Here is a 118890-nt window from a genome sequence, read left to right on the forward strand (position 1 = left end):
CTGGGGTTAGTCAGTGGCCTAGAGGGAAGAGGACCTGTTGGAGCCCACGTATGCACTGTGGAGTCTGGCAGAGCCCAAAGGGAGAGGCAGCTGGGCAGACAGAGGCCCTTGTTCCTCCTGCACACACACCCCCCACAGATGTTGCCAAGGAACTGAGGCCAGGGGGCTGATGGGGGCGGATGAAGGCCAGGGTTTGAGTGATGATTCAAACCTACCCCCCAGTACTCAGAAACGTCCTAGGCCAGTTGCCCAGAGCTCCCACCAGGCTGGGGGCCAAACCCCAGCCCAGGCTCACAGCTCATCTTCTGAATAGTATTGGGGAGTCTACTTAGCCCCCCATTCCCTCCAGATCCCTTGGCTATTAATCCAGGCTTGCAGACTCTCCCCTCTCTTCCTCCTCTGTCCCCTTTCTATCCTCAAAGCCCCCTTCTCCCCCAACTCCCCACATCTTCCCTAAGTGCTCCCCAAGGCCCCCTACCCCACCCTTGGATATAGGAACCAGCCTGGAAAAATTCCTGGTTGGGCTTTGGCCCAGCTGTTCCCAGGCTCCCCCAAGGGAGCAAAGAGGGGGCTCTGATACCTGTGGGAAGAAAGGGACCAACCAGTTTCATTACCCACCCAGATCTGGGTCTGGCCTGGGGCTGAGGTAGCCTCTGTGAGGGCCTGGGCTGAGAAGGGAAATGCAGCAATTTCCCCCAGTTTGCCCAAAACATCCAATATTACTTTGCCAGCCTACTCCCTCTGCACAAAGTGCTGTGATTTGATGGGGGTGATAGGTCATCTCTTGGGTACCCTAATTCTGCTGGAGTGGTGTCCTGAGGGCCCTAGAGGAGAGGAATTGGCTTCCACTCACTCCATCTTGCCTTTTCTATCATTCATGCTCTGGTCCTGTCTCCACCTCCTGGCCGGCTCTCCAGCAGCAAGGACAAGGTCTTTTTACAGTTTGTAAATGTTTATTTGCTGGCTCAGGGCCCCTTCCAAGCACAGGCCTCCTCACCTTGGTCCATGCTCCAAGCTGCTGAGTGAAATATGTAAGGGAAGCCACTAAACATCCTCCCTGTCTGCCCCTTGCCCCCGAGGATCACAAATGTGAACACTTTGGCAGAGCACCCTCCCGCATCCCTACCCTGGGCAGGGCAGAGGCTCCAGATACTGAGGGCTCACTATGGCCTCCTCCCCTGCATCCCTCTCATCTCAACCTTCTTCAGTCCATAGAGAAGCAGTGAGCATTAAAAGGAGGTCTCAGCAAAAGACCCTGAAGTTATGCCAAGTGCAGTGGCGCATGCCTATAATCCCAGAGGCACAGGAAGCTGAGGCAGGAGGATCCTGAGTTCAAAACCAGCCTTAACAAGACCCTCACTCTAAATAAAATAATTAAAAGGGCTGAGGATGTGGCTCAGAGGTTAAGTGCTCCTGAGTTCAATCCCCGCTACCAAAAAAAAAAAAAAAGACCCTGAAGTTGGAAGGAGGCTGGAGGAGTTCTAAGGAAAGTTAGCCATTAACCATCACTTTGCACCCAGCCCCCCACAACCTGAGCCTGCCATGCCCTGTGGGATATACTGCAAGGAGTGTTAAAACCTCCTATTCCTATTCCAGGATCACCCTGTGGGCCCAGGGCAATGACTATGCACAATTCCCTTTAGATAGAGCTAGGGTTGCAATCTGGCCTGAGGGGGTTTGAGCAACCTGTACTAGGGAGGGGAGGGGCCTCCCACCTCCACTCTGCTTTTTGGAGACAACCTGATGGTGAGTCAGAGGAGGACCCAACTCTGGATCCCATGTCCCAATGTGGTGTCACTAGCTTTCACAGGGATACATATAACATGGACCCAGCCAATGTCCATATTGTCATCGAATTAAAAGTTCAAGTCACTTGGGTCTTTAAAAAGGGAGGAGAGAGGCAAAGTAATCTTAAGACTCATGAGACTGTCTCCTCAAGCAGTGACTCTTCTAGAACTGAACAAGCTTCATTCCACTCATTCTCCCTCCCCAGGTCACAGCAGAACAAGGGGCATCAGGGTAGACTATCTTCCCAGAGAATCTCCCACAGGCCCAGAAATGGAACAAGGGGCTCAAGGTCACCCTGCAAATTGGGGGAGAGTGGATTCCAGAGCAGCTCAGACAGAGATCATGGGGGCTCCCAGTGGAGGGGCAAAGGCAGCCCCACCTGAAGACCCCATGGGTGGCCAGGCCTGTGACTCCGGAGGCAGTTCAGAAGGCACCTAGAAGGAAGGGGAAGGTGTTTGTGGAGATGGGGAAGGGGAAGGAGGGACAGAGTGGGGGTGGAAAGTCAGCCGGGAGCCAGCAGTAGCTCAAGACAAAGGAAGGAGTGATCAGCTCAAAGCCCTATAGTTGTACTTTGTCCTGAAGTCCTGTCACCTCTCCTGTCACCTCCAATGTTCAGGGAAGCTCTCACTACATGGATGTGGGCAGTTAATCTGGAAACCTATGGAGGAACAGACAGAGGACCTCCTGGGGGTGAAGAGGAGGGGGTCATTGAGTCTTGCTATTGTGTACCCATTTTTCCAAGTGGTTTACGATGATGGAAGTTCTTCCCTTCCACTCCATCCTCTGACCCCCAGACGCCTCGCCAGTCCACTGATCTGCAGGAAGGTCGGCAATCCAAACCTGCTGAATTGAAGAGAGGACTAGGTTTTTTTCTCCCCCACCCCTTCCCTGTCTTTGGTTGTAGGTCACCCCCACCCAGCTTCCTCCTCCCCCATCTCTGTCACTAGGTGTTCCTCAAACACTGGTTCTTTGCAACAAAGCAACAGAAGACAAAGGAAAAGCAGAGGAGGAGGGTCTCCCTGCCAATGTCATGGCCCCATGTGGACCTGAAGGATTGACTGGGGTTCATGAGAGGGAATGACTGTCAGTTGGTAAAGAGATTGCAGCAGAGGAAGCAAAGCGGGTAACCTCCCCCGAAGGATCCAGTCAGAAAAGCGGGGAGCCAGCCGGAGAGGGCAGGGAAGCAACAAGCCTCCATCTCTCCTTCACGAGCCTCCATTTAACCCCCTAGCAGTAGGGTGTCTCCAATGGATTGCTTCTCCCCAACAGCCCCAGGCATAACCACTTCCTGACACCACAATCTTTGCTGCCCCTCTACGTCTGACCCTCATCTTGTCCATTGCTGCCCCTGTTCACATCCACCACCCCACCCAGTGTTGGAGACAGTCTCTCTGCTGGGAAGGTGGCCCATGGTTTCTGCTAAGGTCTCCAAGCTGTGCCCTCCCTCCTGACTTGACTGACCGCTCGCTGCCTAGGAGCTGAGCTTCATTTCAATGTGTGAATATTACTGGAGGTCTCCCAGGCACCAGCCTCTGTGCCGACACTATAAGAGATACGGGGATACCTAAGTAAGGCAGTGGAAAGCATAGGGGCTCTGAAGCCAAACACAACCAAGTCGCCCTCCTGGCTTTGTCACTCTGTGTGACCTTTATGCAGGTTACTCAACCTCTCTGAGCCACAGAGTGAAAACACCTTATCTGTAAAATAGGAGTGAAAACACCTGTCTTGGAAATTCCTGCACACAGAAAAATGTATACACAGCGCCCCTAAAAGGCAAGATGGGGAAAGGGCTCTGGAGGAGGCACAAAGTGTGTTCCAAAGGTATGGAAGGAAAGCAACCAAACTGGCCGGAGTGGACATCAGGAAGGGCTTCCTGCGGGTGGTGGCATACAATATTGATTCCATGAGTGATTATTAAATTTATCCTGCAAGCCCTGTTTGGGGCTGGGTCCTGGGGCTTCCACAGTGCAGAAGAAGCTCCTTGTCTGGAAGGAACCAGAAGAACTGAGAATAGGAATTCTCTGGTGGGGGCTCCTCTCAGTAAGAATTCTCTGATGGGCTCTCATAACTGCTGAGTAAGCAATGGCTTCCTGGAGAAGGTGACACTTGAGTTGGATTGTATTTTTTTAATTTTTTTTATTTTAGTTGTACATTGACATAATTATTTTATTTATTTATTTATTTATGTGGTGCTGAGACTCGAACCCAGTGCCTCACAAGTGCTAGGCAAGTGCTCTACCACTGAGCCACAATCCCAGCTCTTGAGGGGGATTTTGATGGAAGAGCAGGGGTTTAGCTAACTGAGTGGAATGGGGACAGAGAAGAGGCAGAGGATTCTGGAAAATTCTGATGGCTCACAGGGAGCCCTCCCAGGGTTCTGCTGAGTAAAAGAGACTGCGTTTAGGCAAGGCAGGGAATTAGGACTTCTTCCCAGCCAGAGCCCACAGGGACAATGCTACTTCCTCAGGGGGTGAGCTACACTTTGCCTTCCCCGCCCTCTGGGACAGCATGTCTCTGCCAGAGACTTTAAACAAACAAGCAGACACTAGAGGTAGGTACAGCTCATACATTGAGCACCACTATTATTTGACTCAGGGGCAAGGGAAGGGCAGAGGACACCAGCCTGTGACAAGCACCGGGCCATTCAGCTGGAGCAAGCCATAAAGCAGAAAGATATTTTCTCCAGTTTTACTCCCTCCCTGTCCCCACCAAGTACCCAGAGCCTCCAGCCTCCATATCACTGACATGTGAAGAACTGGAAACAGCACGGACCAAAAAAGTCCAGAGGCTGCTGCATGCTGTGTGACCAGGGCTAAGTCGGTCTCCCTTTCTGGACCCCAGCTTTTCCCAGGTAAAGCATAAGTTTCTTAAGTTTGGAAGCTCTCAGAGAGCATCCAGCTCTAACTCTCCATCTGAGATTGCTGATTCTAAATGTTCCATCCTCTAGGTGACTGTGTCCTTAAAAGGCTCTTGAAGATGGCAATGCTATGCTCAAAAAAATCTAGTACTAATGGTGGCATCTGGGACCCAGCACCAAGTAATGAAGGGAAGATACCCCTCAACCCCCAGCAGATATGTTACCTGAGAGGCCAGAATTTCTGTCCTTTTTGAAAACTGCTTGGTGAATCCCACTGTGGAAAGCCTTAACCCCCATTCACACCCCTGACCCACCCCTCTACCCTCACAGCAAGGAATAGAAAAGACCAGATAGGCAAGGGTCAAATCTTGGCTCACTTCTTCCAAGCTGTGAGACTTGGGGCAAGACACTGTGTCTGTCTGAGCCTCAGTCTTCTCATCTGTAAAATGGGAGTTGTGGCATTTACCTGCCAGAATTTTGGAAAGATAGATGGAGACAGTGAATACAAGCTAAATTCCTAGCCTAAAATGGAGGGGTGGGGGTGGTCACCAAATGCTACTGCCCTTTCTCCTGTCCCTACCCACCTTGAGTGAGCAAATTCTTAAGAGAATGCAAACCCACAAACATCTGGCCAACAGAAAGGACTAGGGGAATGGGCTTACTGCTCCTCAAACCCTAGGAAAAGAAATAAAGAAAGAGAAAGGGAGACAAAGAAAGAAAGGAAGGAAGGAAAGAAAGAAAGAAAGAAAGAAGTCACACGATGCAGGCCAGAGATGACTTGGGTGGGGGTATATGTTGGCTTGGTTCCTGCTTTTGCCTTTCTTTAGAGCAACTATGTCACCAGTTTGTCACCAAGTTGGCTACAATGCAGGTTCCTTCAGGAAAATCAGAGAAAAAAGAGGCAGGGACCATAGATGTCCCCTGTCAGCAAGAAGGGTTCCTTCCCCCAGTGGCCCTCTGGGCTTGGGCCGGAAGCCTGGCCCCTGCCCTGGACCCCCCAGGATGGTTCACAAAGGTAAAGTCAGTTAATGGTTTTCCCCCTGAGTGGGTCACCCCCGCCGTCCTGCCTGCCTTCCCAGACCCAGAATTGCAAGGGATGGGGGGGCGGGTTCCTCCCCTCAGCTTCCAGAAACTTCCTGGCCTAATAACCTTGAGATAAATAGTGAAGCAGTTAATCAAAGGATCTCTGCATCAGGAGACCATCAGACATGTTCCTAGGAGCCTCAGGATCTTTGGAGAGAGCGGGGCAGACACAGCACCTCCAGTTTTCTCTGCTCCATTTATTGGCATCTCACTTGGAATTTCGTTTGAAGAAAAGGCTGCACCGCTCAAGAAGAAATTTGAAAACCCATTCCCTGGCCAAATGAGCGGAAAGAGGCCCAGAGTTGGCTGAAGCCGTACCTAGAAGTGAGACCTAAACTCACATATCTCAACTCACAGCCTGGGGCTCCTTCTACCTCTCCAAGGGCCACGTGAGGGACCCAGCATTGAGCCAGGCAACTTTAGAATACACAGGGCTTCTGTCACCAAAAGCCAACTGACTGGCTGTGGAGCCACTCCGTATCAGGGAGGGGTGCAGAAATGAGGTGTCACCCCACTGGAGCACATCAGAAGCTGAGCTTCCCTCCTAGCGAGGCTCACAGCTCCCTCGTTCCAGGTGGGGCTCCCCAGAGGACTCAGCTGGTGTGAGCCATGCCTGAGTGGGGTCCTCGGAGGAGCCCATCCTGCCTACCTCTCCCTGCGTGCCAGTCGACTTGCTCAGACCCATCTCCTTCCAGAACACGGCCTTAAGCCTCAGGAGAGGCAGGGCAGGGCACTCTCAGGGTTGCCCGCCTGCTGCTGGCTTCCCCAAGACCCTGTGGGGCCCCATCCCCCACTCAGCCAAGGACGATGGCCAAAACATTTCACAGCTATTCTGGGTCGGGCACAGTACACATAGAGCTGTGGGCATATGTTTGGCCAAGCATAATGGCCTTCGTTTCTGGATTATACAAAGGCCCAGGGAACTCAGGAAGGGACTGGGTGGCTAGAGCTGTTGGCCAATCAGGTGGTTGTGCACAGGCGGTGTCCAGGCTGAATGACCGCCCCAACCCAGTCCACTCTTCACTCTAGGATGGAATGTGTGGTTCCCAGGATGAGGCCTGCCTGGGCCCCTGGTCTGCTTGCCTCCATGTTCCCTGCATTCTTGGAAAGACCAGGCAGGACTCTCCCCAACCCTCCATAGTCCTCAAGTCCAGGCCTGGGGCGATAGACCCTCAGGTTGAAGCCATAATTGAAAACATGGCAGACAGGACCTGCCCAAGCCCTGGGCTGGAATTCCAACCCAAATCTCAAACCATGGACAGGTAGGAAGAATCAGGACATTTTCCCTTCCTCCCTCGCCTCCTTCTCTCTCCCTCCTTTCTTCCTGAACCTACTGTCCCAGGGGACCTCCTGGCCAGTTCTATTGACTAAATGTTTTTCTGTGCCTGTCACAAGCCTCAGCTTCTCCGGAGTCCCCTGGGAAGTGATTGCTCCCCACTTCCCATTCACTACCGAGGCACAAGCCCGGGCAGTGAGGCACAAACTAAGGGAGAAGGTGTTCCCTCCGTCTCCCCAGTTCCCACTGGCCCTCCAGAAGCTAAGGGAGAACTAACAGAAGGAAAACTTCTGAGAACAAGGGGCACAGTCCTGCCCGCCCAGGTGCCTGGGGAGCCAGCAGAGCAGCTCTGGGGACAGCAAGAACACCGTAAGGAGCACCAGGTCTCTAGTAGCTTTAGAGACCTGGTGCTCCTACGGCATGGCCTGTAGCTTTAAAGGGGACAGAGGTAGGTACAGGGAGCCCACCCTTCACCCACCTCTAACCTCTCCCTGCACAACCCTCTCCTCCCCCATCCACTCATCGCTACCCCTCCCCAGTGTCCGCTTAATCTCCAGGCTGAAGGCCGGGGACACTAATAAACTACACGTATACACACATGCACAAACAAACCCACTGCCACCCGCCACCACCCACGACAGGGCCCCACAGAGAAGAGGAGTGTTCCCAGAAATCCAGCTGTTCCAGGCAAGCTGACCTGGGTCACAGTGCCCTCCCTACCGAGGCTGCGAGAGGCTGGGCATCCCCTTAGCACCCCCTCCCAATACCACCTCAGAGATTACCTTGCAAGACCCTCTGACAAAGGGTGTCTGTGACATTCTGTCCTTAGGTGCTGCTGTTTCCTGCCAGCTCCTCAGCCTGTGTGGACCTGGACCGGGAGACAGGACCCCTGGGTTCAAAGCCAGGCTTCAAAGGCTGCCTGGCAGAATGGGACCTGGAGCCAGGTACTACCCTCCGGGCCCCAGCACCCTCCTTTCTGGACCCAAGGGCTGGACGGATCCCTAAGGCCTTGTTAGAACTCCAGTGCCCTAAAGGACAGGGATGGGGAGAATGCAGGAAGGATTAAACCGTGGACACTCTGGCCTCTGTCCTGGCTGACTCAGGAGATAGAGGGAGGAATAGGAAAAACAGCCCAGGACCACTTTTTAAATATACCATAAGATTACTCAGGTACCGGTGGGTGGGGAGGCAGAGAAAAGCAAACTCTTTAGTCCATTGTCTGACCCACAGCTTGAGTTTGCTCATTGCCACCAACTAGAACAGTAGGGACTACAGCAAGAAGGACTTAAGTTAGATAAGCAGAGATTTACTAAACTCATTTTCTCTGGGGGATGTGTGGGATGAGAGCAGCAGGATGTTTATCTAGAGACTTCTAGGTCCATTCCTGGCCCAGGAAGAAATGCCAGGGAGTTGGAGGAAGGAAGGGGAGACAAAGGAGGACAAGGGAGATAGGGCACCCCTTTGGGAGAGGTGGTAGGTGGGGTGCTCCTGTCTCAAAGCTGGTACTGAAGTGGGGAAAGGAATGTATCAGGGGTGTGGCGGAGTTGAGAACAGGACAGCAGGGGAATGGAATGAGAAGGTTGTCAAGTGGCACAGCAAGTGTTTGTGGGAAATGTAGAGAAAGACCCTTTCCCGGTAGGAGGAGGTGAGAGGGAGACTTGGCCCAGGGACTTCTGTCCTGGGCACCCTCAACCACACTCCAGGGACCACAGGACCTCCAAAGGCAGGCCCTGGGCCCTCTGCTGTGACATCAGCTTGGGCAGAGGATCCCAGAGACACCGTTTAAGTAGAGATGACACCCAGCTAGCCTGGGCGCAGGCACTGGGGCAGGCAGGGCTGAGGTTGTCTACAAAGGGGAGCAGGGGGCTTCCTTCCCCACAACAGCTGGGATACCCAGGCCACTCCTGCTTTCCCTGAGTGTAACCCTCACCTGCTCTTGGGACAGCTCATGGGGCTCCAGGGAGATGGTGTGTTTGCCCTACTCCTGGCCTAGCCCTGGGCAGGTGGAACAGTTCTGTGACTCATTCTGTAGTCCCTCCTCCTTGTCTGTTCCAGACCCAGGAATCTCTAGGTCTCCTAAGTCAACTGAGGGTGTGAAGCTACCCGGAAAGGAAATCCATCTTTCCCCCTAAACACCTGCCTTTTTGCTTTTACCAGTTAAGAAGAAGGGTGAGCAAGAGAAGGGGGGTCAGGCCCACAGCCCATAATTCAGTCAAATAACGGAATATTGGAAGTGAGTCCAGCTTCCTTGATGGAGGCTGGGTGAGCGGATGTGCTGATATGCAAATGAGCTTATGCATATGTACTAAGAAGAAGCTGGGTCTGCTCTCCCCTCACTCCCCCCACACTCCTGAAGTCCGGGTCCCAGGACCCAATCTTCCAGCCCAGAAAGGTTTGTTGAGCGATTCTGTGGTTTCTGTCCACTCTTTTCCATCTGTGTCCCAACCAGGAAATGAAGATTTCTCCTCCTGTCCTCCCAGGTTCCTCACACCAACCTCCCCTGGACACTCTGCTCACACCTTCTCACCTCCCAAAGCTCTCGGGGATTCCTGGATCTCAGAACAGGGCCACCACAGTCCTAGTCCACTCTCCCTCCTCCAGGGCTGGCAGGGGCACCTTCAGCCTCCTTGAAGCTGCCCAGGAAGAAGGTGAGAAGCAGAGTCCTGCTGTGCTGGCCGGGCTCAGCCCCGGAGCTCCTTCACCAGGCCTTCTCACCATGACCCAGGCAGGGGCCTTGAGCCCCTTGTGCCTGAGTCAACGTGACAACTTTGCTGGGTGCCTTCCAACAGCAGGCTGAGCTGTTCTCTAACGGTGGACATCTTCCAGACATTTTCTGGAAGCCCAGGCCCCTCACCTCAGTCAGGCCCCCTCCTGGGTACCTTACCCAGTGCCATCCCAAGCCTCTAGAGGGCGTGGGAGAGCAGTGCTCGACTTCTCAGCCCCTGAGGCCTACCCAGGTGGCTCTGTGCACAGGCTCTGGCCCCTGGGGAAGGCACCCCATGTTGAAGACCATCCAGCCAGACTTACCCTCGAGGGGAAGAAAAGTGTGGAGAATGAGCCAGGGCTGTGATTGGGGCTCCTTGGAGGATGCAGGGACAAGAGAGGTAGGCTGGGCTGTGGGGGACCCCGGAGAGGAATGGATTTGGATGGGGAAAAGATTATCTGCAACCAAATCCTGTCCCACTGTTCATTTGGAAACAGAAAGGACAGCAGTATGTTGGGCCCTAGGAATTTCTACCTGACTATAGTAGAGAGAGGGACTTTGGGGTCCACTCAGCAATGTTGCAAAGCACACCACAGGCTCACAGTTAGGCTGGGCAGTGAGGAGGAATTGCTTCCATAATCAATAGCACAATAGGAAAACTATTATTGATAACACCGAGTCCTATGTTTCAAAATACCTGCAAGAGAGGACTTTGTTCCCAGCACGAAGAAATGATCAATGATGAGGTGATGGATATACCATTTTCCCTGTTCTAATCGTCATCATACACGTGAATTAGATTACTGCACCGTACCCCATAAATAAATACAATTATTATTTTCACTTAAAAAATTTTTTTTATTGAATCGACTTACCTACTGAACCACATCCCCAGTCCTTTTTTGGGGACAGGGTTTACTGAGTTGCTCAGGGCCTCACTAAGTTGCTAATGCTGGCTTTGAACTCGAGATCCTCCTGCCTCAGCTTCCTGAGCCACTGGAATTACAGGCATGTGCCACCACGCTCAGCTTAAAATTTTAAAATATTTAAACAACAACAACAACAACAAATAACCAGGTAAGGCAAGGGAGGCAGAGAGGAAAGAACAAAATGCAAAAAGGTGCTCACTGGCTTAAGGGTTGGTGGCCCACACCTGTAACCCCAGCAACTCGGGAGGCTGAGGCAGGAGGATCATGAGTTCAAAGCCAGCCTCAGCAACTTAGCAAGGCCCTAAGCAGCTTAGGGAGACCCTGACTTTTTTTTTTTTTAACATGGGAGTTATTTTTTAATAAGGCATTATTAAAGCAAGACCCTGCCTTTAAATTAAAAATATAACAAAGGGCTATAGATGTGGCTCATACATGCTAGGCAAGCGCTCTACCACTAAGCTACAGCCCCAGCTAACTGGATCTGCCCATTTCCAGCTATAGGTTATTTAACCTCACTGAGTCTCAGTTTCCATGAAAAACTGTGATACTAATACCTACACCTCAGGGTTGTTGTGAGAATTTGATGAGATGTTTATGGAAAGGGTACATCATAAGCACCAGGTCTGACACAGTAGGAGCCAAATAAATGGTGCTTGCTCTTCCCATTGTTATGAATAATATTATTATTGCATGCGGCTCCAGCTGATGTTGCAGCCTTATTCTCCACTGCCTCCCTATACCTCCACCCCACTTCAGCCAGGCAGGTCCTCAGATAGCCCAAATGCCCACATCTCATTTTCTTATCCTGGTGTCTGCACCACTAGCCACAAAGACTTTTCTTTTAAAACAAGAAGCCAGGGACTAGGGTTATGGCTCAGTGGTAGAGCACTTGCCTAGCATGCCTGAGGCACTGAGTTTGATCCCTTATGATGTACCCTTTCCATAAAATAACCAAATAAAGTAAAGGTATTGTGTCCATCTACAATTAAAAAAAAAAAAGAAGCCATCTGTTCAGGAGTCTCCCCAAAGCTCCTACTGCAAGAGCTATCCATGCCTCAACTTTGTGAAGAATGTGTATAAGTGTGTGTGTGTGTGTGTGATCTCACCAAGCACACTCACACAGAAGGGACTGTATTTTTCCATATCCCCCCATCTTACCACCAGCCTAAGGACTGATACAGGCCTGCGGGTGTAGACATCCATATGTAGACTTTGGATTTTGTGGAGTATTGTTTGTGTGTGTGTGTGTGTGTTTTATTTTTTGATGATACTGAGGACTGAACCCAGTGGTACTCTACCACTGTTCTACATCCCCAACCCTTTTTTACTTTGAGATAGGGTCTCCCTAAATGACTTAGGCCAGCCTCAAACGTGCAATCCTGATCAGCCTCCGGAGTTGCAGGATTATGGGTGCGTGACACTTGTGCCAGCTGGGCTTTTGAGTTTGGGTTTTTTGTTTTCACAGTGCTGGGATAAAACCAGGGCCTCACTCATGCTTGGCAAGCGCTCTACCCCAGAGCTACACCCCCAGTCCTGTAGACTCTTATGAATGGTCATGATATCGACTGCCTTTGACTGCATTGCTCCTGTGTGGCCTGCATTATCTCATGATTCTGCACAAAAGCTGTGATGTAGGTTCCAGCCGTAAACCTAAAACTAGAAGAGTCTAAGCAACCTGCCCGAGGTCATTCAGCAAACAGGCAACAGAGGTGGGACTTAAACACAAGATTATCTGGCTCCAAAGCTGGCACTCTTAACCATTGTGGTTTGAATAAAAGAAGAAACCAGAATTTTCTTTCTGTGCTTAAAGAAAGAAAAAACAATGAAGCAAGCAAAAAATCAGAACTTCGCTTGAGTGCTTTCAAGCTTCCAAACCAGCCTGTCAGGGCTCGAATCCCATCATACTCTGCTCTTAAGAAGTCCAGAGCCTCCACCACCCCGGAGGTCTTGTCTTACGCACAAAGGTTTATAACATTTTTTATACAAATGTCTGGAAAAGCGCTTATCCCAGAATGAGAAAAACCAGTTACCTTGATCATTCAGTCCCCAGAGCGTTCCCATCAATCCTAGTTTTATTTCAACTATCTATAGGAGAAACTTTTATTTTCTGTCCCGTTGCTGAACAACAATTTAGCAACTCTTTAGTATTACAGTCGTCCCTCCACTTACCCACAGAGGATCCATTTCAGAACCCTAGTGGGTGCCTAAAACCACAGGGAGCATCGAATCCTGTATTTACAAGTTGTTCCCTCTGATAAAGCTTAATTTATAAATTAGACAAAATAAAAAGTTAACAATAACTAATAAAAATAGAACAATGATAACAATATGCTGTCATAAAAGTCATGCAAATGCAGCCTGTCTGTCTCAAAATGCCTCAGTGTGGTCACAAGGGTAACCTCTTGTGAATGACACAGTGCCTACACCATGAGATGAAGTTTTGACGAATGACACAGCTGTTGGGAAGGTGTCAGGCTACCACTGACCTTCTGACAGTACACAGGAAGGCAGCTCATCGGGCCGTGATGAACTTAGTAAAATGAAATTGCAGTTAAGGGGGAATTGCTGTACCGGAAACCCACTCACTACTGATTTTTCTACTTACCCCATCAATCCCACTGTCGTTCCAGGAGCCAAATCCCCTTCAGGCCTCCGTCCTTTGCTGCCTGGCTTTTGTTGTGCAGGGACTAAACTGACTTGGAGTCTCTACGCTAAGTTCCTCTCTCTGTGTGACTCAGTGTCCTTGTGTGGAAAATGTGGATCATAAGAGCACAGCTCCCTAGGGCCCCAGTGCGGACCCGTGAGGCCATGTACGTCAGGTGCAGTGGGGGGAGGCTGTGTGGGCATGCTAAGTGCTAAGGCTGTGGGTGCTGTCATGTCCAGCCTGGCAGAGGTGCCCAGGCACCTGAGTCCACTCTGGCCACAGGGAAGCTGCTTCTCCCAGCGCCCTTTCTCTCCTGTCTCCTCGGATGCCTGTCCCTGGAGAATCAACCTTTCCTCTCTTGTACCTGTGGTCAGATCCAGCCACACTGAGAGGTGGCATCAGCAAACTCAATGGCTTAGAAGGCAGGGAGAGCTCGCTCAGTTCTGAGAAGGAGGTGACACTCTCTACAAAGGACAGAGGTGTCCCGAAGCGCATACTGTTTTCCTCCAGATCAACTACAAAATTCTACTTAGTAAAAAAGTGATCCTATCCACCTAAGCTAATGAAACAAACCAAGGTGGCTAAAAACATTTTTAAACTTTACTTCTTTTTGTGACTTGACCTCAGCTTCGTTTTACACCAAACAAGGAAATCAATCTCATAATTTGGTGCCACACCTTGTTTAAGACAAAAAAAAAAAAAAGTGCTATTATTACCTACTCGGTTTGCTCACTCTCCTGGGTCACACGGCTTGGCACTAGACAACTTTTGGTTATTTCCACATGCAGTTTGGTCCCCAAGGATGAAGCCATAGAAGTACTGAAGACAACTTTTTTTTTCATGTGCTGAAGAATTTGAAAGCAAATTATTTATTGATTCATAAATGTGGTAAATATGAACTGATACTTACCAACAGGTTCTATGCTGGGAGATGGAAATATCACCGTAAGCAAGTCCAGAGGATAACGGGTCTGAGGTTTGTTTTTTGTTTGTTTGTTGTTTTGTTTTTTGTTTTTGGTACGACTACATCTAATTGGTTATAGTAAAAGCGTCTAATAATAGAGTAAAGTACTTCCAGGAAAAGATGGCAGTCTGAACACCTGCATTTACTTTTGTTTCTTCCTGAAACTCCACTAAAGCAAAATTGGAGTCTTTCTAAATTTTTCTTTCATTTTGGTTTTGTTTTTTGAAGGCATAACCACAAGGACAGGAAGAACAGAAGGGAAGGTTAGTAGAACAGAAGTTTGGAAGCTAGAAAGCAGGTAAAGGGTGGTCAGAACATGGAGCCATGTTGAGGAAAGTCACAACCCCCCAGTCAGCAGCCCAGAATCCCCCAGGTTTTCAGGAATCAGTCACCTCTGGAAGTGGGGGTGAAAGGGATACAGAAAATAAAGATTACCAAGGAAAAGTCTTTCATCTAAAAAAAAAAAAAAAACAGTCAGACAGGCATAGTGGTATGTGCCTGTAATCCAAGTGGCTTGGGAGACTGAGGCAGGAGGATTATGAGTTCAAAGCCAGCCTCAGCAACTTAGCAAGATCCTAAACAACTTAATGAGACCCTGTCACAAAATAAAAAATAAAATGGGTTGGGGATATGGCTCAGTGGTTAAGAGCCCCTTGGGTTCAATCCCCAGTACCACGGGAAAAAAAAAAGCAATCAAACACCAGATTTGGTGTCACATCCCTGAAATTCCAGCTACTTGGGAGGCTGAGACAGGAAGATCCCAATTTCAAGGCCAGCACAAACAACTAAGTGAGCCCCTGTCCCCATCTCAAAACAAAAAATAAAAAAATGTCTGAGATGTAGCTCAGTAATAGAGCTTTCCTTGGTTAATCCGTAGTACTGCAAGGAGGGAGAGTAGGCAGAGCCTGGAAAACCCCTTCTGTACCCAGGAAAAGACTGGGGCTGGGCTGAGGTTGTGGCTCAGCAGGAGAGTGCTTGCCTCGCACCACATAAAAAAATAAATAAGTGAAATAAAGGTATTTTGTCCAACTACAACTAAGAAATAAATATTTTTAAAAAAGAATAAAAGGCTGGAGCTATGTACCTGGTGAGGGGAATACAGGTCCTGCACCTTGGGGCATTGAAGGCAGGGGGCCTTTGTTGGAAATGTTCAGATCATGGATGCTGAGACCCAGCCCTCTTCCCCTCTTGGAAGCCCAGAACACTTGCTTTGGTCCTCCAGGCAGGACACTGGAGGGTCTAACCAGCCAGAAATGAAAAAGACCCAAAGACACTAACATTGGAGGCTTTGAAATAAACCATCCCAGCCAGTTTGCCCCAGTGTGAGGCTCATAGAGTACAGGACACACATGTGCATGCACACACGCACGCATGCACACACACACCCACACAGCTAGCTTTGCAGCTCTCCACACCTAAAAATAAGCAAACAACTGAGGATTATGAGACACCTGAGGAAAGCTTCTAACATGAAAGATAGAGGCCAAAATAAACTTTTAAAAGTGACTTTGAGGAAGCTGAATCTACATAGCAAGAAAGCTTAGAAATAACAACACATACCATATCTTGAGAATGATAAAGAAAAATATTGCCAAAATGAGATTAAAACGGAATGGTATTTTTTTAAAACTAGAGAACAACAGAGATATCTTAGAAAATCCAATGTGAAAGCAAAAATTTAAAGTTCAGTAGTTTAGGGCTGGGGTTGTGGCTCAGTGGTGAAGCACTTGCCTAGCACGTGTGAGGCCATGGGTTCGATTCTCAGCACCATATGAGCATAAATAAAATAAAGGTATTGTGTCCATCTACAACCAAAAAGTTTTCAAAAAAATAAAATAATGTTCAGAAGTTTAGAAAGTAAAGCTTGGGAATGTCCATAAAGTAGAAGGGGGAAAACAAAGGATAGAAAACTATGAATGACTACACGATAAACTTAGAGGCCAGTCCAGGCAGTCCAACATCCAAACAGGACAAACGGAAGAGAAAGATCACCAGTGACTTAATTTTAAGAATTCCCAGAATGGAGGAATTCCTGAGAGTCCATAAAAACAATGGATAATATTTGTAAGTATTATTTTTAAATTTCAACTTGTAATTGGATTTTGCTCATATATAGAAATATAATTAGTTCTTTAATATCAATCTTATGCCTTGCAATCTTACTAAATTCATTCATTAGCTCTGCTTTATATATTCTATCAGACTTTCTACATCATCATGCCAACTGCAAATGATGACAATTTTACTTCTTCCTATCACATCTGAATGCTTTAAATTTGTTTTTCTTGCTTTATTACACTGGTTAAAATCTTTGATACGATGTGGAAGAGAAATAACGTGAGTGGACATCCTTGTCTTAACTCCTGATCTTGGGGGAAAACACTCCGTCTTTCCTCATTGTGAGTTTGTTTGTTTGTTTGCTTTGATTTGGGTTTTTTTTTTTGGTTTGGTTTGGTTTTTGGTACAGGCTGTTTATTAGTTTGTGGAAGTCCAATTTCTAGTTTGCTGAAGGTTTTTTGTTTGTTTATTTGTTTGTTTGTTTGTTTTGAGGTGGGGTACCAGGGATTGAACTCAGGGGCACTCAACCACTGAGCCACATTCCCAGACCTATTTTGTATTTTATGTAGAGACAGGATCTCAATGAGTTGCTTAGTGCCTTGCTTTTGCTAAGGCTGGCTTTGAACTTGCAATCCTCTTGTCTCAGCCTCCCAAGCCACTGGGATTATAGGCATGCCCTGGCTGAAGTTTTTAAAATCAAAAATACTTATTGTATTTTGTTGGATACTTTTTCTATATCTATTGAGATGATCCTATGGGTCTTGTCTTTTCTTTTTTGACAGGATCTTGCTTTGTTGCCCAGGCTGGTCATAAACTCCTGCTTGGGCTCAAGGGATCCTCCTGTCTCATCCTCCTAAGTAGCTGGGACTACACTCATGGCTAGTTTTTTTCATTTTTAATTTGTTAATGTGATAACCTACATTGGTTGTTTTTGAATTGTTAAACTAACCTTGCATTCCTAAGATAAACTCTACTTGGTCATGATGTATTTACGTAAAATATATATACATATATAGATATAGATATAGACATAGAGAGAGAGTAGATTCAATTTACAAGAATTTTTACATCTGTGCTCATGAGGAATATTGGTCTTCAGTTTTTTGTTCTTGTGATATCTTTGTCTAATTTTGGTACCAGGGGTAATGCTAGCCTTATCTAATGAGTTGGGAAGTATTCCTTCTTCTATCATTTCCTAAAAAAGTTTGTACAGAATTGCTATTACAGGAGTTGGGGATTGGAGATGTGGCTCAGTGATAGAGTGCTTACCTAGAAAGCATGAGGCCCTGGGCTCAATCCCAGGTACTATGTAAGAAGAGAGAGAGAGAGAGAGAAGTTAAATGTTTAGCAGCATTCATCAGTAAAATCATCTGGGCCTGAATTTGTTCTTGTGAGAAGGCTTTTAACAAATTTGATATTTTAGAAACAGATCCATTCAGGTTATCTATTTCATCTTGAGTAAATTTCCATAGTTTGTGTTTTTCAAATAATTAGTTTAACTCACCTAAATTATAAAATTTGTTGGAATAAAATTGTTCATAATATTCCCTTATAGTCACAATTTATGCTGAAGATGACACTTTCATTTTCAATATGGTAATTGTTCTCTCTCTCTCTCTCTCCCTATCTCCCTCCACCTTTTCTTTCTCTCTTTTCCTGATCAATCTGGCTGGAGGCTCATCGATTATATTTATTTTCTTGAGCAGAGAGCTTTTTGGCTCATTGATTTTCTTTAATGTGTTTCTGCTTTCTATTTGATTCATTTTTTTTCTCATCTTTATTATTGCCTATCTTCTGCTTCTTTTGCATTCAACTTGCTGTACTCAATAGGTTTTTAAAATTAAAACTATTAAACAAAAATGGTCCAGAAGTATACTTTCATCTATTTTGTGCTCCAAAGTAAACTTTCCATTTCAAAATTTCTCAATAGATCTAAAAATACATCGAGTCATTGTCCTACCTACCCCATGCTAGGCACTACTCTAGGAACCTGAGATTGAACAGTGAATAAAACAAAGTTCATGCCCTCATTGAGTTTATATTCCAGGTAGAGGCCATGGACAATAAACAAGTAGACAGATAAATATTTAAGATGGTGGTTATGATGCTATGCACACAAATAAATCAAGGGGCAGGGATAGAGACTGAGCAGGTTGGGGAGGGATTGTTTCTATTTTAGATAGGGTCAACAGAGGGAGAATGTCATGGAAATATCTTGAGGAAGAACATTCCAGGCTGAGACAGCAGCAAAGGCAAAGTCTCTAATGCTGAAATGTGCTGGTCTTTTTGAGGAAAACTAAGAATGTAAAAATGGCTAGGGAAAGAGGTATCTGGGGACCAGGGTATGTTAAGCCTTGTAAAACACTGAAAACTTCATATTTTAATTCTAAGCATGGCAGGTAGCATTCTAAGATGATCTCACAACATTTCCCATCCCAGGGCATCCCTCATATAATTCCAGGACTATGAATTTGGTAGGTTTTTTTCCTGTTATTAGGTTATGTTCTATGGCACAGTTGAATAAAAATGAGAAATTGAACCAATGGCCCTGACCTAATCACATAAGCCCTTTAGAAGTAAGAGTTGATGAAGAAGAAGTCAGAAATGTAAAGCATAACAAGGATGTGATGTGCCCAGACTGGCTTCGATAGAGGGGACCACGTAGCAAGAAAATAGGATTTTATCCCTAGGATCACAAAGAACTGAATTCTGCTAATGATAAGAATGGGGTCCAAAAGCCTCTTGGTCCAGATGACAACTTGATTTCAGCCTGTGATACTCTGAGCAGAAAACCTAGTCATACCATGCCAGACTTCTGACCTGCAGAACTACGGTCCTATTAATAGGCATTCTTTGGAGGTGAAAAGTTTATGGTCATTTGCTACACCACCATTAAAAACAAATAGACTCCATATATTGGGAAACCATAGTACTTATGACCTTTAAATAAATCACTTTTACTTTAATGTCACCCCAATTAGATAGTAGCTCCCTGAGAGCTACTATCAAACCCACCACTCCACACATTTCCTACACTCACTGTGCCAAGTGCAGAGAAGACACTCAGGAAGCATTCCACAAACAGGTGAAAAGTTGTAATCAGGGGCTGGGGTCGTGGCTCAGTGATAGAGTGCTTGTCTAGCATGCATGAGGCACTGGCTTCAATCCTCAGTCCCACATAAAAATAGATATTGTGTCCACCTAAAACTAAAAAATAAATATTAAAAAAAAATTTTAAAGTTGTAATCAAAGGCAAGCTACTTGAAAAATTGTCTAGTCTCTTGTACTGACCACTTTTTTGAAGGACTGCTGGTATTTGTATAAGTTCTTTAAGAAAAAAATGACATTAGAGATATGCCCAAGCTTCCTTAAGTCTTGCCCTCCTTGGGGGAGAGGTGGCTTCTTCTCAAATACAACGTGTTAAAACAGAACTCACCCTCCACCCAACCATGGCTTCATCGGAATTCCCGTTCTGCTGTTACCATCTCCCAGGTCCCTGAGTTCTGATCTTGGGCTGATACTCGATTCCTCCCTCTTCCACACTCTGCAGAGTCAGGAAATCCTGGAGATTGATTTTCCAAAATGCCTCTCCATAAGTCCCAGCTTCCATGTTCCCACAACTATCAGTCTGATGGCAAAGGCCTTCCCAGGGAGATTTGAGGCAGGGAGGAAAGGGATGCAGAAGGGTCTTCTCCCCTGGACTTCAGTAGGGAGCAGAAGACAAATGGAGTAAGGAAAGGCCAGTGATCTGGAAGCTTCCCTTTCCTACCATCCACACCTGGGGGTGGGCTAGGCATGTGGAAGTGGGGTCCATTAATGACCACGGGTATACCAACTTTCCCTGCCCTTCTAGAATGGGCAACCTCCCTGCCCAGCCTGAACCTGGGGGGGTATAGAGGAAGGGTCTCAGGTAGGGAAGACAAGGGGTAGCTTTTCTCTTGTTCTCATCTCCTCTCTGCCTCAAATCCACTTTGGGTACCACCACCTACCTCATCTCCTAAGATATCACTTGGTGCATGAGAGTCCTTTCTCTAAAACTTTCATAGGCTCCTCTCTCTCACTGAGGTGAGCTGGGTGCTCCTTATTAGGCTGTGAGCACTTAAGACTTATATCTTTGTGTTCCATGTTCATATGATGCTGTTGATGATAACGATCATCACTATGACAATGAGGAGGCTTTTATTTTTCATCCTGGGATGTCAACCCCTCAGGGCCTGAAGACTTAATCTGAAGCAGGAGAAAGTTGTGAAGTGCATCCGCCCTCTCTATAAACTCACTTCCCCCACCTCCTCCCCACCCCTGGGAATCCTGGCTGGCCAGCCTCCCACCCCTCCCACTCTCATTATCAATATCAGCTGTCAGATCTTTTGTGCAGGCTGCAGGGGTTCCCTTCCCAGGGATATTTGCAGTTTAAAAAGGAGACAGGCTTAAAGGAAGCAAATATTCATGGCAGGGTTTCAAGTACCCATTGGTTGGTAGAGTGTGATGTTTGGACAGGGATATAGAGTTTTGCTCCTGCCTCTCAAACACACCCCCACCCATGTGGCAGGACTCATGTTAATAAAAGAAGAGCATTGAACATGTGGGCTCTCCCCTGCCATACCTGGGGACAGAACAAGGGACCACACAGTGGGAAGGATCCAGAGGATTCTGCTGGAAGGAACCCCAAATGAGATAATGGAGAAGAAAACCAAAAGATGTTGAATGTCCTGGAGATCTTAACAGAATAAGAGAAAAACTACCTCTTGTCGTCCCCACCTGAGACCCTTCTTCCACACCCCTAAGATTCAGGCTGGGCAGGGAGGTTGCCCATTCTAGAAGGGCAGGGAAAGTTGGTATACCCGTGGTCATTAATGGACCCTGCTTCCACATGCCCAGCCCAGCCCCAGGTGTGGATGGTAGGAAAGGGAACCTTCCAGATCACCGGCCTTTCCTTACTCCATTTGCCCTGTGCTCCCTACTGAAGCCCAGAGGAGGGGGCCCTTTTGCATCCCTTTCCTCCCCATAATAACAGCCCACAGCTTCCTGGGCTCTGGGAGGGGAAGACTGGGATGGGGGGCGGGTATGGAAAAGGAGGAAGGCAGGAAGTTGTGTGCAGCTTGGGGGGCTGGCCCTCTGGCATCCTGGGGGAGTCTTCCTCCTTAATTGCTTGACTTCTACAGCTGTTATCGCTAACGAGAAATTAAAAAGTACCCTGACCCCTGCCCCGGCTCCTGCCCCCACGACTCACAAGTGCTCACTCAGCACGTTGCTCTCCAAGGAGCACCCCATGGAGAACCCTCAGGCTGACTGCTTCCAGCCCCCAAGGGAGGAGAGGGAGTGGGCCCCAGCCTCTGGCTTCTTCACTCCTCCCGCTACCTTCAGGCTCTGGGCTTCTTTCTGGTCAGCCCTGATTTTGTCTCCTGCCTCATAATCCCACAGCTCTTCTGGGACCCATCAGGCCCAGATCTTCGGTTTGGGAAGTAGGACGCCTGGAACTGCAGACTGAACACCTACACTCAGCTGCTATGGGTCCCGGGAGCTATTTACACAAAGTAGAAAGAAACAGAGAGGAGATGGGTCAGAACCACAGTCAGAAGGATTTCAGCTAGCACACAGAAGAACTTCCTGGCTGCCTCACCATCCTCCCTGTCTGAGGATAAGGAAGACCTGAACAGTATCATCCTTGTAGTGTGGGTGATGTGCCCACTGCCTGCTCTCAGCTCTCGCTTCCCACTTTCCCAGCACTCAAGGGCAGACATCAACTTTGTCTCACAACAGACCTCCAGCACCTACAGATTTCAGACTATCAACATACCTGCCTCCATTGCCCTCCTTCCCCAAGGGCCACTGAATTTTCACAGGCAAAATACAGTGTTCTAAAATGTTTCTTACCCATTTTTCACACACACACACATACACACACACACACAAACACACCAACACACAAAGTTCTATACAGTGCAGTGTTTCATGTCAAATCACAAACCCAGATAAAGGAGATTCCCCCAATGAACCCTCGTTCTTTCACTTTAAATTATAATGATATTTCTGGTATTTACTATTGTTCTTTCAAACTTATGTAGAAAGTATGGAGATTAATAATATGCAATTTCCCTTCAAGTTATTCCTAACTTTATCAACTCTTGTTGCCTTCACATATTTTTCTCAACTACAATTCCTGACATTCAACCACTGTCTTCTAGAATTCTCTTAAGTTTATTAGTGTTCAAGTAGGGTTTTCAGGGCTGGGGTTGTGGCTCAGTAGTAGAGTGCTCGCTAGCGCGTGTGAAGCACTGGGTTCAATCCTCAGCACCACATAAAAATAAATAAATAAAACAAAGGGGTTTTTTGTTTGTTTTTAAATAGGTTTTTCAGTTCAAAACCAACTGGGACCAAAAGAAAGAAAGAAAGAAAAAGAAAGAGAGAGAAAAAAAAAAAACACCAACTGGGAGTCTCTACGTGAAGACAACCAACCATTGTCACAAACACTTGGTCCCCAGATCACATTAATATTCTGTTCTGGCAAGTCTTATATAAGTCCATTTTTACATAAGTCAGAGTCATTTCAAATCAGGGGATAAATGAAGCAGGTATCCGCTTGGCAGCAATGTCAACAGAGGGGAGGCTTGGAGACCTGCCTAGAGAGGGTGTCACCGGCTCTCCCTGCCTGCGAACAAGGGTTACTCCAGAGCGAAGGAGCCTGACACGCGCTCACCCAGCGGCTGGAAAGCCTGACTCAGGCTGAGTTTACATAAGTCATACTTACGTAAGCGTATACCTAGGAAGACTCAGGAAGGTACACTGAGAAATGTAAATAGCCAGGATTATGGGTGTGAGTTTAATTTGGGGTACCTGATATTGCAAGACCGCTTTTAAAAATAATATAACCATACTCAAAATTAAGCTTAGGCAGAATGCCTGTGTGTGCCCAGCCCTGTGGAGGGGTTGGCTGTCAGATAATTAAGACATGTTATGAGACAGTCCCTGCCTTAATGAAGCTCAAAGTCAAGGTGCAGAGAGGAGCTCCAGGTTCTGCTCCAACAGGCTGCCATCTACCTCCCACCAGCCTGGCGGGACCCTGGGTTCAGACCGCTCCTTCCTCAGTCGGTTCCATTGCCCCCTAGGCAGAGGGGCCCTCACTTGGTCTCCAGTCCCCCACAAAGGAGTGACCTTCTTCTAGTTCAGACGTTTCTTTGCATGTCACTGCCATTCTGAGTTATGACCATGTCAAAAGGCATGGTCTCCTGGGTCCCCTCTCCTCGATCCCTTCCTTGCCTCCCCAATATCTTTGAGGGGACTTCGGTGTTTCTGAGTACTGTCTGTCCCCAGTGCTCCTCCTCAAACAACCCGGGGACACTGGAGTGTGGGTGGGGGAAGGGTGGTGGCAGGGTGGACACTGCCATCTGTATGTTCTCAGCAATCAGTCCTCCCCCATTGCCTTTTGGAGCTGGGAGGGGGGGACTGCTGAGTCAGGATATTCTTCACATTCCCTCCCTTCTCCCCTGCCTCTGAGTGACCAGCCAGAGCCGAGTGGCCGTTCCATCCGCCTTGACCCCTACGCCCAAGACCAGCCCTCCTTCCTTATACCCCAGGGAGAGGCTGCAGGATGCAGGAAGGAAGTCGTCTGCCCACTGTACACTGGGTCCCTGCTGGGAGCTGGGATGCCTCACACTGCTGTCCTCCTCTCCAGGCCTCACTCTTGGCTGCGTCTCTCCAGCTCACCTCGCTGAGAGGCTCTGGGAGGGCCGAGGAAGGTGATGAGAGAGGAGGAGTAGGCCGCACCACGTGGGGCATGGTGGGCCCTCCAGTGCACCATCTAGGGATGGCCAGTGCACAGAGATGAGCCCAGAGGGAGCCCCAAGAAAGGCTTCAAACCCCATCTGAAGGGAGAGCCTGCCCTGTACTCAGGGAGCTCCTAGTCAGATGGGGGAGGACCCCAAAGAAAGGCGAGCACAGGGGAAGGAGACTGCTCCCGCACACCAACATGCACTCATGTGTCACGTACACAAAGAGTAATTCAAGGGCAAAGCTGTGAGTGGCCTGGAAGGGGAAAGAAGTAAGGGAATAGTCGGTCTAAATAGGAAAGGAAGTCGTCCTGGAGGAGGAAGACTTGGGGGACAGAGACGCTTTCTGGAGGCTCAGGAGTAAGCAAGGGGGGAAAGACACATAGAAAGGTCCAGGTCAGAAGCAAGGCCTGCCTCACTCAGCTGGGCAGGTCTGAGGCCTGAACAGGGAGCAGGGGGCCTGGCTCTGTCCCTAGTTGTGACATTGCTTTCCAGGGTGGCAAAAGCCAAGGCTTGTACCTCTCAGGCCACAGACCCCTCTTAAGCCAGTGTGGGGTTGACCTCAGGACTCCTTGGGTGCCTCCCAGTAAGATGTATGGCCCGTCCAGGGGCACAGGGCCCATTATTAAAAGTGCCCCATACTTGCTATAACACTGTCAAACAAGGGACCCACGTTTTCATTTGCACTGGGCCCACAGATTCTGGTAGCCTGTCCTGCCCCCAGCCTGGAAGCTCTGTTTTCCCTGTGTCTTCTCTTCTACAGAAGCCTTAGTGGGAAGGGAAGCAGGAGGTCAGCCCAAGGGCCCTGACTCCCCACCCTCCAAGATGCGGTAAGGGAGGAGACTGTCTTCCTGGAGGCTACGGGCAGCAGCTGACTCCCAGCACATGCAGGTCCCCAGCCTGACCCTTGGCAGCCTGAAGCGGCCCACTCAGCCCACGAATGGCCTCATCCCTTGGAGCCCAGCAGGAGCATTTCACAACCACATGCGCTGCTCCACGGAGCCTGTTCTTGGAAAGCTGAGAACGGGACAGCTCAGTTCTGGATGTTAGAGAGGCTTCGGCCCCTGGGGTCTGCACTTGAACAATAAACAACTGTGGGCCTGCTCGGTGGGAGAGGGAGTGAGGTCAAGGTTACCTAGTGCTCTGAGGCTGGAGTGAGAGGCAAAGCCCCCCCCCATGGGTTTCCCACACAGCATTCACCCTGCAGGGGGTTATCCCAATCTAATGAGGGGCACACAGTCAGTTTCCACAGGAGGGATTGGAGGCAAGAGGAGTGGAGTGGGGCAAGGAAAGATACCATAGCCCCATAGGCTGAGGGGGCTGAAGCCACCCCCAGAGACCTCCACTGTGGTTAACTCCCCACTAGCAGGTCATATGAATTAGGGAGCGGAGACACTCAGAATTAAAGTCAGGGGTGGCAGGTGAGCTGCCCTTTCGAACCTGGAAGCTGGCCATGTAAGATGGGACACTGAGGCAAGACAGAAGCCCAGAACACAGGAAGGTCCAACTGGAGGGTACAGTGTCCTAATGCTTGGCACAGATGCCAAGCAGAGCTGGGATTTCTCGGGGCAGGCCTTCAGGAGAAGGGGCCCGAGACCTCTTTGGAAAGAAGGGAAAGACAAAGGCTTTGCCCTGAACAGGATGGGGAGGGGGATCGTGATGAGGAGCCTCTGCAAAGGCCTAGCTGTGCCTAGAAAATAAAGGTCCCATCCCTAGTGTGAGCCTGGGGGTGGTGACAGAGGGAGAGGAGCTTCTGTTTCTTCAGACTGATCCATGGAAAGAATCCCCTAATGGAGGATCAGAGCCAATCCGCCTTTGATGTGCCAATTCAAATATCTGAGCTAGATGCTCCTAACAGGCTGGGGCCAGGCCGGGCCAGGTGGGGGATGCTGGAGGAGGGGACTTAACACAGTGGCTGTCATGGTGCAGGTGCTCACTAAATGTCCTAATGAATGAACTGATTGATTGATTGGTTAACCAGGGGAATGAGTCAGGGGCCTGGCTTTCCTGGGAGATTGGCAAAAGCAGCCTTTGAACTCAGCCCCCTTCTGATGTCTCCGAAGGTCCCGGGGATGCTGCAGATTTCAGCCGTCCATTTAGCTCCTTCAAGCTGCTTCTGTGACCTTCTTGATTCCTCTATCTCAAGCCACTTGCCTTCTCCAAGACCTTAGCCTTAGAACATTATTCGATTAGAGAACATCTCTGTACATACAAAATCCATATTCGGTACAACAATGACAGCAATAATAGTTAACATGTAATGGTGGTGTACGGTGTACCAGTCACTGTGCCCACAGCTTTACACTTCAGTCCAGCTCTTCCAAGTAAATCAACTCTTCTCTGTAAACACTATTAGATGTGGGGAATAAAAAAATGTGTATCCAAGAGAAATGTTGATAGAAATGTTTTTCACTTTATTTTGGTTCTCTGACACACATTTTTCACATTTTAACATTTTTGAAATCAGGATGTGCCTTGCAATCAATAACAAGAAGGCACTGTGTCATAGTTTAATTAGCAGTGTTCTTTCTTCTTGTTAGCACGTAATTCAACTGTCTGTCTCGCTTTTGATAAAATATGGTGGATCTCGTATATGGTATGTATAACTGATCACTTTCCCCTTTCAACCAACAACGGATGATACGTGGGGCATGTTTCTCTGATTCCAAGTGTGTTTGGAGGGACACGGAGGCTATGTCTTGGCGGGTCAGCCTGGGAGTTGCCTGGGAACAGGGTTGTCTTTTCTCCCCAGAGTTCCCGACAACCCCCAAGCCAGCACTGGCAGTCCGGGAGGCCGGGTAGATGGGGGCATGAGAGTGAGCTTCCCAACAAAACCCTTTTTATGCAGTTCAGGGGAAAGGCCTAGAGAAGCTGTTCTCAGCAGCCCCAGGGAGGAATGGAGGTAAAAGGGAAGGGACCGATTGCTCCACTTTTCTCCAGGAACCCCGGGCCAGTGAAAACCATGCAAGCAGACGGCACTAGGCCATCAGGATTAGTGGCCGGCTACGGATGCAGATGCGTAGCCAACCCTGACCTCAGCCTAGTCCAGCACTTGCTAGGCTTACCTGCCAAAATGTGTCACCCTTGGCCTTTCCCTCCGCCCTCATGCTGGCCCCAGGAAGGGAAGCAGGAGCAAGTGAGAAAATGACCAGCCCCACTGGATGGCCATGAAAGTTGAGGCCTCTAGAGCCCGGGCCTGGCCCCTCGGCCCTCTCTGCTCCATTCCAGCAGCCGTGCTTGAGCTGGGTGCCTGGGCCTGCCTTCTAGGCCCTCCTCGGCAGGGGATCTCCGAGGTGGCAGGGGGCGAGAGGAAGGGAGAAGTGTCTCTTGCCAGGGACTCTCCTACTTGATCAGAACTTTGCCACCACCTCCGCCCCTTTCCCCTCTTTTCCAGGACTCCTCCAGTCAGAGGCCTGTCTTCTCCCTTCTGTACTTCCCAGATTTGTCCTGGGGTCCTAGTGGCCCATGGATGCCCACTGACCCATCAGATAACTAAGCCCAGCCTGGTTGGGGGCAGGGGAAGGACAGGAATTATAGCTTGTCCCCTCCCCACCAGACCTGGGAGTGGAAGCCTCTACCTCGTCAGTGGGGGCGAGGGGATTAGGCCCTTTAATGAGGACCAAGACCAGGGACTTAAAGGGTTAGGGAAGGAAGCTTTTATCCTGGCCTGGTGGGGGAGGGGAGGCAGGGTCTTCCCTAGCCCACTTCTTCAGCACCTCCTCCCCACTCCCCAGCCTTCTAAGGACCACAGATGGATCCTGCTGGGGTGCAGGCAGGAGGCCAAGATAGTGGCTGCCCCTCCCACCCGTGGCCCACAAAGGCCCCACAGCCAGAGTCTGCCAGAAGTACATACACTCAGAATCTCCACTCAGCTGTGGGCCTTGAAGAGGAAGCCTGTCCCTCTTGCCTGTCCCATAGCACGTACTCCTGCAAATGGACTTCAGAGTGCCTTCCCTTTTGTCCTTGCCACAGGGAGCTAGGAGTAGGCCAGGACTCCAGTGCCACTAGCTCATAAAAACTGCACAGGTATTAACTCATATGAGAAAACTGAGGTCCAGAGAGGGCAAGTAATTTGATGGAAATCACCCCCAGGGAGTCTGGCTCTAGAACTCTCCCGATGGCATCTTGGGTATGAGGCTGAATCCTGAGGTTGGAGCTGAGTGAGTGTCTCTGGAGGTGCTACAGGCTGACCCAGGAGTGGGGGACACCCATCCTTCCAGGCCTATCCCAGGCCCCACCTGGAGTTGCCAAGGCAGGCAGGGAGACCTGGCATTCCTGTGTTCCATCTGCTCACTGCTTAAAAAGTGCCTTTTCAGCCCTGCCCTCATAGCACTGGAGGCCACATGGCAAGTAGAGCTGCCCTTGGGGTCACTGCAGACCCAGACTCCTCCACTCCATTCCCACCCACTCTGTTGTGATGAGGGAGCTTCAAGGGGACTCCTCCAGCCCAGAGTCGCCCTGTGAACACTGACCGAGGCACAGCTCTGAATTATGAGGGCCATATCTTTTCACCATCTTATCTCCAGCCCCCTAACAATGTGCCTGGCTACTGTAGACACTCAGTAACTGCTGAATGAATGGCCAAGAAACACAAAGATCAGTGAGCCATGGGGCTGGGTTGGTAGAGTGCTTGCTTCGCATGCACAAGGCCCTGGGTTCAATCCCTATCGTCACCAAAAAAAAAAAAAAAAATAAGATCAATGAGTCAGGGACCTGGACCCCACAGTGGGCAATCACATAGGAGAGTCAGGTATGTGGACACTGATTGTAACACAAGGCAGACAACAGGTCAGTGGAGAGAGAGATCATCCAACTGCTGGTTTGGGAAAAGCTTCATGGAGGAAGCACTTAATAATAATAACAGTGATGATTGTGGTTTTGTACTTATGGATGACTACATGTATGGCACTCTCTTTCCTCAGTACTCTTTAAAATATATATATATTATATGTATATATATATAATATATGTATATATATATATTGAAGATGGACACAATATTTTTATTCTTATTTATTTTTTTTAATGTGGTGCTGAAGATCGAACCCAGGGCCTCATCCGTGCAAGGCAAGCGCTCTCCCACTGAGCTACAACCCCAGCCCGTTCCTCAGTACTCTTTATGTATTAACATTTATTTCTCATGTTACCATCAGACGTAGATAATATGAACATGCCCACCCCCTTTTTTGTGTATGGTGCTGGGGATCAAACTCAGGGCCTTGCAATGTTAGGCAAGCGCTCTATCACTGAGCTGTACACCAATCCTAACATATCCATTTTACAGATGAGGAAACTGAAGCTCAGATGAAGTCACTTGTTCAAAGTCACACAGCTATAATAAATGAACAGAGTCATCATTTGAATCCAACTGTGACAGAGAAGCAGGAATGGGAGGGTCTTATAGGGAACAGCAAAAGGTACATTTGGCCAGATGGGAAGGTTGAAAACTGGCACCCCCTGGACCACATTTGGTCCTGAGACGTGTTCTCTCTGGCCCACTGGCACTGACCTGCACAGCCCTGCACAGCCCTGCACAGCCCTGCACAGCGTCCTTGTCCTTGAAAAAAGGCGCAGCCCATTGCTTTAGCCAGAAAGTAAACAATGAGGCTGGGGGAGGGTGGTGGCTTCAGAGTCTTAAATTCCAGAAATGCACAACCATTGAGAAGTTGAGTGGCAGACATATCCCCACCCCCAACCCACATCCCTTGTCCCCAGTTACCTGTCTGGCCCCTGTCAACATTTAGCTTGAGGACCTGGAGTAGAGCCCAAGGGACAAAAGGGAACAACAGCAGGTAACCATGGGAAGGTCGCTTAAGGTCTGAACACAAAGTACTTTAAACTTGGGGCTGAAGAATTTGGGCACCACGTTGACAATTGCTCTGTTATCACAGCCACTCCGCCACCAGCCAGCAGCTGAGAAGGGATTGTGCCTGCTGGAGCTAGGGACAATTTGAATTGGTGTCAACCAAACCTTAAGGGCTTTAAGAGAAAAATTTACAGGGATTGTCACAGCCTCGAACTTCTCATCTCTGTGACCCCATCCTCAGCCCTGCAACTGTCCCAGCTGTGACCACGCGAGGCCTCCCTCAGCAGGCCTCTCTCTTTAAGCAGAAGGGAAGTCCCAGAGCCAATGCCCCTGCCCAGTGGTGTCCCCTGCCCACGTGGAACTCTCCAACCCACAGTGCAGAGCTGGCAGGCCAGAGTGAAAATGCAGGACAGGATTCAGGACTGGAATTTCCCTCAGGGTGGGTGGGGTCCAACAGGTGAACCAGGTGACCCGGATGGGGGCCTAGTGGAAAAATTTGTTCTGTCCCAGCCCCTTCCCCCCAGTGACTCAGGCCTATAGTGGCAGTGAGTCTGGGAGGGGACGAGACAAGAACCCACAGAAAAATTTTCCCTTGTCTCTCTGGCTCTGCCACTGCCCAGCTCACTCCCACCCCACCCCCCATTAAACACACATCCTGCCTCACCACCAGCTCACCACAGCCACTGTCTGTACCTGTGGCAACAGCCATGGAGCTGGCACATCCAGGACCTTCCTAACTCTTTGGGGTGGGGCAACCCTCCTGAACTTGAGCCTTCCCCACACCCAGACAGCCTGCGGGAGAAAATGTGTTTGATGAAGGCCATGGTAGATGTGGAGTAGGGTTGCAAGGGTTAGCAAATAAAAGTGCAGGACATCCATGGTCCAAGCAATATTTGAAAGATACTTATATTGAAAAAATGTTGATTCTCTTTTTGCAGGAAGGAGTCCCAGACTCTGAAATTCAGATTTAACTGAGAAGCATGTGTTTTATCTGTCAACCTTCTGGAAGAGACAGAGGTGAGGATAGGAATGCCCAAGGCACCACCTACCGCCCCACCATGTCTCCCCCACCAGGCCTTTCTATGCTGATTTTGACCTCAGGGCCTCTCTCAGACCTTCTAAGTCCCCAAGCACAAAACTCTATCTCCTGAAGAAATATTCCTGGGACCCAAATACCACAACAAATAGGGAGCCAACAAGGATCTGGTGGGGCTGGTTCTAGGAGTGCTTGTCTGGATCTGAGGATACCCACCCTACTGCATGCAGCTCCAAGTGAGAAGGCTTGAGGAAGAGGAGGCCCACAGGGGACCTCTTAGACACCCCTTCTTCCACGTCTTGAGTTTCAACCCAGATCTTCCCCTCACCCAGAGCCTGGTTGAAACAGTATCTCTCCTTCTCTTCTTTTGGACCCCACAGCCCTCCCCAACACACTTGCCCATGAACTTATCGTATTCCCGTCACTGAAGTTTCACATCCAGGCCAGGGGCCTTGCTCAGGAACAGGGAAGCAGGAGAGGACTGGGTTCCTTCACCATGTTACCCTTCACCTAATGGGACCTCTTGCAGGCAGACACTGTGCTGGGTCCCAGAACAGCGCAGCTGAGACCCTCATGGCACTCTCAACGTGGCGGGAGACAGAGGACATGCATCTGGTAGCAGGGGAGGGGCAGAGAGAGATGAGAGAAGGACGGAGGGCCAGGACCAAAGCAGCTCTTGGTCTGGTCTGGGGAGGGAGCTCTGTGGTTTCACAAGGCAGATGTAAGTGGCCAGCCACTTGGTCTAATGCGCCGCCATCCATCAGGAGCTGCTCCTCCTCCTCCTTGAGTATAAATTGAACTTTTGTCTGCCACAGATGTGGACCCGGCCAGCTGGCTCCCAGTAAGCCCCAATGGCAGGGCCATGGCTTGTTTGCTGTTGTCAGAAATTCCCCAGAGACAGGGTATTTTGACCCAGGATCAGTTGACAATTATCTTGTTGGCAGTAGCTGCTCAGCCCTTGGGGTAGGTAGAGGCTGAAGGGCCACTTTGTCTCAGGTACTCACCCTCTCCTTCCTGGAAATCCCCATGTCCACCCACAGTAGAGAGGCAGGGCAGGGACCCATTATTGTCCAGATGAAGAGGCTAAGTCCCAAGACTCACCTAGAGTCACACAGCTCACGGAGGAGCGGGGGCAAAGGGGTTATGAGAGTTGGATTGGGGTTTCCAGAGCACAAGCCAGGGCTCCCGCAGCCCACCTACAGCCCCGTCTGGCGCTGCGGGCTGACTCAGTGCTATAACCAGGCACCAAGCCTCGGGCTTCAGCAACACACATTTATTTCTCACAGTTCTGAAGGCTGCAAAGTCCAAGATCGAGGTGCTGGCCAATTTGGTTCCTAGTGAGGGCTCTCTTCTCCTCCTGTTCAATTCCTGGTAAGTGCACATGGAGGTTAGGGGAGGGAGAGGGAGGATGATCTGGTATCTATGGGCACTAATTCCACCCTGGGGACACCACCCCTTCCAACGTCATCTAAACCAAATCACCTTCCAAAAGCCCCATTTTCAAATAGGGTCCATTGGGAATGGAGTATCAACATTAGAATTTGAGGAGACACGACGTAATCCACAGCACTGGACGTGAGGCAAGACTCTGTGGACACTTTAGTGAGGCCCTTCCACCCTTTTTTTGTTTTGTTTTGTTTTGGTACAAGGGATTGAAGACAGCAGAGACAAGGTCTCTCTGAGTTGCTTAGGGCCTCGATAAGTTGCTGAGGCTGGCTTTGAACTCGCGATCCTCCTGCCACAGCCTCCAGAGTTGATGGGATTATGGGCATGCACCACCACACCCGGCCCTTTCACTCTTTGAGCAGAGCAGTCAAAAGTGAGGGAGAAAGATGAATGTCTTTTTGACCTTCAGGACCCCTCCATACCCCAGCCCAGATCCTGACCCTTGGAAGGGCCAGGCTAGGGCCATCTCAATCTGCACCCCTGGGTTTCGAGGTTCTGAGCTTGCCTCAGCAGGCCTTCCCCTCACTAGCGCCATCTGGCAGTCCTGACTTGCAACATGCCCATCCTCACCCCCGTCCTACCCAGGTTGGTGCCTCACCATTGATGATGCCCTTCCCCCACCTCAGTGTTGCTTCAACAGTCAGATGCTGGCGGAAGTCAAATGCCAGGCTCCTGTCAATCTCCAGGTTGGATGGTCCAGTGGACAGAGTACCAAGCTGTGAACCTAGCAGAATCCTTCTGCCATAGCCCAAACTCATCACCCCAAACAGAACAGCTGCTGGTTCCTTAGTGGACAGTGAGGATGTTGTTGGAAAGAGATTCCCTGAACCTACTAGGGAGACTTCCTTCATTCCCTCCACCTCCAGGTATCCCCACCAGTATACTTGAGCACTTTACAGGAAAAAGCGTCAGGAGGAGAACTCTGAGAAGGCCCATGATATTGGAGCTGAAAGGAAATCTGGAAACTTCCTGGGTATCTCTACATAGACAAATGAGGAAACTGAGACTGTGGGATAAGGGAAAGAAAAGTGAGCATCAGAAGCTCCAGGTTCAGCCAGGCGTTGTAGCACATGCCTATAATCCCACTGACTGGGGAGGCCGAGGCAGGATCACAAGTTCAAAGCCAGCCTCAGCAACTTAGTGAGACCCTAAGTAACTTAGCGAGATCCAGTCTCTAAATAAAAATTTTAAAGTGCTGGGATGTGGCTCAGTGGTTGAGCGCCCCGGGTTTCAATCCCTGGTACAAAAAAAAAAAAAAAAAAGCTCTAGGTTCTAGTCTTGATTCAGCCACTGCGTGACCCTAGGAAAGTGCCTTCCCTCTCTGTGCTCTGAGATTCTGCCCAGTGTTGCTGTTCCAGGGTTCTAATTGAAGCATATTACACAGATGCCCAATCCCAGCCCGCCTCCTGTGGAGCCCTCTCCTGATTTCTTGCAGACTGTCACCCCAGCCAGGTCCTGGGGACTTCTAGCAGATGGGGCTGGGGCAGCGGAGGGAGTGGGGAAGGGAAAAAAAAAAGAAGGGGGAGGAGGTAGACCTCACCCAGAGGAGAGGCAGCAGGAAAGGGAAACTGAGTATGTCCCTGGCTTGCCCCAGCCTGTCCCCTGCATCCGGGGAAGGGTAAGAGTGACTGTCAGCTGAGGAAGCGGGGCAAAAGGGGCAGTCTGGGGAGGGGCAGGGAACCCCCGTCTGAACTTGTTGGGGCAGCTAGGTGCAGCTGTTTCCGGCTGATGAAAAGGCCCTGATTGATATGGTGGCAGGGAATGACGCTAACCCCCAAACAGGAACCCTTCCCATCCTCTCCAACCTGGTCATGCCCAGAGGCCCACTTTGGGGACAGTCAAAATTCGGGGAGAAGAGTGAAGAGTAGGGCTCCTGCTATCACTGGGGTCAATACCCTGAGGACAGGACAGGGAGAGGCATTCATCTAATCTCCCCTACTCCAGGCCAGCAGGGACAGGGAGATGTCCAAGCGGACCAGAGGACAAGGGGCAAGGACCTCGCTCCCCCTTTTGCCATGGGGGTGCTTGGGCACATAGCTCGACATTCAAACATTCACACAAATGCAGAGGTGCCGCCCAGAAGAGATAACATTCATTGATCATTCATTGATACCTGTGCCAGGTATCTTTCTAAGACCTTTCTTTATGTACATGGCCATGTTGATTTCTCCCCCCAGGTCTCTCAGGTAGGTGCCATCGTCATCCTCATTTTATAGATTTTATAGGAACCCAGAGTGGTTAAGGAACTTGCCCATGGTCATTCAGTGGTCACAGGCAGAGCAGAGATGTGAGCCCAGTCTCGAGGGCCTGTGGTCTTAACCACTTGCTACTCTTTCTGGAAGGAACTCATCAGCAGATAAGAGAGTCCGGACCACCTTGTAACCAACTTGCAAACAAATAAGAACCTTATAAGAAGGGAAGATTTCAAAGAGAAATGCATCAGGTACAATTAGTTCTCAGAGGAAGAGCACCAGGTCCCAGGGTTCGGGGGGAAAGGAAGAACCGAGACAGTCTTCCAGAACAATAAATATTTAGATTGGAATTAAGGAGATTGAATGTCCTAGTTGAGGTTGTTTTATTTTGTTCTTTACTTTTTTTATTGTGATAAAAAATATATAACATGAAATTTACCCTATTCTATATGGTTTGGGTCTTGAATGTCTCCCAAAGGCCCATTCCATGCTGAAAGGCTTGGTTGCCAGCCTGTGGTGCCACCAGGCTGGGATAGAACCTTTAGGAAGTGGGTCATAGTGGAAGGAAGCTAGGTCAATGGGGCACGCTCTCAAAGGGGTCTCAGCCCCTTCTTTCTCTCTCCCTTTGCTTCCCAGTCACCATGAAGTACATAGGACTCCTTCATCATATGCTGCCGCCATGATGTCCTTTGCCACCACAGGCCCAAAGCAACAGAGCCAAGTGACCAGAACCCTCTGAAACTCCAAGTCAAAATAAGCCTTTTTCCTTATTATTTGGTTACCCCAGCTGTTTTGTCACAGTGATGGAAAGCAGACTAACATTCTATTTTATCCATTTTAAGAGTACAATTCAGTTTTTAATTTTGATGAAGTGCAATTTATTTTTTCTCATTTCTGTATTTGTAGCATCATAATGAAGAAACTATTTTTAACATGTCCCCTTATGTTTTCTTCTAAGAGTTTTGAAGTTCTAGTTCTTAAGTTTGGGTCTTTGATCCTTTTTGAGGTGTTTTTTTGGGGGATACAAGGATTTGAACTCAGGGGCACTTGATCATTGAGCCATATCCCCAGCCCTATTTTGTATTTTATTTAGAGACAGGGTCTCATTGATTTGCATAGTGCCTCGCCATTGCTAAGGCTGGCTTTGAACTTTCGATCCTCCTGTCTTAGCCTCCGGAGCTGCTGGGATTACAGGTGTGAGCCACGAGGCCCGGCTTTTGAGGTGATTTTTATATATAGTGTAAGATAAGGTAAGATTATGTGGTCTGGAGACAAAAGATTATTTTACTTCTTCCTTTCCGATTTAGATACATTTTATTTATTTATTTATTTGTTTGTTTGTTTATTTATTTATTTATTTTTGCCTAATCACACTGGCTAGAACTACCATTGCTATGTTGAAATAAAGTGACAAAAGTTCCTGATCATAGAGTCAAAGCTTTTAGACTCTCATATTTGAATATGATGTTAACTGTGGGTTTCTTTCCTTCATTCTATTAATGTGGTGCATTATATTGGCTGGTGTGTGTGTGTGTGTGTGTGTGTGTGTATTGAACTATCCTTGCATTCTGGAAATAAATCCCATGTGGTCATGGTGTATAATACTTTTAATATGCTTTACTGAACAAACTTGGTTTGTTAGTTTTTTGTTAAGAATTTTTGCATCCCTATGTATGGGCCTATTGGTCTGCAGTTTTCTTGTATTATCTTTGTCTCTAATGTCAGGGCATTTTTTTAGGGCATTTGTTTTAATATTTTAAAACTTCATATTTATCTGTGGCCTAACATACAGTCAACCTGGGGGGTGTTTTATGCACACTTGAGAAGAATGTATGTTTTGCTGTTGTTGGCTAGAAGGTTCTATAATGTCTGTAATGTATAATTGGTTCATAGACTTGGTTCATTTTCTATTTCTATAACAAAAACCTGAGACAGGATAATTTAAAAAGAATAGAAGTTTATTTGGTTCATGGTTCTGGAGGCTGGGAAGTCCCAGAGCATGGAGCCAGCATCTGTTCAGCATGGGGTGAGGGCCTTGTGCTGCATGATAACATGGTAGAGGGCACTACATGGCAGGGCAGAGCCAGTGTCCTAACTTGGGTATCTCTTCCTCTTCTTATAAAGCTACAATTGCCATCATGGGGACCCTGCTCTCATGACCTTATCTAATCCTCATTATCTCCCAAAGACTCCACCTTTGAACATGATTAACACATGAATTTGGGGATTAAGTTTTCAATACATGAAAATTTGAGAGACACATTCAATCCACAGCAATTGTGTTGTCCAGGTCCTCTAATTCCCTATTGGTTTTCTGTCTGAATGTTTAGAAATATTGAAAGTAAGGGATTCAAATCTCTAACTTCGATTGTAGAACTGTCTATTTCTCCCTTCAATTTTGTCTCTATTTTGCTTCAAATATTTTAGGGTTCTGTTTTCAGGTGTGCATAGTTTATGAATGTTATATCTTCTTGCTTACTCAATTGAATCTCTTATACAATGTCCTTTTTTGTCTATCTTAAATTATTTTGGCTTAAGGTCTATTTTGCATGAAAGTAATATAGCTTATCTAGCTCTCTTTTGGTTACTATTTGTATTGAATATCTTTTTCCATCATTTTACTGGAATTTGTTTTCTGCCACTATATCTGAAATAAGTCTCTAATAGACAGCTTAATCATTTTCTTAATCCAATCTGTTAATCTCTGCATTTCAATAGATTTTAATTCATTTACATTTAATATAATTATTGATAAAGAATTATTTGTCTATTTAGCTGTTTTCTGTATTGTTATATGTATTATCCCTATTCTTCCATTATTACTTTTTTAAATTTAGATGCTTTTTTGCTAGCATATCATTTTGATTCATTTCTTTGATTCTTTTTTTTTTGTATACTGTTTAGTGATTTTCTTAGTAGTTACTATGAGATTCCAATTCTCATCTTAAATTTGTAACAGTCCAACCTTAATAACTCTTATTTAGTTTCAATAGTAAACAAATACTCTTGTTTCTTTTGTATCTATCTCTCCATTTACTTTGTCATTGTTACAGATTACATAGATTTACATTTATATTGTGTACCCTTAACATAGATATATAATATTGTTCTATGCATTTGCCTCTTAAATCAAATAATGCCTTATAAGCAGGAAAGGTTTCAAAGTAATAAATATAAGGTATGAGGAGTCCTCAGAGGAAGGACGCTGTCAGTAGGGTTTGCGGGAATGGGGAGAGCCTGGGAAGCCTTCCCGGATGGTAAACAATGGAATTGGAATTGAATTTTCTTAATTTTTTTTTCTTGTGGTGCTGGGGATCGAACTCAGTGCCATATGCATGCTAGGCAAGCACTCTACCGCTGAGTTTTACCCCCAGCACTGGAATTACATTTTGAAGAACAAAAAATTACTATGTAAAACTGCTTATTCACAAGAAAAGATGTCCAAAATATTTCATTTAGGGCAAAAAGTAGGTTACCAAATAGCATGAGTGACCTCATTTTTGTAAATATGTGTGTATTTATACATATTTAAGGATATATGTGTATATGAGCATAGAAAAACACTCATTTTTATAATCATAGTATTTTAACAGTGTTTATCTCCAGTTGTTGGAACTATGGGAAAAGGAAACTTCTTCCTTTTTTTCCTAGTGCATTCTATATTGTTTGAATTACTTACAATGAGTACCCATCACTTTTATAACCGGGAAAAGCAATAATGCCATTTTTGTTCTACAGGGTCAAATGAATGAGTTGGCATTTACTGGAGGGAAGGAACTTTTAGGCAGAGGAACAGCATAGGCAAAAGCAAAGACACGTGAAAACCATGTCCTGTCACAGGAACTGCCAGCCACATGGCATGGCCGGAGGGCAGGGGGGGGGGGCGGGGCGGGGCCACATTATCCAGGCTCTTCATTTCACAAAGAGTTTAGAGATGGTTCTTGGCTCCAGGACAAGAGAGTAGCAAGTTTTGATTTATGTAATAAGCAAACTAGCAATAGGGGATGGGAGAACCAGGAGGCTGGGAGGTCAATGGGGAGGCTGTCGCAACAACTAAAGGAAGAGAAGATGGTGCTAGAGGTGAGTCAAGGCCTAAAGGATAGAAAAGAAAAATTGAAAAAGAGAGAAACTGAGGGCAAATCAGACAACACTTATCCCTGAGAGGGATGTGAGTTTGTCTCTCTGTGTCATCAAGCTCTCCAGGTCTGTGTTCCAGTCTGGCATTTTAATGACAGGAAGCCAGGTCTAGAAATGATCGTGATCATGATGAAAATAGTGCTGATTCACCATGAGAAGGAGGAAAATCTCATTCAAAGAGCCCTGTGGGTCTTTACAGCTTCCACAGCCCTCTGACTTCCTCTGGGGGCTGGAAAAATCCATGTCTCCAGGGGCCGCATTATCCAGGCTCTTTGTTTCACAAAGAGTTTAGAGATGGTTCCTGGCACCAGGGCAAGAGAGTAGCAACACATCAAAATGCATGTTCCCTAGATGTGGGGGAGGGCAGCAGCTGCTATCCCCAGAAGAGCCTGAGCAATGGCTGTGTGTTCACTTTCTAGCTGTGTGACCTTGGGCAATTTATATAATCTCTCTGTGCCTCAGTTTCTTCGTCTATAAAATAGGCCAAATAGTATAATTACTCCATAGGTCAATGAAAAGATAAACATATGTAAAGAGCTTAGGGCACAACATTGCACTGAGTAAGTGCTCAGTAAATATGAACTCTTATTATTATTACTTTTTAATAATTATTAGAAGGACCCCACACAGATAACCTGGAAAGAATGAATGGGAAACCAGACTCTGGGCAGGCACCAGGCCCCTTCCTTACCTCTCAGACCCTGCTTCCTAGGATAAAGACCAAGGCTTGAACTTGTGTGTCTAGTCTGGCTCGCTTGGGCTCTGGGGCCCTTTATAGCACCCACTTCTCTCCTCTCTTCCATGTTTCTTGGCAGTGATCATTCAACCATTCAACAAATAGGGATCAAATCCTGATCTGGACCAGCATGGAGGGCTGAGATGACAAAGAAGATTATGGCCTGGGCTGCCTTCAAGGAGCTCCCTGTGTGGTTGACTGAGTTCACTCCCTCCCTCGTTCACTTCTTCACTAAACACTCGTGAGGCACCTCCTCTGGACCACACACAAGCAGGTCTCTGTCTCTTCGCGCTTTGGACACGAAGCAATCACTGAAGGAGTCATTGCCCAGGGATGTTTAGTTTCCAGTCTGTTTCTCATTCTTTCCCACTGGGTACCCACTCTGCGCCCACACACACAGTCACACAAAGACACCCAAACAGAGATCCAGAGGAACGTTCTCCCCGCATCTCCCCTGACTGAAGACTTCCCACTAGTTTCCAGAGTCAGGAGGGAAGAGCAGCAGCAACGGAGGCCCCTGGACTCTCCCCTTGTATCATTCCTTCACTGTTTCAGCCGTTCACCAAGCACTATGTCTGGACAGAGCAGGGGTAACAGAAATGAGCCATCACAGAGCAGACCTTGGAGGAGTCTCCACCGAGCAGCTCGCTCTTTCTACAATTATTTATTGGGCATGTCTAAAGTGCTAGTGGAGGCTTTGGGGATGTGAATAAGATGAAGCGCCTGCCCTCAGGGAGCTTGCCATCTCCAAGACGGACCAGAGGCAAGCAAACACATAAATACATCACTGGTTTTATGATCAAGGCTCTGAAGCAAATAAAAGAGGGTGATGCAATCGTGATGGAGGTTGGACAATACATGCTATTTGGATTTGAGCAGGGCTTCTGTTTGTTCACAGGTAATAATCATATCTACCTGTGCAATGAAGAGCACCGTGTGTGTCATCAGTTGTTATTATTTTTAAATAGATGCACAAATGGATCATCAAAAAGACTCAGCAATTAGTGCAGGATAAGGCAATATAGGTCCAGGGCATTCCAAGGGCACCAGGGAGGATCCCCAAGGAGCCAGGTCCAGCCCAGTCAGGGAATAAGGTGAGGACAGTGGACACAGATGCTCTCTGCTCCTCACCTAGCCTTGCATCGCTGGCACCCATAGTCACCCCCAAGGATGCTGGATCTCTGAGAGGCTGGAGCAGGTGGAAGCAGATAGCACTCACCCACAAGCCTCACCTCCTTTCAGGAGGAGAGAAGAGGAAGGGTCGCCCAATCTAGTGAGGAGATGTGCGGGTGGGAGTCAGAATGACAGGGCAAATCCCATCCATGAGGTCCCTTCCTGAATCCTAGAGTTCCTTCCCTGAACACACACGACCCTCTCGGCAACTCTGTGGGTTATCAAGGTCCTCGCTTCTCAGATGAACCCACAGAGGTGAGAGAGCACACATCATTCTCAGTCACTCACTTCAGAAATGGCAGTGGACAGTTGGTTTGAATCTTTTTGTCCCCCCCACCCCCAATCTGCTTCTGATGGGGCAGGGGGTATAGGGGAAAAGAGACTTGGGCAACTCAGGAGGGTAGAGGGAGAGGAGGGAGAGACAGACCCGCTGTGCAGAATGATCTGATCTGAGGGGAGGGCTCCCGGATGGTTAGAGAGAGGGGATGTGGGACTGGCAGGGATGGGTTACAGCCAGGAAGAGATGGAAGGGACAGAACCACAGGGAGGAAGCCCCGCCTGCCCTCCACCCCCATCACAATAGGCATCCTGGCAAACAGGATGGGGATGGAGCAAGGCCCGTTCTCTGTACCAACCCCCCTCCAGCATCACCTGGCCAGGCAGCCCCATTTCCAGCCCTGAGCCCACAGGGACCAGGATGTGGGCAACTAGGGACAGACAAGCCCTGACGTAGACAACTCTGCGACCCCCAGGCCCAGCCTCCGCAGCCACAAGCCAAATACTCTCTGTGGTTTGGGCCCCAGCCAAGCGCCCACACCCCAGCTCACGGGACCGCAACTTCCCTGTTGCATCAGGTTACCAAGCGCGTGCACACACCCCAGCCTGTTACACAACCGTGTGCGCGCACTCGACACCCACACACCCCGGGTGGCGAGACAGTCCCACAGAGGAAACCGCAGCCTTGCGCAGAGGACATGGGCCTCTCTCCAGCCTCCTGGCATCTAGAGCTGGAGGATGGGATGGGGAGGGTACCTGGCCAGAAGCCAGGGCCTGCAGGCTGTCCCACTGGCTCACTGAGAAACCCCAGTAAGTCACGTCGCCTCTCTGCGCCTGTTTCCCAGCCTAGAAAGGAAGATCACCTTCCACCCTGATGATCTAGATACCCATTTACCCTCCAGGGCAGCCAACACCCTCCAAACCACTGCCAACACCCTCCCTTCCCTAGGAATGTCAGCAAGAAAGGGGGGCAGGCATTGTCACAGAGGAGACACTGAGGGCTGGATGAGGTAACCTCTACAAAAAGTCTTTTCTGATGCAGCTCCCCCCAATAGAAAGATCTGGGGTGTTCCTGGAGGAGAACTCATGATCACCCCCTTTCGAGGAAGAGGGAGGCAGTAGCCAGGGTTCCTTTGAGGCTGAACCAAAGAGTAGGAGGTGGAGGAGGGGATTTTTATATGCACTTTCTCTTCCTATTTTTCTACAACAAACACGTGTAGCACACTACTTTGCAAAGGGTGGGGGGGGTGCTTGATGTCTGAACATTCTCTGGGGCATTTGCCCTCTGAACCAGGACAATTTCTTAAACAGGAATGGTTTCAAATGAGCATGGGAAACCTAGATGAAGCACTCCCACAAGTGGGCTTCACAGGGCCTCTAACATGCTGATCTGGGTCACAGCCCTCTAAGAGGACCAATGAGACAAGAGATGCCATCCACTTCGGAGCTCTTTATAGGGGACATCATCAGAGACACTTTCTAGGCACTGCTGGAACCCAGGGTCCCCTGGGAAGCCAAGTTTACCCGGCCGGGTTGCACCTCCATCAAGGAGCCTGCCGTCTCAGGAGGGCACAGAGGCCGGATGCCCGAGGTAACCACAGCTAACTACATGAGTCAAACCCCAAGCCCTCTGCCCAAAACTGGTCCAAGACCTGCATCCTTGTTAGGAAGGCAGGTTGTGACTTGAGAGGGCCCGTGGGTGGCCCTGCAGCCTCCCTGAAGTTACTTAGATCTGCAGTGACCCCTGCTGGCTCTGGCCAAAATCACCCCTCCCCTTAGTCCTCACTCTCACCAAACCCTGTTCCTCCAGCAGCCTTCCCATTAGCCTTGACCCAGCCCTATCAGGATGCACGCTGATCACTCCCAATACCAGCTCCCACACCTCCATATAATTCTCAGGAAAATTCTAAGAAGTAAGTTTCACTCCTGCCTTAATTTGATTTTCAGATGAGAAACTGAGGCTCAGAAGTAAAATAAAGTTATTAACTGACAAAGTTCTGATTCAAATCTGGGTTTCTGACGTCAGAGCTCACTCACTCACCCACTATGCTATTACTGTGCTGTTCTGCTCCTGCCCAATCCCAGGGCCACCTATAGTGTTCAAGTGTAATTTTGTCTGCCATTGCTACCCATTGCTCTGGGGAAGGATTACTCAATGGGCCTTACCCATGCCCTCCAGGAATGGCCCTGTGATCCAGAACTAGCCAGTCATTGTACCATTCCCTCTGGTCAACTAGGATGCAAATTTGATTTTCAAGCCCAGAACCATCCCCTCTTCTGCTAATTGTGTCTTGATTTCCTTTGGGCCATCCCCACACCCTCAGTAAAAGTGACTCAAATGGAGATGACTGTCCCACTATCTCCAGGGGGAGACACATGATTTATTTAGGCCTGGCCACAGTGGTTGGTTCAGGAAGGATATATGGCTGATCCAGCCCAATCAGAGCCAATGCAAGGATATTCCTGGGACCACTGGGGAAAAGAATGGCTTTCTATACCGGAGCTGATAAACAGCTCAGTTTAAGTTTCCAGGAGCCCTGCCTGGGGAGATCTCCTCTAAGAAGGAAGTCCACACCAGAGAGCAGAGACCAGGTCCTGATGACATTAGCTAAGCTGGGCCAAGAACAGATTCACCCCCGGACACTTCAGCCAATAAATGACTTTTTTGTTATTGTTCTCGTCTTAGCAGGTATGAGTTGTGTTCTTGTTCTTTGAAACAGAGATCTATCAAAGCCCCCCCCCCCGCCCACTATTAATCATTATTAACAGCTGTGTCTCCTTCTTGCCTTGGTCTCCTATGCTTATATAGACATACTGGACATTTTTTAAATAAAAATTGACACCACTGCCTACTTCTTTCTTCAAGATATACTCTTTCCATTATTTTTGTGAAAACTCCCTTTCCTAGTTTTCCTCCTGCCCCTCTGAAGTCCTGTCTGGCTCATTTTCCTTTGCTGGCTCCTCTTTGTTTTCAAGTAACAGAAACCAACTCTGGCATTTATAAGGAAAAAAAATGAAGGCAAAGGATAAAAGAAAGAAAGAATTTATTGGAAAAATATTGAGAAGCTAGTACAGAGAATTGACCAGGAGGGTGGAGTGCCTAGGTTAGAAATGGGACAGAAATGACTTGGCTGGATCCCAAAGTCCCCTTCCATATCAGGAGCAGGATGTCCAAGATGCCCAGTCCCAGGAGAGTGTCTGGTCTGCCGAGCTTAAGTTGCATGGACACCCCTCAGCTATCCCAGGGAAGTCAAAGGGATGCCAGAATAGAATGAGTCTCTAGGGAGTCTTCCAACTCTGGCATGGGAAAGTAACTCATGTGACTTTTCAGCCTACAAGATGGAAGAGAGGAAGCAGCCCAACAGGGAAACAGAGGCCAGGAGGCCACAAAACAAGGGAGGCCGTTTCCTGAGGTTCTCCCCGGGGCTCTGCTCTTCTCCTTCTACATTGCTCCTTGGGCCTTCTCCTTCCCTCCCAGGATGGCCGCAGCTGCCACTAAAATGCCTACAATCCCCAGGATAGACCTCCAGCCCAGAGATCTGAGTTCAGTGTCCTGAGTCCAGTCCGGTCTTTCCATGTGCCTCTCTACATGGATGGCCATCCACTTAGAGGGTCCAAATGGAACTTTTTCTCTGGTTGCCAGATCCACTCCTTCTTTGGAGGCATCACACCACAAACTAGAGTCATTGCATCATCCTCAATGCCCTGCATGACTGGGGGCCTCCACCCCATACCGGGCCCTTTCTCTAGTATCTGCCTCTCTGTCATCACCACCTAGTGAATTCCCTGTGACATAAACTTCTATCCATCTGCCCCTCTTCAGTAACAGAACTCCTGATCTGACCTGTAGCTGTGATCATGTAGGCCCATGGCTGCCTAGAACAAAGACAGTGAGGTGAGATGGTATGACCAAGCTCTAGCCCTATTTTGCATTTTATTTAGAGACAGGGTCTCACTGAGTTGCTTAGCACTTAGCTGAGGCTGGCTTTGAACTCACGATCCTCCTGCCTCAGCCTCCCAAGCCGCTGGGATTACAGTTGAGTCTGTGCTGCCCAAGCTGGCCTCAAACTCCTGGGTTCAAGTGATACTCCTGCCTTAGCCTCCTGAGTAGCTGGGACTACTGTTCTGTGAATGCACCACTGTACCCTGCTAAGTCTCAGCTTTAATATCACTTCCTCGGGGAACTTTCCTAGATCACACAAACTCAGGCAGGTTCAACTGGGAGAAATTTCTCAGCCCTGTGCCTCTCTCCAGGGCTTTTTATGTTTGTATCTAAGTCATTTTTTTTTGTCATATAATAGTTGGTTAATTGTTTTCCTCTCCATTTGAACACAATGTTCAAGAAAGCAGGAACTGAATCTGTCTTTTTACCATTGAATCTTCAGCACCTAGAATATAGTAGTCACTCAATAAACTTTTTTGATGAATGAACTTCACTTTTGTTTTGTTTTGTTTTTGTTTTAGTATCTGGGAACTTCACATTTTAAATGAAATTACTGAGCCAGACATGGTGGTATGCACCTGTAATCTAAGTAACTCAGGAAGCTGAGGCAGGAGGATCCCAAATTCAAGGACAGCTTAGACAATTTAGCAAGACTCTGTCTCAGAATTTAAAAAATTAAAGACTGGGAATGTAGCTCAGTGGTAAAGCACCCATGGACTCAATTCCCAGTATCAAAACGAGGAAGAGAGATTATTGTATTTTTCATTGACCAGATCTAGTCCCCGCAGTTGCACAGTTGCCTCCAAAGGGCCAAAGAGCTGTCCAGACTCACAGTGATCTTTGGGGACATTGTCTTCTACCCTCCCACCCCAACCCAAACCATTCCCAGGAGCCAGGTGAATCCCAGGGAGGCTCCCCACATAGAAGTAGTTCCAAGTTGGGGTACCTAAACTTCAGATGTCAGACTGGAAGGGCCTTCAGAGCTCATGGGACTCAGTCCAATGTATTCACAGGGCAGATGAGGAAACTGAGGTCAGAGAGAACGAAGATTTGCCCTCAGCTGTAGAACGAGCTAGAGGAACAAAACCCCAAGGTTCCTGGCTCCCATTTCAATGCTGTTTGCCACACAGGGTAGGGTCCCTGGGGAAGAAAAAGTCTGCAGTTTGGAATGGAAGCTCCCAGCCTCAGAGGAGAAAATTCACCCTCACTCTACCCTGGAGTAAAGAGCACCACCCTGCAGCCCAGTAAGCTGGGTACAAATCCGATCTTCACCTGTCTTCCACAGTATAACCTTCAGCAAATGTCCCAACCTCTTTATACCTCAGTTTCTTCAATGAAAAAAATATATATGTACACAACAGTAATGGTATTAACTTTGTAGTAATGTTGGGGAGATAAAATGAGTGGACACATACAAAGTGTTTGGAAAAGGCTTGATTGTGTAGTATGTGCTCAATAAACATGAAAGCATATCATCAAAGCTCTCCATGTCCTAAGCCAGCAGAAGGCCTTCCCCTGAGGAGTGATTTGCAGTGGCAAGATCTGCATTTCCCAGAGTGTGGGTGGAAGCCAGGGCCCCCTCCCCAGGCTGTCAGTGACCCCACCCTCCAACCTCCTGTCTCCAGACTCAGTGGGCCCTTGGCCCCTCCAGTCGCCAGCCTGTCTGCCCGGCTCTCACGCCTGATGCAGAGATAAACATATCCCACGATAGTATTGTTTCCCACTTCCCGTAGCTCTCAAGTGCGATCCTAGGGGGGTAGGATTAGCCAGGCATTCAGGCAGCTTAGGGGTTTGGAAGGACTGAAAGGCTATTCACAGAGCTGGCCAGTCCCCAGTCTTTAAAGACAGTGGAGGTAGCTGGGATTGCAGGGAAAGGGCAAGGGAAGCTGCTGGGGCCTGAGCTTCTGGAACATTCTGCTGTCCTCAGCCACACACCACACACACATTTGACATAACTAGAGGGAGGGGCTGCCCAGCTGAGTAAAGAAATGAGACATCCCCCCCCCCCCAGTCATCCCCATCCGTGATCAGAGCCTCTGGTCCCTGTGTTCCCTCAGGTCATGGATGATTGACTAGCAAGGTGCGTCCTAGGAAGGGAGGCCCAGAGCCCTTGGCAGACAGCCCACAGCCCCCAAGCCCAGTAGGCAGGCAGGGGAAGGGGTAGGGGATGAAGTGTGCTTACTTCATCAAGCGGTAGAGTCAGCCAAGGGAGAGAGGCCTTTCTCCTCACTCAGCCAGGGCGGGCCCCCTGCTCTCTCCCCACTCCCCAGTACTCCCAGTCCAGCCACTCTCATGACCTCACTGCCATGACCAAGCCAGGCAGGCAGCCAGCAGCCAGGGACCCGCCAAAATCCACATCCCCCTGAGACCACCACAAGTCAGTCACGGCCAGAACATGTTGCTCAAATAACCTCCACCCACCCAGATGCACATCCACAAGACAGTGTGTCCCACTGCGTGTTTACTCCAGCCAGGCAGGCCCACCTCCCCTCCCGAGAAGGCTGGACCAGGGCTGCCAGTCCTCTACTACACATGGTTCCCAGCTCCTCCTCCTCCCCCTGCAAAATTCTGCTCAGCTGTCTCAACATGGAAAAATCTTCCCTGGGTAACCTTCCTGCTATAACCTTACCATAATTCCACAGTGATGGCAATAGTGATGGTGGTGGTGGTGGTGGTGGTGATGGTGATAGTGATGGTGAGGGTGGTAATAATGGTATTGGTGATGGTGATGGTGTTGGTGATGGTGAAGGTGGTGACGATGGTGATGGTGGTGGTGGTGATGGGGATGGTGGTGGTGGTGGTAGTGGTGGTGGTGGTGATGGGGATGGTGGTGGTGGTGATGGTGATGGTGGTGGTGGTGGTAGTGGTGGTGGTGGTGGTGGTAGTGGTGGTGGTGGTGGTGATGGGGATTGTGGTGGTGGTGGTGGTGGTGGTGATGGTGATGTGGTAGTGATGGTGATGGTTGGTGATAGTGGTGATGAGGGTGTTGTTATGGTGATGGTGTTGATGATGGTAATGGTGGTAGTGGTGGAGGTGATTATGATGATGATATTAGAGGTGGAGATGATAGAGATGAAGTGGTGGCAGTGGTGATGAGGAGCTGGTAGAGGGGATAGGGATGGTGAAAGTAGTGGAGGTAGAGATGGTGGTTGAGGTGTTGGAAATGAGGTGAGTAGGGGTGTCCCCTTTCTTTCTCTAAGCATCAACTGACAATCATCCATGACCTCGAGGACTACAGGAACACTGTGTTGATTAGAAAGTGTACAGAGCACACAGCACAGAAGGTTCCCAGAGCAATGGAAGTAATGACCCCTCCCCCAGTTCCCCAGCAAGGTATAATATGCTCCTGTCTGGGACTTCAGACTATCCTCCAACTAGTAAGTATTATCTGGCCTAGCATCTGCTGAGGCTTCCCCTGAGGCGTGGGAGGCAGAGGACCCTATAATGGGATCCCAACTAACTGGAGTAAACTTGGGTCTGATCATAGTGCTTATTGGCAAGGTTATTGGGAGGATTGAAATAAATATCCTTAGAAAGGCATGGCGTAAAATAGTGGCATAAGAGGGGGCTGGGATTGTGGCTCAGCAGTAGAACGCTCGCCTAGCATGGCCGGGACCTGGGTTCCATCATCAGCACCACATAAAAATAAAGGCATTGTGTTGTGTCCATCTACACCTAAAAAATAAATAAAGAGGTTTTTTTTTAAGTAGCATAAGAAATGATGGATATTTTTCATTCTGTTTCCAGGGCTTTCTTACCAAGCCTCACCTCCCCACTCCCCCAGCCCACCTCCTCTGCCATGCGTCTCCATGCATTCACTTTCTAGATCTACCATAACAAATCATCACAAACTTTGTGGCTTAAGATGACAGAAGTGTGTTCTGTCACAGCTCTGGAGACCAGAAGTCTAAAATTAAGGAATCAGCAGAGCCAAGCTCTCTTCCAGCTTCTGGTGGCTGGTCCCTGCCTCTATCTTCACCTGAGTCTTCACATGACCTTCCTCTGTGTCTCTGTGTTCCTTTCTGTTTCTTATAAGGACTTTCATTGGATTTAAGATCCACCCTAATCCAATATGATCTCATTTTAATCTTTACCTTCATTGTATTTGCCAAGATCTATTTCTAAATAAAGTCACAGCCTCAGATTCCAGGTAGACATAAAATTTGAGGGACCACTATATCCCCTGTCACAACCTCTGAATAAGCCAAACTTAATTCCTCAATCCTATATCACCTGGCACAACTGCAGCCCTGTCCAGGCTGCTCTGGGACCCACACTCAAACCCTGCAGTGGCCCAGGCCCCTGACCAGTGCCCAGCTCTGCAGCGCTATGCGTGCATAAGCTCAGATTCCCTCTTAGCTTGGCGGTGAGAAAGGGGGATTCTAGGCTTCAGCCGGAGCCCATAGGGGCCTCTCTGCTCGGAAATGCTTCTTCCTCTCCCCCTGGCAGCTGTTTGGCTTGGCGGGGGTCCAGCTGGCAAGTTCAGCAGCCAAGGAGCCCTTGGGGGGCAGGGGAGGGAATGGTGTGGGGCAGGCAGCTCCCTGCTCAGGCCCAGGCCCTGGGAGCTGGGCCAATGGCGGGCCTCCCTGCTGGCTGGCTCCAGCCCCCTCACCCTTGGTTCTCCACCTCCTGGTCTCCTGTCCTCCCCATCCCACAAAGGGGAATTCTGGAGACCCTCCACCACCCGCCCCAGCCAAGGAGAAGACGTGCCGAAGAGGAGCATCAGCTGGCAAAGCAAGAAACACACACACAGCAAGAACAGTCGGCCTTGCTGCAGATCTGCTGGTACAGCCTCTTCATACTCTTTCAGGGCACCCTGGGACAACTTGAACTCCTTCCAACATCTGGATACCCTGTCCCCTGCTCCATCCACATTCCCAAACTCTCCTGTCCCCAGTGTCTCCTCTAAAGCACTTGCCTCCTCTTTCCAGAGCCCCTCTGAACCACCAAGCTATTGCTCATTCTTCTGAGTCAGGCCTCCCTTCAGGTAAGCAGGATAGGAAATGAAGTCTCAGACCCCACAGATCCTTTACCACGGATAAGAATGTGGTTAAAAGAAAAACATGAAGAAGGTATTTAGGGTCCATTCCGTGTAGTTTAATCAAAGCTCTACACTGAATACCTGTGGAAACCTCGACAGGTAATAACTGTCTGAGCCTCTGGCACACACCTGTAATCCCAGCTACTCAGGAGGCTGACGCTAAGGAATATTACAAGTTCAAGGCCAACCTTGGCAACATAGACCCTGTCTCTGCCATTGGGGATGAAGCTCAGTGGCAGAGCTATATTGCACGCAAGGCCCTGGGTTTAATCCCTAGTATTAGGGAGTGGAGAATGATACTTCGCATAGTTAATTTCTGGGATTGCAAAGATAAAATCACATTGCCTCTGAAAGAACACTGGTACTCTCTAAATGAAAACAACTTAACTATATGCCAAGCACCTTGTTGAGCACTTTGCATTGATTATTTCATTTAATCCTAATAATAACCTTCTATGAGATAGCAACCAATTCACACAGCTAAAGGAGCTAAGCAGTTTGGGTTCCAGGAAAGGTAAGTGGCTGAGCAGGGATTTGTCTCCAGGGATTTGCACTATGAATCCGACCCTGTACTCTAAAACAGCATACTCTGGCAGAGTCGACATGGTAAGTAGTATTAGTGTTACTATGAATATTCATATTGTTATGGGCTGTGCAAGCCAAGCCTAGGCCACAGAGAGCAGCCACACTTACTGAAGTGCAGGGGTTTGGGGGGGGGGGGCTGCAGGTGCAGCACAGAGGTCTCCCTCCCCCTGTACGCACAGATTTGCATGCAGTTTGCAAGTAGGGTTCTGCCTGGCTGCCTCTGCAATTCTGAAGTCCCGGATGCTAGGGTCAGCCCATCTCAGCCTCTCAGCCACAGGAGGAGACCATTGAAACTGAGTCTCCGGAGGCGCTTATGCCTTGGCACATCTGGAAGCTGTTAGCCTTCTCTGCCTGCCTCCTGGAGCCAGCTGTTTGCGGTGGCTAATTCTGGGAAGTGCCCCTCTGTCAGCAGCTGCCTGTGGGGACAGGATTGGGGGTTCCTCACCACCAAACCAGTGAAACGGGAGGGAGCTGGGCAGGCGGCAGAGGGTTAATTGAATAACCACAGCCGTCACCCAGAAGAGCTGTTCTCCTCCCCCAGCCCTGCAGATAGCCATGGGGTTACTATGGGTTGAGTAATGAGAAGGAAAGAGAGGGGGAGGAGGCAGGGAGGACCAAGAAGCAGAGATGGAGAGAATGTTTCTGCTGTAAAAGATCTTCAAAAGGTCATCTGATATTGTCCATCCTCCTGTTGCCTGGGGGTCACAGTGACCGTGCAGTATAGTGGAAAGAGGGCATCCTTTGTAGTTGAGCTGAGCTAGGTCATGATCCTGACTCCATCACTGTTGGTCTCAGTGACCTTGAGAAAGGTCCTAAGCCTCTCCAGGCCTAAGAGTCTCATCTGGTGATGGGAGAGCTCTACCTCCCTGGCAAGACTTCTGGGAGATGTGGTCTGGTCCATGCTCCAGAACACGGACTTCTTCCTTCTAAGAGCAGCAGGAAGCTAGGAGAAACATCTTCCCCTATCTCCAGCCCCTGCCCCGCATCATACAGGCCTCACTGCAGACCTGCTCTCAAAGGCACACCCTCCCTAGAGCCTGAGTGGCCCACCTCTCTGCCCAGCTCTGCCCGCCTCGTGTTCTAAGCTTGTTGAACGCCATCCTACCTCCCCACAGGAATTGGCAGCTCCTGTCAGCTTCCATAGCCCCAAATCTCCCTTTGCCCACAGCCTCCTTCCCTATGGCCTCAGGGAGGTGATTGGATACCTCTGAAGTCAATCATCCTGGGGTTTAACCATCATCACGGCTAAAGATGCCTCCTTATATGCTATCACATGTAAGTTTCATCATGAGTCTGAAGATAAAGCTTAACTAATATTTTTATAGATATGGAGCAAAGGACAGATGTTAACATTCATTAGACTTGCTGCATACTAAGCCATCAGAGAAAAGCCGAGGAACTCCTGAACTCTCTCCCAAGAAGATGCAACATTAACAATGAAGGACTGGTTAATATCTCCTACAGGTAATACTCAAAGGGGCTGTGTCCCCAGACAGCTGCCCTCTCCTCATCCTGGCTGGAACACTCAGAGAACCACTGCTCAGCCCTAACTGGAACTGTTCTTCACCTACAATTGGGTGGCACCTACACCCACTTTCACAAGTTCCTGGCTGGGCTTGGTGGCGCATGACTGTAATCCCAGCGGCTCAGGAGGCTGAGGCAGGAGGATAGCAAGTTCAAAGCCAGCCTCAGCAACTGAGCAAGACCCTGTCTCTAAATAAAATACAAAATATAGCTGGGGATATGGCTCAGTGGTTGAGTGCTCCTGAGTTCAATCCCCAGTACTCCCACCCCCGCAAAAAACAGTTCCTCCCCTTCCTGTTGTCCCACAAGCTCCAGTCCCCTTGAACAGTGAAATCACATCTTCAGGTCCTCCCCCACAACGCCCTCCTCCCTGATCCACACAGCCTTAACACCTTTGATGTTAATGCTTTTGTTTTTGTTTTTGTTTTGTTTTGTTTTTGCAATACTGGGGATGTAACCCCTGGGCTATATCCCCAGTCCTTTGTATTTTTTTTTATTTTGAGACAGGGTCTCACTAAGTTGTCCAGGCTGGCCTTGAATTTACAATCCTCCTGCCTCAGCCTTCTGAGCTGTTGGGATTACAGGCCTGTACCACTGCACACAGCAGTTGTTATTTTTAACCACCATTTATCAAGCGCTTAGCTTTGTGCCAGGCACTTTAATAAATACTTTTTGACTAGTATCTCATTCAACTGCCCCCACACACTCAGCAACCCCCAAAATGAGTATCATTATATCAGTCTTACAAATGAGGAAACCAAGCTTCAGAAAGAGACCCTTCCTTCATATGCTACACAATCCCAGTCTGTGGGAACAGCAACTCTGGCCCTACAATGGGCCCATAAGCCCCGCACATTATCAAGTAGACTCCCGAGTTCAGCTGGATCAAAGGATCCCAGACCTGAATGGTCGGTCACCTCGGTGTCAGCTCCACCTGCATGCCTACCAGATGCCTCAACCTCAAAATGTCCAAAAACACCTCTGAGCTTTTCCTCAAAAAAGCATTTCCCCAGAGCTTCCCGCATAGCAGCTCAGAGTGGCTCCATCCTTCTAATAGCAGAGGCTCCAATCAGCAGGAAATCTTATTGGCGCCACCCTCAGAACCCACCACCCCCAACCACCTCCCCTGCTTGACCACAAGACAACCTCCCCCAGCTCCAGGGAGGGTATTTGTGGGGGGAGGGCCTTAGGACTAATGTGATTGAGCAGACAGCCTATGGGAGGCCCCTGTTGAGAGACCAGTTTTATCTCACCCTAAGAAGTTTCATGTTAGGAAAAACGCCTTCACATCCCTGTCTCCTGGGACCCTCACCATTAGCCTTAGACATATCTCTCACTCCCTCTCCTTTTTCTTCCCTACCTTCCACGCGTCCTCCCTCCTTCCTTCTTTCCTTTGCTTTTGTGCAAAATACATACTGAGCATTGGCTCCATTTGTAACACAGGAAGGTGGGGGTTACTGGGGCACTAGTGTGGTTCCAGGGCCCCAGGGAACTGAAAACTGTACTTGTGGTTTCTATAACAAGACCAAGATGTTGGGTAAGGAACAAAACCAGCCCTGGGCCTCACTAGCAGGTACGCTCAAGGATGCAGGGAACTCACTGGAAAAGCAGATCTGAGCCTAGGCTGGGGATTTTCAGATAGACCAAGGTAGGAAGGAGGAAGGCAAGATACTGGGACAGCGGACAGTTTGAGCACAGGCTTGGCGATAACAGACCAAGTTAGGAGAGCATCCATCTGGTTGGAGCAGAAAGGTCACTTGAGGTGAGGTGGGGTCCAAGGAGCATCCTGAGTGGTGAGAGAAGAGGACCATCAGTCGGACCTCCCAGCGGGATTGGCCATAAGAATAACAGTGGCACAGCAAAAGCATGATGCTGCACCTACTCTGACCTGGCCACGCCTCTTGGGCAAGTCACTTTCCTGTGCCTTGGATTTCTCACCTCTAATAGAGAAAATAATCCCCATCTCACGGAGTGCTTGTGAGGATTAAATGGGATGATGTATATGAAAACTTCTGGCATCACACTTCATAGACGCTTTTTGAAAATGTTTATTGAATCTGAGCAAATGAAGGCGGTGGGTGTGAAGCGCTCATTCAAGAGGTTTCGTCATGGAAGAAGAAGCGGATTGCACAACAGCCGAGTCAGCGCGGGGTCAGGGGAGGCTGTTTCTGATCCCAGGGAGACCTGTGGGGGTTTGCGAGCCGAGGATATGGATGCTGCCAAACGAGGGCAGGGAGGAGAAGTCTCAAGAACCAGTAGTGGGGATAGTCACACAGCCCTGCGAATATCCTAGAACCATCAAATTGAACACTTTAAGTGGGTGGATTGTGTGGAATGTGAATTTTATCTCATAAAACTGTCCAAAAAAAATGTCTGGAGAGACCCACTAGCTCTTAAGGTACCCCCAGATCACCCTGCACTACCAGATGTTCCACACATGGACCCGAAGGCCCTATGCTGCCCGCACCACCACCCAGAACCATTCACAGCTTTTCTGTTCACCCCAGTGAAACCACATCCCTGCCACCACCTCCTTCCCTTCCCCATCCCTCAGGCAAACTGAAGCAGTGTTCCAGAAAGAGGGCGGGAAGGGGACCTGATTCTAGCCCTGGCTCTGCCTCCAATGTGCTGAGGGCTTTCCCCTCTGGGCTCAGCCTCCTCCTGTGTGCACAGGCAGAATGGGAGGAGGTGAAGGGCCTGGGCCCCAACAGGTTCCTGGGTGACTGCCAGCCCCTCTCTCACCAGCTGAGAAAACTCTGCACGTTATACATCCTCTTTGTGTCTCATCTGAAATAGGGAAACTCAGGCTGGGTATGTAGGTGAGTGGTAGAATGTTCACCTAGCATGTATGAGGCCTTAGATTCCATCTCCAGCATGGCGAATAAATAAATAAGTAGGAATCTCAGAGGATTGCACAAAGATTAAATGGGTTACTAGATACAAAGCACTCAGAGGAAGAGCCCAATTAATATTAACTCCTTATACCATTATGATTGTGTGGAGGAGTAGTCAGTCAATGGTCTTCGAGGTGATTTCTGTGATTTCCTCACAGAAGAATCATTTCCCCAGGATGAACAGTGCCATATCCCTAGAAAGCAAGAGTGGCAGCAGCTTCTAGACTAAGTAGTTTTCTTAGGTTTGTTCCATGCCTGCTCCAGTGGGGATTGTGAAGTTTTGTTTTGTTTTGGGGTTTTTGTTTTTTGTTTTTTGTTTTTTTTTTTTTTTGGTATCAGGGATTGAATCCAAGGGCTCTTAACCACTGAGCCACATTCCCCAGCCCTTTTTATTTTTATTTTTTATTTTGAGACAGGGTCTTATTAAGTTGCATAGGGTCTCCCTAAATTGCTGAGGCTGGCTATGAACTTGTGACAGTCCTGTCTCTGCCTCCAGAACCGCTGGGATTTCAGGCGTGCACCCTTGCACTCCACTGACTGTGAACCTCTTGAGAGCAGAGGACCCCTAGCACACGTTTACCAGATGGAGTCCTTTTAGGGAGGCAAGTGTGTGAAGGCGGAGAGACAAGCTAAAGGGTGGAACCTGAGCCAGATCAGGAGCACAGCAGGAAAGTATCAAAAGCTCACACTTACCAAGTATCTGACCCCTCACCAGGCACTCCCCCCACTAAATGCCTTTCATGTATTAGCTCATTTGTTCTTCACAAAAACCCAAGTGAGTTTTTATTATTCCTGTTGTACAGATGAGGAAACTAAGGCACAGAGTGATTAAGGAGTCCCCAACATCACATAGCTAACAAGCAACGGAGCTGGGATTTGTACCCAGTATGAATCCAGAGAACATGCCCCCAGCTACTTACATTGCCTCATATGTCTACAAAATACAGCATATGTCACCCAGAGGCTGGCCTGGCCACTGCACAAATGAGATGGAAGAGTCCTGCCCAGCCAGAGACTAAGGTTGAGAAGTAGGAAAAAGGGCTCAAGAAGTCCCCTCTACAGAAATTTTTTTGAGGAAAGGGCAGGCCATTCCCAGCCCAGGCCTGCTTGCAGGTCGGGGTCTGGACAAGATCACCTTCCAGGACCTCCACCAATTTTTGAGTCTCTCTTCTGAGCTGAGAGCCCTGAGGGCAGGCATCTAATTCTGAGGTCCTTCAGTGGGTCCAGCTTGGAGCAGCGACTGAGGCCAGAGGTTAAAAGCAGGAAGCACCAGAGATCCTGTAGAAAGACAAACGTTATTCTGACCCAAGTCCCTGCCCAACAGTCAAAGGCTCCAAAGAGGCTCGATGGGTGGCAAGCAGGGAATAAGAGTGGGTTTTCCAGCTCCAAGACCTCCAACCCCAGCCCAGAGTGACCTGTCCCCTCCCCACTGCCCTTACTTTCAAGTGTGTATGCATAGACATCCTGGCCCCAAGAAGATGAGTCCAACATCCTCTCAGGGTGCAACAACCCTCAGCTTTGATTTATACCCGTGAATACTCTCTCCAGGAAATTCATTCATTCATTCACTCTTCTTTCCATGAGTTTTCACTGAGTTCTGCTAAGCTCCAGGCCCCACATGATACAAGCCCCCCAAAAATTACCCACCTAGTGGAGAAAATAGCACCTGGACTTATAAGACCAACAAAGATCCTGACCAGTGAGCTGGGTAGAAAGAGGATATGTGGGCCCTATGGACATCTTCAAGGAGGGAACGTCTGAGCTAAGCCTTGAGGGCAAGAGGAACTTTCCAGACAGTAGCCAGTCGGGAAACTGAAGGTCATATGGCGGTGACTTGCACGTACAACCGAAAAGCAACAGCCACAGGCAAGGCCAAGAGAGAAGAAGAGCGAAGGTCAGGAGCCACGCTACAGAGGCCCTTGCAGGATCCTGGGCTGCACTGGCAGAGGCAAGATGAACCTTGAGGATCAGTAAGCAAGGGAGCAGCACTGTCTTCTTTCTGGTTTAGATAGACTAGGCTGGTAGGGAGAAGGATCAAAGGGGAAGCTGGGCCTTGTTAGTCAATTTTGCAGTCCGCAGGCCTCTCCAGCCCTTCGCAATGTGCTGGCTGCCTGGGACCTGGCCTCCTCATACCCACCATCTACATGTGTTTGAACCACATTCCATGCACAGGCATGCTAGGGGAGTGAAAAGAAGAGGACCCGAGTGGCTGGGCCTGTATCCTGCCCTAAGCCCCAAGGGTGTGTGTGATGTTTGCTCTGGCCAGCCCTTACTTCTCTCAGCTGGGACCCCAGCAGGGGCTCAGAGAAGAGCAAGAGAGAGCCAAGACTTACTGAGCACCTAATATATCCATGAACCTTCCAAAGCTTAACATATGAAATCCTATTGCTGGTGGGACTGCAGCCACTGTGGAAAGCAGTATGGAGATTCCTCAGAAAATTTGGAATGAAATCACCATTTGACCCAGTTATTCCATTCCTCGGTATCTAACCAAAGGACTTAAAATCAGCATACTATAGTGACACAGCCACATCAAGGTTTATAGCAGCTCAATTCACAATAGTTAAGCTACGGAACCAACCTAAGTACCCTTCAACATATGAATGGATAAAGAAAATGTGGTATAGCTACACAATGGAATATTACTCAGCCATAAAGAAGAATGAAATTATGGCATTTGCTAGTAAATGGATGGGACTGGAGACTATCATGCTAAGTGAAAAAGCCAATTCCAAAAAACCAAAGGCTGAATCTTTTCTCTGATATGCAGATGCTAACATACAATAAGAGGGGTGGGAGGGAAGGAAAGAAGTTCATTGGATTATACAAAGGGAAATGAAGGGAAGGGAGGGAGATGGGACTAGGAAAGACAGTAGAATGAATCGGACAGAACTTTCCTATGTTCATATATGAACACACAACCAGTGTAAACTTCACATCATGTACAACCACAAGAATGGGAAGTTATGCTCCATATATGTATAATATGCCAAAACACATTTTTCTGTTATGTATAAATAAAAATAAAAATATTCTATGAAGGAGATTCTATTGCCAAACCCATTTTACAGAAGGAAAAAGTAAAGCAGACAAAGGCCCCATAGTATATACCATGGGGACCGAAAACCAGGTCCACTAGTTCCTTTTGTTTAATCAATAAATCTGCTTATCAAAACCAGAGGATGGGTTCTAGGACCCTTGAAGAAACCAAACTCCTTGGATGCCGAAGTCCTTTATGTTAAACACATAGTATTTACATATAACCCATGCTCATTTTCCTGCATACATAAATCATCTCTAGGTTATTTACAATATAAATGGTATGGAAATAAATACTACAATGTAAATGGTATGGAAATATTGTTATACTGTTTAGGGCATAATGACAAGAAATAAAAAGTCCATGTTCAGTACAGACGCTATTTCTATTTATTTATTAGTCTGTTCACTCCTCGTTGAATGTGCTGACGCAGAACCCAAAGACACAGCAGAACCCAGGAATGCGGAGGGCCCACTATGCTTCCTAAGCCATTGCTCTGTGCCAGGCGTGTTCTAGGCTCTTTGAAGACTAAACAGTGAATCTCCAAACAGTTCATGCTGTAACCAGCCTGTGCCACACCTCCTTGGGGTAGGATGAAGGTCAGGAACAAGGATCGTTTCTCATGTGTGGAGTTGAAGCTCAAGTGTCCCAGGGCATGATCAGCCCAGTCACCAAAGAGAAAGAACAGCCACTCTGCTGAGGAGCAGGTGGGCTCTAGAGTTCATGACCCCCTCTCTGAGAGCTGGGCTATTGAACGGAGGACACAAGGCTTGAATCCTCAGCATACCCACTCAGTGCCCTCCCTGGTCTCTTTGGGCTGTGCCGAAACTCTTAAAGGTCACGTCCCTTGGTGTCCTGGAGTCAGGAGGGGATAGACACAAGCTGCCCGGAGGACCTTATGCAGGACATGGGAGACATGTTGTCCCACCCCCAGCCTGCTCCTAGCCCAGCAACTCAGGGGCCTACCTCTGGCCTGGGGAACAGAGTAAGTGGGTAAGAGAAAATGGTAGGAATCTGGGGCAATGGGGCCACTCCCCTACCTGGGTGGCGGGTGGCTACCTCTGCAACAGTGACTCAGCTGCAGGTCGATAAAGTTGGGGTTAGACTGAGCAGTTTGGTGTTACAATCCTGTACTCAGCTGCCCCAGGCGGAAAGACTCACAGCCAGGTCAGCCTCAAGGTGTGGAGCTGGACGTGTGTGTGCGCTGGAGGATGGCAGGATCTTTGGGGACTTTCTTGAATTCACAAGCCCAAGGCAAGAAAGAATGTCTGGGATCACATTCCTTAGTGGGGTCTACGGAGACCCTGGCCAGACCCTCCTATCTCCCATTCCTCAAGATCCTGCCTAGAAGACTCTTCCTCCAGGAAGCATACCAGTACTAATGGAGTCAACGCATCTTCTCCCCACTGATCAGTGTGCACTGACTGACTCAGAACCTCGCCAGCATTTTCCTCAGACTTATACCCAAGTCAGGGGAGTACTACTTTCCACCCCAACTTCAGGCTCATGCCTCTTGAAATGGTGTTCAAATTTCACATCTGATCTTTTAGCTTCAAATATGTGTATTCTACTCCAGGATATAGGCATATATATTTATTTTTTGGGGGGGAGGGTATGCCAGAGATTGAACTCAGGGGCACACAACCACTGAGCCACATTCACAACCCTATTTTGTATTCTATTTAGCGACAGGGTCTCACTGAGTTGCTTAGTGCCTCACTATTGCTGAGGCTGGCTTTGAACTTGTGATCCTCCTGCCTCAGCCTCCCAAGCTGCTGGGATTGCAGGTGTGTGCCAGCATGCCTGCCTTATTTTATTTTATTTTTTTGTATGTGGTACTGGAGATTGAACTCAGGGGCACTCTACCACTGAGCTACATCTCCAGTCTTTTTCTTTTTTTCTTTTCTTTGGGGGGGTATGGGAGTGAGGGGGTACCATACCCAGCAGCCTTCCTATTTTTTTATCTTGAGACAGGGTCTCACTAAATTGCTGAGGCTGGGCTCCAACCTGTGATCCTCCTGCCTCACCTCCTGAGTTGCTGGGATTACAGGTATGTGCCACTGAGCTGATTATTATTGTATTTTTTAAATAATAATTCTGCCATGCATGACAGCACATGCTTGTAATCCCAATGACTCAGGAGGCTGAGGCATGAGGGTCACAAATTCAAGGCCAGGCAGGGAAACTTTTCAAGTTTTTAAAAAGGGACTGAGGATGTAGCTCAGAGGTAGAACATTCCTGGGTTCAATTCCCAGCACGCGCACACACACACACACACACACACACATCATTTTTACTTACAAAGTGAATCATAATTTTTCTCTTAAAATATTCTAGGGATACTGATGCCATAAGAATATGTCTCATGCTTAACTGTAACTTTAAACTACTCAACTTTAGTACATGTGTCATTGTAGACCTCTATTGGAGGGCAAATGAGGCAACAAACTTCACTGGATCCAAGAGCTGTCTTTCTGGTCCTGAAACCCTGACCCCTGCAGTCCTCAGGGCAGCTAGGTAGATGGGCAGCTAGAGGCCTCTCTGTAGTCCTCTCTGCTGACAGGGCATGGCTCAAACTTCACATTCTACTGATGCTACCATGTGACTGGTTTGGAAGCTGTTACCCAGAACGGCAGTGCTTAAATTTAGCTAGAAATTATAATCACTTAGGGATCTTCTGAAAATCTTGACACTCAGCCCACAACTTACACCAATTAAATCAGTGTCTCTTGAGGATGAAATTCACTCAATAGTACTTTTTAATTCTCCCCAGACAATTCCAATGTGCAGCTGAATTTGAGAACTAGTGATTTGGGCCAAACCCTTTATAATGATAGAGATGCTCAGGCCCAGAAAGAAGTGCCTTGCTCAAGGTCATGCAGCAAGGTAATGGCCGGACCCAGAAACTCCACTAACCAAGGCAGACCTCCTGCCCACATCCATCCTCCACACCCCTGTGGGCACTTGCCTGGCAGCCTGCTAATCCCATAAGGATCCTAGAGTTCTTTAAACTTCCAGGGGCTGGGAGGAAGATCCCCAGGATAGGCTCCCAGAGCCATTCATCCCAAAGTGCCCCCATTCAAGATGTTCTCTGGAGACAGAATGTCTTAGAGCATTTCCAACCTGGATATTCTCCTTGCCTCAATGCCACCCTGGCTTTAACAGGATTTCATGGAGACTGGGACAGCTGTGGTTTGGGGCAGGGCACCACAAGGAGATATACTATAGCTACAGGCAAAAGCTGGGACAGGCATGGCACACAATTTTTCTGGATCCACCCCGAGAAGCCCAAGTACTTTCCCCTCCCTCCTCTCCCCACCCTCTGATGACGCAGGAACCTCTGCCCTCCACCTCACACCCTTGCCCCAATGGGGAGGTGAGGGAAATCTGCAGCCTGAGGGCTGTCAGCAACTTATTTTCATTCTGGGTCTGGCTGGTTTAAATAGATCCATCCAGGGACCTGTAGAACCTTGTGTCCTATCCATGGGACATACACACACACACACACACACACACACACACTCAGAACCTGTGGAGAAAGAGGGAGAAGGAGGCATCCCAGGGATTCAGAGTCTTTGAATTGAAGACATTCAGTGGCCAAACGCCATCCTTGGAAGGGAGGAGGAATGGGATCACAAGGAAAGACAAAGAGGCTGAAAGGGGCATCCATCCTTCTACCTCTGCTTCCATCTTCTAACCCAGTGGTTCTCAATCCTGGTCACACATAGAATCTCCTGGGGAGCTTTTACAAATGTTGATGCCTGGGCTCCAGCCCCTGGAAGTTTAACTGTTTGACTTAACTCTGGGAAAAAGTTTGGGGCATCAATTAAATGTGCAGACAGGACCTTTGCCTAATGAAATAACTTATCAGTGATGGATGGATTCCCTCACTGGGCAGAGGGCCAGAGGAAGAGCTTGACCTTTCTAGGGGTGCAAGATGGGCACCATACTCTGAGACCCTAGTGTCATGTACTTCATGAACATAATGCAGTAAAAGGCTGAGGTTAAAGAGAATGAGCAGGTTCTCATTTTCCCTGTCCTCCTTCCTTGCCTTGGACAAATCACCTGCTTCCCAGAGCCTCAATTTCTTTCTTTTTTTAGTATTTAATTTTTAGTTTTAGGTGGAAACAATATCTTTATTTTATTTTTATGTGGTGTTGAGGATTGAACCCAGTGCCTCACACATGCCAGGCGGGCACATTACCACTTGAGCCACATCCCCAGCCCCTCAATTTCTTCATCCACAAAATAGTTGGAGAGAATAGTTGCTACCTGATAGGTACTTGTAAAAATTAAGTGATTAAGTCTACACAGTTCTGAGCATGTAGTAAACAATCAATAAAATGTAGCTAGATCAGTCAGCTTTCCATTACTATAACAAATACCTGAGATAATAAATTTATAAAAAGAAAGGGTTGGCTAGGTGCAGTGGTGCTCACCTGTAATCCCAGTGGCTTGGGAGACTGAGGCAAGAGGATCATAAGTTCAAAGCCTCAGCAACTTAGCAAGGCCCTATGCAACTTAGCAAGATCCTGTCTCTATATAAAACATAAAAAGGTCTGGGAATGTGCGTCAGTGGTTAAGTGCCCCTGGGTTCAACCCCCATTACAAAAAAAAGGTGGGGGGCATATTTTGGCTCACAGTTTGGGACATTTCAGTCCATAAGCAGTTGGCCCTGTTGCTTTTGGGTCTGTGGTGAAGCAGCACATCATGGCAGGAGTAGCAGAACAAAACTGCTTAGTTCAACTCAGTGAGATCCTATCTCAAAATAAAATATAAAAATGACTGGGAATGTGATTCACTGGGTAAGCGCCCCTGGGCTCAATCCCCAACACCAAAAAAATAATGATAATAATAATAATAAAATAAAACAAGAACAAAACCTGCTTGTTTTATGTCCAAGGAGCAAAAACAGAGAAAGAGGAAGGGGCCAGCCAGTGTCTCAATATTCCACTGAAGAGCACACCCCATACCTGAAGACCTGCCACAAAGCCTCGTCTCATAGGTTCCACCGCTTCCCAATAGCGCCTCCCTGGGAACTAAGCCTCCGAAACTTGGGCCTTTGGAGGCATTTCAGATGCAAACTATAGTGGTAGCCTTTTATTTTGAAAATTGAAGCTGAAGCCGGGCATGGTGGCACATACCTATAACCCCAGTGACTTGGGAGGCTAAGACAGGAGGATCACAAGTTCCAAGTCAGCCTCAGCAACTTAGTGTAACCCTATCTAAAAATTAAATAAAGAAATAAAAAGGACTGAGGGCATAGCTCAGTGGTAAACACCCTGGTTTCAATCCCTAGTGTTAAAAAAAAAAAAAAGAAAGTCGATTTGTATGCCTGTGTTTTTAGTAGCATTATTCAAAACAGTTAAAAGGTGGAAGCAAACTACATGCCCATCTATAGATAAATGGATAAGCAAATATGCTAAATTCATACAATGGTATATTATTAGTAATTTTTAAAAGGGAGGCTAGAAAGGGGAAATGAGCTGTTTTCCAGGACATTATTCATTTTTTACTTTCCATATTTTTTATTGGTGCATAAGAAAAGTTGTACATAATGGTGCAATTTGTAAATGCACAGAGTATAACAATATAATTTGGCAAATATGGTTCCCAAGTATTTCCCCTTTCCCAAAAGGAGGAAAATTTGGCCCAGGTTACAGCCTGGGTGACCCTCCAGGACATTATGTTAAGTGAAATCGGTCAGTCACAAAGAGATGCTGTGTGGGTCCACTTACATGAAGTTACCTGGGGTAATCAAATTCACAGAGAGAGAATGGTGGTTTATGGGTGCCAGGGACACAGGGGTTGGGGACTTATGTGTTTAATAGGTACACAGTTTCAGTTTGCAAGAAGAAAAGAGCTCTAGAGATGGATGATGGATGGTGGTGACCGATGCACAACAGTGTGAAGGTATTTAGTGCCAGAGGAACTCTACACTTAAAAATAGTTCAGATGGGCCTTGGGGTGTAGCTCAGTGATCAGCACTTGCCTAATATGTGCCAGGCCTTGGTTTCAATTTCCAAGAATTTTCAAGATGGTAAATTTTTTTTTTTTTTTTTTTTGGTGCTGGGGGTTGAACCTAGGGCCTTGTGCATGTGAGGCAAGCACTCTTCCAACTAAGCTATATCCCCAGATGGTAAATTTTATGCATACTTTACCACAATAAAAAAATTGGGCAAAAATAAATAAATAAAAACCAGAATTAGCCACATCCTTGACCTGAGCAATGCTGTGCTCCTAGAGAAGGGTAGACACATGGCCTTGCCTTCAGGCCTCTCCTGAGATAGATATAGGGGGACAGATGCTAAATGAGTGAACTCAGGATTTACACTGATAATAAACAGGAAATCATAGATAGTTTTAAAAATTGCATGGTAGGCAGGCTTCAGGGTGAAGACATTGCGGGGGGTGACAGGAGACACAGGACAGTGGTAGAAAATGGGAGTTGAAGCCTTCCAAACATGGGCACCCAGGGAGAAAAGGACAAGCACTGGAGGGCGAAACCCCTGTCAAGGCCCTGGGAAGAGTGTGCCAGAAGCCTGGGCCACCTCCTGCCTTCCTTCCACAGGAGATCCTTGTTTACTCTGCTAGGCTGGAAGCGAATGTAATCAAATTACGACTGTCTCCAGTGGGCAGGGCAGGGAGGGAGGCTGGAAAGGGGAAACGAGCTGTTTTCCAGGACATTATTCATTTGCTCTTTCTCCAGCTCCCTCTGTCCCCAAACCCTTTGCTCCCTTTCTGGTTTCCCTTGTCCTGCCATCTCCTGCCCTCCTTCTCGCCATCAGTTCCCTGGGCAAAACCAAGGTTGGTGGAGCAGAGCTGGAACTTCTGTGTCCCAGCAAGTGACCAAAGGCAGGACAACCAGGAATGTCCAGCTTCCAGAGCGCCTTTGTTGGAGACCACCTAACCCCCAACAAAGAGACTCTCCAGCCCCTCCCACCTCCCAAGCAAAGAACAAATAGTATCTGTTACTAGAAGCCCAGTTGCTTGGTTGATTAGCTCTCTCTCTCTCTAATTTGCTGGGTCTTTAGGGGAAAATCACATGTCCTCTCTGGGACAAATGCTGGGAGTGGTGGGTCATGTCAGGAAAAAACCCTCTGCCTTCCCTTTCCTGCCATCCAGGACTGATGTGAGAATAAGGGGTGATTCCACCCATGAGGAACCCTCAGATCCGAGACCCGGAGGCCTACGACAGATAAAATAAACAGAACTTCAGCAACAGGGGCAGCAGCTGAGGGTGTGGGAGGCCCTGTAGAGATGGACCTCCACAGAGATCCAGGGACCAACATGGCCTGGCAGCCATGTTGGTCCTCAATGCCCCCCAAGGATCCATCCATCCCCCTCCACACAAGCTTACATACAGTTTCTAACAAAGGGGAGTAGTGGGACACAGGTCCCTTTGAAAGCCAAATGGGTTACAAAGGGGAAAGAAAGCAATTGCCCTCTTCCTCCGTTCTGGCCAGCTGCCTTCCAATGACCCAACAGGAGTGAGCAGAGAGGCCAGCTCCACTGCCTCCCCTGGGTTCTCACGTTCCACGTCCTGGCAGCTCTTAGTCATAAATACATCAGAAAATCTTCTCTAGGGTCAAAAGGAAATTGTGAACAAAGAGGAAAGTTGGCATTTTTCCAAGCATTGAGTTCTGACAGTCCCCCCTACACACAGGAGCTATCCATGGAGCATGTGTGTGCTCACTCAGACCACATGGGCACAAGTTCTCACATCCCTTTAGTATTTATTACTAATACTCACAACTGGAATAAATTCATCCCAAAACTGCCAGATCCAAAGCTCACTCAGTTTCCAGAAGCCAGGAAGATGGCATTGAGGAAATGTTGTGACTGTCCCTATCCTGGCCCTGCCCCTACCACTTTCACCTGAAGCCAATCTCCTTGGGGTCAAAATGGCTTCTGTGGCAACAGCAGGGGCAGAGTGAGGACATGAGAACAGAGCTCCACGAGACCCTATCCTCTCCCTTCTGCGCCCAGCCCAGCCCAGCGATGGAGGCACAAAGGAAGAACCTATGCTTTCACTCAGAGTGACTGAAGCTAGAATTAGGAGGTGACCTCAGCGATCCCTTGGCCAGAATTTCACTTTACAGATGAGGTCATGGGAGCCCCAAACAGTGCAGGGATAAGCCTCAGGCGCCACAGGCACTGAGAGGCAGGGCTTGCACGTCTCCCGACTCCACTCATCAGCAGGGACTCCCCAGCCTTCTTCAGCTGTCGCCTTCCTCTCTCTGCCCACCACTCTGTGGCATTTGTCCCCCATCTGGATCCTAGGATCCAGAAGAAAACCATTCTCAACAATAGCATTCTCTAGGGGCCCCTGCCAGCTGGTTCCTAAGATGATCTCTCCCACACCTGGACCCTATTCCTGGCCTGTGGCCCAGGTGATCTTCTGGCCCTCTGACACCCACAGCAATCCCCAGGCAGGGATGGGGATTTGGGGGAGGGCCTTGGAATTCAGACTGCCAAATTAGGGCTTCCAGGTCTAGTCCATTCCACTGGGTGATTCCTCAGACATCTTATCTTGTGAGAAGAGAAACTGAGTCTCAGCAAGGTGAATGGACTATTTCCACATGTCTGCCTAGAATAAAGACAATTCTCGGGCTGGGGATGTGGCTCAAGTGGTAGCGCGCTCGCCTGGTGTGCGTGCGGCCCGGGTTCGATCCTCAGCACCACATACAAACAAAGATGTTGTGTCCGCCAAATACTAAAAAAATAAATATTAAAAAATTCTCTCTCTACCTCTATCTCTCTCACTCTCTCTAAAAAAAAAAAAAAAAGACAATTCTCAGTAGCCGTGGTGGCTAGGTATAGCTATCAAGCTAAGTTCTGGCAAATGTGATACAGCTGCCCTACCACTCTGGGTTATAAGAACAGGACTGTTTGCAGAATCAGAATCTAGAACCTGATGACGCTCTTTATGGATGGAGAAACAGGCCCAGACAGCATGTGCACCTGGCTTTATGTTGCCGGCTGGTTAGGGAAGAGGCTGATTTTCAGTCTACAGCTCTGTCCTTTTGCTTTGGGGATTGAATCCACAGGTTCTCTAGCACTGAGCTACCTTTCCAGCCTCCTTCACCCTTTTTTGTAATTTATTTTGAGACAAAGACTCACTAAGTGGCCCAGATTGTCCTTGAACTTGCAATCCTCCTGCCTCAGCCTCAAGAGTCACCAGGATTACAGGCATGAGCCACTGCACCCAGCTGTTTTTGTATATTTCTTCTTTGCATACTGAGGACAGCCCGGCCTAAGGCACCATTTTTTACACATTCAGCAAAATGTACCATCAGTTTTGAAGTGTCTTAAAAGGTTAAAAACATTTCCTTAGGAATGAAATGCATTTGGGGGTTAAGCAGGGCTGGGGATACAGCTCAGTTGGTAGACTACTTGTGTAGTGTGTTAAGGCCCTGGGTTTAATCCCCCAGTACCACCAAAAACAGAAAGAAAGAAAGAAAGAAAAAGAAATGCATTTGGGGGCCAGGGACCATGGTGCATGTAATCCCAGTGGCATTAGAGCCTGAGGCAGGAGGATCATGAGTTCAAAGCCAGCCTCAGCCACTTAGCAAGGCCCTAAGCAACTCAGAGAGACCCTGTCTCTAAATAAAATATTTTAAGAAAAGGTCTGGGGATGTGGCTCAGTGGTTAAGTGCCCCTGTGTTCATTCCCCAGTATCAAAAAAATAAACAAAAATGCACTTGGGCACCAGGAGAAAGGACTCAAATGTGTCACTTAGATTGACAGAGACACAAAGGCCCTCTCAGTAAGGGTATCCTGCCCTCTGCAGAAATACATAGCCAGAGCTGGGCTTGCTAAGGGCACTGAGCTGAGCTGGCCTCACTGGACACAGCCACAGGCTGGACTGCTCATTTGGCTGGGATTCTAGTCTGTGCCTAGGAGGGCACCCAAACGCTACAGCAGGTCTCTTCCCCTTCCACAGGCAGTTTTGTTTGGGGCCTTCCTCCAGCCTCACTTTCCCAGAAGCCTTTGGGATTCTGAAGGCCGCTAACACTGCCTCTTACTGATTCTACTTCTTTGTTTTCCTTCTTTCTCCTTATCAAGGCAGTCCTGTGTCCTGGTCCTCCAGCATAGAAATGAATCCGTTTTGCTTTATAATGAATCTATTATATGGAACATTTAAGTTTTTACATACTTTTTCTGAAATGTGTGTCCTATTTCATGATTTAAAATGTGTAAAAAAAATTAGTTAAATAAAAAGGAAAGAGCAAGTGAACTTCAGGGCAATCATCAAATTTATAAAGTGTTTCTTTTGTGAAACAAGAGGATTCACCCCCAGAGCATATTCCCTGGGTGCATATAATCATTTGTTCATAAAAGGCATGCAGTACCTGCTCAATTGATAACCTATTGGTGAAATGAACCAGTGAACAAATGAATGACGAAATTTGGACAGAGTAAGAATCCTGGCAAAGAAGAGAAACGACACTGAAAACTGGATGGAAAATGTTGAATTAGCAAAAACTCTAGACCCTCGACGCAACTGTTTCCAGGCACATGGTATCAGCAGGACACACCTGTAGGAAGGCCACCACCAAACAAGGGCTTTTTGTCCAAGGTTTCCTCCCACCCGCCACTCAGCTTTTTGGCAGGCCACAGCCCAAATAGGAGGGTACTGCCCCTTATGAAAGGTCGTGGGAAACCAAAGCGTGCAACCAGGCGAACCCGCAGCAGCCAGGCCCTGGCCTTTTCTCCAGCCCAGCTGTCTCCACAGCTTGAGGTGCTGTCCCTTCCCTCATCTGCATAAAGCCAGTAAGGGGGAGCAGGGCTAGCCGCTGCAGATGAAACCAGACCCTTCTTGGGAGGCGTCCAGCCTCAGTTCCTGGCCTAGGCAGGGCAGGCCACGTGTTGTTATGGTTGAGTGAACCAGCTGGGAATCAGCAGGGGGTTTGTAAGGAAACCACATTAATTAAGAGAAAGCAAACATGACTGTCACTCCGGTCTGCCAGTCCCTTCCTCTGGTTTTCCTTGTCCCTTCCACCAAGCTCTCTACCAGATCAGTGCTCTCCACCTTCCCACACTTTTCATTGCCTCTGCTCTCCACCTTCCCACACTTTTCATTGCCTCTACTCTTTCACAGGTCACAACCATGTGGCTCTTGGCTCAGATCTCTCTTCCTGGGCGAGGTGGGAAGGAGGCTGGAAGAGCACATCCATCCGCAGCTGGGCTCAGAACTTCCCTGAAGTCAGACTGGCTGACCCACCCATGGTGTCCTGACTCTTGCCTTTGCTCTGGCCTGAGCCTGCTGTCCTGTTGGTGGGCAGCAAGGCACCAGACCAGATCATTTCTGCTGCACGTTGAAATTTTTATTGGCATGAATCTATCTGGGTTCATCTCCTAGGGGCGTTCCCTGAACATCTTCCTTGGGAAGATTTAGTTCCGATTACATTATCTCCAGAAATAGGAGACAAGACTCCAGAACAAGGCGTGAGGAACAAAGCAGGGCAGAAGCTAGGGACTGGGCTCCTTGGAAGAGGGAATGGGGTAAGGTCCAGCATACAGTGTCCTTGCCGCTCTGTGAGTTCCAGGATTGCCACTGCAGCTAGAAACAGTTCTCCATGTGTTACAGTAGCTCTGCCAGCAGCCCCAGAAACCCCGGATCATGAAAAGACCTCTCCTTTGGGTGGCAGCTACCATTTTGCAGCCCCAGACAAGAGCCCTCACCCCCTTTTATTTCACAGCATAACAGTACAAAAAAAAAAAAAAAGCCCATAGCATACCCAACTGAGGTATGTGATGCTGAGAATTGAACCCAGTGCCTCACATATGCCAGGCAAGCACTCTACCACGGAGCCACAACCCCAGCCCCAAAAGTGTGATTTTTTTTTAATGGTGCTGGGTCAGTTGGATATTGCTAAGGGAAAAATTAATCTTAATTGCAATCTCAGGTCTTGTAACAAAACAATCCCAGATGAATTTAAATTCTAAATGTGAAAGGTAAAAAATAAAATTTTGGAGAGAAAACATACTAGAACATCTTTGTGACTTCAAAGAGAAAAACAATTAATAATAAATGAAAAGGACAAACAATAAAGAAAAACTCCAATGAGCTACACTATGTTAAAAATGAAAGATTACTACTCACCAAAACCACAAACTAAATGGAAACAAAAAGTAACCCACAAAGAGTTATATGACATTTACTATATAAATACATCTAGGTATCTAGAATATATAAAGAACTACAAATCAAAAAGAAAGAAATAAGCAACCCCAAATAAAATAGAACAAAGTCTTGAACATATATTTTAGAAAAGAAGATATCTAAATGGCCTGTAAACATATGAAAAGTTATCTTCATTAGGTATCAGAGAAACGTAAAATAAATACACAATGAGACACTACTACACATCAACCAGAACGACAAAAGAAAAAGTACAAAATACCAAATACGAATAGGGCTGTGGATCACCTGTAACTCTTATACATAACTGGTGAAAGAGTAAACTGGTACAATCACAATGGGAAACTGTCAGGATCTACTAAGGCTAAGCATATACATACCTGATAGCCTAACAACTCCGCGGCTAGATACATCCCTGAAAAAGGTTTATTTTTTTTCCAAAAGTCAGGTTTTTTCCCAACACTATTTTCAACAGTCTCAAATGGAAAGGATCAACAGAAGACAGGGTTTTTTTTTTTTAAATGTGGTATATTCACAGCAGAATATTTCTGGTGCTAAAAGTTGAGATAATCATCATCCTTGGAAGTAGTAGTGTCTGGAAGGGGACACAAGTCAGTGTTATAAAGTGCTGGTTATGTTCACTTGTTGGCATAGATAGTGTGTTCTGTTTGTGAAAACTCCTCAAGCTGTATACTGCTGATTTGTGTACTTTCCATATAATTAATACTTTCATTAAAAGGTCTCTCTCTCTCTCTGTGCGCGCGCGCGCGTGTGTGTGTGTGTGTGTGTGTGTAAGGGTAATGTCTTGAGTTAAATCTGGTCCCTCACAGAATTGGTTTTTCATGTAGAGACTAATAAAAAATGTATTTAAAAAACAAGATATTACAAAACAAAGAATATGCACAGTATTATTTTATTTTGCTAAATATTTAACACTTCTTTCTGGATTACGGATGGCATTTATTTACTTTTTATTTCATCCATTTCTTCTTTTTCCTACAATGATCACATTACCTCACTGTAGAAAATAGTGGTTTTTCAAAATAAAATTTGATGATGATAAATTAATGAGCAAAGGTGGGTACTTGAATGCCTTAGCTCATTATGTCCAAAGCAAGTGCTGGGTGGGGCTTTGTTACTGCCAAAGCCTCTGCTGGGTCCCCAGAAGTAGTTGAGGATGCTTAAAGAAACAGGGAATGTGGTACTAACAGTGGGTGTGATTAAAGGTCATCTTTATAAAAGAAAAGTGTAAGCTATAGGGAGAGTCAAAGCTTTCCTATCTTGGCAGGGAAACCTAGACCTACATCCCACCAAGACCTTCTGTTCCATTCCTAACCCAGATGTCAGTTTCTCCCACTTTGATTGACATTTCTTTCAAGTTTCCCCTGATTCCCCTAATTGTGGTGTTTTGTTGGTATACAATGCCACATTCTCCTGTTCTCCCTGTCTTTGATGATACTACTCAAGTTCCCCATGCAACAATTGTTCTGCATCCTCAATCCCACCGAGGTGGCAGTCCCAACTAGACAGTGGGCTCTCTTCTCTATCCCTCATCAAGGAACATGCTGTGCCACTTAATAAGCTTGGTTTTTCTCATCCTTGAATCAGAATAAGATAACTAGAAATTCCCCGTTTAGGTTTATTCTGGAAGGGGGTGGGGTCCTTACCACCAAGTGGAATAATTGAGTGGCAAATGATCTTCCCTTTCTTATATAGCTCCAGGGGAACATCCCACATATCCTGCAAATGTAAAAGAGAGGAAATTAGTCAGTTGGACTTTCTTTCTGGGTACCATAAGCTTCCTTATAAAGCAAGTCGGTAAAACAGGAAAAGAGTTACCTCAATTAATTGCCCTATTAACTTATGCTTATTGAACATTTGTTTTATCTCATTTAATGTTCACAGCAACCCTACAATATTGATTTTACTTGTTCTTTCAACAAGTATATATTACACTCTTATTATACGTCAGGAACTGAACTAAATGCTGGAGATATGAAAGTCAACAAAAAACATTATTCTTGCCTTAATGCAGTTTACAGTCTGGTGGGGAGACATATGTTATACGAACAAATGTAAAACCGCAACTGTGTCAAGTACTAAGATGGAACCTTTATCTGGTGCCGAGAACCAGAGTCAGGATGGTGAAGGAAGGCTTCACTGTAGAAAGGAATTTGAGGTGGGCTCTAAGGAATAAGTAGGAGTTTGCCACTTTGTTAAAGAGCAGGCAGAGGGGATAACTTGTTCAAAGGCCTTGAGGCTGGAGAGAAGTCTAAGTGAGCAAGAATTCTAAGTGTGTGTTGGGGAGAGGCGGTGTCGGGAAGAAGGAAGTGTTAATTCTATCCCAGATCTAATACCTGATACTCCAAAGCCAGAAGCCCTAACCATTTAACCTCTCCTTTACAGATCGAGCCCCAGTCACAGAAACTGAAAACCCCACAGCTAATATGTTAGGGGTAGTTTTTTTTTAGTTGTCAATGGATCTTTTTGTTTTATTTATTTATATATGGTGCTGAGGATCGAACCCAGGGTCTCACACATGTCAGGCAAGCGCTCCAGGGAACGAAAGCAACTTTAAAGACTAGGGAGTGGAACAAAGGACCTAGAAGATCTCCCTCGAAATGAAATAACGATTTGACATAATGGCTTCTCTCCTTAACTCAAATGCCCACGGGGTAAGAGACCTGGCAATAACAGGAGTAAAAGCCAGGAGCGGTGGCACACTCGTGGAATCCCAGCGGAGGGGGAGGTTAAGGCCGGAGGATCTCAAGTTCAAAGCCAGCCTCAACAACTTAGCAAAGCCCTAAGCAAGCTAGTGAGACTGTATCTCAAAAAAAGTAAAAAAGAGCTGGGTATGAGTCTCAGTGGTTAAGCGCCCCTGGGGGTTAAGCGCCCATGGTACTAAAATAAGCAAATACATAAAATAATAACATGAGTAAAAGAGCGAAAAGCCCGGCGCCAGAGGTCCTGCCGAACTACCGGCTGCGCACGCGCCGTTCCGGAAGCGGAAGTGCACAGAGGTCACGCTTGGTTTTCAAGATGGCGTCCTTCATGGCGCTGGTATCCGGCTGTGGGCGGCTGCTCCGAGGGCTCCTGGGGGTCCCAGTCACGACCAGTTGCCCTCGGGTTCCAGCTCGAGGATTCAGGGAAGGTGAGTCCTAAGTCCATGAGCGTCCGAGATTGAGAAAAGCTACAGAAAGTACTTCCGCCCGCCGTGGTGCGCCCCTCCCTTCCTTCACGAGACTCTGAAACATCGGCGGAGGTGCTGACCTCACAGGGTGCTTAAAACCTTTTTCCGACCTTGGTGATGGTGTTTGAATTTGTGTGTCTTGTAAGTGTTCTCAGAAAACGGAGGAGGGCAGAGAGAAAGACCTAGTTACTTAGCAGAAATAGAAACCTGTCGCGGGGTTCAGAAAAGTTTTCAGGAAGAGATTGCATCGCCATCTCCTTCATTAAAACGTCCCTGAACCATGAAGAAGGAACATCAATTTCTCTCTAGAAAATGCTGTGATCTGAAGGTGGCTTCCCCTCACCCCCGTGCCGGTAGTCTCCCCGAGAGGTGCAGGCCGAGGTGGAAAGGCCATTGAACAGCTGAGACAGGCAAATGCCGCAGGGTGGTTCCGTTTTTCGTTAATATTGTCTGGGAAAGGAGCCTAATGTCAACTGAGAGGTTACTGAAGGACAAGTGCTGTGCTTCAAGCTGTGAAGGGATTCTGAAGAAAGAAAAAACAGCTCTTTTCCTGAGAAGCTTAGGTTCTAATGAGATGATATGTGTGCACTTCAGTAAATTCAAGTTAGCCATTTACATGACAAAAAGTACTGGGAGATTCAGTTACCGGAAACAGCAAACCCGGTTAGAAATTTTCAGAAGGGGAATGTTTCTTGAACAGGCTTATAAAAGGATGGAATCTGGCAAAGAGTGAAAAGGTCTTTCAGGACGTGGCCTTCCTTTGTATACTGTTGGAAGCAGGAAAGAATGAGTGATGTGAAAAATAAGTGATATAGTTTTGTTTTGTTTAGGATTCTGTCATAGTATTGGCCAACCAGTATATCATTAAAAGCTGAGAAGTATCCAGTGAAAAGAATGATCATTGTTGTCAGAGGGAGAAAAAGAAGAGTTTAACAAAGGAATCTTTGGATTTGTCTTGGAAGAGTTCTCTCTTTAGATTTCAAACAAGTTTCAGTAGAGTGGCCAGCAAGTTTGAGGAAATCAAAAAGATATTCAATAAGAAATGGTAATAGCAGGTATGCTTGAAGAATTCAACTATGATGGGAAGATGGAACAATTACTAGGAGGGAAAAAAGTCCAGATACTTCCTGCTTAATGCAAGAATAATTTAAAGAAAGACACCAAAGAGATCATGCTGATGACAGAAAGAACTTGGATAAGGAGTTTCATCTGTTTCCATGCTGCATAATTAAGCCTATACTCATACATTTATTAGGTTGTCTACCAAGTGTCAAACTCTAATTGCTGCAAATTGCATATCCTTTATGAAATTCAAAGTTGAAACAGTTCTTTGCCTTTTTTTCAGAAAAAAAAAGTTGAAAGAGGGATAGTTTTTTATTTTGCTTATTGGGTTTTTGTTTGTTGCTATTTGTTTGGTTTTGCTTCGTTTTACAGTATGGGGGATGCAGGGGCACTTTTACCACTGAGCTACATCTCCAGCCCTTTTATTTTGAGACAGGGCCTTGCTAAGTTGCCCATGCTAGTCTTGAACTTGGGACCCTCCTGCCTTCCAGGTTCCTAGGATTAAAGGTATGCTCCACTGCACCAGGTCTTCTTTGTTGGATTTTTAAAGATAGGAATGTTTTAGGTTAGGCTTAGGAAATTATTTTAGTTGGAGGGTTTGGGAAATGATGGACTGTATATTCAAATGGCTCTCTAAAGTCTTCTCCATAAATACTTGGATTAGTAGCTGTTCTGTCTGTGTTAATCATTGGTAAACCTAAATCTAAGTATTAGATTGAATTGATGTGATTTTACATGAAGGCACTATCATATTCTATATTCTTGGTAATCATCTGTGTCCAGAACCTTTCAGGTTTTTGTTTTCTGGAAATGGCTCTATCTGTTATTTGTAAAGCATGGGGTATAGGCCAGGGATGCTACTAAACATCCTACAGTGCACATGTCAGCTCCCTATAACAAAGAACCGTCTGGCCTAAAATGCCAATCCTGCTGTTTCTGAGAAAGTCTGATCTAAAGTCTGGCAAGAGGGACATATAAAACCAACAGAGAGAGATTGATTCAATAATTATTATTGAAGGAGCAAGACTGAAAAGGGACAAAAATAGAAATTATGATTTACTAAGTTCTTGCTGCACCATACTGTGCCCGATTTTCCACATATGTTTATTCATTCTTTTTAACGGTTCTTAAAGGTGGCTATTAACTGTCCTTATTTTAACAGCTGAGGAAATCTGGTCGTAAGGAGTTCAGTAGCTTGCCCAACATGAGCTATAAGTGGGAGAGGTGGAAGTTGAGCCAATAGTCTTCTCTCTCCATCAGTAACATTACCTTGGTACTCTATGGCATAGCCTTCCTGGTGTTCCCTCCTCCCCTGAAAGTTCTTAACTTGTTAAAGACTGTTTAATGCCTTTATGGTTGGTACTGCCAGATTTAGCAAAGATTTTGTTAGATCTTTGTCCTGCTTTGTCACTCTTAGATCCCTCATTAAGGAAATGTATTTAAAAACAAGAAAACAAATGCATAATTGTATGAATTAACAACCATGATCTATACATGATTCAGTACGCTTTCAGCGTAATGGGGAAAGGCCAAAGAGAATTTGCATCATTTCTTCATTTAGTTAAGAGAGCTTTTAGAGGACTTGTCATTTCAGACAATGATGTGCCTGGCAGGGTGGACAGTTTAATGAGCTGAAAGCCAGGAGAGAAGAGTATGCAAGTTGAGGACTTTGAAATAAATTCAAGGGACAGTCAGGTGGAATGGCACACACCTGTAATCCCAGCAATTCTGGAGGTTAAGACAAGAGGACCACGAGTTCAAGTCCAGCCTCAGCAATTTAGCAAGACCCTGTCTCAAAAATAAAATAGGAAGCTGGGCATGATAGTATACACCTCTAATCCCAGCAGCTGGGGGATGGGGGGGAGCCCCTGAAGCAGGAGGATCACTAAGTTCAAAGCCAGCCTCAGCAACTTACTGAGACCCTGTCTCAAAATAAAAAATAAAAAGGGTTGAAGATGTAGCTCAGTGGTTAAGTGCCTGGGTTCAATCTGGTACTAAAGACTGGGTGGGGCTAGAGGTGTAGCTTAGATGTAGAGCTAGGTTAAATCCCCAGTACCACAAACAGAAAACAAAAGAACTCAAGGGACATAGTCCAAAGTGACCTGCTAGTGGAAAGAGATTTCTATGCAGCAGTAATCCTCCTCATTCAGAAGTGTAGGGCATGGAAATTCCCTGAGAGGTCCAAGGGAAAAGAAGGGGAGATTCAGTGAAAGAACCAGGAAATTTTAATGGTTGAATTAAAGATGAACTAAAGAAAGCAGATCTTGATGCAAGAAGTTATTTGAGAAAAGCAGTCAGTGGCCAGAAGTGCAGGCACACATCCCAAAAATGTTCTCTGCTTCCTAACCCTAAACAAGATTGGTAAGGCTACCTTCTGGCCCTCGGTTGTTCCATTCCTTCATACTCTGCTTAGGACTTGATTCCCACAGATCTTGGAGCTCATGGTTTCTTTGACCTCACTGCAGTCATACCCTGCAATACTACTCATCATTTATCTGTCCTCACTTCCTTCTTTACTAAGCAGTTGGGTCTTTATTACAGCTGCAGATCACTGCATTTGTGTTTATGTGGCCATCAAGGTCTTTTGTGTTCCTCACAGTCTCACCACATTGCTGTTTTGCTCCAGACTATTATAATTTAATTATCTTGGACTCTATCCTAGGAGAGTTTCCTGAAGTACTCAAAGAACCTCTTTAAGAGGCATGAGCTTTCTTATGGTAAAATTCTCATACTTGGATTAGTTCCCTTTCTTCCACTAGGGCAAAGATTGTGGCTTTTCAATCCCAGCTCTCCACAATATGTAGAGTGAGGCTGTACACCCCATGGGTGCTTAGCAAATGTGTTGCCTCATTTGGGACAGATTATGAGAAATGCCTATTTTGAAGGATTTGGCCCTTAATTCTAGTTTAGACAACTGCTTCATCTTTTTCCTTAGTTTACTTGATACTGCTATATCTCTGAACACAAGGGTGATTTCATCTTTTCCCAAACAAGTTTTCTGTTAGTGCCTAAATCTCTTAGTTCAGCTTTTCTTAGCCACCCCATTTCTCTTGAATGGAGAGGAGGCTGGGGACAAAATGGATCTCAGTTTGTTTGGTTTTAACATGTTTTGCTATGCACACTGAAAATCAATACTATTTTGATGCCTATCTCCTCTTTCCAGAGGCTTAAAATCTATTGAGGGCCTGTCCAGGCTCCAGCTGGGCCCTCTCCCCCTGCACTAAGACACCACCCTGATCAGTCTCTGTCTCTTGTGAGTTCTCAGGTCATTCCTCTGGTTTGACAAATTGTCTCCCCTAGATAAGCATCTGCCTATTGTTTTACCCACTGGCTCCTAGTAAGAGGACTCACTGGCTCAGAGTTGCTGTGTGGAGAGCTTGTGAATAGTGGAGCTTGCCATGAGCTTTGATCTCTTCCAGGGGCCAGTGGGATGACTTCAGGGTTTGGGTCTTGGCCGAGAGTGATGTGTGTTTTGTTAGAGTTGTTTACCTCATGGTTAGGACCAAGTGCCTGCACCTCGAAGGGAACCACATGTTTATCCTCTGTGTTTCAGGGCATTGTTCTTGTGCTGACTCCAGTGGTACTAGAATGTGTCTGCTTTTCTTTCCTGTGGGGCTTCTTAGCTTAGAAACTTTCCCCCCTGCTTGTTGCTCATGGGTTGCCCGCAGACCCTCTCCCAATTCAGTTTGTGCAAATTTTCAAAGTTTCGGGGCACTTGGATCCCTTACTGGGCTAGGGATGTGTGCCCTCTTTTTACTCCCTCAACCCTTGGTTGTATCTTGACACATTGCAGTGACCTTCCCTCTGCAGCTGTGTTGGCTTTCAGACTAAGGACCAGGTTGAGTCTCATCCACATCCCATTCTTGGGCTGGTCTCTGTTCTGTACAAGTAGATCCGTGTGTGGGGTGTGTGGGATGACGCAAGTTAAGTTTCTCTGAGAAACCTAGCTTGTCTGTGAATTGATTAGTGACTACTGTGTTCTCTGGAGAGAGCCTCAGGGCTTTGCTAGTCATCATTTCTCCTTTGTGTGGCTGGGTTGGATATTGAGAGGCTCTCAGGTTGGTTGTTTTGGAATAATGAGTCTTTTGGAATGGCTAGCCCAGAAAACAAATAGAGGACAATTCCAAGCAGTCTGTGTCCAATTAGGTGTCAGTCACAGAGTTCAGTGATCACGCAGATGCTGCCATGGGCCTCTAGCTTGGTTAGAATTGCCTTTTTTCCTTAGTCCCTTTTATTTTTTATTGCAAAAGCAACATATGTTTATTTTAGAAAATGTAAATAGGCAAAAAGAAGAAACTAAAAGTACCTACATATTCCTACCACAAGGGATAACCAGAATTAGGATTTGGATATCTAACGCATAGACACACAGCTGGCCAGGAGCTTCTTGCAATCCACAGCTAATTGTATATATGCTGATGGCCATTTCCCTTGGGAGTGGTCTGTAGCTTTCACTGGGTTCTCAACGTTAAAGACCTTAGGCTTTTTCTAATCTTTACTATTTCTTGCTTTGGCCAGAGCTAAGTAAAGGTAAACTGTGGTAACCAAGCTGCTGCTTAAGTAGGGTTTTAGTGTTTTGAGAGACAGTTTGCAGCTATGCAGGCCCAAGTTTTCTCTTGCAGTAGTTAGCAATTAGAAGGGGACTGTGGCAAGTATTATGCTCCCTAAAAATAATTTGCTATGGACCAGATCCTCTGCTAACAGCTATGGCTTGCTCTCTTCCTAAATAAACTCAAAGAACAGGGGATTCTCTCCAGGAACAGTGCTGAATGTGGGCTGTCAGCTTGGTTCTTCCTTTGGTGGTTGTTGGAGTTGTCATTCTGTATCCTGGTTAGGTGAGATAGGAATTGTGTGTAACTGACAGATATGTGCAACTGATGGTCTTGCCCTGTGTTTCCTTCTGACTGTCTCAGACCTAGGGAGTCGCTCTCAGTTTGGAGTGACAGTGCTCTTCTTGAAATGCTGCTGCACCCTATCTGCAGGTTCCTTATTCCTGCAGGTTTCTTGCAACATTCCGGGGAGAGGAATGGAGAAAAATAGAGCTGAGGAGAGGATTTAATTCACAGGGCTGTCTTCATAGGGATTTAACATGCAACTCTCAGGATGTGTTTAAGGGTGAACTTGTCTCACTGATTAGCCACCACGGGGCTGCTAGAACACTGTTAGGGTAGTACTATTTTAAATTGCAAGCCTTTCAAAGTCGGAAACCATTTTGTCTGTTCTCTTTGTGAAGGGGCATTTGTAGGGAGTACTTTTTTTTCAATGCTGCTGCCCCACCAACTTTTAGGTCATAATTGCTAACCACAACAGGGTAGGATCTTGCCAGTTCTTAAATATAACCAAGATGTATCTTTCAGCTTAGATGGGCAAAACTAGTGTGGAGACCCTTAATCCCAGAGAGATGACACTGTGCCTGACCAGGGCTTGCCCCCAATCAGCCTTGGCCATTGGGGGGTAAGCCCTGAATGCTTTCTGTCCCAGATAGGGCCCACAGGAGAGGGCAGACTTGAGGCTCCTTTTTTCTGCCTAGAATTTGAGCTGTTATTTGAAACTCCCTGTTCCTTATTAAATGACTGACCTAATTTTCCCCTTTATCTCTGCAGTGGTAGAGATCCAAGAAGGGAAGACAACTATAGTAAGTATCGAGTTGGCCACTTAAAACCTCCTTAACGCTTGGAACTGCCTGGCTGTCCCTCTGAGGGAGGGAAGCAGGCCCACACTGGACTCCTGGCTCCTGGACCAGCTCCCTGGGTGACCATAAATCCTACAGTCAATGATTTTCCAAGCCTGCATTGTAATGTGGCTAATCAGGAACAGTCACTGGGCCTGGGCGGAGATTATCTGTTATTTGATTAAAGTGATCTTTTGTATGATATGGTCTCAGAGGCCTTTGCTGATACATTCTTTGGCAGGTGATAAATCAGTTTCCCATAGGGGAAACTAAGGCAGTGTTGCAGGCCTAGAGAGCCAGAGTGAGTTGCCAGAACTGGGAACCTGGATCTCAGTTCCCTTTCTTTTCTGCCTGGAATGACTAAGCTACTCCTTTAAGCAATGCACATTTGAAAGGTGACATTCTTTGCACTCTGGCCTTACTTAGCTGGCATGTTGGCTTGTCTGTTGGTAAGAAAGTTGGAATGATTGTTCATCTATCCACTCTCCCTTTTCCTTCACTGGACATATCTTACCTCCCCTCCTTGGGGAGTCACGGGGCCTAGATTATCCTATAATCCTTAAAAGACAACGCTGTTTTCACATGGCCTTCCATGCCTCAAAAAAATCCTCAGCCACTCCACAGAGCTCCTAGAAGCCTCTGTAACTTGTGTGTCAGTCAAGGATTTAACCCTTCTGGCAGCTGGCCAAGCTCCGCCCTCCCCAAGACAAGTCTTTTCGCTTTGGGTCTTCCCCAGAATACTCCATCAACCTTTCCACTAATTAGCCTCAACAGTCCGGATTTTTTAGAGGACTTCCATCCCATCAGGGCACTTTTTTGGGGTTCCTTGATTAAAGGCAAATAAGCATTTACCCTGTAAACTCCATACTAGAGGAGAAAGATACATCTGATTTTTTTCTTCTCTTTCTCTCTCTCTTTGCAGTATTGGGGCTTCAATCCAGGGCTTACACATATAGGTAAGCACTCTGCCACTGAGCTATACCCCTAGCCCTTTTATAAATTTTATTTAGACAGAGTCTTGCTAAGTTGCCAGGGTGAAGCCCAGCAACTTGGGAGGCTAAGGCAGAAGGATTGCTAAATTCAAGGGCAGCTTCTGCAACTTAGCAAGATCTGGTCTCAAAACTAAAATAAATCCTGTATCAAAATAAATATAAATAAATGAATAGGGCTGGGGATGTGGCTCAGTGGTTAAGCACCCCTGGGTTCAATCCTTGGTATTAAAAAAATAAAATAGGGCTAGGGATGTAGCTCAGTGGTAGACCACCCCTGGGTTTGGTCCCCAGTACCTTAATTGCCAGCTGGCCTCGAACTTGTAATCCTCCTGAATCAGCCTCCCAAGTGCCTGGGATTACAGGCATGTGTCACTACACCTGACTTTTGAGTGCTTTTCATGTGAGGCAAGAATTTGCTCTTTGTAGAATGAACATGGAGACACTCGCAGTAGCTCCGGGAGAGCCCATCCATGCCTGGAGAGGCACTGCCATGGCTGACCACGGGTGATACTTTCTCCTCTATGAAATAAGATCAGATACCTGCCATACTAGGTGGCGAGAGCTAAATGAAATGATTTATGTGAACTATTCTTGGCACAGAGCCATTCATATAAGGAAGGGTAATAAATGTGAGCTCTCTCCCATTGCAGTATGCCCTCCCAAGGCCTACTATGCACCTGTGGATTTTCTGTAGCCCACAGCTTCTATTTCTGGCTATGGTTGTGGTTGCTATAGCAGAAAGGTGGGTAGAGGTATGGCATAGTGGTTGCTATGGCAGAAAGGTGGGTAGAGGTGCCCAGCACAGCCACGCAGGACTTCCAGTCCCTTTCTCTTTGGCCAGTCTCCCTGCTACCCCCAGGAGACAGTGTTGCTTCCCTCCCAAAGCCTCAAATTTTTCCCAGCCTTATGCTCATAGTTCACAGTCACAGTCAGCCACGCTCTCTAAATACCCCTTGCAATTGGAGCTGACTCCCAGATCATTGGTTTATAGCACCGAATAATTTCAAGGCTGTGACACAATACAGCTGCAGGGGGGTCACTTTGCACGTGGTCTTAGCAGGGTTTGAAAGGTGGCATCTAAAATGATAAAAACAAAGAGGAGCTAGGAATGTATCTGCCTGTTTGTGGTTTTTGTTTATTTTCAAAGAGAGGAGAACTGCAGTGCACATAGACACCTGCTTTTATGGACAGGGCCCAGGGTTTCTCAGCCTTGGAACCAATGGCATTTGAGGCTGGATAATTCTTTGTTGGAAGGACTATCCTGTGCAATGTGGGATGGTTAGCAGCATCCCAGCTAGATGCCAGTCACACTCCTTTCCCAGTCCCCACATGTTTCCAAGGGTCCCCTGGGGAGCAAAATCACCTCTGGTGCGGTCTGTTTGCATAGACTTCACTCTGTGAGGTAAAGCTAGAAAGTGCAGTCTCCTCAGAACGACGTGGAGTGGGAGGGAATCTTCCCTGGTCTCCAGTGCCATTTGAAACTTTTACCCTGTGCATGTATTACCTTTTGCCAGAGGCCGAGAGGAAGCATAAAGTTCTAGTGTTTTGTTTTTGTTTGATGAGGAAGGAAAGGTAGCATTCAGTTACTAGAGTAAGCCTCCCCCTCTCTCTCCAGATAGTTCCCACTGCCCCGTTGGCTGCCAAACCACATCCCTGTGGCCATCCCAGCTGAAACACACCTAAGTGCAGGCAGTGGAGGCCTGCTGCCACCAGACCTTCAGAGAGAAACCTCCACTAGAATTCCTGTCATTGGGGGTTTGCTCAAAGATAAGCAGCTGCACATTGATCCTGTGCCTCGGCTGTCTTCTTTCTCTTCCATTTAGATCGAAGGCCGTATCATAGAGACTCCCAAGGAGAGTCCACATCCCCCCAACCCCTCAGGCCAGTGCCCCATCTGCCGTTGGAACCTGAAGCACAAGTATACCTATGAGGTGAGTCTGCATGCAGAGACATTCAGCCTGCGTGTTGTAGAGGTTGGGTTTCTAGTTAACTTGAGCATTATCCCCATGCCATAGCCACTGTTGCATTTCACAAAACCACAAAAAATAGCAGCATTGTCCAGTGGCTATAAACCCTGCTGAACTTTAGAATCACCTGACGAACTTTAAGTGATGCCCCACATTTACCTCAGACCAACCGAATCAGTCTCTGGGAGTGAGCCAGGCATTTTTAAATCTTTCCTCTGATTCTAACATGCAGCCAGGGCTGAGAGCCATGGATTGAGTTCATGGATCAGTTATGCTTTGGAGCACTAGGAGTTATATTCTTGCAGTGATAGAATCAGGTCTGGGTTTACTCTCCTCCTTTTATTACTTTTTTAAATTGGTGCATCATAATCATACATAATAATACATTATACCATATTCATTTTGTTTTTATTTCTGTAGGTGTATATATATATGTGTGGTGCAGGGGATCATATCCATGACCTGGCATAGGCTGGGCAAGTGCTATATTCACTGAGCCACATCCCCAGCCCTCTTTCTTTTATAATGAGGCTGGCTTATGGTTCTTACTGTGATCTGGGAACATACTGCTCCTTTTTCCCATATTGGAGCTACAGAGATCCCTGATTGTTCCACCTCTTCTGGAGCAGCTGCTTCTGGAGAAAGAGATAACAAGTGCCCACAGCAGCAGGCAGGGCAAGGAGGGCACACCCTGCGTTAGGCACTGTCGTGAGTGCTTGTTTTAATTCACCTAGTTTTCACACTAATGCCTTGAAGTAGGGACTTTTCCATTCATGTTTAACAGATGAGGAAATTGAGGCATGGAGAAGTTAATGAACTTGCCTCAAATCACCCAGCTAAGTATCAGAACTGGGATACAAATTCCAGGGATACAGAACCCAAGTTCCTACTACCCTGTAGAGATGGGGAGGGGGTAGGACACAGCCCTGGAGAAATCCATACTTGTTCTTCAGAGCTGGTGACATTAAGCACTCTATTCTGGGATTTCAGGTGATTCAGGCTCTAAGCTAGTTTGACCTGTGAGTTGTTCCTATGCCCCTTTGTGGAATGGATGACTAAGAACAGAGATCCTGGTCAGATGATAAGAGCAGAAGAGGCCACATGCCCATGGGATCTGAACAGAATGACCCAACTAATCTCCTGGGCTGGGAGCCTTGGCTTCAGGCCACCTTTGGGGAGAGGCTCTTTCTCCCTTCCCTACGCCCTTCTGCCAGTGGGTTCCAGAAGTAATAGAAAGTGTACAGGCAGAAGAGTGGTGTTATGAGCTTCCTGCAACATGAAAGTTAGTGGGGATGTGGTTATGCTTTGAATCCCAGCTGCTGATCAGTGAACCCCACAACTGCCCAGCCACTGTGGGTCACTCTTCCTACCAGCAGTTTCCAGGAAATGTACTTGGCTCTGTTTATCCAGCAGAAGAAATCTAATCCCCTCTGAGGTAAAGGGTAAAGTTGTTTTCCCTTTTACCCCTTTCTACTTGGAGCACTGTTAGCCTGAATTGCACAAAGCCATCAGCTTGCGTGGCAGCCCACAGAGGAGGGCTGGGGTGATGAGCCCAGCTTATCAGCCTTGGCGTAATCTAATCAAAGTTCTTTTTCAGCTGATTCTGAAGAGTATAAGGGAGAGAATTGGGGGCCTGGGTCCCTCAGGAACTGTCCAGTGATTAATGCAAATCTGCAGTCATACAGTGAGGTGTCTGCCAGGGCAGCAAGTCAGTATATGGAACATGACTGCTAAGACTGCAGGCCAGGCCACTAGTGGGACAGTGGTGTATTCTGTTAACCCTTTCAGCCATTCTGTGAAAGGTGGGGGAAGGGGGCCTTCTCGCTCAATTCTGGCTCTCTTTATCTTTTTTTCCTTGACCCATCCTAAGCAGCCTGTTGAACATGTGATGGCCCAAAGGAAGCCCAGGAATCCATTCCCATCTGGTCAACAGGGGGGTTAGAAAATGTAGGATTAAACTTAACAACCTGGCCTCCCTCCTCAGCTCGCATTCTTGCCTAGCACTTCAGAGGAAATGGCAGAAGGCAAAGTGGGCTGTCTGCATATACTCAGCCTGTGGCCTGTAGGCTCTAGTGGCTGAAATGGCTTTCCTTCTTGTATAGAATATCTGGTGTGCCTCCTCTCCTGTCTGAGAACAATCCACCAGATATTTTACATACTGCAAGTGCATGAAAGATGGGTGCTTCTCAAAGCATTTGTAGTTTCTTTCCTAATCTAGCAGCATGCAGTCTCATGGAGGCAAAGAGAGCTCTTGGGGTTGATAATTTGGTACAGAAAATCCTACTGAGTTGAGATTAACCTTTGTTAGAGAAGGTGGCTGACTAATGTACGAAGGTCTGTGTGGAAGGAGTCATCTCAGGTGGGCTCCTGAGACACATCAACCCCTTGGAGTGGCTCCCCATGACTCCCCAGGATTAAAGGTAAATCTAGCTGACCTATGTCTCCTATGTTCGGTTTCCACTAGGATGTTCTGCTACTAAGCCAGTTCATCCGGCCTCATGGAGGCATGCTGCCCCGAAAAATCACAGGCTTATGCCAGGAAGAACACCGCAAGATTGAGGAGTGTGTGAAGATGGCCCACCGAGCAGGTAGAAGGCCCCTAAGCTAGAGGGCTGCAGGCTCCCCTTCTCCCTCTCTGTTGCCCTACGTATCTACCTTCCAGGCAGAGAAGCGGGTATTGAGAGTGGTAGTTATACCCACCCCTGTGCCCACCTCCCACTTGGTTTTTCTGGATGCCTCCTCAGCTGCAGAGACCATCCCTTATATGCACTTCCTCCACTCAGGTCTGCTCCCAAATCACAGGCCTCGGCTTCCTGAAGGATTTGTTCCAAAGAGCAAACCCCAACTCAACCGGTAAGTAATCCTGGGTGCCAACAACCAGAGCACTCTGTGGGCCTGCGACTCACACTGGATTCCACTGGGGAAGCCATTTGTGGAGTGTGGCCCACAGCTCAGGAAAGCTAGAGTGGCCTTGGACGTCTGGTCCTTTCCTCACCAGCTCAAGCACCCCCACCCCCATCATTCCACCATGACTGCAGTGTGTACTGCTTCTACTGCCTGCCTTACTGGCCCCAGACTCTTTCCTTTTCCCAGCCCTGTGGAGCACAGACATAGAGGCAAGAAGGGTAAGGAGGCCTGCTGATTGGGCATTGGAATGTGCTAATCCCCTGTTTATGACATCACACTCAGTTGCTATGGAGATGTCAGAGTACTTCTACAAACTTTCAGTCTTCTAGCTCACTGTAGCTTTGGGGTTATTAGAGGGCAGAGCAAGGCTCGCAGGGCACAATGGCACACAGCTGTAATTCCAGCAGCTTGGCTGGGAAGGCTGAAGCAGGAGGATCACAATCAAGGCCAGCCTCAGCAGCTTAACAAGACCTTTCTCAAAATAACAAATAAAAAGCCTAGGATAGTAGCTCAGTGGTAAAGCACGCCTGCCTTCGATTCCCCAGTACCAAAAAAGAAAGAAATGGAAGAGCTCTCTGGGTCACTATACATAACAGCAGGTCATGCACTGCATGACCTCAGGGTGGCGTCCATGTAGACTAGATCACAAGCGGTGCTTCATGAAGTTGTGCAATTCACATCCAACTCAACTTTGTGTGGCAGCCTGAGAGGTCCTGAGGTTTTATCAAGGAGGAGAAGACAGCCCACACCCTTGAATCAGTCTTCCCTCCAGCCTAAACAAGGTAGCCTTTCTAGAATAGGAGCAGATTCTTGTCTAACACTCAAGCGGCTATCCTGTTGTCTGTTCCTCTTCTGTCTCTGACATCACCACACTCATGTGCTCTTAAATCTATGATGTCCCATTGTTCAGAGTAAGGCCAGGTCTGTAAAGTTGACTTTGGAGTTTCTTGTGTTACTCTACTAATGGCCCCTCCAGACAGCCTCCAGTCTGTCCAGCTGCTCTAGTAGTTTCCAGACTGGAGTGAGAAAAATTCATCTTTGACTGTCACAAAACAAGACCCCTTAACTCCCAGTAAACCTAGACTGAGCCCTACTAGAACCCAGGTATGGAGGGTGGGAGGCCAGATTGCTGGGTCAATGGTGCAGGATGTGGGAACACAGGGTTGCTTACTGGTACCCTGTCTCCCCTGACCCCAGAGCCTGGGCCAGAGCTGTGCCTTTACGGACACCTTGCCAGCACCCTGGCCCTGTGCCCAGTTCCACCTGTATCTCCCACATTGTGAGCTGGGCCAACCGCCAGCAGCTCTGGACATGGTACAGAGCTGGTACATGGTACAGTCCTACATCTTCCCACTGGGCTATGGACCCACTGAGGGCTGAGCCCACCCTCCTGGATTTTTAAGAGACAGCAGCAGGCCCGAGGACACAATCCATCCTGCCCTCAGGCCTTTGAAGCTAGGCCAGGCTCCCTCCCATACATCCGGTGTCCTTTAACGTGACAGAGGATTGATGATGTGTGGGGGCTCTTGGGTTTCAAAAGGCCACCCTGGGGGGGAGGGGGAGTCCCGGCTACAAAGGAAATTGATTTCCTTGCAAGGGACTCTATGGTTCCACCCAGAGGCCCTTGAGCTGCTGCCATGTATGGGGCCCAGGTTCTGCTGGTCCCCATAGAGTCGTGCTTTGTTGTCTTGCTGCCTGTGTCCACCCGCCGCCCATTCTCAGGAGAGGTAGGAAGGGGCTAATTTGGGAGAGAGCCTGGATTCTTTCTAAAGCTAAGGTGTTTCCAAAGAAATAACCAGAGGTCTCTAGCCCATCCCTGCCAGGCAGCTTTTCCATGTGGCACATGGAGCTAAAGCCCAGCTTCTCTCCGATGTCTCCAAGGCCTGGGGAAGAGAATAGCTGAGGACCAGACACAGTGGCTCATACCGGGAATCCTAGGAACTGGAGAGGGTGAAGCAGGACCACCTCAAAAAATTAAAAGGGCTGGGGATGTAACTCAGTGGTAAAGCATCCCTGAGTTCAATCCTCAGTACCAAAACAAAAGAAAAAGAATGGCTGAGGACAGTAGCTCTGGGAATCAGCCTAGGGATCTTCTGGAGTCCTTGAACCCAGTGAGCACTCCTTTTGGCGGGCCTGCTCCCAAGCTTCATGTCCTCACCCTCTCCCCAAAAGACGGGAGAGGTCAGCATAGGAATGAATCTGGTGGTCCCTTCCCTTTGCCTTACTCTTCTTTTATCCAAGAAAACTGATCATAGGAAAAAAACTGTCCTGGGGCCAGCCCCTTTAGAGCCAGTACCCCAACAGGGGCATTGACATTTCCAGCAGATATTGGCAGCCCCCACCCCGACTCTACACACATGGAATGCAGATCAGGCATCCACGCCCACCCACCCTCGCCCCGCCCTCACAGCTTCCCCTCTGCACAGAGCTAATAGCAAAAGACCAAGAGCCAGAGGAACTCAGCTGAAATGCATAAATCAGCAATCTTTTTTTCTTTTTCATCTAAAAATTTTTAGCCAAAATTATTCATTTTTTAAATTAAAAAATTTTTCATTTGAGGGTCTCTAGAGGTGCTGGGGTGAACACACACCTAGAGTGGAGGCAGAGGAGGATTCCTGGCTGTTGTCATAGCTGAACTTTCAGGATAAAGGATGGGCCTTTTTGGACAGGATCCAAGTTTCATTCTGGATAGAGTAACCCCAATCCCAGTTCATATGAGCCACTTTTCCAGGAACTGTCAGGACCCTGGCCATCCCCAAAGGAGGCCAGAGGACTATGGGTGGCCATCATTTTCCCCAACCCCTCCTACTTACAGGAACCTTCCTAGGCCAAGGTTGCACCCAAAGGCCGTTATCCCTTGGTTCCCGTCATGGGTTAAGTGAGGGGCGGGGGTCTTAATTAGTTGTGGTGACCTGGGGAATTCCCTGAAGGCTGGGGTGGCAGAGAGAGCCAAGTGGGGAAGAGTGCAGGGTTCTTCCAGACCCTTGCATCACTGTCCTTCCCTGGCTGGGGCCAGAGAGCAGCAATCTACTCTCCAAGCAGCCTCTTCCTCTGCCTTCTCCCACAGCACGGACAAACACTGACAACTCGTAAAGATCAGAGAGCTGCCCAGGCTGCCTAACCCTGGCCACACACAGTTGGAGCAACAAGCACCCAGCCCATCTGTTTATAGGACACTCAGCAGGAAAATCCCTTCCCCTAGAAAAAGGAAAACTGGAGGAAGGAATTGCCTGGCGCATGGCAGCCTGGCACAAGGAGACCATACCCTGCTGTCTCCGTCCCAGCGTGCACACTGCACTCATAGCCACCTCCTTGTGCTTCCTCCACAGTTACCTGACCCGCTGGTCTCCCCACTCCGTCAAGCCAATCTACAAAAGAGGTGCCCGCTGGAACAAGGTGGGCATGGCTGTGGGGTCACCACTCCTAAAGGACAACATCTGCTACTCAAGAACGCCTTTGAAATTCTATCATTGACTGAGACCTGGCCAGAGCACCTCCTGCACATCTGCTGGGGAGCAGCAGCAGGCCAGCTTGGGAGCCCCCACAGCTGTCCTTCTGCCCTCCACCATAGGATGGCCTGGCCAGCCAGCACAAATGTACAAGGGATAGTACTTTAGTACTCTTGCTGCCAGCAACAGTGCTGGGAGCTAGGGGCAGGCAAGCTGGGTCCTTTGGCAGTTGCTGTGATTTTATGACTGGCTTGGGTGATGGTCAGTGCTGGGGCACAGGAGTTTTGCCAGAAGAAATGTCATAAACCCGACCATGGACTTACCTTCTGAGTGTGTGCTTGCTGCTTGGGAAGTCCGGGAGCCTGGGCATGTTACCATCTGGTTGCTGAGCATCAAGCCACTAAGCCCTTACACTGGAGTGCCGCTGGATGGAGTTCGTGCGCTAAGCAGGTTCCATACTTTTTATTGACAGCTCTGAGCTCCTTATTCTGGAGGACGTGAGTTGAGCTGCATGGCCTACATGTAGCTCTCACCTGAGTCTAAGGAGCTGCCTTCCTCAGAGGATTGCTGGTCGTCACCTCCCACGGCCATGCCACCCATCATTATCTAATGTCTCCTTTAACACATTCGAGTTTATTGCCATTTGCTTTAGGTAGGTTTCTTGGCTCAGTGGGCCTCTCCTTAGAGATTGGACACCAAAAGGAGGCAGAAATAAGGAGAAAGGCAAGACAAAACAAATAAGCCAAGCTCATTCTTTAGACTAAGCTGAATACCCAGGTTTCTTCCATCCTACAGCATGAAGGGCAAGTCTAGGTTCTTCTCACCCGTGCCCACATAGATGTAGCCGTAGTTCTTGGTGCGGGGAGCATGGTAGAAGGTGAGGCCTGGCCAGAGCAGGCTGCGCAGAACAACCAAAGCGTTGCCTCTCTCCATCTGGATGCTCCATGACCCTGCTGGCAGATGGCAGAAGTGAGGCCTGGCTCTGTGGAGGGGACGGCAAGTGTGCTCCTCCGTTTCAGCCATTTCGTGGCTCATAAAAACCACTTCTAGAGGGAGGGCTAAGGAAGTGCAGAGTGAAACTCCAACCAGTGGGTTCTGTTCCTATTGGCAAGTCTAGCTACAGGTTGATCCACGGGCACAGAGGAGATGGGAGTGGCAGGGAGATACCCTCCAGCCTCCTTTCCCTCTATGTTAGGGGTAATCACCAGTGACTTTGGCTCTGGTGTGGTTTTGCCCCTGCTTAGATTTTCTCTCTTCCTCAGTCCCAGAAGCCTCTGCTCTTGAGAGGGACTAAACCAGACCAGGGGCTCAAGTAGAAGTTTGACCACTTCTGACAGCTCAGTGCCCTTTCTGACAGCTGATAGACTGGGAGCAGTCCTTAGTGTAAGGGAGAGGTGGCTGCCGCCAAGGAGCCCCTGTTTATCCTGGGTTCTGCCCTGGTTTTTGCTTCTCCAGACAGGAGCAGCCCAGCCCAGGGCTGAGTTGTGCAGCCATGAGGACTTGGCTAGAAGTGCCTGATCCAGCTCCAGATCTGAGGGAGGGAGCCGCTGTGTGGGAGGAAGGAGCCTGGGAAAATCGCCTCTGGATGCAGATCTGGGGCTTCTATTCCCCTGCGCACTGAGGCCTCTCCCGAACCAGCCGCAGCCCTGTTCCGGGCCTGCCAGAAAGGCAAATGCTTTGAAGGTTCTGGTGTTGGACCAGCCAGCCGTGCACTGAGCTCCTCTGAAGCCTTCATCAGCTGCCAGCTCAGCCCGCCTGCTTGGCTCCCACCGCCCTAGCTTCCCACAGCCCACCTCCAACCATGGCCCACCCTGGTCACTCCACACCCAACAGCCTCACAACTCAGTCTCCACCCACTGGGGGCTACCCTGCCTCCAAGAGACCTGATTGCCGGGAACACTGAACGCCGATGGCAGTTCAGCTCTGCACTAGGGGTAACTGCCTGCCCAGGTCAAATAATAGGCCTCTGAGAATATAGAGGTCTGCTCCTGGCCCTCTGGGCTCACTCAAGCACTATGTAGTGGCTGCAAGTGCTACCACCCTTGCATGGCATGATGACGTGGATGCCCCAGTGTGCGCTGGCTGGCTCTCCCACCCTCGGTGCCTGTCAGATCTCATCAAGAAGGAAGTGAATGTCCCTGTGTTGCCAGGGCTCTGGCTAGAGCACTGCCCTGAGAAGAGGGCATTTCTCCCGGCTCTGCAACCTCTCTTTGGGCACCTGAGGCTCTGCTCATCCAGGCCACCCCTCCTCAGATCTAGAGGCCCTGGCCTGTTGCTTTCCTGGTCACGCATCTCCAGGAAACGCTGCCTGGGGAGATACAGGTGGGGATGTCAGAACAGTATGTTCCCAGGGCGTTGTGTTTGGCCTTTGGCAAAAATCACAGCCCGAGAAGGTGCTATTCCCTGGACTTTGTCACTCCTGCCAGGCAGAGCATCATCTGCGGCCAGCTTCTTATCAAGGCACTGTCCTTCCTGACATTGGAACCCATGGCCCCTTTAAAAAAGACAAGACCACTTATTCCTCCTTGCCCGTACAGGGAGAGTGGCTTGCAGCCTCCCTGGACCACCTGCTGCCCTGAGAAAATGAAATCCTAGAGCCCACCCCCAACCTAGGCCCTCATCATTCAGGTAAGGGCTATCTGCACTTGCCCTCATACCAGCCTGCCTGCCCTAGGCCTCGGTAACCTTGCCTGCACTAGATAAGGGAAGGGAGTCACAGTGGCTCAGGCCCATCAGCAGAGTCTCCCACCCAGAGAGCAAGGAGAAGCTAGAGAAACAGCACCCCTAGCAGGGCAGGAGGGCAGTGCCAAGCAGGCTGAAGGGTGCTGGCAGAATTAGTGGCATGTGAGGGGCTGGCCAGCTTACAGCACTGCCTCCTTCCTCCCTCACATTCCTGTCACACTCCTGTCTTGTCGTCATCGCTGGCTCAGCTGGTCACCCAGGAAACGCACAGACTCTCAACGTGCCAGAAGTCACGTAGCATCTACCTGAGGAGCCAGGCACTTGCTATCACCTTAACCCACTTTCTTATTTCACAAACTGAAAAGGCTAGGCCCAGCCAGTTGCTGTCACCCCCTTTAGGACTCAGGGAAGCAGCCTGGTATTTTGGTTTATAGTCTGGTCTCTTCCCTCCTGCCTGTGGGCAGCCACGCTTCTCCATGCTTTGAGGATATGGGTGACATGAACTGGTAGATCAAGGAAGGGCCTCCTATAAGGGGCAGGTGGTCCTCCTGGGTGTCCCAGGCTCACTCTCACTTTGCTGGAGTGGAGACTCAGGCCAGGGTGTACTTACAATTACATTCTCCTACCAATTAGGAAGAAAGGCAGTAGCGCTCTGAAATTAAGATTGAGGGAGAAAATGGGCCAGGCTGAGGATCAGGGTTGTCCAGGGGCAGCAGATAGTTTGAGACCCTCTCCCCAGACCAGCCCCTCCCTCCTGATCTTGTCACACACCAAAAAAATGACTATGGGTTCCCAGTGGAGGGAGCCATGACTGCCCCCACTAGTGCCACAAGATAGACAAACCCCCTAGAGGCCTGGGGACAGAAGAGGAAGAGAATAACTCCCCTGATGTCAACCTCCTGTCTAATTGATGGGCAGCAGAGCCGGGGATCCTAGTCCAGAAGGTTAAGTATGGTCCAGTAGGACTTCCAAGGGACTTGGATGTGAAGAGCCGCTACACACACCCCCAGAAGACTGATCCTGGCACCATGTTCCCCATCCCTCTCCAATACCACTGTCTTACTTGTACACTCCCCAACCAACACGGTAGCTTTCAAAGCCGCTCTCCAGGCAGCAGGACCCTTGCTGCCCTCTGCTGCTCAAGCTGAGCATATGCTGCTGAGAGCTGGCTGGTGATGGAGCCCTGGCCTGCACCTGGCCCTTCCTGCCATCTGTTCCAGTCCAGAGTGGAGCAAGGACAGGAGCTCCACCCTCCAGCCCTCCTGCTCTGCTCCACTCACTCTCTCCTCTCTGTCCCCAAGACACCAGTGATCCCATTTGTAAGACACCTTCTAGCCTAGGTTTTCCCTTCCCAGACTTTCATTTGATCTCCCCAAATCTCTGTTATGTAAGGGCGCTATCTCATCCTGAGGAAACCAAAAGGGCCTGGCATGTAGCAGCTGCTCTGTGGCTGTTGGAAAGGTTCAGGAGCATTGAGTAGCAGAACACTGTCTAGACCCAGTACTCCACCTATGTCACCTACTGTTCCACCTGTTACTCAGCTACAGCCCAGAGTCAGAGAACTCAGGCACTGCCCTGAATCTACCAGGAGGATGGGCGCTGCCACCCCAGAAGTAGGCAGTAGCCCCTAAAGCCACCCAGATCCCAGGGAATGGCATGATAGTTCATAATAGCACATTGGCCCCAGGTAACATCCCTCTCTCTCCTCTTTTAGCCAAGGCTGGCCCAGGGACAAGCTGTTGAACTCCTGGCCTATCTCCATTGGCTCGGAGAGTTGGAATCCAGGGACCTAACCAACCTAAACCACACCTGCTCAGAGGTGACACGTTCCCCTGAACATTGCCTCAGATCCAGAAAACATACACACAGTGATCTGGGCTGGGGCTGTAGCTCAGTGGTACAGCACTTGCCCAGCGTGTGTGAGGCACTGGGTTCAATCCTCAACACCACATAAAAATAAACAAAGGTAAGCTGCCCATCTACAATAGTTAAAAAAAAAAAAAAAAAAAAAAACACAATTATCTTGCCTGGGCATAGAATAGCTGCCAAATCCCACCCTCTAGGCAAGTCTGGTGTCCAGGGAATACTTTCTTAGGGTTTTGGCCCCACCTAGCAGCCCAGCCCTCTCAGATGCTGTCTGTCTGGCAGAGGAGTCCCCCAGCAGCTCATTCTCTTTCGCTGACTGCTAAGGAATGGCGTCCTCCCCAATGGAGCTATCTGCTCTCTCCTGACCATCCACACCCCCACATACACACATGCCCCCCACTAAATCCTCATGAGAAAAAGCTGGGTCTGACTTCCTGTAGGTTTTCTGGTCGTAACTCTGGGAGGAAGGGTTAGTAACCTAGAGGCCAAGGGCTGTGGGAGGTTTCCAAAGGTAGAGCCAAGAGTACCCCCCACACCTACACAGAAGCCAGGACCCCTCAGCTCCTGAGGCCAACACTGAGGACAAAGGAACATGCTGGCTGGCCTGGGAAGTGGAATCCTCAGGGAATCCTATAGCGCTGGGACCCACAATCAGGGCAGAATACTGAGAGTCTCTGAAATATGCCCAGGCCCTATGCCTCCCAGAGGACTGATAGACTCACTTGCCAATTGGACACACCAGGGTGGCCCCAGCAGCCTTTAGCACAACTCCCAAAACTCTACATCTTACTTCCGCTGCTGCAAGGAAAGACAGTGCAGACTGAGCTGATGGTGTTTCCTTGGAAGACTTTGCTGCCCCCACTGCCCAGTCTGAATGGCTTTGATCTTAGCTGTAGAAGCCCTGGTGGCCTCCTTGCCCCTCCCACTGGACAAAGGGAAAGCCCCATCCTCCCACCCCACACATCCAGCTTCAAGGAAAGAGGCTACAGATGGCTTCCCTGAGCCAGGGGTGCGGTTGCCACCCCAGACTAAGGAAACTAGAAAGATTTCTATGGGTCCATCCTCTGCCCCTGGTGCTGAATCCCACCACTAGAATCTCTGGTCCCTTTGTCAAGAGGGGGTGTGCAGCACTCTCCAGCTTTGAGCAAAGCTGGGGGCAGAGTTGGAGGAGATAAGTCTAAGAACTGTGTCTGATCCTCCAACTCCTATAGCCCTTCCTCATCTCCCCCACTGGACTGGAGCCCCGCCTACCCTTCACTGTGGGACTGGAAGGCCTCAAGGGTGCTTAATTTGGACACCCCCATGTGGCAGCAGCCAGAGTGGCCACTCCTTAGTGGCAGCTACCCACTCAGGACCACTCCCTGGCCCCTGGGTGCTACAGTGGCCCTGAGACAGCCTCCTGAGGCCTGGCTTGCCTTGTCCCTTCTCTCTCCACCTGTGTTGCATTATCATCGCAGACCTGCTTCCAAACCATCAGCAGCTTCTGCCCTGGCCTTCTGGGTCTTGCTAGGCCTGCCCCAATTCATCTCTACTGACTTTTTGCCACTAAAAATCATTATCATTAATAATCATTTTTATTTGAGTGTTTCCTGTGTGCTAGGTCCTATTATAAGAATTTTGTATAGGAGTTACCTCATTTAATCCTCATAACAGCCCAATGAGATAGAAAATATCTATTTCTGCATTTAGAAATTAGGAAACCAAGGCACAAGGAACTGGAGGAGCTTGCCCTAAGGCACACAGCTAGTCAGTGGCAATTCAGGATTGCAGCCCCAGTTCTGTCCCCAGAGCTCTTACCACCCCACCCCTCCCTTAGGTTCAGCCTTGTTGGTTGCTTGTTGCTCCTCAGAGGTGTTTTTCCTAGTGCTGGAAGTAACTATTGTCCCTTCATACCCACTGTCACCTGTCACTATTTGACACCACAGTTAATGCCAGAGCCTTGGAGTCTACTGCTCAAATAGTGTGTCCTTGGGGTTAACTCTCAGAACTACTATTTCTTCCTCTGTAAAATGGGGAAAATAACAGCTCAGAGGCTGGCTGCAAAGATTAAGATTAGATAAGGCATGGGAATGGCTGAGCACCGCACCTGGTCCCAACAAGCAGTGTCATTGCTTTTATGAATTAGTTATTGTGACTGTCATGATCACCACCATCATCATCATCAGATCCCTCTAGTTCTCAGAAATGCCAACCACAGAAAGAAAAAAAGCACAGTACTAAGTCACTATGCGTCTGATCCCCAAAGGCCTACAACCTCACACCCGTCTCAGGTGACAGCATCAATAGACGCATTTTTCTCTGCTGGTAATGCTTGAAGGAAGGAAATTGGGTGTCTGTGGCCCTGCCAGAAACCACTGGCCTCTGAAGCTCCATATTTTATGATTCAAAAGTACCACATACAGGGAGCTGGGCATGGTGGCACACATCTGTAATCCCAGGGGCTTGGGAGGCTGAGGCAGGAGGATCCCAAGTTCAGATCCAGCCTTCCAAACTTAATGAGTCCCTAAGCAATTTAGTGAGTGTCGGGAGCTGCCCTGGATGCAAACGCGCTTAAGTCCTGAAGCACCGGGTTCTGACCAATTATTGCCTTCAGTCTGGCACGGCAGTGCCAGGTAGCAGTAACTTAGGCATTACCCCGCTCGGATAATGAGGTGTGGCTCCAGGTATAGGTGTCACCAGCAGGGGTTGAGCTACACTCACCTGTTCCTTTGTAATCCTACCCCTTTGCCCTTTTGGGGATAGAATGTTCCATGGAACCTCTCCTGTGTGTTCCCTATATAAGAATAAAGAATTCCAGTGGCTCTCTCTCTTTCCAAGGACCCAATAAGGTCACAGAGCCATCTCCAGATTATTGAAAAGGTATTTCTGTGTGGTTGCGTGCTTTCTTTGTCATTTTCTTGAGTTATTATAATAGTCAGATTTTGTGAACCCAGTATTAGGTCGCCAGCTAAGATAGGAGACAAGTGAGATTTAAAAAAAGGGGGGTGCTGGGGATGTGGCTCAGTGGTAAAGCACCTCTGGATTAAATCCCTGGTACAAAAAAAAATTTTTTTTAAATGAACCAAATACATAGCAGAAAGTCAGTGTACAAGCTAGGCATGGTGGTGCATGGCTGTAATCCTAGCTAAATGGGAGGCTAAGGCAGGAGGATCACAAGTTTGAGGCCAGCCCCAGGCAACTTAACTATACCCTGTCTTAAAAGGGCTGGGGACATATTTCAGTGGTTCAATTCCCAGTAAAACACACACACACACACACACACACACGTGTACAACTCATGTCTTTAATGAGTGGTTCACTTATCAACCAACACCCACTCATTGAGCCACAGTTATGTCCCAAGCATTGTCCAGAACTCCCAGACTGAAAATTGATGTGTTACTAGTATTTTCAGGATGTTTTCAGAGATGTTTTCAGGAAGATTCCTAACCTGCCTCCATTCAAGATTGCTATGAATCCAACAATCCCACTCCTGAGTATATTTCCAAAGGAAATAAAATAGTCTGTCAAAGAGACATTAAACTCCCACATTCATTGCAGCACCATTCACAACAGCTAAGAAATAGAAACCATCTAAGTGTCCATCAACAGATAAATGGATAAAGAAATTGGAAATATATACACCTGGGAATACTATTCAGCCATTAAAAAAGAATGAAATTTTATCAACAACATGGATGGGACTACCGATCATTTTGTTAAGTGAAAAAACCAGGCACAGAAATACAAGTATCACATAATCTCACTCATACACGAAACCTAAAAGGTTGACCTCACAGAACAGATTAGACCAACAGTGGTTACTAGTCATTGGGATAGTTGGGGGAAAGGGGCCCACAGTGATGTTATCAAAGGATATAGAATTATACTTGGGAGAAATAAGTGTAAGAGATCTATTGAGCAGCATATGCGTCCCTTGTCCTCTTCCTTTATTTTTATGTATTTTATTTATTTATTTATGCATGCATGCATCATCCTGCCTCAGTGTCCCAAGTAGTAGTGGCTTCTTTCTTTCTTTTTTGAATTGGTAATCTTTACAAGGACTACATGATTAATAGTTCATGATGACTATAATGTATTCTTGAAAAATGAAGAGTGGATAAATGTTCTCATTGCAAAAATGAGAACTAGGCGAGGTAATGCATTTTTAATTAACTGGATTGGATTATTCCACAGTGTATATAGAATTTTCTTTTGACTGTGGGTGTGTTGCTGGGGATCAAACCCAGGGCCTTGCACATGCTAAGCATGTGCTCTGCCACTGAGCTATATCCCCAGCCCTATATATATATATTTTAAAATATCACATTGTACATGATAAATTCATACAATTTAACCTATTAATTTAAAGAAAATTAAAATAGGGTGGTTATTTTTCAATTTAAAAAAAAGTTTCTCTGAAAATCAAGAGACTCTGAGCTACTTCACATTTGTGGAAGTATCTCAGGAAAACAAATCCCAATTTTGGACACTGGAAAATATTAACCAAGTGTTTACTACAACTAGACCCTAGGGAAGCCCCAGTCTCAAGGGCCCATAGTAAGCCACCAATTCCTACCCAGGTCCTAGCTTCCAGTCTCAGAGAAGAGGGGCATATGGCACAGCCCACTGCTTTAGCCTGAGGACAGATCCTCAAGATTATGACTACTACCTTTGGGGATGTCATGCTCCAAAGAGTCCATGAAGTCCAGGGAGGGGTCCAGGTCAGCCTTCTCAAGCAAGGTCTTATTCTTCAAGTCGATAGCCTCCCTGAAGTGGAAGTAAGAGCTGAGCTTCTTGGCTTCAGACAAGGACAGTCCTAGGAAGAGGAGGCAGCCAGGGAGGATGGTCACCCAAAGCTCTAGAGCCCCTTTTTGCATTGGGACCATATGGAGGGCTTTGTTAAAGACTAAGTCAACCACTGACAGAGAAGTGAAGGGAGAAAAGGGAAAAGTTTGGTTCAGATCCTGCAATGAGGAAAAGTCCAAGGACAAGGCAGGTGGGGAAAAGCAGGTAGCTCAGACCATGTTCAGCAACCATGGTTACTCCCACTCCCTGGGCACAAGAGACTCAGGTCCAGAGACAGGGTAGCCCATCCCAACCACCAACACCAGCTCATGGGGCACATGCTCCTAGGTGATGTGGCCCAGCTTACTTCTCCAAGGAGGGCTGGTCCACTCTGGTGTTCCAGACATATATCTGACTTTTGGGAAGAGAGGCCCTCGTGTCCTGAGAGGGGCTCCAAAGAACTCACCTTCAAAAGTTCGGTTAACATTAGAGGGTCCAAAAGGGGTCTTGAAGAGGGCACCTCGGGGGATGATGGCCACAGCCTGGTCAATCTGGTCAATGATGGACACCAAGCGGGTCTCTTCCTTGACCTGGACCTGAGAAGAGCAGAAAGGAGCCATCCAGCCAGAGTGCTGTGTCCACTCACACCTGGTGCGAGGACCCTCTGTATGGCCCTCTTACCTGAGTCACCCAGTACAGGTGCTAGCTAAGGCCACAGAAGATCATGGTGGAAAAGCCCTCACCTTCCCTCCCTGCACATGCACGACAGTTAAATTTATGTCCCCCAGGAAGAGAACCTACATACCTGGCAAACAGGGATGAGAGGAAAACTTACTATATTCCATTTTCAACATCTGAATCTGGGACCATGTGATGTATTATCTAGAAAAATAAAAACTGATACAAAAATACCAGTTGCTCAGTTGCTCACTGGTAGGGCACTTGCCTAGCAAGTGTGAGGCCCTGAGTCCCATCTCCAGTACCACACACACACACACACACACACTTTATGTGTATACATTCTTTCACCTCAGAGTACAGCACAGATCTCCTTCTTCCTTTTTCTTTCTTTTCCTCCTTTCTTTTTTTTTCCTTTTTGAATTGGTGATCATTATAGGTGACACAGTATTCAAAACTACAAAAAATTCAGTTCTTCTCTCTGACCCCCCAAGTTGCCTTCTCTCTTCCCCATGGCAGGGGACAGTCACCATGAATGGTTTGTTATGTTCCCTCTCTTTCCAAAAAGACCCTTAAGGTCACAGAGCCATCTCCAGATGCACATACCATTCAATCATCATGTTTAAGTCATGCTTATTTTGCCTTCTTAGAGTATGAAAGCAATCATCTCCCTGTAGAATATTTGGATAAGATAAAAAGACATATCTAAGAGGATTAAAAACACTCGAATCCCACCTCCCAAAGATAATCACTAACATATTGGTATACTTCCTTCTCTGCTTTTTTCTATGCATATATTGAACATAAAATGAGAGTCACAGTTTACATAGTTTTATATCCTGCCCATTATTTCTCAAGCATTTCCCCCATTTTATAATCTTCTTGCACAGATGCAATTTGGTTACAATCAACATGAAGGGCACCATGATCAAAAGGACTGCATAGAGATATCTGGGCAAAAGCACCACTTGGCAGGGGAAATGTGTCAACAGAGGCCCCACAGAATCAAGGAGCCACCTATTTCCCATGGGCCGCCATTTTGCATGGTTGGCAAAGAAGAAAACTAACATGCAGTAAGTGCATTGCCAGGGACTTTGAATATGTCACCTCAGTCAATCTGCACAAATGGCAAAGCAAATACTACTATCCCAGTTTGACAGAAAATGAAACAGAGGCCCAGGAAACTGTCTATCAGGTGTGAGGTGCAGCTGGCCCTGGGGCCTGGCAGCCCAACCACAGAGTTTTGCCACCCTCTGGGTTCATGTGTGGGAACTGGGTTTTGAATTCTGGCTTTGTCTAGCTTCAAAATTTTGGCTCTTTTCATATTGACCCAGCAATTCTATTTCTAGGAATCGATCCTTCAGATGAAGCACGCACACTGGAAATGACGTTAAGTACAAAGTCACTCCTTGTGGCATTGCTTGCCAAAGCTCACACCTGGAAGCTGACATTTCCATGAACCGGACGCTGGCTAAATGCTGGCACATCCCACACTGGCACAAAGAATGAGGTGGCCCTTTCAGGCACTGCACAGAAAGGTCTTCAGAAGACATTGTTAAGTAAAAACGGCAAGGTTCAGGACTGTGCAGATAACTGGCAGTCATTTGTTTTGTGTCATGTATTAAAGGCAAAAGAGAATTTGCTGAGGTAGGGTATTTGCTGAGGTTTATATTTGCATGAACTGTCTCTGGAAACAGCACCTCACAATTCAGTGTAAATTCAGATCCCCTGGGGACCCTGCAAAAAATTCAGGTTTCTGATGCTAGGACACTCCTAACTCCTAGGACATGATGAGGCTTCTGATCGGGACTGCACTCTCATAGAAAGATGTGGATGGACACACACACACACACACACACACACACACACACACATGCAAAACAACTTCATTAATGTCCCCCAGAGGGGAGATCTGCTTAACTTGTAGACAGGAAAGACAGGAAACTTTACTATGTATCTTTATATATTTTTTTTGGGGGGGGGCAGGGATTGAGCCCAAGGATTGAACCCAGGAGCACTTAACCACTGAGCCATATTCCCAGCCCTATTTTTAAATTTTATTTTGAGACAGGGTCTTGTTAAGTTGCTGAGAGCCTTACTAAGTTGCTGAGGCTGGCTTTGAACTTGTGATCTTCCTGCCTCAGCCTCCAGAGAGACACTGGGATTACAGGTCTGTACTACCACACCCAACATCTCCATATATACTTTTGAACCTTGGACTATGTGATGTATTTTGTAGTATAATAAAAATTGACATAAAAATGTAAGAGGGTTGAGAATGCAGTTTGTGTATGTGACAAAAATACACACACACACACAAACCTGGGCACCTTCCTTGACATCAGAACACAGCAAAGACCCTGCTTCCCAGCCCCACCAGAACCAGGCTCCACAAGAGCTGCCTGTCCTCTCCCCTCACTCTGTGTGCCCCTGGGCAAGTCTCTTAACCTCTCTAAGCTTCAGTGTCTTCCTCTCTACCATCTGGAAAGTAATGTCTCATCTGCACAGAATCACAGGGATTAAAGAAGATGTTTGAAGCACAGCAGCAAAGTATCGGGCACACCCATGTACTCAGTACCAACTAGGCAGCAGTGAAGGTCATGGTAATAGCCGTCATTGCCCTTTCTATTGAGCTGATGTGTATGTGTGTGTGTGTGTGTGTGTGTTTCATTTGGGTGTTGGGGATGGAACCCAGGGCCTCAGGCATGCTAAGCACATGCTCCTGGGCTGGCTTCTGGATGGCTCAGGCCACCCTCCCACCTGCACTTACCACTACTTCTTCTTCAAAGATCTTCTCACCCTCATTCACTTTCTGGATTTCGGTGTGTTCATACTCATGTGATGGGTCCCCCATGAAGCGGCCCTTCACCATGGCTGTCTGTGCCATCGTCTCTTCTGTGGCGGGGGGCAAGAGGCTCCAATCGGTGCAGTTCAGGCTGCCAATGATATCCATCATCACCCCTGGATTCCAACGGCCCTTCACCCAGTCTTCCTGCACCTCCTTTAGCCCTAGTTGGTCAGGCCCCCAAAGAGCTGTTAAAACTTCCACCTTTCTTCCCTTCAGACTCTTAGAAACCCTCAATGCCTGTTGCACATGCAGTCTACCCTCATGCATGAAACAAATTTTATTTATTTATTTACATATTTATTTATGGTACTGGTGGATTGAACCCAGGGACACTGTTGCATCCTCAGACAATTTTTTTTTTTTTAAACTCCCAGCCCTACTTTGTATTTTATTTAGAGACAGGGTCTCACTGAGTTGCTTAGTGCCTCACCATTGCTGAGGCTCGCTTTGAACTCACAATCCTCCTGCCTCAGCCTCCCCAGCCACTGGGATTATAGACACGCACCACAGCACCTGGCCCACAGACATTTTTATTATTTATTTTGAGACAGGGTCTCACTAAGTTGCTAAGGTTGGCCTTGAACTTGATATCCTCCTGCCTCAGCCTCCCAAATTGCTAGGATTACAGGCATGTGCCACCAAGTATAGCTCCATTTTATTTTAATTAATTAATTAATGTTGGGGGGTACTAGGGATTTAACCACAGAGCCATGTCCTCAGCCCTTTTATATGTTTTATTTAGAGATAGAAGCTCACTAAATTTCTGAAGCCAGCTTTGAACTTTCAATCCTCAGCCTCAGCCTCCCAAGCTGCTGGGATTACAGGCATGTACTACCATGCCCAGACATTTTATTTTATTTTTTTAAGGTCACAAGAATTTTATGATGCCCTTCAACTTCCAATAAGGTCATATCCTGATAAACTCAACAGTAAATTGAAAATATTGCCAAATAAAAAAAAAATGTATTTGACCTAGCAAACATGGCTTAGTAACAACATCTACTGGGAGCTACAGCTTACTGCTCTGATCAGCATCCCAAGAGAGGGTCGGACTGCATACTGCTATTCCAGAAAAAGATTAATACTCAAAGTACAATTTCCACTGAATGAATACTGCTTTTGCACCATTGTAAAGTCGAAATTTTTTTAAGTCAAACAACTGCAACAGGGGTGGGATTTGTATACTGAAATTATGAGACTCTTCCTGTACATCTGGACTGAACTTCCAAATGAGTTTCTGGAAGCTGAACTTTACTCAATCATGGCACCCCTGCTTTGGTGAGCCCTAATTTTTGCTCAGTTTGACTACTGAGCCAACAGCATGGTCATCCCTCCTCCCATCTCAGGGAGGCCTAACCTAGGCTCAAGACACTCTCTTTTTCCTCCAGTTTCTCAAGTAATTCCAGAGATCAATTCTCACCTATTTTTCTCTTTGTCTTCCTGAGGCCCACCTATACCCAGTAAATATACAGAATTCAATCACCTCCACTGGTCCAAGCCACTAATCACTCTTGCCTGGATATTGCAGTAGATGCCTTAACTGTCTTCCCTGTGTCAATTTACATTGACTCCCCTCTCAGACTACTAGCCACCGAACTGTTCAAACCTAAACCAAATCATGTCACTTCTGTGCAGAATCTTCTAATGACTTTTCATTGAACCATATCTTTTCATGCCCCACAAGGTCCTATATGATAGCTTTCCACTCCTCACCTCTCTGATCTCATGTCCTACAACATATTCCCTCCCTCATTCCTCTCTTGCCATGCTAGTTGCTATGAAGCTCCACAAACACACTAAGCAAACGCCTGCATTGGGGCCTTCACACTTGTCTGGAATTCACTTCCCTCAGAGATCCACACAGGTCACTCCCTCAGTCACTTCAGGTCTCTTCTCCAATATCACCCAATCAGAGAGGACATGACCACCCTGTTTAATATAGTACTCCAAAAGCTGGATGTGGTGGCGCATGCCTATAATCACAGCTCCTGCCAAGGCAGGAGGATCACAAGTTTGAGACCAGCCTGGGCAACTTCTCAAGACTCTGTCTCAAAAAAAAATAAATAAATAAATAGATATAGCTTAGTGGTAGAACACTTTCCTAGCCTGCACAAAGCCCTGGGTTCAGTCCCCATCACTGCAAAAAAATAAAATAATACCCCATCCTTTTGGGTGGAGACATTTTAGCTGGCATGTAATATATTTTATCTATTTTGTCTCTACCCCCTTGACCCTAAAACACACACTGCATTGAATAAGCTCTATGAAGACAAAGCCTTTGTATCATTTACCAATGAATTCTTTGCACCTAAATCAATTTTTAGCATGTGGTAGGTGTTCAACACATACTTATACAATAAAATAAAATTAATCCCAATCTCTTGTCTTCAGTCTAAATTTTCCTTCTAGACTTCATATCTGCATTTTAACCTGCCTTCTTATACCTTGCTCTCGGAAACTCACCCCAGATTCACTGAGTCTTCCCAGGTCCTGCTGTCTGAATTCTCTCCTAGTCAGTGGGGCCTGCACTTAGCTGCCTCAGCCAGAAGTAGGAATGGACCTGGAACTCTCCTTCACCACCACTCCCATTAAACCCACTCTTCCACCTAAATCTTTCCATCCACCACTGCCACCACTACTCCTTCAGTTACTTTTCCCTTTCAAAGACTCTTCATCTTGATGCTACATTGACTCCTAAATGCTCAACCTACTTTCAGGCCATTTTGCTCACTCAGTTATAAACAGGTTCTTCTTCTAGCCCCTCAAGGGCTTCCCTTGGCCTCTCTCCATCCACTTCTACAACACCCCATGCTGCACTCTGAGCCTTCTATAGCCAGAGTGCAAAACTTTTCCTCTGTTACTCCTTTCCCCACACTAGCCTGGAGAACTGCTCACCTTTCAGAAGCAATGCAAGTTACTCCCTGATTGATCTTAGTTGTTCTCTAGAAGACCAGGGCTCTTGGTCTCCCTTTATATACATTTTTCTGTTATAGTTTTTAACACATCATTTGTTGTTGTTTTGGATACCAGGGATTGAACTCAGGGGCACTAGGCCATTGAGCCACATCCCCAGCCCTATTTTGTATTTTATTTAGATACAGAATCCCACTGAGTTGCTTAGCACCTCGCTTTTGCTGAGGCTGACTTTGAACTCGTGATCCTCCTGCCTCAGCCTCAGGAGCCTCTGGTATTGCAGGCATGCATAACCCTGCCCAGCTCACATCAAGCTTTAACTGCTGAATAACAAGTCTGTGCCCCTCCCTTGGATGTGAATGACTCTTAGACAGAGGTATGTCTTGGTCATCTTCCTAACCCCAAGGGACGCACAGGCTGTAACCAATGTTGGATTGGTATATGGATAGGTAAATGAAGTCTCCAAACAACCTGCAGCTTGAATGGACTGCTTTATAAACTCATAAGTTCCCCCATCATCATTGGGGTGAGTTAAAAAGGCTTAATGGTCCTGTATGGCAGAGTCCAGGGAATTTTTCCTAGTTCTACATACCTCTCCCCATTTCGCCTATTTTCTACTTCCAAAGGGACTATTACTGCAGAGCGACGCCTCCATCGAAGATGCTTCCAAACAGCACCAACCCATGCCCAGGGCGTCTGACCTTTCTCTAAACTCAATCCTTGGGAATTGCCAGGTCCAGCAGCTGACTCGGATCTGTCTTCTACTCCAGGTCTGCCTTCTCCAGGACCTTCTTTGTTCCTGGCCTCTGTTACTAATCCATGCACACCTAAATTTCTTTTTTTCTTTTTTTTTTTTGGTACCGAGGCTTGAACCCAGCGGCGATTAACCAGTGAGTCACATCCCCAGCCTTTTGAGACAGGGTCTCGCTGAGTTGCTTAGGGCCTCGCTAATTTGCTGAGGCTGGCTTTGAACTTGTGATCCTCCTGCCTCAGCCTCCCAAACAGCTGGGGCGTGCTCCCCGGCCCCGCCCTCTCTGACCTCGCCAGCCACTTCCCCGCCCCCTCACACCCTAGATCTCCAGGTTCCGAGCCATCCCAGTTCTCACCCCTCAACCGTGCGTTTTCGTCCCCAGGCTCCGCCCCCAGGCCTTTTCTCATTCTATCGGGCTCAGGCTCTGCCCACTGCTCTCCGACCATAAGCCCCGCCCCTTTCGAGACGCGCCAGCCCTCTCCCTGCCTCGGCCGAGCCCTCCTGGATCCCCTCCAGAGGTCTCAACCGCTCCGGTGCCGCCTCCACCTGTAGAGTGTCTTGCGTGGTGCGAGCTGGTCCTCACTCAGGCCCTGTGCGATGTAGTAATCCGCGACGATGCCGAGGATGCGACCCCAAAACAGGACCCGATCGTATCGGTAGTCGCGCTTCACTAGCAGGAGGGAAGTGAGCAGCGAGGCCCGGCGGTCGGGGCTGAGGCCCTGCCCACTGCCCGACGCCAGCTCCAGCGACAGGAGGAGGCTCTCCGCGTCCATCAGGCCAGCAACTCTGCTCAACGCCTGTTAGGTCGCTAGGAGCAGCCGTCTCCACGGAGACCAAGAATCCCGCCCCCTGTCAGGCAGGAAGCAGGATTTTACTCACCCGACCGCTGACCTCCCGGCCCTTCCCCCAAAGGAACATTTCCACAAATCCTGGCTTACACCAGCCTCCTCTCCCATAACTTACCTGTTTGGGATTGGAGGTCAATTGTCACAGCGCGGCTTCCCTATTAGACTATAGTGTGGGGTTGGAAGACCCAACCCGGCCCAATTCCAGGGGTATTTTGGCCTTCCTGCCCTTTGTCCTACTCGACATACATGCTGTCTGTATATGTAGATACACTGCAAAGGGGACTTTGGAGAAAAACAACACAAAACCCCAACACTGACACTAGCTTTATTGTTTCAGCCACGGCTTAAGAGTTATGTGAAGATCTTTTATAGCCTGCTGGCTCTAAGATTCTGACGATCTCCCAACCCCCTAACTCCCACTCCAGGCCAGGTCTTAAAGAATGGGTTCCAACCATTCCATAATCTATAGTCTCCAGCGGATGTCCCTTTGTCTACTTGATAAGACTATTCTACCTAAGTGACAAATGAAGATGAGGCCATAGGAGGTGTAAGACTACACCATGAAAAAGGATGATGTGGAAAGGGGTACAAAAAGCGCGACATTTACAGACTGCACTTGCCCATCAGCTACCTTTTACATGTACCTAGCTTGGGCCCCACAACTGCTTTGAGACCCAAATGGTAGCAACAGATTAAAAGCCAGAACCCTGCTGCAGCTGGGGCTCTGCACTTCCTGGGACTGGAGGCTACTACTTCACAACCACCTCTGGGGTTCCCCGCCAGGCAAAAAGGTTTCTTAGCAAGCTTGTTGCCAGGGAAAGAGGGTTTTACTGCTAATATTAATTGATCTTCATTTCTGGATTCCTTTGGAGAAGACTCATGAGATCAGAATCCCAAATCCACTGAGAAATAAGTGTCTAAATTATCCAGATATTACTTTGCTTTGTCTAGGCATTGCTTATGAAGGCTTTTTTAAAACTAAATTTCTTTTTTTTTTGTACTGGGAATTGAACCCCAGAGGTGCTTAAGCACTGAGCAGCAACCCGAGCCCTTTTTGAGACAGGGCCTCACTAAATTGCTGAGGCTAACTTTGAACTTGAGATACTCCTGCCTCAGCCTCCAGAGTTGCTGGGATTATTAGCATGACCGCAGCAACCAGCTTAAGGCTTTTTTTTTTTTTTTTTTTTTTTTTTTAGTTGTAGATGGATACAATACCTTTATTTATTCTTATGTGGTGCTGAGGATCAAACTCAGTTTCTCACATGTGCTAGGCAAACACTCTGCCACTGAGCCCCGAGCCCCAGCCCCAGCTGAAGGCTTTTAAAATAAGCATTTGAGGAAGCTGACTTGGCTTAATATGTCTTCCACTCAAAACAATTTATAGCCCCCTTATTCACAAGCTCTCCACTCCCTTTAGTCGACTCTCCACTTTTCTCTAAGTGGGAGATTTGGTCCAATTCCAGTTCAGAAAAAAAGTAGAAATTCTGGCTGGTGGAATATGCTTCAAGTGGTCAAAGCACAGAAAAGTGCCCAATGTTTTGTTTTCACTGATTCTGTATTTACCTATTAACAGCAACCAGAATCTGAAGCAAGAGCGGGGAGTTCTATACCTTCCTATCTTTGGAAGGGCAAATTCTGGCTATTTCAGAGGAAACCTAACAGGATGTGCAGCATCAGCCTCTAAAGCCAGGTGCACCAGATTTGAGGCCATGTTTTGCCACTTAAACAGATTATCTCCCCAGTCCTATCTATAAAATGGAGACAATCATACATACATTGGGAGGTTCTTTTTTTTAATATTTATTTTTTAGTTTTAGGTGGACACAATATCTTTATTTTGTTTTTACGTGGTGATAAGAATCAAACCCAGTGTATCACGCATGCTAGGCGAGCGCATTACCACTTGAGTCACATCTCCAGCCCCCATTGGAAGGTTCTTTAGCTTAGATAATATATGTAAGCACTTTTATACTTGTGGCATTGGGGATTAAATCCAGGGCCTTAAACATGCTAGGCAAGCATTCTACCACTGAGCTACTACTCCAGTCTTATGCAAGTGCTTAAAACACAGTATACAGGGGCTGGAGTTGTGGCTCAAGCGGTAGCGTGCTTGCCTGGCATGCGTGCGGCCTGGGTTCCATCCTCAGCACCACATACAAATAAAGATGTTGTGTCTGCCGAAAACTAAGAAATGAATAATGAAATTCTCCCTCAAAAAAAAAAAAAAAAAACAAAAACCAGTATACAGGCACATGGAGCTGTGTTCTGGTGTGGAGGCCACCAGCCTGCTGTTGCAAGTATTGGGCTTTAAAGATGAGGTCTGTAGCAGAGGGACATACGGAAGTTTGGAAAAACAAATGCTTCAAAACACAACCCAGGCATGGTGGTATACACCTGTAGTACCAACACTTGGGAGGCTGAGATGGGAAGATCACTTAAACCCAGGAATTCAAGACCAGCCTGGGCAATATACCAACAAAAATAATTTTAAAATAAAAAATTTTTTAAAGCTATTGTCTGGATTGGGGATGTAGGTCAGTGGTAGAGCACTGGTCTAAGGTACTGGGCTTGATTCCTGGCATCACAAAAAAATTAGTAAAACCAAAACACACAAAAGAAATTTTAAAACGACAGAATCGTTAAAAAATTATCTTCACACAATCCTGGCAATCACCAAATCTGAATGACTGCCAAGGAGAAGACCTTGCCAAAGCCTGCAAAATGCTGAACATTCAGGTTCTTCCAAAACTGTGAGCTAAATAAACCTCTTTTCTTTATATAGGAAAACAAAAAACAAACAAAAACCCTATATATTCTATACACTGTTTCAAGCACTTTACATACATTGTCTAACAATCTTGCAGTGTATATGTCATTGTCTTCATTTTTACACACACATACACAAACACACACACACACACACACACGAGTACCTGCACTATACCCATCTCCAACACTAGCAGGGTGACAATTCTATCCTCAAATTGCTTTGAGGAAACGAGCTCCAACCCTTGATGGCAAGAACAGTGTCAAGCCAGAGAGGAAAATAGCAAGGATCACAATGGCCAAATTACATGTAGATGAAGAGGAACTGCTATAGGCAGGAGGGTGGGTGCCACAGTCTGGCTGGGCACAAAATCACGAGCCACTCAAGCAGGAACAAACTTTATTTCCAAAACTCCCACCAATGCCACGCAGGCGGCCTTCTCCAGGGACACACTACACCAACAGGAAATCCCTCCTCAGGAATTCCCTCCTATCGCACTTCCCCAACCAATGGGAACTCTCCGGGAGTCCCGCCAGAGCTCCAAAGTAGCAGGCCTAGAAGGACAGCAAGGGTCTAATCTCCAATTGAATGCACATCTTAACATAATCATTATCATCTCAATGGCTTGCTGGTGTCACCTTTCAACCAAAAATGCTATGCATCATTCCTACTTGGCTATGGCTCTCAGCATCTCCCCCCTTCTGTTTAATTAAACAACAAGCAATGTGGCTTAGGGGACCGTGCCTGTTAGGTTTCCAATACAACATATGGTCCTTACCCGTCATCGGATGAGCTGACCTCTAGGCGTCAGCCTCCTGTCTTAGGTTGATACCACTGCAATTGGATCATACCCGTCACTGACTACCGCTCCAGCATACAGCCATACTTGTGGATAGGCCTTTGCACCAGTGTGTGGGGGGGGTGAGGTTCTTTGCCTCACCTCTGTTGGCCCCCAAATTTTAGACCATCACTAGTAGAAGGGAGGAGGATACAGAAATGCCACGACACCAAGCCAATTGACTGCTCCTTTGGAAAAATTGTATCACCGGTGACACCATCAGCAAAGATACGCCAGCACTACCACAATTCGCTGTACCAACAGATATTTCACAATGTATACAAGTGATACATAGTCCAGGCAAGTTCTGCAAGCAGTTCAAAGCGGAGGAATCTATCAATATGTCCATTTCCTCCCAAAGTAAATCGACTCCTTGATTGAGCATTACTTGTTGAGTTATTATTCATTGATGCATCAGTTTATACAGTTTACTGTGATAGCTATCGAAGAAGCTGTAGTTTGGTTTTTATCTTTGTCTTCACCGGCACTGGGATGAAGATAGGAATTCTGGCAATGATGGCTAAAAAAAAAATATGTAACATTCCAACAGGTACTAAGAAAACAATTTTCTGAACAATTTACATTATCCTGAACAGGATTATTAAATATAATGAAAAGGAAAGGTGAAAGTAAACAAACAGATCTGTTAACCTCCTTATTTGTACACATATTAAAACAATTCTCAACAGCTGTTTACCCAATTTAAATTAAACCATTAAAATCACGTGAATAAAAAAAAATTCGGATCCATTTTTTCATGAGCGCTCCTCATATATGATATATGGATATACGCACACACATACAACACAAAACACAAGTGTGCACACAAACATACAACACATAAGACAAAAGTAAAGGCCGTATAGCTTACACAGGTGAAATCTCCATTGCAATGTTTAAAAAGTCCATAGTCAAAAAATAAGAACTGATCAGAAAAACATTAACCTAGGTCTGTATGAGCTCAAAAAATAAAATAGAACTTTATGATGTGGAAAAATGCAATAATAAAATAGATATTGAAAAAAGCATCCTGGTTAATCAATGTCTCAGATGTAAGAATAGCCAAGCTGGAGCTCTGGATATCAGCTGTTATGGATTTGAGTCAAATCATCTTCTTTTTGGTCTGTAGAAATCGCTTTGGTTAGTCTCTTTAGAATCCAAATTGGCTGCTGTTCTCCCTGTGGAAACACACAAACAGAACCCCGACTCCAGACAATCACTGGGTCAGGACCTTTCCGTTGTCCTGTTAGAATATCTTTCCAAAGTACCTTAGGCTTATGTACATTTTTTGGATACATATGACTTTCTGCAGCACTAAGCCCTGATGAATCCAAATTTTAAAAGTTTAAGAGTAAAAAGGGTTATTTTAAGTTTATCGTTGGGGGATATATACCCCTTTCCAATTCCCTCTTTTTGCTTTAATAAGTACATTTTAATAGTTTGATGAGCTCTTTCAACTATGCCTTGTCCCTGTGGATTGTATGGGATTCCTGTTATATGAGTAATGCCAAATGATGAGCAAAATTGTTTAAAAGAGGTAGAGGTATAGCCAGGACCATTATCTGTTTTTAACTGTTTTGGAATGCCCACAGTGGCAAAATTTTGTAAGCAATGAGCTATAATATCTTTAGTTTAGTTTTTTCTCCGGCATGAAGGGAACCCATCAACAATCCGGAAGAAGTATCAACTGTAACATGCAAATATTTTGGTTTTCCAAATTCTGGCAAGTGTATGACGTCCATCTGCCAAATATGGTTAGGTATCAGTCCTCTAGGATTGACTCCAAGATTAACTTGTGGTAAAAAGGTCACACAATTTTGACATTGTTTTATTTTATGTCTGGCTTGTTCCCTAGTTATTTTAAAGCGCTTTTGTAAAGTATTAGCATTCACATGGAACCTTTTATGAAAATTTGTAGCTTCTTCTAGTGTAGAGAAAATATGTATGTCATGTGTAGTTTTATCTGCTAAATCATTGCCCAAACTAAGGGCTCCAGGCAATCCTGTATGTGCCCTGATATGTCCTATAAAGAATGGATCTTTTCTGTCCCAGATTAGACTTTGTATAGTGGAAAACAAAGAGAAAACAGTAGAGGAAGGGGAAATCCTACCAGCATCTTCAAGGGATACTATAGCATTAACTATATACTGACTATCAGAAAATAAATTAAATACAGAATCTTTAAACATCACAAAAGCTTGTAATACTGCATTAAGCTCCACCTTTTGAGTTGATTGTTTTGGGTACTAAAAATGTAAAAGTTTGATCAGGGGTAATGGTACTGCTGCTGTACCATTATTTGACCCATCAGTGAATATATTTGGAGCATTCATGATAGGTGTTTTTCTTGTCATTTTTGGAAAAATTACAGGATGCAATGACCAAAAAGACAATAAAGGATTAGATGGTAAGTGGTTATCAAATGAAACATTAGATTTGCACATGATTATTGCCCAAGTATTTAACTCATTAGCTAACTCATCAATTTGATTCATAGTATATGGAGTAATAATTTTATTGGGATAAATTCCAAACACTCCCTTTGCTGCTTTTATTCCTTTGAGTATTAATTGTCCTACAGCCTCAGGATACCTAGTAAGAATAGTGTTAGGAGAATAAGATAAATGTATCCACAATAATGGACCTTCTTGCCAAAATACTCCTGTAGGAATATTTTTTGTTGGTTTTACAATAAATAATAAAGGCAAACTTGTATCAATTCTATCCAAATGCATATTTTCCATATATGTTTCAATGATTTTTAATGCCTTTCTTGTTTCAGGTGTTAACATGCGGGGTGAATTTGGATCTGATGGACCTTTTAGGATATCAAATAAAGGTCCCAACTCTCCTGTTGGTATACCTAGATAAGGCCTTATCCAATTTATGTCTCCCAATAACTTTTGAAAGTCGTTAAGTGATTTGAGTTGATCTACTCGTATTTGAATTTTTGGTGGATGGACCATGGTTGAGGATAATAGAACTCCTAAATAATTAATTGGAAAATTTAATTGTACTTTATCTATTGCTATCTCTAGATTATTATTTTTTAATAAATTTGTAAGTGTGGCATAACATTCTAGCAATGTGTTTTTATCTTTGTGTGCTAACAATACATCATCCATATAGTGAAATATTTGTAGTTCAGGATTTTGATTTCTAAGTGGCTGGATTGCTTTGTTAACATAAATTTGACACATAGTTGGGCTGTTAGCCCTCCCTTGAGGGAGTACTTTCCATTCATATCTCTGATCAGGACCTTCATGATTCAGTGCAGGGATAGTAAATGCAAAATGTGGACTATCCTCAGGATGAATTGGAATTGAAAAAAAAAAAAACAATCTTTAATAACTATAGCGAAAACATACCAGGTTTTTGGCAAAGCAGACAATTGAGGAATCCCTGATTGATCAGGTCCCATAATAACCATCTCATTATTAATGGCTCTTAAATCTTGAAATAATCTCCATTTACCAGATTTCTTTTTGATGTCAAAAATGGGAGTATTATGGGGAGATATGGAAGGTTGTATATGTCCCTCCGCTAATTGTTGTTTGTATGGGCTACTTGTATCTTTTCTTTAGTCAGGGACCACTGAGGAACCCATACTGGTCTTTCTGATTTCCAAGTAATTTTGATTGTCTCAGTGGCCCCTTCTGAAAAACCAATCCATGTCTATTTATTCCTTGATCTATTTGAATTGGTGCTGTTATACCTTGTTCTTGTTCTCCTAATCTTTTTTCTTTCCTAAAACCTTGTCTAGCCCTAGTAGTGGGTGCATTAGCATTGATGTTATTTGTTAATGTCAAACCTAATTGATCTAGGACATCTCGTCCCCATAAATTTATAGGAAGATGATCCAATACATATGGCTATATAGTTCCTTCACATCCTTCAGGATCCTTCCAATCTAATACCATTGCACTTCTATGGGGATTAGTCCCCACTCCTAGGCCTCGAAGCGTTTGAGTGGCTTGTTGTAATGGCCAATGTTTTGGCCATTCTTGACGAGAGATGATGTTAAGGTCTGCACCTGTATCCAGTAGCCCATTAAATTCATGTCCTTGAATATTTAGTTTTAGCATGGGGCGAGAATCTAAATTTAAAGAAAGCATAGCCCAATCTACACCTGTGGAGCCTAATCCCTTGGAACCTCTGTCTACAGTACGACTGGAAAATTTATCATGCAGGCTGGGTATTATTAACAACTGTGCTATTCTATCTCCTGGTGAAATTACTGATATACCTCTTGGAGAACTGGCTATAATTTTTATTTCACCTACATAATCAGGATCAATTACCCCAGGACTTATCATAAGTCCTTTTAGTGTAGAATAACTGCGTCCCAGGGAGGGGGGAGGGTGGAGGATGGGAAAGGCAGCGGAGCACAACAGACACTAGTATGGCAATTTGTAAATCAATGGATGTGTAACTGATGTGAATCTGCAATCTGTGTATGGGGTGAAGGTGGGAGTTCATAACCCACTTGAATCAAAGTGTGGAATATGATATGTCAAGAAATTTGTAATGTTTTGAACAACCCACAATAAAAAATTAAAAAATAAATAAATAAATAAATAAATAAAATGAAAAGAAAGAAAATAAAAAAAAAAAGAAGAATAACTGCGTCCCAATAATAAGCCTACTGTTCCTTGGGGAAGAGGTCCTTTTACTCCTGTGGGAATGATTTGAACTCCCATCTCTGGAGTTAGTACTGCTCTGGCAGAGGCGCAGATGTCCAACCCTGTGCTCCCTCGGGTTTGTCTGATGAGGGATTTAATGGACAGTGTGTCCTGGGCACTACCCTGATGGTGTTGCTGGGTTCCTCCAGTGCCCCATATATTTGTGGTTGTGGGCCCCGGAGCATTGGGCTCCCCCTGTCCATTTTTTGGCAATGGAGCCTGATGCCTTTCTCCATGATATCGTGGGTAAATACCTGGTCCTTGTCCGTTTTTTGATAAGGGGGTACCCTCTATGGTGGTTTGAGAACGGCATTCATTAGCCCAATGTCTCCCTCTATGGCATCGTGGGCAAATACCCAGTATTCTATTCCTTTGGTACCTAGTTTTGTTAAACCCTTCTCCTATGGGGCAATTCCTTTTAAAATGTCCTGTTTGTTCACAATTGTAGCATGTTTTTGGCCTGGCATCTAAAGCCTGTTGTACTGCAGCTGCCAAGACTTGCCCTTGTTCATTAATGTCTCTACATAATTTAATATGTGTTTAAATCTTCATGTTTCCGTGGTCTAATGACCTCTCTGCAGCAACGATTTGCTTGCTCATAAGCCAGTTGTTTTATTAATGGCATTGCTTGTTCTGTATCCCCAAAAACTCTGGTAGCTGTTTGAATAAGCCTATCTACAAATTCAGCATAAGGTTCATTAGCTCTCTGTATTACCTTAGATAATTGACTTGCAAATCTCCATGTCCTTGTAAAGTCTTCCATGCCCTAACTGTGTCTGCAGCAATTTGTGCATATATAGCAGGATCATATTCAATTTATTGCCGTTGACCCTCATAAGGTCCTTTTCCTAACAACATATCTAGATTTCTTTGAGGGTAACCGGCTGCTGCATTTCGCCTAGCCGTCTCCACGCAAAATTCCTCATTGGCAACCTTCCATAACAAATATTGTCCTCCATTTAGCACAGATTTACACATGCTAGCCCAATCTGCTAGCATCATGTCCAAGTTGGTAATGGATTTGACCATGCTTACAGTGAAGGGTGCTTGGGGACCATAGATTGTTACAGCCTCCTTTAACTGCTTCACTATTTTGAAATCTAAAGCATGGTGAATTCGCTGCCCTCCTGCCTGCTCAAGTACAGGGCATGCTAATCGTTGAGGTCCTGTCTCAGGATTCCATCTATCAACTACGGGGGTTTAGGGCCACTAAGATGTCTCTATAGGTGGAGCTGTTGGTTGAATTACGCCCTCTGGTGATAGAACGGTGTTAGTAGCAGCCTCTTGTAGCTTTTTCCCTAATAGCCCCTTTTCCTTTAAATTTTCTTCCTCTAACTAGCTCGAGAGACCTTCTCTTTTGCTTGATCTAGAATGTCTTTCTCCATGGTCTGAACCTCTAACAATTTACTTAACAGTCTTTCAGTTTGTTTTTCACTAATTTCTAATCTACTATAAAGGTAACGCAACCCAACAAGATAACACAAAACAAAACCGAAACAGAATGAAACAAAAACGGAACAAAAAATAGTTGTATCAATTTTCTCTTCCTCAGGGCGGAACAATATCAAACCTTGAGCCAACCATTTTTCCCAGTTTGCCTGAGAAAGTTCTAGGGATAGGCAGCTTGAAACAAAAACAAAATAAATCAAAACAAGAACACATTGTTTTTTTAAATGGTCACACATTCTCTCGCCTTCCCTCAAGGGCGAGCAATTTCACTTACCTCCAAGCTTCAGGCGTTCCCCGCACGGGCCGCCAAATGCCGCAGTCTGGCTGGGCACAAAATCACGAGCCACTCAAGCAGGAACAAACTTTTATTTCCAAAACTCCTGCCAATGCCACGCACGCGGCCTTCTCCCGGGACACACTACACCAACAGGACATCCCTCCTCCGGAATTCCCTCCTACCGCACTTCCCCAACCAATGGGAACTCTCCGGGAGTCCAGCGAGAGCTTCTGCAGGCCTAGAAGGACAGCAAGGGTCTAATCTCCAATTGAATGCACATCTTAACATAATCATTATCATCTCAATGGCTGGCTGGCATACCTTTCAACCAAAAATGCCATGTGTCATTCCTACTTGGCTATGGCTCTCAGCCGGTGGATTTTTGCCAAGAGCAACTGCCAGCAGCCATCAAACAGCTACATTGTTTTATTATTTGACATTGTTTTATTATTTGTCTCCCTTGTTCCTTAGTTATTTTAAAATGCTTTTGTAAAGTATTAGCATTGACATGGAGCTTTTTATGAAAATTTATAGCTTCTTCTAGTGTTGAGAAAATATGTATGTCATGTGTAGTTTTATCTGCTAAATCATTGCCCAAACTAAGAGCTCCAGGCAATCCTGTATGTGACCTGATATGTCCTATAAAGAATGGATCTTTTCTGTCCCAGATTAGACTTTGTATGGTGGAAAGCAAAGAGAAAACAGTAGAGGAAGGGGAAATCCTACCAGCATCTTCAAGGGATACTATAGCATTAACTATATACTGACTATGGGAAAATAAATTAAATACAAAATCTTTAAACATCACAAAAGCTTGTAATACTGCATTAAGCTCTACCTTTTGAGCTGATTGTTTGGGTACTAAAAACGTAAAAGTTTGATCAGGGGTAACTATTGCTGCTGTACCATTATTTGATCCATCAGTGAATATATTTGGAGCATTCATGATAGGTGTTTTTCTTGTCATTTTTGGAAAAATTACAGGATGCAATGACCAAAAAGACAATAAAGGATTAGACGGTCAGTGGTTATCAAATGAAACATTAGATTTGCACATGATTATTGCCCAAGTATTTAACTCATTAGCTAACTCATCGATTTGATTCATAGTATATGGAGTAATAATTTTATTGGGATAAATTCCAAACACTCCCTTTGCTGCTTTTATTCCTTTGAGTATTAATTGTCCTACAGCCTCAGGATACCTAGTAAGAATAGTGTTAGGAGAATAAGATAAATGTATCCATAATAATGGACCTTCTTGCCAAAATACTCCTGTAGGAATATTTTTTGTTGGTAGTACAATAAATAATAAAGGCAAACTTATATCAATTCTATCCAAATGCATATTTTCCATATATGTTTCAATGATTTTTAATGCCTTTCTTGCTTCAGGCGTTAACATTCGGGGTGAATTTGGATCTGATGGACCTTTTAGGATATCAAATAAAGGTCCCAACTCTCCTGTTGGTATACCTAGATAAGGCCTTATCCAATTTATGTCTCCTAATAACTTTTGAAAGTCATTAAGTGATTTGAGTTGATCTACTCGTATTTGAATTTTTGGTGGACGGACCATGGTTGAGGATAAAGAACTCCTAAATAATTAATTGGAAAATTTAATTGTACTTTATCTATTGCTATCTCTAGATTATTATTTTTTAATAAGTTTGTAAGTGTGGCATAACATTCTAGCAATGTGTTTTTATCTTTGTGTGCTAACAATACATCATCCATATAGTGAAATATTTGTAGTTCAGGATTTTGATTTCTAAGTGGCTGGATTACTTTGTTAATATAAATTTGACACATAGTTGGGCTGTTAGCCCTCCCTTGAGGGAGTACTTTCCATTCATATCTCTGATCAGGACCTTCATGATTCAGTGCAGCGATAGTAAATGCAAAATGTGGACTATCCTCAGGATGAATTGGAATTGAAAAAAAAAATCTTTAATATCTATAACTAAAACATACCAGGTTTTTGGCAAAGCAGACAATTGAGGAATCCCCGATTGAGCAGGTCCCATAATAACCATTTCATTATTAATGGCTCTTAAATCTTGCAGTAATCTCCATTTACCAGATTTCTTTTTGATGTCAAAAATGGGAGTATTATGGGGAGATACAGAAGGTTGTATATGTCCTTCCGCTAATTGTTGTTTGACCAGGTCATGTGCTGCTTGTATCTTTTCTTTAGTCAGGGACCACTGAGGAACCCATACTGGTCTTTCTGATTTCCA

General features: G+C 46.9%; 2 protein-coding genes across 9 annotated transcripts; one reads left to right on the plus strand and one right to left on the minus strand.

The window, feature by feature from the left end:
* Nucleotides 1-55629: 55629 nt before the first annotated feature.
* Rsph9 (radial spoke head component 9) lies at nucleotides 55630-106595 on the minus strand. Of its 7 annotated transcripts, none has more exons than XM_046426127.2 (7): nucleotides 106336-106595; nucleotides 102048-102213; nucleotides 99066-99195; nucleotides 98484-98630; nucleotides 90109-90237; nucleotides 71714-71786; nucleotides 55630-56136 (listed from the first exon to the last, which is right to left on the minus strand). In XM_046426127.2, the coding sequence occupies exons 1-6, from the start codon at nucleotides 106560-106562 to the stop codon at nucleotides 71755-71757; spliced, it is 831 nt and encodes a 276-aa protein (XP_046282083.1). In that variant the 5' UTR covers nucleotides 106563-106595; the 3' UTR covers nucleotides 55630-56136; nucleotides 71714-71754. The 7 variants fall into 7 exon arrangements, with proteins under 7 accessions (XP_046282083.1, XP_046282085.1, XP_058429164.1 ...); XM_058573181.1 differs by having other exon boundaries at nucleotides 55636-56136; nucleotides 90109-90234; nucleotides 106336-106593; XM_046426129.2 differs by lacking the exon at nucleotides 90109-90237 and having other exon boundaries at nucleotides 106336-106594.
* On the plus strand, nucleotides 73056-89607 carry Mrps18a (mitochondrial ribosomal protein S18A). Of its 2 annotated transcripts, XM_046426130.2 has the most exons (6): nucleotides 73056-73197; nucleotides 79902-79933; nucleotides 82785-82892; nucleotides 85393-85516; nucleotides 85712-85781; nucleotides 89165-89607. In XM_046426130.2, exons 1-6 carry the CDS (start codon nucleotides 73086-73088, stop codon nucleotides 89307-89309), a joined length of 591 nt encoding a protein of 196 aa, XP_046282086.1. In that variant the 5' UTR covers nucleotides 73056-73085; the 3' UTR covers nucleotides 89310-89607. The 2 variants fall into 2 exon arrangements, with proteins under 2 accessions (XP_046282086.1, XP_058429165.1); XM_058573182.1 differs by lacking the exon at nucleotides 85712-85781 and having other exon boundaries at nucleotides 89165-89307.
* Nucleotides 106596-118890: the final 12295 nt, after the last annotated feature.

Source organism: Marmota monax, unplaced genomic scaffold (genome assembly GCF_021218885.2).
Source record: "Marmota monax isolate L192 unplaced genomic scaffold, Marmota_monax_Labrador192_F-V1.1 WCK01_AAM20220418_F8-fsc00187, whole genome shotgun sequence".
Classification (NCBI taxonomy): domain Eukaryota; kingdom Metazoa; phylum Chordata; class Mammalia; order Rodentia; family Sciuridae; genus Marmota; species Marmota monax.

Coding starts and splice junctions, on each gene's coding strand:
- Rsph9 (XM_046426124.2), bottom strand. CDS start 106,562: ATGGACGCGGAGAGCCTCCTCCTGTCGCTGGAGCTGGCGTCGGGCAGT. Junction 98,631..99,065: donor TGTTAACCGAACTTTTGAAG/GTGAGTTCTTTG, acceptor TCCTCTTCCTAG/GACTGTCCTTGTCTGAAGCC. Junction 90,238..98,483: donor GGAGCATGACATCCCCAAAG/GTAGTAGTCATA, acceptor GCCATCTGCCAG/CAGGGTCATGGAGCATCCAG.
- Mrps18a (XM_046426130.2), top strand. CDS start 73,086: ATGGCGTCCTTCATGGCGCTGGTATCCGGCTGTGGGCGGCTGCTCCGA. Junction 73,198..79,901: donor AGCTCGAGGATTCAGGGAAG/GTGAGTCCTAAG, acceptor TTATCTCTGCAG/TGGTAGAGATCCAAGAAGGG. Junction 79,934..82,784: donor AAGAAGGGAAGACAACTATA/GTAAGTATCGAG, acceptor TCTTCCATTTAG/ATCGAAGGCCGTATCATAGA.